Raw genomic sequence first — 144,179 nt, 5'->3', positions numbered from 1 at the left:
AATTTAAATGTCTCTATCCTCCAAACCCTTGGACATACATTTACGAGACTCTGACATGAAGTTGACATATGCGTTCCCACAAAGTGACATAAGGTTTGTCTCTCAGATGCCTACAGATCGGAAGATATTTGCCTTTTAAAAATTGACTTTCGAATAATCTCGTAAAATTAAAATATCTCTATCCTCCAAACCCTTGGACATACATTGACGTGACTCTGACAGGACATTTACATATACGGTCCCTCAAGGTGACATAAGTTTTGTCTCTCAGATTCCTACAGATCGGGAGATATTTGCCTTTTAATAAATGACTTTCGAATAATCTCGAAAAATTAAATGTCTCTATGCCCCAAACCCTTGGACATACATTGACGTGACTCTGACAGGAAGTTGACATATATGTTCCCTCAAAGTGACATAAGTTTTGTCTCTCAGATTCCTACAGATCGGGAGATATTTGCCTTTTAAAAATTGACTTTCGAATAATCTCTAGAAATTTAAATGTCTCTATCCTCCAAACCCTTAGACATACATTGACGTGACTCTGACAGGAAGTTGACATATATGTTACCTCAAAGTGACATTAGTTTTGTCTCTCAGATTCCTACAGATCGGGAGATATTTGCGTTTAAATAATTCACTTTCGAATAATCTCGAAACATTAAAATGTCTCTATACTCCAAACCCTTGGACATACATTGACGTGACTCTGACAGGAAGTTAACATATATGTTCCCTCAAAGTGACATAAGTTTTGTCTCTCAAATTCCTACAGATCGGGAGATATTTGCCTTTGAAAATTGACTTTCGAATAATCTCTAAAAATTTAAATGTCTCTATCCTCCAAACCCTTGGACATACATTGACGTGACTCTGACAGGAAGTTGACATATATGTTACCTCAAAGTGACATTAGTTTTGTCTCTCAGATTCCTACAGATCGGGAGATATTTGCCTTTTAATAATTCACTTTCGAATAATCTCGAAAAATTAAAATGTCTCTATACTCCAAACCCTTGGACATACATTGACGAGACTCTGACATGAAGTTGACATATGCGTTCCCTCAAAGCGACATAAGGTTTGTCTCTCAGATGCCTACAGATCGGGAGATATTTGCCTTTTAAAAATTGACTTTCAAATAATCTCGAAAAATTTAAATGTCTCTATCGCCCAAAACCTTGGACATGCATTGACGAGACTCTGACATGAAGTTGACATATGCGTTCCCTCAAAGTGACATAATGTTTGTCTCTCAGATGCCTACAGATCGGGACATATTTGCCTTTTAATAATTGACTTTCGAATAATCTCGAAAAATTAAAATGTCTCTATAGTCCAAACCCTTGGACATACCTAGACGAGATTCTGACAGGAAGTTGCCATATACGTTCCCTCAAAGTGACATAAGGTTTGTCTCTCAGATTCCTACAAATCGGGAGATATTTGCCTTTTAAAAATTGACTTTCGAATAATCTCTAAAAATTTAAATGTCTCTATCCTCCAGACCCTTCGACATACATTGACGTGATTATGACATGAAGTTGACGTATACGTTCCCTCAAAGTGACATAAGTTTTGTCTCTCATATTAATACAGATCGGGAGATATTTGCCTTTTCAATAATTGACTTTCGAATATTCTCGAAAAATTTAAATGTCTCTATCCTCCAAACTCTTGGACATACATTGACGAGACTCTGACATGAAGTTGACATATACGTTCCCTCAAAGTGACATAAGTTTTGTCTCTCAGATTCCTACAGATCGGGAGATATTAAACTTTTAATAATTGACTTTCTAATAATCTCGAAAAATTAAAATGTCTCTATCCTCCAAACCCTTGGAAATACATTGACGAGATTCTGACATGAAGTTGACATACACTTTCCCTCAAAGTGGCATAAGGTTTGTCTCTCAGATTCCTACATATCGGGAGATATTTGCTTTTTAAAAATTGACTTTCGAATAATCTCTAAAAATTTAAATTTATGTATCCTCCAAACCCTTGGACATACATTGACGTGACTCTGACAGGACATTTACATATACGTTGCCTCAGAGAGACATAAGTTTTGTCTCTCAGATTCCTACAGATCGGGAGATATTTGCCTTTTAAAAATTGACTTTCGAATAATCTCGAAAAATTAAATGTCTCTATCCTCCAAACCCTTGGACATACATTGCCGTGACTCTGACATGAAGTTGACATATATGTTCCCTCAAAGTGACATTAGTTTTGTCTCTCAGATTCCTACAGATCGGGAGATATTTGCCTTTTAAAAATTGACTTTCGAATAATCTCTAAAAATTTAAATGTCTCTATCCTCCAAACCCTTGGACATACATTGACGTGACTCTGACATGAAGTTGACATATGCGTTCCCTCAAAGTGACATAAGGTTTATCTCTCAGATGCCTACAGATCGGGAGATATTTGCCTTTTAAAAATTGACTTTCAAATAATCTCGAAAAATTAAAATGTCTCTATCGCCCAAACCCTTAGACATACATTGACGAGACTCTGACATGAAGTTGAAATATGCGTTCCCTCAAAGTGACATAAGGTTTGTCTCGCAGATGCCTACAGATCGGGATATATTTGCCTTTTAAAAATTGACTTTCAAATAATCTCGAAAAATTAAAATGGCTCTATCGCCCAAACCCTTGGACATACATTGACGAGACTCTGACATGAAGTTGACATATACGTTCCCTCAAAGTGACATAAGTTTTGTCTCTCAGGTTCGTACAGATCGGGAGATATTAGCCTTTTAAAAATTGACTTTCGAATAATCTCGTAAAATGAAAATGTCTCTATCCTCCAAACCCTTGGACATACATTGACGTGACTCTGACAGGACATTTACATATACGTTCCCTCAAAGTGACATAAGGTTTGTCTCTCAGATTCCTACAGATCGGGAGATATTTGCCTTTTAATAATTGACTTTCGAATAATCTCTAAAAATTAAATGTCTCTATCCTCCAAACCCTTGGACATACATTGACAAAACTCTTACAGGAAGTTGAAATATATGTTCCCTCAAAGTGACATAAGTTTTGTCTCTCAAATTCCTACAGATCGGGAGATATTTGCCTTTTAAGAATTGACTTTCGAATAATCTCTAAAAATTTAAATTTCTCTATCGTCCAAACCCTTGGACATACATTGACGAGATTCTGACATGAAGTTGACATATACGATCCCACAAAGTGACATGAGTTTTGTCTCTCAGATTCCTACAGATCGGGAGATATTTGCCTTTTCAAAAATTGACTTTCGAATAATCTCGAAAAATTCAAATGTCTCTATCCTTCAAACCCTTTTTCGTACATTGTCGTGACTCTGACATGAAGTTGATATGTAAATGTCCTCATAGTGACATGAGTTGTGTCTCTCAGATTCCTACATATCGAGAGATATATGCCTCTGAATAATTGACTTTCAAATAACCCTGAAAAATTAAAATGTATGTATCCTGCAAACCCTTGGACATACATTGCCGTGACACTGACAGGTAGTTGACATATATGTTAACTCAAAGTGACATAAGTTTTGTCTCTCAGATTTCTACAGATCGGGAGATATTTGCCTTTTCAAAACTTGACTTTCGAATAATCTCGAAAAATTTAAATGTCTTTATCCTCCAAACCCATGGACATACATTGACGTGACTTTGACTGGAAGTTTTCATATACGTTCCCTCAATGTGACATAAGTTTTGTCTCTCAGATTCCTACAGATCGGGAGATATTTGCCTTTTTGAGAATTGACTTTCGAATAATCTCTAAAATTTAAATGTCTCTATCCTCCAAACCCTTGGACATATATTGACGGGACTCTGACATGAAGTTGATATTTTCGTTCCCTCAAAGTGACATACGTTTTGTCTCTCAGATTAATACAGATCGTGAGATATTTGCCTTTTAATAATTCACTTTCGAATAATCAAGAAAAATTAAAATGTCTCTATCCTCCAAACCCTTGGACATACATTGACGAGACTCTGACGTGAAGTTAACATATGCGTTCCCTCAAAGTGACATAAGGTTTGTCTCTCAGATGCCTACAGATCGGGAGATATTTGCCTTTTAAAAATTGACTTTCGAATAATCTCGAAAAGTTTTAATGTCTCTATCGTCCAAACCCTTGGACATACATTGACGAGATTCTGACATGAAGTTGACATATACGTTCCCTCTAAGTGACATACGTTTTGTCTCTCAGATTCCTACAGATCGGGAGATATTTGCCTTTTAAAAATTGACTTTCGAATAATCTCTAAAAATTTAAATGTCTCTAACCTCCAAACCCTTGGACATACATTGACGTGACTCTGACAGGAAGTTGACATATACGTTCCCTCAAAGTGACATAAGTGTTGTCTCTCACATTCGTACAGATCGGGAGATATTTGCCTTTTAAAAGTTGACTTTCGAATAATCTCTAAAAATTTAAATGTCTCTATCCTCCAGACCCTTCGACATACATTGACGTGACTATGACATGAAATTGACATATACGTTCCCTCAAAGTGACATAAGTTTTGTCTCTCATATTAATACAGATCGGGAGATATTTGCCTTTTCAAAAATTGACTTTCGAATAATCTCGAAAAATTAAAATGTCTCTATCCTCCAAACCCTTGGACATACATCGACGTGACTCTGAATGCAAGTTTACACATACGTTCCCTCAATGTGACATAAGTTTTGTCTCTCACATTACTACAGATCGGGAGATATTTGCCTTTTAATAATTGACTTTCGAATAATCTCTAAAAATTTAAATGTGTCTATCCTCCAAACCCTTGGACATACATTGACGTGACTGTGACATGACTTTGACATATACGTTCCCTCAAAGTGACATAAGTTTTGTCTCTCAGATTCCTACAGATCGGGAGATATTTGCCATTTCAAAAATTGACTTTCGAATAATCACGAAAAATTAAAATGTCTCTATCCTCCAAACCCTTTTTCATATATTGACGAGACTCTGACATGAAGTTGATATTTTCGTTCCCTCAAAGTGACATACGTTTTGTCTCTCAGATGCCTACAGATCGGGAGATATTTGCCTTTAAATATTGACATTCGAATAATCTCGAAAAATTCAAATGTTTCTATCCTCCAAACGTTTCTACATACTTTGACGAGACTCTGACATGTAGTTGACATATGCGTTCCCACAAAGTGACATAAGGTTTGTCTCTCAGATGCCTACAGATCGGAAGATATTTGCCTTTTAAAAATTGACTTTCGAATAATCTCGAAAAATTCAAATGTCTCTATCCTTCAAACCCTTTTTCGTACATTGTCGTGACTCTGACATGAAGTTGATATGTAAATGTCCTCATAGTGACATGAGTTGTGTCTCTCAGATTCCTACATATCGAGAGATATATGCCTCTGAATAATTGACTTTCAAATAACCCAGAAAAATTAAAATGTATGTATCCTGCAAACCCTTGGACATACATTGCCGTGACACTGACAGGTAGTTGACATATATGTTAACTCAAAGTGACATAAGTTTTGTCTCTCAGATTCCTACAGATCGGGAGATATTTGCCTTTTCAAAACTTGACTTTCGAATAATCTCGAAAAATTTAAATGTCTTTATCCTCCAAACCCTTGGACATACATTGACGTGACTTTGACTGGAAGTTTTCATATACGTTCCCTCAATGTGACATAAGTTTTGTCTCTCAGATTCCTACAGATCGGGAGATATTTGCCTTTTTGAGAATTGACTTTCGAATAATCAATAAAATTTAAATGTCTCTATCCTCCAAACCCTTGGACATATATTGACGAGACTCTGACATGAAGTTGATATTTTCGTTCCCTCAAAGTGACATACGTTTTGTCTCTCAGATTAATACAGATCGTGAGATATTTGCCTTTTAATAATTCACTTTCGAATAATCAAGAAAAATTAAAATGTCTCTATCCTCCAAACCCTTGGACATACATTGACGAGACTCTGACATGAAGTTAACATATGCGTTCCCTCAAAGTGACATAAGGTTTGTCTCTCAGATGCCTACAGATCGGGAGATATTTGCCTTTTAAAAATTGACTTTCGAATAATCTCGAAAAGTTTTAATGTCTCTATCGTCCAAACCCTTGGACATACATTGACGAGATTCTGACATGAAGTTGACATATACGTTCCCTCTAAGTGACATAAGTTTTGTCTCTCAGATTCCTACAGATCGGGAGATATTTGCCTTTTAATAATTGACTTTCGAATAATCTCTAAAAATTTAAATGTCTCTATCCTCCAAACCCTTGGACATACATTGACGTGACTCTGACAGGAAGTTGACATATACGTTCCCTCAAAGTGACATAAGTGTTGTCTCTCACATTCGTACAGATCGGGATATATTTGCCTTTTAAAAGTTGACTTTCGAATAATCTCTAAAAATTTAAATGTCTCTATCCTCCAGACCCTTCGACATACATTGACGTGACTATGACATGAAATTGACATATACGTTCCCTCAAAGTGACATAAGTTTTGTCTCTCATATTTATACAGATCGGGAGATATTTGCCTTTTCAAAAATTGACTTTCGAATAATCTCGAAAAATTAAAATGTCTCTATCCTCCAAACCCTTGGACATACATCGACGAGACTCTGACTGCAAGTTTACACTTACGTTCCCTCAATGTGACATAAGTTTTGTCTCTCACATTCATACAGATCGGGAGATATTTGCCTTTTAATAATTGACTTTCGAATAATCTCTAAAAATTTAAATGTGTCTATCCTCCAAACCCTTGGACATACATTGACGTGACTGTGACATGACTTTGACATATACGTTCCCTCAAAGTGACATAAGTTTTGTCTCTCAGATTCCTACAGATCGGGAGATATTTGCCATTTCAAAAATTGACTTTCGAATAATCACGAAAAATTAAAATGTCTCTATCCTCCAAACCCTTTTTCATATATTGACGAGACTCTGACATGAAGTTGATATTTTTGTTCCCTCAAAGTGACATACGTTTTGTCTCTCAGATGCCTACAGATCGGGAGATATTTGCCTTTAAATATTGACTTTCGAATAATCTCGAAAAATTCAAATGTCTCTATCCTCCAAACGTTTCTACATACTTTGACGAGACTCTGACATGTAGTTGACATATACGTTCCCTCAAAGTGGCATTAGTTTTGTCTCTCAGAATCCTACAGATCGGGAGATATTTGCCTTTAAAAATTGACTTTCGAATAATCTCGAAAAATTTAAATGTCTCTATCCTCCAAACCCTTGGACATACATTTACGAGACTCTGACATGAAGTTGACATATGCGTTCCCACAAAGTGACATAAGGTTTGTCTCTCAGATGCCTACAGATCGGAAGATATTTGCCTTTTAAAAATTGACTTTCGATTAATCTCGTAAAATTAAAATATCTCTATCCTCCAAACCCTTGGACATACAATGACGTGACTCTGACAGGACATTTACATATACGGTCCCTCAAGGTGACATAAGTTTTGTCTCTCAGATTCCTACAGATCGGGAGATATTTGCCTTTTAATAAATGACTTTCGAATAATCTCGAAAAATTAAATGTCTCTATGCCCCAAACCCTTGGACATACATTGACGAGACTCTGACAGGAAGTTGACATATATGTTCCCTCAAAGTGACATAAGTTTTGTCTCTCAGATTCCTACAGATCGGGAGATATTTGCCTTTTAAAAATTGACTTTCGAATAATCTCTAGAAATTTAAATGTCTCTATCCTCCAAACCCTTGGACATACATTGACGTGACTCTGACAGGAAGTTGACATATATGTTACCTCAAAGTGACATTAGTTTTGTCTCTCAGATTCCTACAGATCGGGAGATATTTGCGTTTAAATAATTCACTTTCGAATAATCTCGAAAAATTAAAATGTCTCTATACTCCAAACCCTTGGACATACATTGACGTGACTCTGACAGGAAGTTAACATATATGTTCCCTCAAAGTGACATAAGTTTTGTCTCTCAAATTCCTACAGATCGGGAGATATTTGCCTTTGAAAATTGACTTTCGAATAATCTCTAAAAATTTAAATGTCTCTATCCTCCAAACCCTTGGACATACATTGACGTGACTCTGACAGGAAGTTGACATATATGTTACCTCAAAGTGACATTAGTTTTGTCTCTCAGATTCCTACAGATCGGGAGATATTTGCCTTTTAATAATTCACTTTCGAATAATCTCGAAAAATTAAAATGTCTCTATACTCCAAACCCTTGGACATACATTGACGAGACCCTGACATGAAGTTGACATATGCGTTCCCTCAAAGCGACATAAGGTTTGTCTCTCAGATGCCTACAGATCGGGAGATATTTGCCTTTTAAAAATTGACTTTCAAATAATCTCGAAAAATTAAAATGTCTCTATCGCCCAAAACCTTGGACATGCATTGACGAGACTCTGACATGAAGTTGCCATATACGTTCCCTCAAAGAGACATAAGGTTTGTCTCTCAGATTCCTACAAATCGGGAGATATTTGCCTTACAAAAATTGACTTTCGAATAATCTCTAAAAATTTAAATGTCTCTATCCTCCAAACCTTTGGACATACATTGACGTGACTCTGAAAGGAATTTGACATATACGTTCCCTCAAAGTGACATAAGTTTTGTCTCTCAGATTCCTACAGATCGGGAGATATTTGCCTTTTAAAAATTGACTTTCGAATAATCTCTAAAAATTTAAATGTCTCTATCCTCCAGACCCTTCGACATACATTGACGTGATTATGACATGAAGTTGACATATATGTTCCCTCAAAGTGACATAAGTTTTGTCTCTCATATTAATACAGATCGGGAGATATTTGCCTTTTCAAAAATTGACTTTCGAATAATCTCGAAAAATTAAAATGTCTCTATCCTCCAAACTCTTGGACATACATTGACGAGACTCTGACATGAAGTTGACATATGCGTTCCCTCAAAGTGACATAATGTTTGTCTCTCAGATGCCTACAGATCGGGAGATATTTGCCTTTTAAAAATTGACTTTCGAATAATCTCGAAAAATTAAAATGTCTCTATCCTCCAAACCCTTGGACATACTTTGACGAGACACTGACATGAAGTTGACAAATGCGTTCCCTCAAAGTGACATAAGGTTTGTCTCTTAGATGCCTACAGATCGGGAGATATTTGCCTTTTAAAAATTGACTTTCGAATAATCTCGTAAAATTAAAATGTCTCTATCCTCGAAACCCTTGGACATACATTGACGTGACTCTGACAGGACATTTACATATACGTTCCCTCAAGGTGACATAAGTTTTGTCTCTCAGATTCCTACAGATCGGGAGATATTTGCCTTTTAAAAATTGACTTTCGAATAATCTCTAAGAATTTAAATGTCTCTATCCTCCAAACCCTTGGACATACATTGACGTGAATCTGACAGTAAGTTGACATATATGTTCCCTCAAAGTGACATTAGTTTTGTCTCTCAGATTCTTACAGATCGGGAGATATATGCCTTTTAATAATTCACTTTCGAATAATCTCGAAAAATTAAAATGTCTCTATCCTCCAAACCCTTGGACATACATTGACCAGATTCTGACATGAAGTTGACATATGCGTTCCCTCAAAGTGACATAAGGTTTGTCTCTCAGATGCCTACAGATCGGGAGATATTTGCCTTTTAAAAATTGACTTTCAAATAATCTCGAAAAATTAAAATGTCTCTATCGCCCAAACCCTTGGACATACATTGACGAGACTCTGACATGAAGTTGACATATGCGTTCCCTCAAAGTGACATAAGGTTTGTCTCGCAGATGACTACAGATCGGGACATATTTGCCTTTTAAAAATTGACTTTCAAATAATCTCAAAAAATTTAAATGTCTCTATCGCCCAAACCCTTGGACATACATTGACGAGACTCTGACATGAAGTTGACATATACGTTCCCTCAAAGTGACATAAGTTTTGTCTCTCAGGTTCCTACAGATCGGGAGATATTTGCCTTCTAAAAATTGACTTTCGAATAATCTCGTAAAATGAAAATGTCTCTATCCTCCAAACCCTTGGACATACATTGACGTGACTCTGACAGGACATTTACATATATCTTCCCTCAAAGTGATATAAGTTTTGTCTCTCAGATTCCTACAGTTCGGGAGATATTTGCCTTTTAAAAATTGATTTTCGAATAATCTCTAAAAATTAAATGTCTCTATCCTCCAAACCCTTGGACATACATTGACGAGACTCTGACAGGAAGTTGACATATATGTTCCCTCAAAGTGACATAAGTTTTGTCTCTCAAATTCCTACAGATCGGGAGATATTTGCCTTTTAAGAATTGACTTTCGAATAATCTCTAAAAATTTAAATGTCTCTATCCTCCAAACCCTTGGACATACATTGACGTGACTCTGACAGGAAGTTCACATATACGAGGGTCGCTCATTAAGTAATGCCCCACATTTTTTTTCTCAGCCAATAATGAAGATAGAAAAGTGCACTTTTACATGCTTGAGATTTGATGTTTCCCGCGTTCGTGTACGGAGTTTCAAATGATTCCAACCGATAGCGGAGCTGTAGTGAACTGTTAATATGGCGTCTGTGAACGACTCTCGTTGCAAAGAACGAGCTGTAATTGAATTCTTTGTTGCTGAAAAAGAAACAGTGGTGAACATTCATAAACGTTTGTGTGCTGTGTATGGAAGCTGTGCAGTCGATAGGAGCACCGTTGGTCGCTGGGCTAAGAGAGTTAAAGCTTCAGGAAGTGAAGAAACCGAGCTCCATGATCTGCCGCGCTCTGGGCGTCCTGCCACAGCCACCACTCCAGACATATTGAACCGCGCGGATGCCATTATTCGTGAGGATCGGCGCATCACAACTCGACAATTGGCCCAACAACTTTCAGTCAGCAATGGAAGTGTAATTGCAATTATCCGGGCTCTTGCATATTCGAAGGTGTGCGCAAGATGGGTTCCACGAAGTCTCACAGCAGACCACAGGATTCAAAGGAAAATGATTTCTTCTGAATTTTTGGAGCGTTTTGATGCTGAGGGAGAGATCTTTCTGTCCCGGATCATTACAGGTGACGAAACCTGGATACACCACTTTGAGCCGGAGACAAAAAGGCAGTCAATGGAGTGGCATCATCCTCTATCACCGAGAAAGAAGAAATTCAAGTCAACTCCCTCCGCCGGAAAAGTCATGATGACTGTCTTTTGGGACAGTGATGGGGTCATTCTTGTGGATGTGATGCCAAGAGGTGCGACCATCAATTCAGACGCGTATATCAGGACCCTGAAAACTCTCGAGAAACTTTTCCGACGAGTTCGGCCTCACAAGCATCCAGCAGAAATTTTGCTCCTGCAAGACAATGCACGCCCTCACACAAGTCCGAGAACCCGGGAAGAAATCACCAAATTGGGTTGGACGGTGCTGCCCCATCCACCCTCCGACTTCCATCTCTTTGGGCCACTCAAAGATGCTATCCGCGGAACAAGGTTTGAAGATGACGAGAGCGTAATTCAAGCAGTGAGGACATGGCTACGTGCACAGGACAAGAGCTGGTACCGGCAAGGCATGCATGCACTTGTTCCACGCTGGCGTAAAACCGTACAAGTTCATGGGGACTATGTGGAAAAATAGTATGTGTAAAGGAAACATTGATTTATATTGTCACTAAATTTGAGCCATCTTGAATAAATAAGTTCTGAGGAAAAAAATGTGGGGCATTACTTAATGAGCGACCCTCGTATGTTACCTCAAAGTGACATTAGTTTTGTCTCTCAGATTCCTACAGATCGGGAGATATTTGCCTTTTAATAATTCACTTTCGAATAATCACGAAAAATTAAAATGTCTCTATACTCCAAACCCTTGGACATACATTGACGAGACTCTGACATGAAGTTGACATATGCGTTCCCTCAAAGTGACATAAGGTTTGTCTCTCAGATGCCTACAGATCGGGACATATTTGCCTTTTAAAAATTGACTTTCGAATAATCTCGAAAAATTAAAATGTCTCTATAGTCCAAACCCTTGGACATACCTTGACGAGATTCTGACAGGAAGTTGCCATACACGTTCCCTCAAAGTGACATAAGTTTTTTCTCTCAGATTCCTACAAATCGGGAGATATTTGCCTTTTAAAAATTGACTTTCGAATAATCTCTAAAAATTTAAATGTCTTTATCCTCCAAACCCTTGGACATACATTGACGTGACTCTGAAAGGAATTTGACATATACGTTCCCTCAAAGTGACATAAGTTTTGTCTCTCAGATTCCTACAGATCGGGAGATATTTGCCTTTTAAAAATTGACTTTCGAATAATCTCTAAAAATTTAAATGTCTCTATCCTCCAGACCCTTCGACATACATTGACGTGATTATGACATGAAGTTGACATATACGTTCCCTCAAAGTGACATAAGTTTTGTCTCTCATATTAATACAGATCGGGAGATATTTGCCTTTTCAATAATTGACTTTCGAATATTCTCGAAAAATTTAAATGTCTCTATCCTCCAACCTCTTGGACATACATTGACGAGACTCTGACATGAAGTTGACATATACGTTCCCTCAAAGTGACATAAGTTTTGTCTCTCAGATTCCTACAGATCGGGAGATATTAAACTTTTAATAATTGACTTTCTAATAATCTCGAAAAATTAAAATGTCTCTATCCTCCAAACCCTTGGACATACATTGACGAGATTCTGACATGAAGTTGACATACACTTTCCCTCAAAGTGGCATAAGGTTTGTCTCTCAGATTCCTACATATCGGGAGATATTTGCTTTTTAAAAATTGACTTTCGAATAATCTCTAAAAATTTAAATTTATGTATCCTCCAAACCCTTGGACATACATTGACGTGACTCTGACAGGACATTTACATATACGTTGCCTCAGAGAGACATAAGTTTTGTCTCTCAGATTCCTACAGATCGGGAGATATTTGCCTTTTAAAAATTGACTTTCGAATAATCTCTAAAAATTAAATGTCTCTATCCTCCAAACCCTTGGACATACATTGCCGTGACTCTGACATGAAGTTGACATATATGTTCCCTCAAAGTGACATTAGTTTTGTCTCTCAGATTCCTACAGATCGGGAGATATTTGCCTTTTAAAAATTGACTTTCGAATAATCTCTAAAAATTTAAATGTCTCTATCCTCCAAACGCTTGGACATACATTGACGTGACTCTGACATGAAGTTGACATATGCGTTCCCTCAAAGTTACATAAGGTTTATCTCTCAGATGCCTACAGATCGGGAGATATTTGCCTTTTAAAAATTGACTTTCAAATAATCTCGAAAAATTAAAATGTCTCTATCGCCCAAACCCTTAGACATACATTGACGAGACTCTGACATGAAGTTGAAATATGCGTTCCCTCAAAGTGACATAAGGTTTGTCTCGCAGATGCCTACAGATCGGGATATATTTGCCTTTTAAAAATTGACTTTCAAATAATCTCGAAAAATTAAAATGGCTCTATCGCCCAAACCCTTGGACATACATTGACGAGACTCTGACATGAAGTTGACATATACGTTCCCTCAAAGTGACATAAATTTTGTCTCTTAGGTTCGTACAGATCGGGAGATATTAGCCTTTTAAAAATTGACTTTCGAATAATCTCGTAAAATGAAAATGTCTCTATCCTCCAAACCCTTGGACATACATTGACGTGACTCTGACAGGACATTTACATATACGTTCCCTCAAAGTGACATAAGGTTTGTCTCTCAGATTCCTACAGATCGGGAGATATTTGCCTTTTAAAAATTGACTTTCGAATAATCTCTAAAAATTAAATGTCTCTATCCTCCAAACCCTTGGACATACATTGACAAAACTCTTACAGGAAGTTGAAATATATGTTCCCTCAAAGTGACATAAGTTTTGTCTCTCAAATTCCTACAGATCGGGAGTTATTTGCCTTTTAAAAATTGACTTTCGAATAATCTCTAAAAATTTAAATGTCTCTATCGTCCAAACCCTTTGACATACATTGACGAGATTCTGACATGAAGTTGACATATACGATCCCACAAAGTGACATGAGTTTTGTCTCTCAGATTCCTACAGATCGGGAGATATTTGCCTTTTCAAAAATTGACTTTCGAATAATCTCGAAAAATTCAAATGTCTCTATCCTTCAAACCCTTTTTCGTACATTGTCGTGACTCTGACATAAAGTTGATATGTAAATGTCCTCATAGTGACATGAGTTGTGTCTCTCAGATTCCTACATATCGAGAGATATATGCCTCTGAATAATTGACTTTCAAATAACCCTGAAAAATTAAAATGTATGTATCCTGCAAACCCTTGGACATACATTGCCGTGACACTGACAGGAAGTTGACATATATGTTAACTCAAAGTGACATAAGTTTTGTCTCTCAGATTCCTACAGATCGGGAGATATTTGCCTTTTCAAAACTTGACTTTCGAATAATCTCGAAAAATTTAAATGTCTTTATCCTCCAAACCCTTGGACATACATTGACGTGACTTTGACTGGAAGTTTTCATATACGTTCCCTCAATGTGACATAAGTTTTGTCTCTCAGATTCCTACAGATCGGGAGATATTTGCCTTTTTGAGAATTGACTTTCGAATAATCTCTAAAATTTAAATGTCTCTATCCTCCAAACCCTTGGACATATATTGACGAGACTCTGACATGAAGTTGATATTTTCGTTCCCTCAAAGTGACATACGTTTTGTCTCTCAGATTAATACAGATCGTGAGATATTTGCCTTTTAATAATTCACTTTCGAATAATAAAGAAAAATTAAAATGTCTCTATCCTCCAAACCCTTGGACATACATTGACGAGACTCTGACATGAAGTTAACATATGCGTTCCCTCAAAGTGACATAAGGTTTGTCTCTCAGATGCCTACAGATCGGGAGATATTTGCCTTTTAAAAATTGACTTTCGAATAATCTCGAAAAGTTTTAATGTCTCTATCGTCCAAACCCTTGGACATACATTGACGAGATTCTGACATGAAGTTGACATATACGTTCCCTCTAAGTGACATAAGTTTTGTCTCTCAGATTCCTACAGATCGGGAGATATTTGCCTTTTAAAAATTGACTTTCGAATAATCTCTAAAAATTTAAATGTCTCTATCCTCCAAACCCTTGGACATACATTGACGTGACTCTGACAGGAAGTTGACATATACGTTCCCTCAAAGTGACATAAGTGTTGTCTCTCACATTCGTACAGATCGGGAGATATTTGCCTTTTAAAAGTTGACTTTCGAATAATCTCTAAAAATTTAAATGTCTCTATCCTCCAGACCCTTCGACATACATTGACGTGACTATGACATGAAATTGACATATACGTTCCCTCAAAGTGACATAAGTTTTGTCTCTCATATTAATACAGATCGGGAGATATTTGCCTTTTCAAAAATTGACTTTCGAATAATCTCGAAAAATTAAAATGTCTCTATCCTCCAAACCCTTGGACATACATCGACGTGACTCTGACTGCAAGTTTACACATACGTTCCCTCAATGTGACATACGTTTTGTCTCTCACATTCCTACAGATCGGGAGATATTTGCCTTTTAATAATTGACTTTCGAATAATCTCTAAAAATTTAAATGTGTCTATCCTCCAAACCCTTTTACGTACATTGACGTGACTGTGACATGACTTTGACATATACGTTCCCTCAAAGTGACATAAGTTTTGTCTCTCAGATTCCTACAGATCGGGAGATATTTGCCATTTCAAAAATTGACTTTCGAATAATCACGAAAAATTAAAATGTCTCTATCCTCCAAACCCTTTTTCATTTATTGACGAGACTCTGACATGAAGTTGATATTTTCGTTCCCTCAAAGTGACATACGTTTTGTCTCTCAGATGCCTACAGATCGGGAGATATTTGCCTTTAAATATTGACTTTCGAATAATCTCGAAAAATTTAAATGTCTCTATCCTCCAAACCCTTGGACATACATTTACGAGACTCTGACATGAAGTTGACATATGCGTTCCCACAAAGTGACATAAGGTTTGTCTCTCAGATGCCTACAGATCGGAAGATATTTGCCTTTTAAAAATTGACTTTCGAATAATCTCGTAAAATTAAAATATCTCTATCCTCCAAACCCTTGGACATACAATGACGTGACTCTGACAGGACATTTACATATACGGTCCCTCAAGGTGACATAAGTTTTGTCTCTCAGATTCCTACAGATCGGGAGATATTTGCCTTTTAATAAATGACTTTCGAATAATCTCGAAAAATTAAATGTCTCTATGCCCCAAACCCTTGGACATACATTGACGTGACTCTGACAGGAAGTTGACATATATGTTCCCTAAAAGTGACATAAGTTTTGTCTCTCAGATTCCTACAGATCGGGAGATATTTGCCTTTTAAAAATTGACTTTCGAATAATCTCTAGAAATTTAAATGTCTCTATCCTCCAAACCCTTGGACATACATTGACGTGACTCTGACAGGAAGTTGACATATATGTTACCTCAAAGTGACATTAGTTTTGTCTCTCAGATTCCTACAGATCGGGAGATATTTGCGTTTAAATAATTCACTTTCGAATAATCTCGAAAAATTAAAATGTCTCTATACTCCAAACCCTTGGACATACATTGACGTGACTCTGACAGGAAGTTAACATATATGTTCCCTCAAAGTGACATAAGTTTTGTCTCTCAAATTCCTACAGATCGGGAGATATTTGCCTTTGAAAATTGACTTTCGAATAATCTCTAAAAATTTAAATGTCTCTATCCTCCAAACCCTTGGACATACATTGACGTGACTCTGACAGGAAGTTGACATATATGTTACCTCAAAGTGACATTAGTTTTGTCTCTCAGATTCCTACAGATCGGGAGATATTTGCCTTTTAATAATTCACTTTCGAATAATCTCGAAAAATTAAAATGTCTCTATACTCCAAACCCTTGGACATACATTGACGAGACTCTGACATGAAGTTGACATATGCGTTCCCTCAAAGCGACATAATGTTTGTCTCTCAGATGCCTACAGATCGGGACATATTTGCCTTTTAATAATTGACTTTCGAATAATCTCGAAAAATTAAAATGTCTCTATAGTCCAAACCCTTGGACATACCTAGACGAGATTCTGACAGGAAGTTACCATATACGTTCCCTCAAAGTGACATAAGGTTTGTCTCTCAGATTCCTACAAATCGGGAGATATTTGCCTTTTAAAAATTGACTTTCGAATAATCTCTAAAAATTTGAATGTCTCTATCCTCCAAACCTTTGGACATACATTGACGTGACTCTGAAAGGAATTTGACATATACGTTCCCTCAAAGTGACATAAGTTTTGTCTCTCAGATTCCTACAGATCGGGAGATATTTGCCTTTTAAAAATTGACTTTCGAATAATCTCTAAAAATTTAAATGTCTCTATCCTCCAGACCCTTCGACATACATTGACGTGATTATGACATGAAGTTGACATATATGTTCCCTCAAAGTGACATAAGTTTTGTCTCTCATATTAATACAGATCGGGAGATATTTGCCTTTTCAAAAATTGACTTTCGAATAATCTCGAAAAATTAAAATGTCTCTATCCTCCAAACTCTTGGACATATATTGACGAGACTCTGACATGAAGTTGACATATGCGTTCCCTCAAAGTGACATAATGTTTGTCTCTCAGATGCCTACAGATCGGGAGATATTTGCCTTTTAAAAATTGACTTTCGAATAATCTCGAAAAATTAAAATGTCTCTATCCTCCAAACCCTTGGACATACTTTGACGAGACACTGACATGAAGTTGACAAATGCGTTCCCTCAAAGTGACATAAGGTTTGTCTCTTAGATGCCTACAGATCGGGAGATATTTGCCTTTTAAAAATTGACTTTCGAATAATCTCGTAAAATTAAAATGTCTCTGTCCTCGAAACCCTTGGACATACATTGACGTGACTCTGACAGGACATTTACATATACGTTCCCTCAAGGTGACATAAGTTTTGTCTCTCAGATGCCTACAGATCGGGAGATATTTGCCTTTTAAAAATTGACTTTCGAATAATCTCTAAGAATTTAAATGTCTCTATCCTCCAAACCCTTGGACATACATTGACGTGAATCTGACAGTAAGTTGACATATATGCTCCCTCAAAGTGACATTAGTTTTGTCTCTCAGATGCCTACAGATCGGGAGATATTTGCCTTTTAAAAATTGACTTTCGAATAATCTCTAAGAATTTAAATGTCTCTATCCTCCAAACCCTTGGACATACATTGACGTGAATCTGACAGTAAGTTGACATATATGCTCCCTCAAAGTGACATTAGTTTTGTCTCTCAGATTCCTACAGATCGGGAGATATATGCCTTTTAATAATTCACTTTCGAATAATTTCGAAAAATTTAAATGTCTCTATCCTCCAAACCCTTGGACATACATTGACCAGATTCTGACATGAAGTTGACATATGCGTTCCCTCAAAGTGACATAAGGTTTGTCTCTCAGATGCCTACAGATCGGGAGATATTTGCCTTTTAAAAATTGACTTTCAAATAATCTCGAAAAATTAAAATGTCTCTATCGCCCAAACCCTTGGACATACATTGACGAGACTCTGACATGAAGTTGACATATGCGTTCCCTCAAAGTGACATAAGGTTTGTCTCGCAGATGCCTACAGATCGGGACATATTTGCCTTTTAAAAATTGACTTTCAAATAATCTCGAAAAATTTAAATGTCTCTATCGCCCAAACCCTTGGACATACATTGACGAGACTCTGACATGAAGTTGACATATACGTTCCCTCAAAGTGACATAAGTTTTGTCTCTCAGGTTCCTACAGATCGGGAGATATTTGCCTTCTAAAAATTGACTTTCGAATAATCTCGTAAAATGAAAATGTCTCTATCCTCCAAACCCTTGGACATACATTGACGTGACTCTGACAGGACATTTACATATATCTTCCCTCAAAGTGATATAAGTTTTGTCTCTCAGATTCCTACAGTTCGGGAGATATTTGCCTTTTAAGAATTGACTTTCGAATAATCTCTAAAAATTAAATGTCTCTATCCTCCAAACCTTTGGACATACATTGACGAGACTCTGACAGGAAGTTGACATATATGTTCCCTCAAAGTGACATAAGTTTTGTCTCTCAAATTCCTACAGATCGGGAGATATTTGCCTTTTAAGAATTGACTTTCGAATAATCTCTAAAAATTTAAATGTCTCTATCCTCCAAACCCTTGGACATACATTGACGTGACTCTGACAGGAAGTTCACATATACGAGGGTCGCTCATTAAGTAATGCCCCACATTTTTTTCTCAGCCAATAATGAAGATAGAAAAGTGCACTTTTACATGCTTGAGATTTGATGTTTCCCGCGTTCGTGTACGGAGTTTCAAATGATTCCAACCGATAGCGGAGCTGTAGTGAACTGTTAATATGGCTTCTGTGAACGACTCTCGTTGCAAAGAACGAGCTGTAATTGAATTCTTTGTTGCTGAAAAAGAAACAGTGGTGAACATTCATAAACGTTTGTGTGCTGTGTATGGAAGCTGTGCAGTCGATAGGAGCACCGTTGGTCGCTGGGCTAAGAGAGTTAAAGCTTCAGGAAGTGAAGAAACCGAGCTCCATGATCTGCCGCGCTCTGGGCGTCCTGCCACAGCCACCACTCCAGACATGTTGAACCGCGCGGATGCCATTATTCGTGAGGATCGGCGCATCACAACTCGACAATTGGCCCAACAGCTTTCAGTCAGCAATGGAAGTGTAATTGCAATTATCCGGGCTCTTGCATATTCGAAGGTGTGCGCAAGATGGGTTCCACGAAGTCTCACAGCAGACCACAGGATTCAAAGGAAAATGATTTCTTCTGAATTTTTGGAGCGTTTTGATGCTGAGGGAGAGATCTTTCTGTCCCGGATCATTACAGGTGACGAAACCTGGATACACCACTTTGAGCCGGAGACAAAAAGGCAGTCAATGGAGTGGCATCATCCTCTATCACCGAGAAAGAAGAAATTCAAGTCAACTCCCTCCGCCGGAAAAGTCATGATGACTGTCTTTTGGGACAGTGATGGGGTCATTCTTGTGGATGTGATGCCAAGAGGTGCGACCATCAATTCAGACGCGTATATCAGGACCCTGAAAACTCTCGAGAAGCTTTTCCGACGAGTTCGGCCTCACAAGCATCCAGCAGAAATTTTGCTCCTGCACGACAATGCACGCCCTCACACAAGTCCGAGAACCCGGGAAGAAATCACCAAATTGGGTTGGACGGTGCTGCCCCATCCACCCTCCGACTTCCATCTCTTTGGGCCACTCAAAGATGCTATCCGCGGAACAAGGTTTGAAGATGACGAGAGCGTAATTCAAGCAGTGAGGACATGGCTACGTGCACAGGACAAGAGCTGGTACCGGCAAGGCATGCATGCACTTGTTCCACGCTGGCGTAAAACCGTACAAGTTCATGGGGACTATGTGGAAAAATAGTATGTGTAAAGGAAACATTGATTTATATTGTCACTAAATTTGAGCCATCTTGAATAAATATGTTCTGAGGAAAAAAATGTGGGGCATTACTTAATGAGCGACCCTCGTATGTTACCTCAAAGTGACATTAGTTTTGTCTCTCAGATTCCTACAGATCGGGAGATATTTGCCTTTTAATAATTCACTTTCGAATAATCTCGAAAAATTAAAATGTCTCTATACTCCAAACCCTTGGACATACATTGACGAGACTCTGACATGAAGTTGACATATGCGTTCCCTCAAAGTGACATAAGGTTTGTCTCTCAGATGCCTACAGATCGGGACATATTTGCCTTTTAAAAATTGACTTTCGAATAATCTCGAAAAATTAAAATGTCTCTATAGTCCAAACCCTTGGACATACCTTGACGAGATTCTGACAGGAAGTTGCCATACACGTTCCCTCAAAGTGACATAAGTTTTGTCTCTCAGATTCCTACAAATCGGGAGATATTTGCCTTTTAAAAATTGACTTTCGAATAATCTCGAAAAATTAAAATGTCTCTATACTCCAAACCCTTGGACATATATTGACGAGACTCTGACATGAAGTTGATATTTTCGTTCCCTCAAAGTGACATACGTTTTGTCTCTCAGATTAATACAGATCGTGAGATATTTGCCTTTTAATAATTCACTTTCGTATAATTAAGAAAAATTTAAATGTCTCTATCCTCCAAACCCTTGGACATACATTGACGAGACTCTGACATGAAGTTAACATATGCGTTCCCTCAAAGTGACATAAGGTTTGTCTCTCAGATGCCTACAGATCGGGAGATATTTGCCTTTTAAAAATTGACTTTCGAATAATCTCGAAAAGTTTTAATGTCTCTATCGTCCAAACCCTTGGACATACATTGACGAGATTCTGACATGAAGTTGACATATACGTTCCCTCTAAGTGACATAAGTTTTGTCTCTCAGATTCCTACAGATCGGGAGATATTTGCCTTTTAAAAATTGACTTTCGAATAATCTCTAAAAATTTAAATGTCTCTATCCTCCAAACCCTTGGACATACATTGACGTGACTCTGACAGGAAGTTGACATATACGTTCCCTCAAAGTGACATAAGTGTTGTCTCTCACATTCCTACAGATCGGGAGATATTTGCCTTTTAAAAGTTGACTTTCGAATAATCTCTAAAAATTTAAATGTCTCTATCCTCCAGACCCTTCGACATACATTGACGTGACTATGACATGAAATTGACATATACGTTCCCTCAAAGTGACATAAGTTTTGTCTCTCATATTAATACAGATCGGGAGATATTTGCCTTTTCAAAAATTGACTTTCGAATAATCTCGAAAAATTAAAATGTCTCTATCCTCCAAACCCTTGGACATACATCGACGTGACTCTGACTGCAAGTTTACACATACGTTCCCTCAATGTGACATAAGTTTTGTATCTCACATTCCTACAGATCGGGAGATATTTGCCTTTTAATAATTGACTTTCGAATAATCTCTAAAAATTTAAATGTGTCTATCCTCCAAACCCTTGGACATACATTGACGTGACTGTGACATGACTTTGACATATACGTTCCCTCAAAGTGACATAAGTTTTGTCTCTCAGATTCCTACAGATCGGGAGATATTTGCCATTTCAAAAATTGACTTTCGAATAATCACGAAAAATTAAAATGTCTCTATCCTCCAAACCCTTTTTTATATATTGACGAGACTCTGACATGAAGTTGATATTTTCGTTCCCTCAAAGTGACATACGTTTTGTCTCTCAGATGCCTACAGATCGGGAGATATTTGCCTTTAAATATTGACTTTCGAATAATCTCGAAAAATTCAAATGTCTCTATCCTCCAAACGTTTCTACATACTTTGACGAGACTCTGACATGTAGTTGACATATACGTTCCCTCAAAGTGGCATTAGTTTTGTCTCTCAGAATCCTACAGATCGGGAGATATTTGCCTTTTAGAAATTGACTTTCGAATAATCTCGAAAAATTTAAATGTCTCTATCCTCCAAACCCTTGGACATACATTTACGAGACTCTGACATGAAGTTGACATATGCGTTCCCACAAAGTGACATAAGGTTTGTCTCTCAGATGCCTACAGATCGGAAGATATTTGCCTTTTAAAAATTGACTTTCGAATAATCTCGTAAAATTAAAATGTCTCTATCCTCCAAACCCTTGGACATACAATGACGTGACTCTGACAGGTCATTTACATATACGGTCCCTCAAGGTGACATAAGTTTTGTCTCTCAGAATCCTACAGATCGGGAGATATTTGCCTTTTAATAAATGACTTTCGAATAATCTCGAAAAATTAAATGTCTCTATGCCCCAAACCCTTGGACATACATTGACGAGACTCTGACATGAAGTTGACATATGCGTTCCCTCAAAGTGACATTAGTTTTGTCTCTCAGATTCCTACAGATCGGGAGATATTTGCCTTTAAATAATTCACTTTCGAATAATCTCGAAAAATTAAAATGTCTCTATACTCCAAACCCTTGGACATACATTGACGAGACTCTGACATGAAGTTGACATATGCGTTCCCTCAAAGTGACATAAGGTTTGTCTCTCAGATGCCTACAGAACGGGAGATATTTGCCTTTTAAAAATTGACTTTCAAATAATCTCGAAAAATTAAAATGTCTCTATCGCCCAAACCCTTGGACATACATTGACGAGACTCTGGCATGAAGTTGACATGTGCGTTCCCTCAAAGTGACATAAGGTTTGTCTCTCAGATGCCTACAGAACGGGAGATATTTGCCTTTTAAAAATTGACTTTCGAATAATATCGAAAAACTAAAATGTCTCTATCCTTCAAACACTGTTTCGTACATTGTCGTGACTCTGACATGAAGTTGATATGTAAATGTCCTCATAGTGACATGAGATGTGTCTCTCAGATTCCTACATATCGAGAGATATATGCCTCTGAATAATTGACTTTCGAATAACCCTGAAAAATTAAAATGTCTGTATCCTTCACACCCTTGGACATATATTGACGTGACTCTGACATGACGATGACGTAAGCGTTCCCTCAAAGTGACATAAGCTTTGTCTCTCAGATTCCTACAGATCGGGAGATATTTGCCTTTTCAAAACTTGACTTTCGAATAATCTCGAAAAATTAAAATGTCTTTATCCTCCAAACCCTTGGACATACATTGACGTGACTGTGACATGAAGTTGACATATACGTTCCCTCAAAGTGACATAAGTTATGTCTCTCAGATTCCTACAGATCGGGAGATATTTGGCTTTTCAAAAATTGACTTTCGAATAATCACGAAAAATTAAAATGTTGCTATCCTCCAAACCCTTGCACATATATTGACTAGACTCTGACATGAAGTTGATATTTTCGTTCCCTCAAAGTGACATACGTTTTGTCTCTCAGATGCCCACAGATCGGGAGATATTTGCCTTTAAAAATTGACTTTCGACTAATCTCGAAAAATTCAAATGTCTCTATCCTCCAAACCCTTGGACATACATTGACGTGCCTCTGACAGGAAGTTGACATATACGTTCCCTCAAAGTGACATAAGTTCTGTCTCTCAGATTCCTACAGTTCGGGAGATATTTGCCTTTTAATAATTGAGTTTCGAATAATCTCTAAAAATTTAAATGTCTCTATCCTCCAGACCCTTCGACATACATTGACGTGACTATGACATGCAGTTGACATATACGTTCCCTCAAAGTGACATAAGTTTTGTCTCTCATATTAATACAGATCGGGAGATATTTGCCTTTTCAAAAATTGACTTTCGAATAATCTCTAAAAATTTAAATGTCTCTATCCTCCAGACCCTTCGACATATATTGACGTGACTATGACATGCAGTTGACATATACGTTCCCTCAAAGTGACATAAGTTTTGTCTCTCAGATTTCTACAGATCGGGAGATATTTGCCTTTTAAAAATTGACTTTCGAATAATCTCTAAAAATTTAAATGTCTCTATCCTCCAAACCCTTGGACATACATTGACGTGACTCTGACAGGAAGTTGACATATACGTTCCCTCAAAGTGACATAAGTGTTGTCTCTCACATTCCTACAGATCGGGAGATATTTGCCTTTTAAAAGTTGACTTTCGAATAATCTCTAAAAATTTAAATGTCTCTATCCTCCAGACCCTTCGACATACATTGACGTGACTATGACATGAAATTGACATATACGTTCCCTCAAAGTGACATAAGTTTTGTCTCTCATATTAATACAGATCGGGAGATATTTGCCTTTTCAAAAATTGACTTTCGAATAATCTCGAAAAATTAGAATGTCTCTATCCTCCAAACCCTTGGACATACATCGACGTGACTCTGACTGCAAGTTTACACATACGTTCCCTCAATGTGACATAAGTTTTGTCTCTCACATTCCTACAGATCGGGAGATATTTGCCTTTTAATAATTGACTTTCGAATAATCTCTAAAAATTTAAATGTCTCTATCCTCCAGACCCTTCGACATACATTGACGTGACTATGACATGCAGTTGACATATACGTTCCCTCAAAGTGACATAAGTTTTGTCTCTCATATTAATACAGATCGGGAGATATTTGCCTTTTCAAAAATTGACTTTCGAATAATCTCGAAAAATTTAAATGTCTCTATCCTCCAAACCCTTGGACATACATTTACGAGACTCTGACATGAAGTTGACATATGCGTTCCCACAAAGTGACATAAGGTTTGTCTCTCAGATGCCTACAGATCGGAAGATATTTGCCTTTTAAAAATTGACTTTCGAATAATCTCGTAAAATTAAAATGTCTCTATCCTCCAAACCCTTGGAAATACAATGACGTGACTCTGACAGGACATTTACATATACGGTCCCTCAAGGTGACATAAGTTTTGTCTCTCAGATTCCTACAGATCGGGAGATATTTGCCTTTTAATAAATGACTTTCGAATAATCTCGAAAAATTAAATGTCTCTATGCCCCAAACCCTTGGACATACATTGACGTGACTCTGACAGGAAGTTGCCATATATGTTCCCTCAAAGTGACATAAGTTTTGTCTCTCAGATTCCTACAGATCGGGAGATATTTGCCTTTAAAAAATTGACTTTCGAATAATCTCTAGAAATTTAAATGTCTCTATCCTCCAAACCCTTGGACATACATTGACGTGACTCTGACAGGAAGTTGACATATATGTTACCTCAAAGTGACATTAGTTTTGTCTCTCAGATTCCTACAGATCGGGAGATATTTGCCTTTAAATAATTCACTTTCGAATAATCTCGAAAAATTAAAATGTCTCTATACTCCAAACCCTTGGACATACATTGACGAGACTCTGACATGAAGTTGACATATGCGTTCCCTCAAAGTGACATAAGGTTTGTCTCTCAGATGCCTACAGAACGGGAGATATTTGCCTTTTAAAAATTGACTTTCAAATAATCTCGAAAAATTAAAATGTCTCTATCGCCCAAACCCTTGGACATACATTGACGAGACTCTTGCATGAAGTTGACATATGCGTTCCCTCAAAGTGACATAAGGTTTGTCTCTCAGATGCCTACAGAAAGGGAGATATTTGCCTTTTAAAAATTGACTTTCGAATAATCTCGAAAAACTAAAATGTCTCTATCCTTCAAACACTGTTTCGTACATTGTCGTGACTCTGACATGAAGTTGATATGTAAATGTCCTCATAGTGACATGAGATGTGTCTCTCAGATTCCTACATATCGAGAGATATATGCCTCTGAATAATTGACTTTCGAATAACCCTGAAAAATTAAAATGTCTGTATCCTTCACACCCTTGGACATATATAGACGTGACTCTGACATGACGATGACGTATGCGTTCCCTCAAAGTGACATAAGTTTTGTCTCTCAGATTCCTATAGATCGGGAGATATTTGCCTTTTCAAAACTTGACTTTCGAATAATCTCGAAAAACTAAAATGTCTTTATCCTCCAAACCCTTGGACATACATTAACGTGACCCTGACTGGAAGTTTACATATACGTTCCCTCAATGTGACATAAGTTTTGTCTCTCAGATTCCTACAGATCGGGAGATATTTGCCTTTTAAGAATTGACTTTCGAATAATCTCTAAAAATTTAAATGTCTCTATCCTCCAAACCCTTGTACATACATTGACGTGACTGTGACATGAAGTTGACATATACGTTCCCTCAAAGTGACATAAGTTATGTCTCTCAGATTCCTACAGATCGGGAGATATTTGGCTTTTCAAAAATTGACTTTCGAATAATCACGAAAAATTAAAATGTCGCTATCCTCCAAACCCTTGCACATATATTGACTAGACTCTGACATGAAGTTGATATTTTCGTTCCCTCAAAGTGAATTACGTTTTGTCTCTCAGATGCCTTCAGATCGGGAGATATTTGCCTTTAAAAATTGACTTTCGACTAATCTCGAAAAATTCAAATGTCTCTATCCTCCAAACCCTTGGACATACATTGACGTGCCTCTGACAGGAAGTTGACATATACGTTCCCTCAAAGTGACATAAGTTCTGACTCTCAGATTCCTACAGTTCGGGAGATATTTGCCTTTTAATAATTGAGTTTCGAATAATCTCTAAAAATTTAAATGTCTCTATCCTCCAGACCCTTCGACATACATTGACGTGACTATGACATGCAGTTGACATATACGTTCCGTCAAAGTGACATAAGTTTTGTCTCTCATATTAATACAGATCGGGAGATATTTGCCTTTTCAAAAATTGACTTTCGAATAATCTCGAAAAATTTAAATGTCTCTATCCTCCAAACCCTTGGACATACATTGACGAGACTCTGACATGAAGTTGACATATGCATTCCCTCAAAGTGACATAAGGTTTGTCTCTCAGATGCCTACAGATCGGGAGATATTTGCCTTTTAAAAATTGAGTTTCAAATAATCTCGAAAAATTAAAATGTCTCTATCGCCCAAACCCTTGGACATAAATTGACGAGACTCTGGCATGAAGTTGACATATGCGTTCCCTCAACGTGACATAAGGTTTGTCTCTCAGATGCCTACAGATCGGGACATATTTGCCTTTTAAAAATTGAATTTCGAATAATCTCGAAAAATTAAAATGTCTCTATAGTCCAAACCCTTGGACATACATTGACGAGATTCTGACAGGAAGTTGCCATATACGTTCCCTCAAAGTGACATAAGTTTTGTCTCTCAGATTAATACAGATCGGGAGATATTTGCCTTTTCATAAATTGACTTTCGAATAATCTCTAAAAATTTAAATGTCTCTATCGTCCAAACCCTTGGACATACATTGACGAGATTCTGACATGAAGTTGACATATACGTTCCCACAAAGTGACATGAGTTTTGTCTCTCAGATTCCTACAGATCGGGAGATATTTGCCTTTTGAAAAATTGACTTTCGAATAATCTCGAAAAATTAAGATGTCTCTATCCTCCAAACTCTTGCACATACATTGACGTGACTCTGACATGAAGTTGACATATACGTTCCCTCAATGTGACATAAGGTTTGTCTCTCAGATTCCTACAGATCGGGAGTTATTTGCTTTTTCAAAAATTGACTTTCGAATAATCTCGAAAAATTCAAATGTCTCTATCCTTCCAACCCTTTTTCGTACATTGTCGTGACTCTGACATGAAGTTGATATGTAAATGTCCTCAAAGTGACATGAGTTGTGTCTCTCAGATTCCTACATATCGAGAGATATATGCCTCTGAATAATTGACTTTCGAATAACCCTGAAAAATTAAAATGTCTGTATCCTGCAAACCCTTGGACATACATTGACGTGAGTCTGACATGACGATGACGTATGCGTTCCCTCAAAGTGACATAAGTTTTGTCTCTCAGATTCCTACAGATCGGGAGATATTTGCCTTTTCAAAACTTGACTTTCGAATAATCTCGAAAAATTAAAATGTCTTTATCCTCCAAACCCTTGGACATACATTGACGTGACTCTGACATGAAGTTTACATATACGTTCCCTCAATGTGACATAAGTTTTGTCTCTCAGATTCCTACAGATCGGGAGATATTTGCCTTTTCAAAAATTGACTTTCGAATAATCACGAAAAATTAAAATGTCTCTATCCTCCAAACCCTTCCACATATATTGACGAGACTGTGACATGAAGTTAATATTTTCGTTCCCTCAAAGTGACATACGTTTTGTCTCTCATATTAATACAGATCGGGAGATATTTGCCTTTTAATAATTCACTTTCGAATAATCTCGAAAAATTAAAATGTCTCTATCCTCTAAACCCTTAGACATACATTGACGAGACTCTGAAATGAAGTTGACATATGCGTTCCCTCAAAGTGACATAAGTTTTGTCTCACAGATGCCTACAGATCGGGAGATATTTGCCTTTTAAAAATTGACTTTCGAATAATCTCTAAAAATTTAAATGTCTCTATCCTCCAAACTCTTGGACATACATTGACGTGACTATGACATGAATTTGACATATACGTTCCCTCAAAGTGACATAAGTTTTGTCTCTCATATTAATACAGATCGGGAGATATTTGCCTTTTCAAAAATTGACTTTCGAATAATCTCGAATAATTAAAATGTCTTCATCCTCCAAACCCTTGGACATACATTGACGTGACTCTGACTGGAAGTTTACATATACGTTCCCTCAAAGTGACATAAGGTTTGTCTCTCAGATGCCTACAGATCGGGAGATATTTGCCTTTTAAAAATTGACTTTCGAATAATCTCGAAAAATTTAAATGTCTCTATCGTCCAAACCCTTGGAAATACATTGACGAGTTTCTGACATGAAGTTGACATATACGTTCCCTCAAAGTGACATATGTTTTGTCTCTTAGATTCCTATTGATCGGGAGATATTTGCCTTTTCAAAAATTGACTTTCGAATAATCTCTAAAAATTTAAATGTCTCTATCCTCCAAACCCTTGGACATACATTGACGTGACTTTGACAGGAAGTTGACATATACGTTCCCTCAAAGTGACTTAAGTTTTGTCTCTCAGATTCCTACAGATCGGGAGATATTTGCCTTTAAAAATTGACTTTCGAATAATCTCGAAGAATTAAAATGTCTCTATCGTCCAAACCCTTGGACATACATTGACGAGATTCTGACATGAAGTTGACATACACGTTCCCTCTAAGTGACATAAGTCTTGTCTCTCAGATTCCTACAGATCGGGAGATATTTGCCTTTGGAAAAATTGACTTTCGAATAATTTCGAAAAATTAAAATGTCTCTATCCTCCAAACCCTTGGACATACATTGACGTGACTCTGACATGAAGTTGACATATACGTTCCCTCAATGTGACATAAGGTTTGTCTCTCAGATTATTACAGATCGGGAGATATTTGCCTTTTCAAAAATTGACTTTCGAATAATCTCGAAAAATTCAAATGTCTCTATCCTTCAAACACTTTTTCGTACATTGTCGTGACACTGACATGAAGTTGATATGTAAATGTATTCATAGTGACATAAGTGGTGTCTCTCAGATTCCTACATATCGAGAGATATATGCCTCTGAATAATTGAATTTCGAATAACCCTGAAAAATTAAAATGTCTGTATCCTGCAAACCCTTGGACATATATTGACGTGACTCTGACATGACGATGACGTATGCGTTCCCTCAAAGTGACATAAGTTTTGTCTCTCAGATTCCTACAGATCGGGAGATATTTGCCTTTTCAAAACTTGACTTTCGAATAATCTCGAAAAATTAAAATGTCTTTATCCTCCAAACCCTTGGACATACATTGACGAGACTCTGACATGAAGTTGATATTTTCGTTCCCTCAAAGTGACATACGTTTTGTCTCTCAGATGCCTACAGATCGGGAGATATTTGCCTTTAAAAATTGACTTTCGAATAATCTCGAAAAATTCAAATGTCTCTATCGTCCAAACCCTTGGACATACACTGACGAGACTCTGACATGAAGTTGACATTTGCGTTCCCTCAAAGTGACATAAGGTTATGTCTTTCAGATGCCTACAGAACGGGAGATATTTTCCTTTTGAGAATTGACTTTCAAATAATCTCGAAAAATTTAAATGTCTCTATCGTCCAAACCCTTGGACATACATTGACGTGACTCTGACAGGACATTTACACATACGTTCCCTCAAAGTGACATAAGTTTTGTCTCTTAGATTCCTATTGATCGGGAGATATTTGCCTTTTAAAAATTCACTTTCGAATAATCTCAAAAAATGTAAATGTCTCTATCCTCCAAACAATTGGACATACATTGACGTGACTCTGACAGGGAGTTGACATATATGTTCCCTCAAAGTGACATAAGTTTTGTCTCTCAGATGCCTACAGATCGGTAGATATTTGCCTTTTAAAAATTGACTTTCGAAAAATCTCTAAAAATTTAAATGTCTCTATCCTCCAAACCCTTGGACATACATTGACGAGATTTTGACATCTACTTCACATATTCGTTCCCTCAAGGTGACATAAGTTTTGTCTCTCTGATTCCAACAGATCGGGAGATATTTGCCTTTTCAAAAATTGACTTTCGAATAATCTCTAAAAATTTAAATGTCTCTATCCTCCAAACCCTTGGACATACATTGACGTGACTCTGACTGCAAGTTGACATATACGTTCCCTCAAAGTGACATAAGTTTTGTCTCTCAGATTCCTACAGATCCAGAGATATTTGCCTTTTAAAAATTGACTTTCGAATAATCTCGAAAAATTAAAATGTCTCTATCCTCCAAACCCTTGAACATACATTGACGAGACTCTGACATGAAGTTGACATATGCGTTCCCTCAAAGTGACATAAGTTTTGTCTCTCAGATGCCTACAGATCGGTAGATATTTGCCTTTTAAAAATTGACTTTCGAAAAATCTCTAAAAATTTAAATGTCTCTATCCTCCAAACCCTTGGACATACATTGACGAGATTTTGACATCTACTTCACATATACGTTCCCTCAAGGTGACATAAGTTTTGTCTCTCTGATTCCAACAGATCGGGAGATATTTGCCTTTTCAAAAATTGACTTTCGAATAATCTCTAAAAATTTAAATGTCTCTATCCTCCAAACCCTTGGACATACATTGACGTGACTCTGACTGCAAGTTGACATATACGTTCCCTCAAAGTGACATAAGTTTTGTCTCTCAGATTCCTACAGATCCAGAGATATTTGCCTTTTAAAAATTGACTTTCGAATAATCTCGAAAAATTAAAATGTCTCTATCCTCCAAACCCTTGAACATACATTGACGAGACTCTGACATGAAGTTGACATATGCGTTCCCTCAAAGTGACATAAGTTTTGTCTCTCAGATTCCTACAGATCGGGAGATATTTGCCTTTTAAAAATTGACTTTCGAATAATCTCGAAAAATTGAAATATCTCTATCGTCCAAACCCTATGACATACATTGACGAGATTCTGACATGTAGTTGACATATACGTTCCCTCAAAGTGACATAAGGTTTGTCTCTCAGATGCCTACAGATCGGGAGATATTTGCCTTTTAATAATTGACTTTCAAATAATCTCTAAAAATTTAAATGTCTCTATCCTCCAAACCCTTGGACATACATTGACGTGCCTCTGACAGCAAGTTGACATGTACGTTCCCTCAAAGTGACATAAGTTTTGTCTCTCAGATTCCTACAGATCGGTAGATATTTGCCTTTTAAAAATTGACTTTCGAAAAATCTCGAAAAATTAAAATGTCTCTATCCTCCAAACCCTTGAACATACATTGACGAGACTCTGACATGAAGTTGACATATGCGTTCCCTCAAAGTGACATAAGGTTTGTCTCTCAGATGCCTACAGATCGGGAGATATTTGCCTTTTAATAATTGACTTTCAAATAATCTCTAAAAATTTAAATGTCTCTATCCTCCAAACCCTTGGACATACATTGACGTGCCTCTGACAGCAAGTTGACATGTACGTTCCCTCAAAGTGACATAAGTTTTGTCTCTCAGATTCCTACAGATCGGTAGATATTTGTCTTTTAAAAATTGACTATCGAATAATCTCGAAAAATTAAAATATCTCTATCGTCCAAACCCTTGGACATACATTGACGTGCCTCTGACAGGAAGTTGACATATACGTCCCCTCAAAGTTACATAAGTTTTGTCTCTCAGATTCCTACAGATCGGGAGATATTTGCCTTTTAATAATTGACTTTCGAATAATCTCGAAAAATTAAAATGTCTCTTTCCTCCAAACCCTTGGACATACATTGACGTGACCCTGACATGAAGTTTACATATACGTTCCCTCAATGTGACATAAGTTTTGTCTCTCAGATTCCTACAGATCTTGAGATATTTGCCTTTTAAGAATTGACATTCGTATAATCTCTAAAAATTTAAATGTCTCTATCCTCCAAACCCTTAGACATACATTGACGAGACTCTGAAATGAAGTTGACATATGCGTTCCCTCAAAGTGACATAAGTTTTGTCTCTCAGATGCCTACAGATCGGGAGATATTTGCCTTTTAAAAATTGACTTTCAAATAATCTCGAAAAATTTAAATGTCTCTATCGTCCAAATCCTTGGACATACATTTTCAAGACTCTGACATGAAGTTGACATATGCGTTCCCTCAAAGTGACATAAGGTTTGTCTCTCAGATGGCTACAGATCGGGAGATATTTGCCTTTTAAAAATTGACTTTCGAATAATCTCGATAAATTATAATGTCTCTATCGTCCAAACCCTTGGACATACATTGACGATATTCTGACATGAAGTTGACATATACGTTCCCTCTAAGTGACATAAGTTTTGTCTCTCAGATTCCTACAGATCGGGAGATATTTGCCTTTTAATAATTGACTTTCGAATAATCTCTAAAAATTTAAATGTCTCTATCCTCCAAACCCTTGGACATACATTGACGAGATTTTGACATCTACTTCACATATACGTTCCCTCAAGGTGACATAAGTTTTGTCTCTCTGATTCCTACAGATCGGGAGATATTTGCCTTTTCAAAAATTGACTTTCGAATAGTCTCTAAAAATTTAAATGTCTCTATCCTCCAAGCAATTGGACATACATTGACGTGACTCTGACAGGGAGTTGACATATATGTTCCCTCAAAGTGACATAAGTTTTGTCTCTCAGATGCCTACAGATCGGTAGATATTTGCCTTTTAAAAATTGACTTTCGAAAAATCTCTAAAAATTTAAATGTCTCTATCCTCCAAACCCTTGGACATACATTGACGAGATTTTGACATCTACTTCACATATACGTTCCCTCAAGGTGACATAAGTTTTGTCTCTCTGATTCCTACAGATCGGGAGATATTTGCCTTTTCAAAAATTGACTTTCGAATAATCTCTAAAAATTTAAATGTCTCTATCCTCCAAACCCTTGGACATACATTGACGTGACTCTGACTGCAAGTTGACATATACGTTCCCTCAAAGTGACATAAGTTTTGTCTCTCAGATTCCTACAGATCCAGAGATATTTGCCTTTTAAAAATTGACTTTCGAATAATCTCGAAAAATTAAAATGTCTCTATCCTCCAAACCCTTGAACATACATTGACGAGACTCTGACATGAAGTTGACATATGCGTTCCCTCAAAGTGACATAAGTTTTGTCTCTCAGATTCCTACAGATCGGGAGATATTTGCCTTTTAAAAATTGACTTTCGAATAATCTCTAAAAATTTAAATGTCTCTATCCTCCAAACCCTTGGACATACATTGACGAGACTCTGACATGAAGTTGACATATGCGTTCCCTCAAAGTGACATAAGGTTTGTCTCTCAGATGCCTACAGATCGGGAGATATTTGCCTTTTAAAAATTGGCTTTCAAATAATCTCTAAAAATTTAAATGTCTCTATCCTCCAAACCCTTGGACATACATTGACGTGCCTCTGGCAGGAAGTTGACATATACGTTCCCTCAAAGTGACATAAGTTTTGCCTCTCAGATTCCTACAGATGGGGAGATATTTGCCTTTAAAAATTGACTTTCGAATAATCTCGAAAAATTAAAATGTGTCTATCCTCCAAACCCTTGAACATACATTGACGAGACTCTGACATGAAGTTGACATATGCGTTCCCTCAAAGTGACATAAGGTTTGTCTCTCAGATGCCTACAGATCGGGAGATATTTGCCTTTTAAAAATTGACTTTCGAATAATCTCGAAAAATTGAAATATCTCTATCGTCCAAACCCTATGACATACATTGACGAGATTCTGACATGTAGTTGACATATACGTTCCCTCAAAGTGACATAAGTTTTGCCTCTCAGATTCCTACAGATGGGGAGATATTTGCCTTTAAAAATTGACTTTCGAATAATCTCGAAAAATTAAAATGTGTCTATCCTCCAAACCCTTGAACATACATTGACGAGACTCTGACATGAAGTTGACATATGCGTTCCCTCAAAGTGACATAAGGTTTGTCTCTCAGATGCCTACAGATCGGGAGATATTTGCCTTTTAAAAATTGACTTTCGAATAATCTCGAAAAATTGAAATATCTCTATCGTCCAAACCCTATGACATACATTGACGAGATTCTGACATGTAGTTGACATATACGTTCCCTCAAAGTGACATAAGGTTTGTCTCTCAGATGCCTACAGATCGGGAGATATTTGCCTTTTAAAAATTGACTTTCAAATAATCTCTAAAAATTTAAATGTCTCTATCCTCCAAACCCTTGGACATACATTGACGTGCCTCTGACAGCAAGTTGACATATACGTTCCCTCAAAGTGACATAAGTTTTGTCTCTCAGATTCCTACAGATCGGTAGATATTTGCCTTTTAAAAATTGACTTTCGAAAAATCTCGAAAAATTAAAATGTCTCTATCCTCCAAACCCTTGAACATACATTGACGAGACTCTGACATGAAGTTGACATATGCGATCCCTCAAAGTGACATAAGGTTTTTCTCTCAGATGCCTACAGATCGGGAGATATTTGTCTTCTAATAATTGACTATCGAATAATCTCGAAAAATTAAAATATCTCTATCGTCCAAACCCTTGGACATACATTGACGTGCCTCTGACAGGAAGTTGACATATACGTCCCCTCAAAGTTACATAAGTTTTGTCTCTCAGATTCCTACAGATCGGGAGATATTTGCCTTTTAATAATTGACTTTCGAATAATCTCGAAAAATTAAAATGTCTCTTTCCTCCAAACCCTTGGACATACATTGACGTGACCCTGATATGAAGTTTACATATACGTTCCCTCAATGTGACATAAGTTTTGTCTCTCAGATTCCTACAGATCGGGAGATATTTGCCTTTTAAGAATTGACATTCGTATAATCTCTAAAAATTTAAATGTCTCTATCCTCCAAACCCTTGGACATACATTGACGTGACTGTGACATGAAGTTGACATATACGTGCCCTCAAAGTGACATAAGTTTTGTCTCTCAGATTCCTACAGATCGGGAGATATTTGCCTTTTTAAAAATTGACTTTCGAATAATCACGAAGAATTAAAATGTCTCTATCCTCTAAACCCTTGCACATATATTGACGAGGCTGTGACATGAAGTTAATATTTTCGTTCCCTCAAAGTGACATACGTTTTGTCTCTCAGATGCCTACAGATCGGGAGATATTTGCCTTTTAAAAATTGACTTTCAAATAATATCGAAAAATTTAAATGTCTCTATCGTCCAAATCCTTGGACATACATTTTCGAGACTCTGACATGAAGTTGACATATGCGTTCCCTCAAAGTGACATAAGGTTTGTCTCTCAGATGGCTACAGATCGGGAGATATTTGCCTTTTAAAAATTGACTTTCGAATAATCTCGATAAATTATAATGTCTCTATCGTCCAAACCCTTGGACATACATTGACGAGATTCTGACATGAAGTTGACATATACGTTCCCTCTAAGTGACAAAAGTTTTGTCTCTCAGATTCCTACAGATCGGGAGATATTTGCCTTTTAATAATTGACTTTCGAATAATCTCTAAAAATTTAAATGTCTCTATCCTCCAAACCCTTGGACATACATTGACGAGATTTTGACATGTACTTCACATATACGTTCCCTCAAAGTGACATAAGGTTTGTCTCTCTGATTCCTACAGATCGGGAGATATTTGCCTTTTCAAAAATTGACTTTCGAATAATCTCTAAACATTTAAATGTCTCTATCCTCCAAACAATTGGACATACATTGACGTGACTCTGACAGGGAGTTGACATATATGTTCCCTCAAAGTGACATAAGTTTTGTCTCTCAGATGCCTACAGATCGGTAGATATTTGCCTTTAAAAATTGACTTTCGAAAAATCTCTAAAAATTTAAATGTCTCTATCCTCCAAACCCTTGGACATACATTGACGAGATTTTGACATCTACTTCACATATACGTTCCCTCAAGGTGACATAAGTTTTGTCTCTCTGATTCCTACAGATCGGGAGATATTTGCCTTTTCAAAAATTGACTTTTGAATAATCTCTAAAAATTTAAATGTCTCTATCCTCCAAACCCTTGGACATACATTGACGTGACTCTGACTGCAAGTTGACATATACGTTCCCTCAAAGTGACATAAGTTTTGTCTCTCAGATTCCTACAGATCCAGAGATATTTGCCTTTTAAAAATTGACTTTCGAATAATCTCGAAAAATTAAAATGTCTCTATCCTCCAAACCCTTGAACATACATTGACGAGACTCTGACATGAAGTTGACATATGCGTTCCCTCAAAGTGACATAAGTTTTGTCTCTCAGATTCCTACAGATCGGGAGATATTTGCCTTTTAATAATTGACTTTCGAATAATCTCTAAAAATTTAAATGTCTCTATCCTCCAAACCCTTGGACATACATTGACGAGACTCTGACATGAAGTTGACATATGCGTTCCCTCAAAGTGACATAAGGTTTGTCTCTCAGATGCCTACAGATCGGGAGATATTTGCCTTTTAAAAATTGGCTTTCAAATAATCTCTAAAAATTTAAATGTCTCTATCCTCCAAACCCTTGGACATACATTGACGTGCCTCTGGCAGGAAGTTGACATATACGTTCCCTCAAAGTGACATAAGTTTTGCCTCTCAGATTCCTACAGATGGGGAGATATTTGCCTTTAAAAATTGACTTTCGAATAATCTCGAAAAATTAAAATGTGTCTATCCTCCAAACCCTTGAACATACATTGACGAGACTCTGACATGAAGTTGACATATGCGTTCCCTCAAAGTGACATAAGGTTTGTCTCTCAGATGCCTACAGATCGGGAGATATTTGCCTTTTAAAAATTGACTTTCGAATAATCTCGAAAAATTGAAATATCTCTATCGTCCAAACCCTATGACATACATTAACGAGATTCTGACATGTAGTTGACATATACGTTCCCTCAAAGTGACATAAGGTTTGTCTCTCAGATGCCTACAGATCGGGAGATATTTGCCTTTTAAAAATTGACTTTCAAATAATCTCTAAAAATTTAAATGTCTCTATCCTCCAAACCCTTGGACATACATTGACGTGCCTCTGACAGCAAGTTGACATATACGTTCCCTCAAAGTGACATAAGTTTTGTCTCTCAGATTCCTACAGATCGGTAGATATTTGCCTTTTAAAAATTGACTTTCGAAAAATCTCGAAAAATTAAAATGTCTCTATCCTCCAAACCCTTGAACATACATTGACGAGACTCTGACATGAAGTTGACATATGCGATCCCTCAAAGTGACATAAGGTTTTTCTCTCAGATGCCTACAGATCGGGAGATATTTGTCTTCTAATAATTGACTATCGAATAATCTCGAAAAATTAAAATATCTCTATCGTCCAAACCCTTGGACATACATTGACGTGCCTCTGACAGGAAGTTGACATATACGTCCCCTCAAAGTTACATAAGTTTTGTCTCTCAGATTCCTACAGATCGGGAGATATTTGCCTTTTAATAATTGACTTTCGAATAATCTCGAAAAATTAAAATGTCTCTTTCCTCCAAACCCTTGGACATACATTGACGTGACCCTGATATGAAGTTTACATATACGTTCCCTCAATGTGACATAAGTTTTGTCTCTCAGATTCCTACAGATCGGGAGATATTTGCCTTTTAAGAATTGACATTCGTATAATCTCTAAAAATTTAAATGTCTCTATCCTCCAAACCCTTGGACATACATTGACGTGACTGTGACATGAAGTTGACATATACGTGCCCTCAAAGTGACATAAGTTTTGTCTCTCAGATTCCTACAGATCGGGAGATATTTGCCTTTTTAAAAATTGACTTTCGAATAATCACGAAGAATTAAAATGTCTCTATCCTCTAAACCCTTGCACATATATTGACGAGGCTGTGACATGAAGTTAATATTTTCGTTCCCTCAAAGTGACATACGTTTTGTCTCTCAGATTAACACAGATCGGGAGATATTTGCCTTTTAATAATTCACTTTCGAATAATCTAGAAAAATTAAAATGTCTCTATCCTCCAAACCCTTAGACATACATTGACGAGACTCTGAAATGAAGTTGACATATGCGTTCCCTCAAAGTGACATAAGTTTTGTCTCTCAGATGCCTACAGATCGGGAGATATTTGCCTTTTAAAAATTGACTTTCAAATAATATCGAAAAATTTAAATGTCTCTATCGTCCAAATCCTTGGACATACATTTTCGAGACTCTGACATGAAGTTGACATATGCGTTCCCTCAAAGTGACATAAGGTTTGTCTCTCAGATGGCTACAGATCGGGAGATATTTGCCTTTTAAAAATTGACTTTCGAATAATCTCGATAAATTATAATGTCTCTATCGTCCAAACCCTTGGACATACATTGACGAGATTCTGACATGAAGTTGACATATACGTTCCCTCTAAGTGACAAAAGTTTTGTCTCTCAGATTCCTACAGATCGGGAGATATTTGCCTTTTAATAATTGACTTTCGAATAATCTCTAAAAATTTAAATGTCTCTATCCTCCAAACCCTTGGACATACATTGACGAGATTTTGACATGTACTTCACATATACGTTCCCTCAAAGTGACATAAGGTTTGTCTCTCTGATTCCTACAGATCGGGAGATATTTGCCTTTTCAAAAATTGACTTTCGAATAATCTCTAAACATTTAAATGTCTCTATCCTCCAAACAATTGGACATACATTGACGTGACTCTGACAGGGAGTTGACATATATGTTCCCTCAAAGTGACATAAGTTTTGTCTCTCAGATGCCTACAGATCGGTAGATATTTGCCTTTTAAAAATTGACTTTCGAAAAATCTCTAAAAATTTAAATGTCTCTATCCTCCAAACCCTTGGACATACATTGACGAGATTTTGACATCTACTTCACATATACGTTCCCTCAAGGTGACATAAGTTTTGTCTCTCTGATTCCTACAGATCGGGAGATATTTGCCTTTTCAAAAATTGACTTTCGAATAATCTCTAAAAATTTAAATGTCTCTATCCTCCAAACCCTTGGACATACATTGACGTGACTCTGACTGCAAGTTGACATATACGTTCCCTCAAAGTGACATAAGTTTTGTCTCTCAGATTCCTACAGATCCAGAGATATTAGCCTTTTAAAAATTGACTTTCGAATAATCTCGAAAAATTAAAATGTCTCTATCCTCCAAACCCTTTAACATACATTGACGAGACTCTGACATGAAGTTGACATATGCGTTCCCTCAAAGTGACATAAGTTTTGTCTCTCAGATTCCTACAGATCGGGAGATATTTGCCTTTTAAAAATTGACTTTCGAATAATCTCTAAAAATTTAAATGTCTCTATCCTCCAAACCCTTGGACATACATTGACGAGACTCTGACATGAAGTTGACATATGCGTTCCCTCAAAGTGACATAAAGTTTGTCTCTCAGATGCCTACAGATCGGGAGATATTTGCCTTTTAAAAATTGGCTTTCAAATAATCTCTAAAAATTTAAATGTCTCTATCCTCCAAACCCTTGGACATACATTGACGTGCCTCTGGCAGGAAGTTGACATATACGTTCCCTCAAAGTGACATAAGTTTTGCCTCTCAGATTCCTACAGATGGGGAGATATTTGCCTTTAAAAATTGACTTTCGAATAATCTCGAAAAATTAAAATGTGTCTATCCTCCAAACCCTTGAACATACATTGACGAGACTCTGACATGAAGTTGACATATGCGTTCCCTCAAAGTGACATAAGGTTTGTCTCTCAGATGCCTACAGATCGGGAGATATTTGCCTTTTAAAAATTGACTTTCGAATAATCTCGAAAAATTAAAATATCTCTATCGTCCAAACCTTATGACATACATTGACGAGATTCTGACATGTAGTTGACATATACGTTCCCTCAAAGTGACATAAGGTTTGTCTCTCAGATGCCTACAGATCGGGAGATATTTGCCTTTTAAAAATTGACTTTCAAATAATCTCTAAAAATTTAAATGTCTCTATCCTCCAAACCCTTGGACATACATTGACGTGCCTCTGATAGCAAGTTGACATATACGTTCCCTCAAAGTGACATAAGTTTTGTCTCTCAGATTCCTACAGATCGGTAGATATTTGCCTTTTAAAAATTGACTTTCGAAAAATCTCGAAAAATTAAAATGTCTCTATCCTCCAAACCCTTGAACATACATTGACGAGACTCTGACATGAAGTTGACATATGCGTTCCCTCAAAGTGACATAAGGTTTTTCTCTCAGATGCCTACAGATCGGGAGATATTTGTCTTTTAAAAATTGACTATCGAATAATCTCGAAAAATTAAAATATCTCTATCGTCCAACCCCTTGGACATACATTGACGTGCCTCTGACAGGAAGTTGACATATACGTCCCCTCAAAGTGACATAAGTTTTGTCTCTCAGATTCCTACAGATCGGGAGATATTTGCCTTTTAATAATTGACTTTCGAATAATCTCGAAAAATTAAAATGTCTCTTTCCTCCAAACCCTTGGACATACATTGACGTGACCCTGACATGAAGTTTACATATACGTTCCCTCAATGTGACATAAGTTTTGTCTCTCAGATTCCTACAGATCGGGAGATATTTGCCTTTTAAGAATTGACATTCGAATAATCTCTAAAAATTTAAATGTCTCTATCCTCCAAACCCTTGGACATACATTGACGTGACTGTGACATGAAGTTGACATATACGTGCCCTCAAAGTGACATAAGTTTTGTCTCTCAGATTCCTACAGATCGGGAGATATTTGCCTTTTCAAAAATTGACTTTCGAATAATCACGAAAAATTAAAATGTCTCTATCCTCTAAACCCTTGCACATATATTGACGAGGCTGTGACATGAAGTTAATATTTTCGTTCCCTCAAAGTGACATACGTTTTGTCTCTCAGATTAACACAGATCGGGAGATATTTGCCTTTTAATAATTCACTTTCGAATAATCTAGAAAAATTAAAATGTCTCTATCCTCCAAACCCTTAGACATACATTGACGAGACTCTGAAATGAAGTTGACATATGCGTTCCCTCAAAGTGACATAAGTTTTGTCTCTCAGATGCCTACAGATCGGGAGATATTTGCCTTTTAAAAATTGACTTTCAAATAATCTCGAAAAATTTAAATGTCTCTATCGTCCAAATCCTTGGACATACATTTTCGAGACTCTGACATGAAGTTGACATATGCGTTCCCTCAAAGTGACATAAGGTTTGTCTCTCAGATGGCTACAGATCGGGAGATATTTGCCTTTTAAAAATTGAATTTCGAATAATCTCGATAAATTATAATGTCTCTATCGTCCAAACCCTTGGACATACATTGACGAGATTCTGACATGAAGTTGACATATACGTTCCCTCTAAGTGACATAAGTTTTGTCTCTCAGATTCCTACAGATCGGGAGATATTTGCCTTTTAATAATTGACTTTCGAATAATCTCTAAAAATTTAAATGTCTCTATCCTCCAAACCCTTGGACATACATTGACGTGACTATGACATGAAGTTGACATATACGTTCCCTCAATGTGACATAAGGTTTGTCTCTCAGATACCTACAGATCGGGAGATATTTGCCTTTTCAAAAATTGACTTTCGAATAATCTCGAAAAATTCAAATGTCTCTATCCTTCAAACCCTTTTTCGTACATTGTCGTGACTCTGACATGAAGTTGATATGTAAATGTATTCATAGTGACGTGAGTTATGTCTCTCAGATTCCTACATATCGAGAGATATATGCCTCTGAATAATTGACTTTCGAATAACCCTGAAAAATTAAAATGTCTGTATCCTTCACACCCTTGGACATATATTGACGTGACTCTGACATGACGATGACGTATGCGTTCCCTCAAAGTGACATAAGTTTTGTCTCTCAGATTCCTACAGATCGGGAGATATTTGCTTTTTCAAAACTTGACTTTCGAATAATCTCGAAAAATTAAAATGTCTTTATCCTCCAAACCCTTGGACATACATTGACGTGACTCTGACTGGAAGTTTACATATACGTTCCCTCAATGTGACATAAGTTTTGTCTCTCAGATTCCTACAGGTCGGGAGATATTTGCCTTTTAAGAATTGACTTTCGAATAATCTCTAAAAATTTAAATGTCTGTATCCTCCAAACCCTTGGACATACATTGACGTGACTATGACATGAAGTTGACATATACGTTCCCTCAAAGTGACATAAGGTTTTTCTCTCAGATTCCTACAGATCGGGAGATATTTGGCTTTTCAAAAATTGACTTTCGAATAATCACGAAAAATTAAAATGTCGCTATCCTCCAAACCCTTGCACATATATTGACGAGACTCTGACATGAAGTTGATATTTTCGTTCCCTCAAAGTGACATACGTTTTGTCTCTCAGATGCCTACAGATCGGGAGATATTTGCCTTTAAAAATTGACTTTCGAATAATCTCGAAAAATTCAAATGTCTCTATCCTCCAAACCCTTGGACATACATTGACGTGCCTCTGACTGGAAGTTGACATTTACGTTCCCTCAAAGTGACATAAGTTCTGTCTCTCAGATTCCTACAGATCGGGAGATATTTGCCTTTAAAAATTGACTTTCGAATAATCTCCAAGAATTTAAATGTCCCTATCCTACAAACCCTTCGACATACATTGACGTGACTTTGACAGGAAGTTGACATATACGTTCCCTCAAAGTGACTTAAGCTTTGTCTCTCAGATTCCTACAGATCGGGAGATATTTGCCTTTAAAAATTGACTTTCGAATAATCTCGAAGAATTAAAATGTCTCTATCGTCCAAACCCTTTTACATACATTGACGCGATTCTGACATGAAGTTGACATACACGTTCCCTCTAAGTGACATAAGTCTTGACTCTCAGATTCCTACAGATCGGGAGATATTTGCCTTTGGAAAAATTGACTTTCGAATAATTTCGAAAAATTAAGATGTCTCTATCCTCCAAACCCTTGGACATACATTGACGTGACTCTGACATGAAGTTGACATATACGTTCCCTCAATGTGACATAAGGTTTGTCTCTCAGATTATTACAGATCGGGAGATATTTGCCTTTTCAAAAATTGACTTTCGAATAATCTCGAAAAATTCAAATGTCTCTATCCTTCAAACACTTTTTCGTACATTGTCGTGACACTGACATGAAGTTGATATGTAAATGTCCTCATAGTGACATAAGTGGTGTCTCTCAGATTCCTACATATCGAGAGATATATGCCTCTGAATAATTGACTTTCGAATAATCTCGAAAAATTTAAATGTCTCTATCGTCCAAACCCTTGGACATACTTTGACGAGATTCTGACATGAAGTTGACGTATACGTTCCCTCAAAGTGACATAAGTTTTGTCACTCAGATTCCTATAGATCGAAAGATATTTGCCTTTAAAAATTGACTTTCGAATAATCTCTAAAAATTTAAATGTCTCTATCCTCCAAACCCTTCGACATACATTGACGTGACTATGAGAGGAAGTTGACATATACGTTCCCTCAAAGTCATATAAGTTTTGTCTCTCAGATTCCTACAGATCGGGAGATATTTGCCTTTTAAAAATTGACTTTCGAATAATCTCGAAAAATTAAAATGTCTCTATCGTCCAAACCCTTGGACATACATTGACGAGATTCTGACATGATGTTGACATATACGTTCCCTCTAAGTGTCATAAGTTTTATCTCTCAGATCCCTACAGATCGGGAGATATTTGCCTTTAAAAATTGACTTTCGAATAATCTCTAAGAATATAAATGTCTCTATCCTCCAAACCCTTCGACATACATTGACGTGACTTTGACAGGAAGTTGACATATACGTTCCCTCAAAGTGACTTAAGTTTTGTCTCTCAGATTCCTACAGATCGGGAGATATTTGCCTTTTCAAAAATTGACTTTCGAATAATCTCGAAAAATTCAAATGTCTCTATCCTTCAAACCCTTTTTCGTACATTGTCGTGACTTTGACATGAAGTTGATATGTAAATGTCCTCATAGTGACATGAGTTGTGTCTCTCAGATTCCTACATTTCGAGAGATATATGCCTCTGAATAATTGACTTTCGAATTACCCTGAAAAATTAAAATGTCTGTATCCTGCAAACCCTTGGGCATACATTGACGTGACTCTGATATGACGATGACGTATGCGTTCCCTCAAAGTGACATAAGTTTTGTCTCTCAGATTCCTACAGATCGGGAGATATTTGACTTTTCAAAAATTGACTTTCGAATAATCTAGAAAAATTAAAATGTCTCTATCCTCCAAACCGTTGGGCATACATTGACGTGACTCTGACTGGAAGTTTACATATACGATCGCTCAATGTGACATAAGTTTTGTCTCTCGCATTCCTACAGATCGGGAGATATTTGCCTTTTAATAATTGACTTTCGAATAATCTCTAAAAATTTAAATGTCTCTATCCTCCAAACCCTTGGACATACATTGACGTGACTGTGACATGAAGTTGACATATACGTTCCCTCAAAGTGACATACGTTTTGTCTCTCAGATTCCTACAGATCAGGAGATATTTGCCTTTTAATAAATTGACTTTCGAATAATCTTTATAAATATAAATATCTCTATCCTCCAAACCCTTGGACATACATTGACGTGACTCTGACAGGGCGTTTACATATACGTTCCCTCAAAATGACATAAGTTTTGTCTCTCAGATTCCTACGGATCGGGAGATATTTGCCTTTTAAAAATTGACTTTCGAATAATCTCTAAAAATTTAAATGTTTCTATCGTCCAAACCCTTGAACATACATTGACGAGATTCTGACATGAAGTTGACACATGCGTTCCCACAAAGTGACATAAGTTTCTGTCTCTCAGATTCCTACAGATCGGGAGATATTTGCCTTTTGAAAAATTGACTTTCGTATAATCGCGAAAAATTAAGATGTCTCTATCCTACAAACCCTTGCACATAAATTGACGTGACTATGACATGAAGTTGACATATACGTTCCCTCAATGTGACATAAGGTTTGTCTCTCAGATTCCTACAGATCGGGAGATATTTGCCTTTTCAAAAATTGACTTTCGAATAATCTCGAAAAATTCAAATGTCTCTATCCTTCAAACCCTTTTTCGTACATTGTCGTGACTTTGACATGAAGTTGATATGTAAATGTCCTCATAGTGACATGAGTTGTGTCTCTCAGATTCCTACATATCGAGAGATATATGCCTCTGAATAATTGACTTTCGAATAACCCTGAAAAATTAAAATGTTTGTATCCTACAAACCCTTGGGCATACATTGAAGTGACTCTGACATGACGATGACGTATGCGTTCCCTCAAAGTGATATAAGTTTTCTCTCTCAGATTCCTACAGATCGGGAGATATTTGACTTTTCAAAACTTGACTTTCGAATAATCTCGAAAAATTTAAATGTCTCTATCCTCCAAACCGTTGCGCATACATTGACGTGACTCTGACTGGAAGTTTACATATACGTTCGCTCAATGTGACATAAGTTTTGTCTCTCGCATTCCTACAGATCGGGAGATATTTGCCTTTTAAGAATTGACTTTCGAATAATCTCTAAAAATTTAAATGTCTCTATCCTCCAAACCCTTGGACATACATTGACGTGACTGTGACATGAAGTTGACATATACGTTCCCTCAAAGTGACATAAGTTTTGTCTCTCAGATTCCTACAGATCGGGAGATATTTGCCTTTTTAAAATTGACTTTCGAATAATCTCTAAAAATTAAAATGTCTCTATCGTCCAAACCCTTGAACATACATTGACGAGATTCTGACATGACGTTGACACATGCGTTCCCACAAAGTGACATAAGTTTTGTCTCTCAGATTCCTACAGATCGGGAGATATTTGCCTTTGGAAAAATTGACTTTCGAATAATCTCGAAAAATTAAGATGTCTCTATCCTACAAACCCTTGCACATACATTGACGTGACTATGACATGAAGTTGACATATACGTTCCCTCAATGTGACATAAGGTTTGTCTCTCAGATTCCTACAGATCGGGAGATATTTGCCTTTTCAAAAATTGACTTTCGAATAATCTCGAAAAATTCAAATGTCTCTATCCTTCAAACGCTTTTTCGTACATTGTCGTGACTTTGACATGAAGTTGATATGTAAATGTCCTCATTGTGACATGAGTTGTGTCTCTCAGATTCCTACATATCGAGAGATATATGCCTCTGAATAATTGACTTTCGAATAACCCTGAAAAATTAAAATGTCTGTATCCTGCAAACCCTTGGGCATACATTGACGTGACTCTGACATGACGATGACGTATGCATTCCCTCAAAGTGACATAAGTTTTGTCTCTCAGATTCCTACAGATCGGGAGATATTTGACTTTCCAAAACTTGACTTTCGAATAATCTCGAAAAATTAAAATGTCTCTATCCTCCAAACCGTTGGGCATACATTGACGTGACTCTGACTGGAAGTTTACATATACGTTCTCTCAATGTGACATAAGTTTTGTCTCTCGCATTCCTACAGATCGGGAGATATTTGCCTTTTAAAAATTGACTTTCGAATAATCTCGAAAAATTAAAATGTCTCTATCGTCCAAACCCTTTTACATACATTGACGAGATTCTGACATGAAGTTGACATATACGTTCCCTCTAAGTGTCATAAGTTTTGTCTCTCAGATCCCTATAGATCGAAAGATATTTGCCTTTAAATATTGACTTTCGAATAATCTCTAAAAATTTAAATGTCTCTATCCTCCAAACCCTTCGACATACATTGACGTGACTATGAGAGGAAGTTGACATATACGTTCCCTCAAAGTCACATAAGTTTTGTCTCTCAGATTCCTACAGATCGGGAGATATTTGCCTTTTAAAAATTGACTTTCGAATAATCTCGAAAAATTAAAATGTCTCTATCGTCCAAACCCTTTTACATACATTGACGAGATTCTGACATGAAGTTGACATATACGTTCCCTCTAAGTGTCATAAGTTTTGTCTCTCAGATCCCTACAGATCGGGAGATATTTGCCTTTAAAAATTGACTTTCGAATGATCTCTAAGAATATAAATGTCTCTATCCTCCAAACCCTTGGATATACATAGACGTGATTCTGACAGGACGTTTACATATACGTTCCCTCAAAGTGACATAAGTTTTGTCTCTCAGATTCCTACAGATCGGGAGATATTTGCCTTTTAAAAATTGACTTTCGAATAATCTCTAAAAATTTAAATGTCTCTATTGTCCAAACCCTTGGAACATACATTGATGAGATTCTGACATGAAGTTGACATATACGTTCCCACAAAGTGACACAAGATTTGTCTCTCAGATTCCTACAGATCGGGAGATATTTGCCTTTTGATAAATTGACTTTCGAATAATCTCGAAAAATTAAGATGTCTCTATCCTACAAACCCTTGCACATACATTGACGTGACTCTGACATGAAGTTGACATATACGTTCCCTCAATGTGACATAAGGTTTGTCTCTCAGATTCCTACAGATCGGGAGATATTTGCCTTTTCAAAAATTGACTTTCGAATAATCTCGAAAAATTAAAATGTCTCTATCCTTCAAACCCTTTTTCGTACATTGTCGTGACTTTGACATGAAGTTGATATGTAAATGTCCTCATAGTGACATGAGTTGTGTCTCTCAGATTCCTACATATCGAGAGATATATGCCTCTGAATAATTGACTTTCGAATAACCCTGAAAAATTAAAATGTCTGTATCCTGCAAACCCTTGGGCATACATTGACGTGACTCTGACATGACGATGACTTATGCGTTCCCTCAAAGTGACATAAGGTTTGTCTCTCAGATGCCTACAGATCGGGAGATATTTGCCTTTAAAAAATAGACTTTCAAATAATCTCGAAAAATTAAAATGTGTCTATCGGCCAAACCCTTGGACATACATTGACGAGATTCTGACATGAAGTTGACATATACGTTCCCTCAAAGTGACATAAGTTTTGTCTCTCAGATTTCTACAGATCAGGAGATATTTGTCTTTTAAAAATTGACTGTCGAATAATCTTTATAAATATAAATATCTCTATCCTCCAAACCCTTTGACATACATTGACGTGACTCTGACAGGGCGTTTACATATACGTTCCCTCAAAGTGACATAAGTTTTGTCTCTCAGATTCCTACAGATCGGGAGATATTTGCCTTTTAGAATTGACTTTCGAATAATCTCTGAAAAATTAAATGTCTCTATCCTCCAAACCCTTGGACATACATTGACGTGACTGTGACATGAAGTTGACATATACGTTCCCTCATAGTGACATAAGTTTTGTCTCTCAGATTCCTACAGATCGGGAGATATTTGCCTTTTTAAAATTGACTTTCGAATAATCTCTAAAAATTAAAATGTCTCTATCGTCCAAACCCTTGAACATACATTGACGAGATTCTGACATGAAGTTGACACATGCGTTCCCACAAAGTGACATAAGTTTTGTCTCTCAGATTCCTACAGATCGGGAGATATTTGCCTTTTGAAAAATTGACTTTCGAATAATCTCGAAAAATTAAGATGTCTCTATCCTACAAACCCTTGCACATACATTGACGTGACTATGACATGAAGTTGACATATACGTTCCCTCAATGTGACATAAGGTTTGTCTCTCAGATTGCTACAGATCGAGAGATATTTGCCTTTCACAAATTGACTTTCGAATAATCTCGAAAAATTTAAATGTCTCTATCCTCCAAACCCTTGGACATACATTGACATGACTCTGACATGAAGTTGACATATACGTTCCCTCAAAGTGACATAAGTTTTGTCTCTCAGATTCCTACAGATCGGGAGATATTTGCTTTTTAAAGAATATGCTTTCGAATAATCTCTAAAAATTTAAATGTCTCTATCCTCTAAACCCTTGGACATACATTGAAGTGACTCTGACAGGAAGTTGACATATGTTTTCCCTCAAAGTGACATAAGGTTTGTCTCTCAGATGCTTACAGATCGGGAGATATTTGCCTTTTAAAAATTGACTTTCGAATAATCTCGAAAAATTAAAATGTCTCTATCCTCCAAACCCTTTGACATACATTGACGTTACTCTGACATGAAGTTGACATATACGTTCCCTCAAAGTGACATAAGTTTTGTCTCTCAGATTCCCACAGAACGGGAGTTATTTGCTTTTTCAAAAATTGACTTTCGAATAATCTCGAAAAATTAAAATGTCTCTATCCTCCAAACCCTTGGACATATATTGACGTGACTCTGAGATGAATTTGGCATATACGTTCCCTCAAAGTGACATAAGTTTTGTCTCTCAGATTCCTACAGATCGGGAGATATTTGCCTTTTCAAAAATTGAATTTCGAATAATCTCGAAAAATTTAAATGTCTCTATCCTCCAAACCATTTTTACATACATTGACGTGACTCTGACATGAAGTTGACATATACGTTCCCTCAAAGTGTCATAAGTTTTGTCTCTCAGATTCCTACAGATCGGGAGATATTTGCCTTTTCAATAATTGTCATTTGAATAATCTCGAAAAATTCAAAAATTTCTATCCTCCAAACCCTTGGACATAAATTGACAAGACTCTGACATGAAGTTGACATATACGTTCCCTCAACGTGACATAAGTTTTGTCTCTCAGATTCCTACACATCGGGAGATATTAGCCTTTTCAAAAATTGACTTTCGAATAATCTCGGAAAATTAAAATGTCTCTATCCTCCAAACCCTTGGACATACATTGACGTGACTCTGACATGAAGTTGACAAAGACGTTCCCTCAAAGTGACATCAGTTTTGTCTCTCAGATTCCAACAGATCGCGGAGATATTTGCCTTTTTAATAATTAACATTTGAATAATCTCGAAAAATACAAAAATCTCTATCCTAAAAAAACCCTTGGACATACATTAACAAGACTCTGACATGAGGTTGACATATACGTTCCCTCAAAGTAACATAAGTTTTGTCTCTCAGATTCCTACAGATCGGGAGATATTTGCCTTTTCAAAAATTGACTTACGAATAATATCGAAAAATTAAAAAGTCTCTATCCTCCAAACTCTTGGACATACATTGACGTGACTCTGACATGAAGTTGACATATACGTTCCCTCAAAGTGACATAAGTGTTGTCTCTCAGATTCCTACAGATCGGGATATATTTGCCTTTTCAAAAATTGACTTTGGAATAATATCGAAAAATTAAAATGTGTTTATCCTCTAAACCCTTGGACATACATTGACGTGACTCTGACATGAAGTTGACATATACGTTCCCTCAAAGTGACATAAGTTTTGTCTCTCAGATTCCTACAGATCGGGAGATATTTTTGCCTTTTCAGAAATTGACTTTCGAATAATCTCGAAAAATTAAAATGATTCTATCCTCCAAACCCTTGGACATACTTTGACGTGAATCTGACATGAAGTTTACATATACGTTCCCTCAAAGTGACATAAGTTTTGTCTCTCAGATACCTACAGATCGGGAGATATTTGCCTTTTCAAAAATTGACTTTCGAATAATCTCGAAAAATTAAAATATCTCTATCCTCCAAACCCTTGGACATACATTGACGTGACTCTGACATGAAGTTGACATATACGTTCCTTCAAAGTGACATAAGTTTTGTCTCTAAGATTCCAACAGATCGGGAGATATTTGCCTTTTCATAAATTGACTTTCGAATAATCTCGAAAAATTAAAATGTCTCTATCCTCCAAACCCTTGGACATACAATGACGTGACTCTGATATGAAGTTGACATATACGTTCCCTCAAAGTGACATAAGTGTTGTCTCTCAGATTCCTACAGATCGGGAGATATTTGCTTTTACAAAAATTGACTATCAAATAATCTCGAAAAATTAAAATATCTCTTTCCTCCAACCCCTTGGACATACATTGACGTGACTCTGACATGAAGTTGACATATACGTTCCCTCAGAGTGACATCAGGTTTGTTCTCAGATTCCTACAGATCGGGAGATATTTGTCTTTTCAAAAATTGACTTTCGAATAAACTCGAAAAATTAAAATATATCTATCCTCCAAACCCTTGGACATACATTGACGTGCCTCTGACATGAAGTTGACATATACGTTCCCTCAAAGTGACATAAGTTTTGTCTCTCAGATTCCTACAGATCGGGAGATATTTGCCTTTTGAAAAATTGACTTTCGAATAATCTCGAAAAATTAAAATGTCTCTATTCTCCAAACCCTTTGACATACATTGACGTGACTCTGACATGAAGTTGACATATACGTTCCCTCAAAGTGACATAAGTTTTGTCTCTCAGATTATACAGATCGGGAGATATTTGCCTTTTCAAGTATTGACTTTCGAAAAATCTCGAAAAATTTAAATGTCTCTATCCTCCAAACTCTTTTACATACATTGACGTGACTCTGATATGAAGGTCACATATACGTTCCCTCAAAGTGACATAAGTTTTGTCTCTCAGATTCCTACAGATCGGGAGATATTTGAATTTTCAAAAATTGACTTTCTATAATCTCGAAAAATTAAAATTTGTTTATCCTCCATACCCTTCGACATACATTGACGTGACTCTGACATGAAGTTGACATATACGTTCCCTCAAAGTGACATAAGGTTTGTCTCTCAGATACCTACAGATCGGGAGATATTTGACTTTTCAGAAATTGACTTTCGAATAATCTCGAAAAATTAAAATGTCTCTATACTCCAAACCCTTGGACATACATTGACAAAATCTGACATGAAGTTGACATATACGTTCCCTCAAAGTGACATAAGTTTTGTCTCTCAGATTCCTACAGATCGGGAGTTATTTGCCTTTTCAGAAATTGACTTTCAAATAATCTCGAAAAAATAAAATATCTCTATTCTCCAAACCCTTGGACATACATTGACGTGCCTCTGACTTGAAGTTGACATATACGTTACCTCAAAGTGACATAAGTTTTGTCTCTCAGATTCCAACAGATCGGGAGATACTTGCCTTTTCAAAAATTGACTTTTTAATAATCTCGAAAAATTTAAATGTCTCTATCCTCCAAACTCTTGGACATACATTGATGTGACTCTGACATGAAGTTGACATATACGTTCCCTCAAAGTGACATAAGTTTTGTCTTTCAGATTCCTACAAGTCGGGAGATATTTGCCTTTTAAAAAATTGACTTTCGAATAATCTCGAAAAATTAAAATATCTCTATCCTCCAAACCCTTGGACATACATTGACGTGCCTCTGACGAGAAGTTGACATATACGTTACCTCAAAGTGACATAAGTTTTGTCTCTCAGATTCCTACAGATCGGGAGATATTTGCCTTTTCAAAAATTGACTTTCGAATAATCTCGAAAAATTAAAATATCTCTATCCTCCAAACCCTTGGACATACTTTGACGTGACTCTGACATGAAGTTGACATATACGTTCCCTCAAAGTGACATTAGTGTTGTCTCTCAGATTCCTACAGATCGGGATATATTTGCCTTTTCAAAAATTGACTTTCGAATAATCTCAAAAAATTAAAATGCCTCTATCCTCCAAACCCTTGGACATACTTTGACGTGAATCTGACAAGAAGTTGACATATACGTTCCCTCAAAGTGACATAAGTTTTGTCTCTCAGATACCTACAGATCGGGAGATATTTCCTTTTCAAAAATTGACTTTCGAATAATCTCGAAAAATTAAAATATCTCTATCCTCCAAACCCTAGGACATACATTGCTGTGACTCTGACATGAAGTTGACATATACGTTCCTTCAAAGTGACATAAGTTTTGTCTCTCAGATTCCAACAGATCGGGAGATATTTGCCTTTTCAAAAATTGACTTTCGAATAATCTCGAAAAATTAAAATGTCTCACTCCTCCAAACGCTTGGACATACATTGACATGACTCTGACATGAAGTTGACATATACGTTCCCTCAAAGTGACATATTGTTTGTCTCTCAGTATCCTACAGATCGGGAGATATTTGCCTTTTCAAAAATTGACTATCAAATAATATCGAAAAATTAAAATGTGTTTATCCTCTAAACCCTTGGACATACATTGACGTGAATCTGACATGAAGTTGACATATACGTTCCCTCAGAGTGACATAAGTTTTGTCTCTCAGATTCCTACAGATCGAGAGATATTTGCCTTTTGAAAAATTGACTTTCGAATAATCTCGAAAAATTAAAAAGTCTCTATCCTCCAAACCCTTGGACATACATTTACGTGACTCTGACATGAAGTTGACATATACGTTCCCTCAAAGTGACATAAGTTTTGTCTCTCAGATTATACAGATCGGGAGATATTTGCCTTTTCAAAAATTGACTTTCGAATAATCTCGAAACATTTAAATGTCTCTATCCTCCAAACTCTTGGACATACATTGACGTGACTCTGACATGAAGGTGACATATACGTTCCCTCAAAGTTACATAAGTTTTGTCTCTCAGATTCCTACAGATCGGGAGATATTTGAATTTTCAAAAATTGACTTTCTATAATCTCGAAAAATTTAAATGTGTGTATCCTCCAAACCCTTGGACATACATTGACGTGACTCTGACATGAAGTTGACATATACGTTCCCTCAAAGTGACATAAGTTTTGTCTCTCAGATTCCTACAGATCGGGAGATATTTGCCTTTTCAGAAATTGACTTTCGAATAATCTTGAAAAATTAAAATGTCTCTATACTCCAAACCCTTGGACATACATTGACGTGCCCTGACTTGAAGATGACATATACGTTACCTCAAAGTGACATAAGTTTTGTCTCTCAGATTCCAACAGATCGGGAGATATTTGCCTTTTCATAAATTGACTTTCGAATAATCTCGAAAAATTAAAATGTCTCACTCCTCCAAACCCTTGGACATACATTGACGTGACTCTGACATGAAGTTGACATATACGTTCCCTCAAAGTGACATAAGTTTTGTCTCTCAGATTCCTACAGATCGGGAGATATTTTCCTTTTCATAAATTGACTTTCGAATAATCTCGAAAAATTAAAATGTCTCTATCCTCCAAACCCTTGGACATACATTGACGTGACTCTGATATGAAGTTGACATATACGTTCCCTCAAAGTGACATAAGTGTTGTCTCTCAGATTCCTACAGATCGGGAGATATTTGCCTTTTTAAAAATTGACTATCAAATAATCTCGAAAAATTAAAATATCTCTTTCCTCCAACCCCTTGGACATAAATTGACGTGACTCTGACATGAAGTTGACATATACGTTCCCTCAGAGTGACATCAGGTTTGTTCTCAGATTCCTACAGATCGGGAGATATTTGCCTTTTCAAAAATTGACTTTCGAATAAACTCGAAAAATTAAAATATATCTATCCTCCAAACCCTTGGACATACATTGACGTGCCACTGACATGAAGTTGACATATACGTTCCCTCAAAGTGACATAAGTTTTGTCTCTCAGATTCCTACAGATCGGCAGATATTTGCCTTTTGAAAAATTGACTTTCGAATAATCTCGAAAAATTAAAATGTCTCTATTCTCCAAACCCTTGGACATACATTGACGTGACTCTGACATGAAGTTGACATATACGTTCCCTCAAAGTGATATAAGTTTTGTCTCTCAGATTATACAGATCGGGAGATAATTGACTTTTCAAAAATTGACTTTCGAATAATCTCGAAAATTTAAAATATCTCTATCCTCCAAACCCTTGGACATACATTGACGTGACTCTGACATGAAGTTGACATATACGTTCCCTCAAAGTGACATTAGTGTTGTCTCTCAGATTCCTACAGATCGGGATATATTTGCCTTTTCAAAAATTGTCTCTCGAATAATCTCAAAAAATTAAAATGCCTCTATCCTCCAAACCCTTGGACATACTTTGACGTGAATCTGACATGAAGTTGACATATAAGTTCCCTCAAAGTGACATAAGTTTTGTCTCTCAGATCCCTACAGATCGGGAGATATTTGCCTTTTCAAAAATTGACTTTCGAATAATCTCGAAGAATTAAGATATCTCTATCCTCCAAACCCTTGGACATACATTGACGTGACTCTGACATGAAGTTGACATATACGTTCCTTCAAAGTTACATAAGTTTTGTCTCTCAGATTCCAACAGATCGGGAGATATTTGCCTTTTCAAAAATTGACTTTCGAAAAATCTCGAAAAATTAAAATGTCTCACTCCTCCAAAAGCTTGGACATACATTGACATGACTCTGACATGAAGTTGACATATACGTTCCCTCAAAGTGACATAAGTGTTGTCTCTCAGATTCCTACAGATCGGGAGATATTTGCCTTTTGAAAAATTGACTTTCGAATAATCTCGAAAAATTAAAATGTCTCTATCCTCCAAACCCTTGGACATACATTGACGTGACTCTGACATGAAGGTGACATATACGTTCCCTCAAAGTGACATAAGTTTTGTCTCTCAGGTTATACAGATCGGGAGATATTTGCCTTTTCAAAAATTGACTTTCGAATAATCTCGAAACATTTAAATGTCTCTATCCTCCAAACTCTTGGACATACATTGACGTGACTCTGACATGAAGTTTACATATACGTTCCCTCAGAGTGACATCAGGTTTACTCTCAGATTCCTACAGATCGGGAGATATTTGCCTTTTCAAAAAAAGGCTTTCGAATAAACTCGAAAAATTAAAATATATCTATCCTCCAAACCCTTGGACATACATTGACGTGCCTCTGACATGAAGTTGACATATACGTTCCCTCAAAGTGACATAAGTTTTGTCTCTCAGATTCCTACAGATCGGGAGATATTTGCCTTTTGAAAAATTGACTTTCGAATAATCTCGAAAAATTAAAATATCTCTATTCTCCAAACCCTTGGACATACATTGACGTGACTCTGACATGAAGTTGACATATACGTTCCCTCAAAGTGACATAAGTTTTGTCTCTCAGATTATACAGATCGGGAGATATTTGCCTTTTCAAAAATTGACTTTCGAAAAATCTCGAAAAATTTAAATGTCTCTATCCTCCAAACTCTTGGACATACACTGACGTGACTCTGATATGAAGGTGGCATATACGTTCCCTCAAAGTGACATAAGTTTTGTCTCTCAGATTCCTACAGATCGGGAGATATTTGAATTTTCAAAAATTGACTTTCTATAATCTCGAAAAATTAAAATGTGTTTATCCTCCAAACCCTTTGACATACATTGACGTGACTCTGACATGAAGTTGACATATACGTTCCCTGAAAGTGACATAAGTTTTGTCTCTCAGATTCCTACAGATCGGGAGTTATTTGCCTTTTCAGAAATTGACTTTCGAATAATCTTGAAAAATTAAAATGTCTCTATACTCCAAACCCTTTGACATACATTGACGTGCCTCTGACTTGAAGTTGACATATACGTTACCTCAAAGTGACATAAGTTTTGTCTCTCAGATTCCTACAGATCGGGAGATATTTGCCTTTTCAAAAATTGACTTTCGAATAATCTCGAAAAATTAAAATGTCTCTATCCCCCAAACTCTTGGACATACATTGACGTGACTCTGACATGAAGTTGACATATACGTTCCCTCAAAGTGACATAAGTTTTGTCTCTCAGATTCCTACAGATCGGGAGATATTTGCCTTTTCAAAAATTGACTTTCGAATAATATCGAAAAATTAAAAAGTCTCTATCCTCCAAACTCTTGGACATACATTGACGTGACTCTGACATGAAGTTGACATATACGTTCCCTCAAAGTGACATAAGTTTTGTGTCTCAGATTCCTACAGATCGGGAGATATTTGCCTTTTCAAAAATTGACTTTCGAATAATATCGAAAAATTAAAAAGTCTCTATCCTCCAAACTCTTGGACATACATTGACGTGACTCTGACATGAAGTTGACATATACGTTCCCTCAAAGTGACATAAGTGTTGTCTCTCAGATTCCTACAGATCGGGATATATTTGCCTTTTCAAAAATTGACTTTGGAATAATATCGAAAAATTAAAATGTCTCATTCCTCCAAACCCTTGGACATACATTGACGTGACTCTGACATGAAGTTGACATATACGTTCCCTCAAAGTGACATAAGTTTTGTCTCTCAGATTCCTACAGATCGGGAGATATTTGCCTTTTCATAAATTGACTTTCGAATAATCTCGAAAAATTAAAATGTCTCTATCCTCCAAACCCTTGGACATACAATGACGTGACTCTGATATGAAGTTGACATATACGTTCCCTCAAAGTGACATAAGTGTTGTCTCTCAGATTCCTACAGATCGGGAGATATTTGCCTTTTCAAAAATTGACTATCAAATAATCTCGAAAAATTAAAATATCTCTTTCCTCCTACCCCTTGGACATACATTGACGTGACTCTGACATGAAGTTGACATATACGTTCCCTCAGAGTGACATCAGGTTTGTTCTCAGATTCCTACAGATCGGGAGATATTTGTTTTTTCAAAAATTGACTTTCGAATAAACTCGAAAAATTAAAATATATCTATCCTCCAAACCCTTGGACATACATTGACGTGCCTCTGACATGAAGTTGACATATACGTTCCCTCAAAGTGACATAAGTTTTGTCTCTCAGATTCCTACAGATCGGGAGATATTTGCCTTTTGAAAAATTGACTTTCGAATAATCTCGAAAAATTAAAATGTCTCTATTCTCCAAACCCTTTGACATACATTGACGTGACTCTGACATGAAGTTGACATATACGTTCCCTCAAAGTGACATAAGTTTTGTCTCTCAGATTATACAGATCGGGAGATATTTGCCTTTTCAAATATTGACTTTCGAAAAATCTCGAAAAATTTAAATGTCTCTATCCTCCAAACTCTTTTACATACATTGACGTGACTCTGATATGAAGGTCACATATACGTTCCCTCAAAGTGACATAAGTTTTGTCTCTCAGATTCCTACAGATCGGGAGATATTTGAATTTTCAAAAATTGACTTTCTATAATCTCGAAAAATTAAAATTTGTTTATCCTCCATACCCTTCGACATACATTGACGTGACTCTGACATGAAGTTGACATATACGTTCCCTCAAAGTGACATAAGGTTTGTCTCTCAGATACCTACAGATCGGGAGATATTTGACTTTTCAGAAATTGACTTTCGAATAATCTCGAAAAATTAAAATGTCTCTATACTCCAAACCCTTGGACATACATTGACAAAATCTGACATGAAGTTGACATATACGTTCCCTCAAAGTGACATAAGTTTTGTCTCTCAGATTCCTACAGATCGGGAGTTATTTGCCTTTTCAGAAATTGACTTTCAAATAATCTCGAAAAAATAAAATATCTCTATTCTCCAAACCCTTGGACATACATTGACGTGCCTCTGACTTGAAGTTGACATATACGTTACCTCAAAGTGACATAAGTTTTGTCTCTCAGATTCCAACAGATCGGGAGATACTTGCCTTTTCAAAAATTGACTTTTTAATAATCTCGAAAAATTTAAATGTCTCTATCCTCCAAACTCTTGGACATACATTGACGTGACTCTGACATGAAGTTGACATATACGTTCCCTCAAAGTGACATAAGTTTTGTCTTTCAGATTCCTACAAGTCGGGAGATATTTGCCTTTTAAAAAATTGACTTTCGAATAATCTCGAAAAATTAAAATATCTCTATCCTCCAAACCCTTGGACATACATTGACGTGCCTCTGACGAGAAGTTGACATATACGTTACCTCAAAGTGACATAAGTTTTGTCTCTCAGATTCCTACAGATCGGGAGATATTTGCCTTTTCAAAAATTGACTTTCGAATAATCTCGAAAAATTTAAATGTCTCTATCCTCCAAACTCTTGGACATACATTGACGTGACTCTGACATGAAGTTGACATATACGTGCCCTCAAAGTGACATAAGTTTTGTCTCTCAGGTTATACAGATCGGGAGATATTTGCCTTTCAAATATTGACTTTCGAATAATCTCGAAAAATTTAAATATCTCTATCCTCCAAACTCTTGGACATACATTGACATGACTCTGACATGAAGGTGACATATACGTTCCCTCAAATTGACGTAAGTTTTGTCTCTCAGATTCCTACAGATCGGGAGATATTTGCCTTTTCAGAAATTGACTTTCGAATAATCTCGAAAAATTAAAATGTCTCTATACTCCAAACCCTAGGACATACATTGACGTGAATCTGACATGAAGTTGACATATACGTTCCCTCAAAGTGACATAAGTTTTGTCTCTCAGATTATACAGATCGGGAGATATTTGCCTTTTCAAAAATTGACTTTCGAATAATCTCGAAACATTTAAATGTCTCTATCCTCCAAACTCTTGGACATACATTGACGTGACTCTGACATGAAGGTGACATATACGTTCCCTCAAAGTTACATAAGATTTGTCTCTCAGATTCCTACAGATCGGGAGATATTTGAATTTTCAAAAATTGACTTTCTATAATCTCGAAAAATTTAAATGTGTGTATCCTCCAAACCCTTGGACATACATTGACGTGACTCTGACATGAAGTTGACATATACGTTCCCTGAAAGTGACATAAGTTTTGTCTCTCAGATTCCTACAGATCGGGAGATATTTGCCTTTTCAGAAATTGACTTTCGAATAATCTTGAAAAATTAAAATGTCTCTATACTCCAAACCCTTGGACATACATTGACGTGCCCTGACTTGAAGATGACATATACGTTACCTCAAAGTGACATAAGTTTTGTCTCTCAGATTCCAACAGATCGGGAGATATTTGCCTTTTCATAAATTGACTTTCGAATAATCTCGAAAAATTAAAATGTCTCACTCCTCCAAACCCTTGGACATACATTGACGTGACTCTGACATGAAGTTGACATATACGTTCCCTCAAAGTGACATAAGTTTTGTCTCTCAGATTCCTACAGATCGGGAGATATTTTCCTTTTCATAAATTGACTTTCGAATAATCTCGAAAAATTAAAATGTCTCTATCCTCCAAACCCTTGGACATACATTGACGTGACTCTGATATGAAGTTGACATATACGTTCCCTCAAAGTGACATAAGTGTTGTCTCTCAGATTCCTACAGATCGGGAGATATTTGCCTTTTTATAAATTGACTATCAAATAATCTCGAAAAATTAAAATATCTCTTTCCTCCAACCCCTTGGACATAAATTGACGTGACTCTGACATGAAGTTGACATATACGTTCCCTCAGAGTGACATCAGGTTTGTTCTCAGATTCCTACAGATCGGGAGATATTTGCCTTTTCAAAAATTGACTTTCGAATAAACTCGAAAAATTAAAATATATCTATCCTCCAAACCCTTGGACATACATTGACGTGCCACTGACATGAAGTTGACATATACGTTCCCTCAAAGTGACATAAGTTTTGTCTCTCAGATTCCTACAGATCGGCAGATATTTGCCTTTTGAAAAATTGACTTTCGAATAATCTCGAAAAATTAAAATGTCTCTATTCTCCAAACCCTTGGACATACATTGACGTGACTCTGACATGAAGTTGACATATACGTTCCCTCAAAGTGATATAAGTTTTGTCTCTCAGATTATACAGATCGGGAGATAATTGACTTTTCAAAAATTGACTTTCGAATAATCTCGAAAATTTAAAATATCTCTATCCTCCAAACCCTTGGACATACATTGACGTGACTCTGACATGAAGTTGACATATACGTTCCCTCAAAGTGACATTAGTGTTGTCTCTCAGATTCCTACAGATCGGGATATATTTGCCTTTTCAAAAATTGTCTCTCGAATAATCTCAAAAAATTAAAATGCCTCTATCCTCCAAACCCTTGGACATACTTTGACGTGAATCTGACATGAAGTTGACATATAAGTTCCCTCAAAGTGACATAAGTTTTGTCTCTCAGATCCCTACAGATCGGGAGATATTTGCCTTTTCAAAAATTGACTTTCGAATAATCTCGAAGAATTAAGATATCTCTATCCTCCAAACCCTTGGACATACATTGACGTGACTCTGACATGAAGTTGACATATACGTTCCTTCAAAGTTACATAAGTTTTGTCTCTCAGATTCCAACAGATCGGGAGATATTTGCCTTTTCAAAAATTGACTTTCGAAAAATCTCGAAAAATTAAAATGTCTCACTCCTCCAAAAGCTTGGACATACATTGACATGACTCTGACATGAAGTTGACATATACGTTCCCTCAAAGTGACATAAGTGTTGTCTCTCAGATTCCTACAGATCGGGAGATATTTGCCTTTTGAAAAATTGACTTTCGAATAATCTCGAAAAATTAAAATGTCTCTATCCTCCAAACCCTTGGACATACATTGACGTGACTCTGACATGAAGTTGACATATACGTTCCCTCAAAGTGACATAAGTTTTGTCTCTCAGGTTATACAGATCGGGAGATATTTGCCTTTTCAAAAATTGACTTTCGAATAATCTCGAAACATTTAAATGTCTCTATCCTCCAAACTCTTGGACATACATTGACGTGACTCTGACATGAAGTTGACATATACGTTCCCTCAGAGTGACATCAGGTTTACTCTCAGATTCCTACAGATCGGGAGATATTTGCCTTTTCAAAAAAAGGGTTTCGAATAAACTCGAAAAATTAAAATATATCTATCCTCCAAACCCTTGGACATACATTGACGTGCCTCTGACATGAAGTTGACATATACGTTCCCTCAAAGTGACATAAGTTTTGTCTCTCAGATTCCTACAGATCGGGAGATATTTGCCTTTTGAAAAATTGACTTTCGAATAATCTCGAAAAATTAAAATATCTCTATTCTCCAAACCCTTGGACATACATTGACGTGACTCTGACATGAAGTTGACATATACGTTCCCTCAAAGTGACATAAGTTTTGTCTCTCAGATTATACAGATCGGGAGATATTTGCCTTTTCAAAAATTGACTTTCGAAAAATCTCGAAAAATTTAAATGTCTCTAACCTCCAAACTCTTGGACATACACTGACGTGACTCTGATATGAAGGTGGCATATACGTTCCCTCAAAGTGACATAAGTTTTGTCTCTCAGATTCCTACAGATCGGGAGATATTTGAATTTTCAAAAATTGACTTTCTATAATCTCGAAAAATTTAAATGTGTTTATCCTCCAAACCCTTTGACATACATTGACGTGACTCTGACATCAAGTTGACATATACGTTCCCTGAAAGTGACATAAGTTTTGTCACTCAGATTCCTACAGATCGGGAGTTATTTGCCTTTTCAGAAATTGACTTTCGAATAATCTTGAAAAATTAAAATGTCTCTATACTCCAAACCCTTTGACATACATTGACGTGCCTCTGACTTGAAGTTGACATATACGTTACCTCAAAGTGACATAAGTTTTGTCTCTCAGATTTCTACAGATCGGGAGATATTTGCCTTTTCAAAAATTGACTTTCGAATAATCTCGAAAAATTAAAATTTCTCTATCCTCCAAACTCTTGGACATACATTGACGTGACTCTGACATGAAGTTGACATATACGTTCCCTCAAAGTGACATAAGTTTTGTCTCTCAGATTCCTACAGATCGGGAGATATTTGCCTTTTCAAAAATTGACTTTCGAATAATATCGAAAAATTAAAAAGTCTCTATCCTCCAAACTCTTGGACATACATTGACGTGACTCTGACATGAAGTTGACATATACGTTCCCTCAAAGTGACATAAGTGTTGTCTCTCAGATTCCTACAGATCGGGATATATTTGCCTTTTCAAAAATTGACTTTGGAATAATATCGAAAAATTAAAATGTGTTTATCCTCTAAACCCTTGGACATACATTGACGTGACTCTGACATGAAGTTGACATATACGTTCCCTCAAAGTGACATAAGTTTTGTCTCTCAGATTCCTACAGATCGGGAGATATTTATGCCTTTTCAGAAATTGACTTTCGGATAATCTCGAAAAATTAAAATGCCTCTTTCCTCCAAACCCTTGGACATACTTTGACGTGAATCTGACATGAAGTTTACATATACGTTCCCTCAAAGTGACATAAGTGTTGTCTCTCAGATTCCTACAGATCGGGAGATATTTGCCTTTTTAAAAATTGACTATCAAATAATCTCGAAAAATTAAAATATCTCTTTCCTCCAACCCCTTGGACATAAATTGACGTGACTCTGACATGAAGTTGACATATACGTTCCCTCAGAGTGACATCAGGTTTGTTCTCAGATTCCTACAGATCGGGAGATATTTGCCTTTTCAAAAATTGACTTTCGAATAAACTCGAAAAATTAAAATATAACTATCCTCCAAACCCTTGGACATACATTGACGTGCCACTGACATGAAGTTGACATATACGTTCCCTCAAAGTGACATAAGTTTTGTCTCTCAGATTCCTACAGATCGGCAGATATTTGCCTTTTGAAAAATTGACTTTCGAATAATCTCGAAAAATTAAAATGTCTCTATTCTCCAAACCCTTGGACATACATTGACGTGACTCTGACATGAAGTTGACATATACGTTCCCTCAAAGTGATATAAGTTTTGTCTCTCAGATTATACAGATCGGGAGATAATTGACTTTTCAAAAATTGACTTTCGAATAATCTCGAAAATTTAAAATATCTCTATCCTCCAAACCCTTGGACATACATTGACGTGACTCTGACATGAAGTTGACATATACGTTCCCTCAAAGTGACATTAGTGTTGTCTCTCAGATTCCTACAGATCGGGATATATTTGCCTTTTCAAAAATTGTCTCTCGAATAATCTCAAAAAATTAAAATGCCTCTATCCTCCAAACCCTTGGACATACTTTGACGTGAATCTGACATGAAGTTGACATATAAGTTCCCTCAAAGTGACATAAGTTTTGTCTCTCAGATCCCTACAGATCGGGAGATATTTGCCTTTTCATAAATTGACTTTCGAATAATCTCGAAGAATTAAGATATCTCTATCCTCCAAACCCTTGGACATACATTGACGTGACTCTGACATGAAGTTGACATAAACGTTCCTTCAAAGTTACATAAGTTTTGTCTCTCAGATTCCAACAGATCGGGAGATATTTGCCTTTTCAAAAATTGACTTTCGAAAAATCTCGAAAAATTAAAATGTCTCACTCCTCCAAAAGCTTGGACATACATTGACATGACTCTGACATGAAGTTGACATATACGTTCCCTCAAAGTGACATAAGTGTTGTCTCTCAGATTCCTACAGATCGGGAGATATTTGCCTTTTGAAAAATTGACTTTCGAATAATCTCGAAAAATTAAAATGTCTCTATCCTCCAAACCCTTGGACATACATTGACGTGACTCTGACATGAAGTTGACATATACGTTCCCTCAAAGTGACATAAGTTTTGTCTCTCAGGTTATACAGATCGGGAGATATTTGCCTTTTCAAAAATTGACTTTCGAATAATCTCGAAACATTTAAATGTCTCTATCCTCCAAACTCTTGGACATACATTGACGTGACTCTGACATGAAGTTGACATATACGTTCCCTCAGAGTGACATCAGGTTTACTCTCAGATTCCTACAGATCGGGAGATATTTGCCTTTTCAAAAAAAGGCTTTCGAATAAACTCGAAAAATTAAAATATATCTATCCTCCAAACCCTTGGATATACATTGACGTGCCTCTGACATGAAGTTGACATATACGTTCCCTCAAAGTGACATAAGTTTTGTCTCTCAGATTCCTACAGATCGGGAGATATTTGCCTTTTGAAAAACTGACTTTCTATAATCTCGAAAAATTAAAATGTGTTTATCCTCCAAACCCTTTGACATACATTGACGTGACTCTGACATGAAGTTGACATATACGTTCCCTGAAAGTGACATAAGTTTTGTCTCTCAGATTCCTACAGATCGGGAGTTATTTGCCTTTTCAGAAATTGACTTTCGAATAATCTTGAAAAATTAAAATGTCTCTATACTCCAAACCCTTTGACATACATTGACGTGCCTCTGACTTGAAGTTGACATATACGTTACCTCAAAGTGACATAAGTTTTGTCTCTCAGATTCCTACAGATCGGGAGATATTTGCCTTTTCAAAAATTGGCTTTAGAATAATCTCGAAAAATTAAAATGTCTCTATCCTCCAAACTCTTGGACATACATTGACGTGACTCTGACATGAAGTTGACATATACGTTCCCTCAAAGTGACATAAGTGTTGTCTCTCAGATTCCTACAGATCGGGATATATTTGCCTTTTCAAAAATTGACTTTGGAATAATATCGAAAAATTAAAATGTGTTTATCCTCTAAACCCTTGGACATACATTGACGTGACTCTGACATGAAGTTGACATATACGTTCCCTCAAAGTGACATAAGTTTTGTCTCTCAGATTCCTACAGATCGGGAGATATTTATGCCTTTTCAGAAATTGACTTTCGGATAATCTCGAAAAATTAAAATGCCTCTTTCCTCCAAACCCTTGGACATACTTTGACGTGAATCTGACATGAAGTTTACATATACGTTCCCTCAAAGTGACATAAGTTTTGTCTCTCAGATACCTACAGATCGGGAGATATTTGAATTTTCAAAAATTGACTTTCGAATAATCTCGAAAAATTAAAATATCTCTATCCTCCAAACCCTTGGACATACATTGACGTGACTCTGACATGAAGTTGACATATACGTTCCTTCAAAGTGACATAAGTTTTGTCTCTAAGATTCCAACAGATCGGGAGATATTTGCCTTTTCATAAATTGACTTTCGAATAATCTCGAAAAATTAAAATGTCTCATTCCTCCAAACCCTTGGACATACATTGACGTGACTCTGACATGAAGTTGACATATACGTTCCCTCAAAGTGACATAAGTTTTGTCTCTCAGATTCCTACAGATCGGGAGATATTTGCCTTTTCAAAAATTGACTTTCGAAAAATCTCGAAAAATTAAAATGTCTCACTCCTCCAAAAGCTTGGACATACATTGACATGACTCTGACATGAAGTTGACATATACGTTCCCTCAAAGTGACATAAGTGTTGTCTCTCAGATTCCTACAGATCGGGAGATATTTGCCTTTTGAAAAATTGACTTTCGAATAATCTCGAAAAATTAAAATGTCTCTATCCTCCAAACCCTTGGACATACATTGACGTGACTCTGACATGAAGTTGACATATACGTTCCCTCAAAGTGACATAAGTTTTGTCTCTCAGGTTATACAGATCGGGAGATATTTGCCTTTTCAAAAATTGACTTTCGAATAATCTCGAAACATTTAAATGTCTCTATCCTCCAAACTCTTGGACATACATTGACGTGACTCTGACATGAAGTTGACATATACGTTCCCTCAGAGTGACATTAGGTTTACTCTCAGATTCCTACAGATCGGGAGATATTTGCCTTTTCAAAAAAAGGCTTTCGAATAAACTCGAAAAATTAAAATATATCTATCCTCCAAACCCTTGGATATACATTGACGTGCCTCTGACATGAAGTTGACATATACGTTCCCTCAAAGTGACATAAGTTTTGTCTCTCAGATTCCTACAGATCGGGAGATATTTGCCTTTTGAAAAACTGACTTTCTATAATCTCGAAAAATTAAAATGTGTTTATCCTCCAAACCCTTTGACATACATTGACGTGACTCTGACATGAAGTTGACATATACGTTCCCTGAAAGTGACATAAGTTTTGTCTCTCAGATTCCTACAGATCGGGAGTTATTTGCCTTTTCAGAAATTGACTTTCGAATAATCTTGAAAAATTAAAATGTCTCTATACTCCAAACCCTTTGACATACATTGACGTGCCTCTGACTTGAAGTTGACATATACGTTACCTCAAAGTGACATAAGTTTTGTCTCTCAGATTCCTACAGATCGGGAGATATTTGCCTTTTCAAAAATTGGCTTTAGAATAATCTCGAAAAATTAAAATGTCTCTATCCTCCAAACTCTTGGACATACATTGACGTGACTCTGACATGAAGTTGACATATACGTTCCCTCAAAGTGACATAAGTGTTGTCTCTCAGATTCCTACAGATCGGGATATATTTGCCTTTTCAAAAATTGACTTTGGAATAATATCGAAAAATTAAAATGTGTTTATCCTCTAAACCCTTGGACATACATTGACGTGACTCTGACATGAAGTTGACATATACGTTCCCTCAAAGTGACATAAGTTTTGTCTCTCAGATTCCTACAGATCGGGAGATATTTATGCCTTTTCAGAAATTGACTTTCGGATAATCTCGAAAAATTAAAATGCCTCTTTCCTCCAAACCCTTGGACATACTTTGACGTGAATCTGACATGAAGTTTACATATACGTTCCCTCAAAGTGACATAAGTTTTGTCTCTCAGATACCTACAGATCGGGAGATATTTGAATTTTCAAAAATTGACTTTCGAATAATCTCGAAAAATTAAAATATCTCTATCCTCCAAACCCTTGGACATACATTGACGTGACTCTGACATGAAGTTGACATATACGTTCCTTCAAAGTGACATAAGTTTTGTCTCTAAGATTCCAACAGATCGGGAGATATTTGCCTTTTCATAAATTGACTTTCGAATAATCTCGAAAAATTAAAATGTCTCATTCCTCCAAACCCTTGGACATACATTGACGTGACTCTGACATGAAGTTGACATATACGTTCCCTCAAAGTGACATAAGTTTTGTCTCTCAGATTCCTACAGATCGGGAGATATTTGCCTTTTCATAAATTGACTTTCGAATAATCTCGAAAAATTAAAATGTCTCTATCCTCCAAACCCTTGGACATACATTGACGTGACTCTGATATGAAGTTGACATATACGTTCCCTCAAAGTGACATAAGTGTTGTCTCTCAGATTCCTACAGATCGGGAGATATTTGCCTTTTCAAAAATTGACTTTCGAATAATCTCGCAAAATTAAAATGCCTCTGTCCTCCAAACACTTGGACATACATTGACGAGAATCTGACATGAAGTTGACATATACATTCCCTCAAAGTGCCATTTTGTTTGTCTCTCAGTTTCCTACAAATCGGGAGATATTTGCCTTTTCAAAAATTGACTATCAAATAATCTCGAAAAATTAAAATATCTCTTTCCTCCAACCCCTTGGACATACATTGACGTGACTCTGACATGAAGTTGACATATACGTTCCCTCAGAGTGACATCAGGTTTGTTCTCAGATTCCTACAGATCGGGAGATATTTGTCTATTCAAAAATTGACTTTCGAATAAACTCGAAAAATTAAAATATATCTATCCTCCAAACCCTTGGACATACATTGACCTGCCTCTGACATGAAGTTGACATATACGTTCCCTCAAAGTGACATAAGTTTTGTCTCTCAGATTCCTACAGATCGGGAGATATTTGCCTTTTGAAAAATTGACTTTCGAATAATCTCGAAAAATTAAAATGTCTCTATTCTCCAAACCCTTTGACATACATTGACGTGACTCTGACATGAAGTTGACATATACGTTCCCTCAAAGTGACATAAGTTTTGTCTCTCAGATTATACAGATCGGGAGATATTTGCCTTTTCAAATATTGACTTTCGAAAAATCTCGAAAAATTTAAATGTCTCTATCCTCCAAACTCTTTTACATACATTGACGTGACTCTGATATGAAGGTCACATATACGTTCCCTCAAAGTGACATAAGTTTTGTCTCTCAGATTCCTACAGATCGGGAGATATTTGAATTTTCAAAAATTGACTTTCTATAATCTCGAAAAATTAAAATTTGTTTATCCTCCATACCCTTCGACATACATTGACGTGACTCTGACATGAAGTTGACATATACGTTCCCTCAAAGTGACATAAGGTTTGTCTCTCAGATACCTACAGATCGGGAGATATTTGACTTTTCAGAAATTGACTTTCGAATAATCTCGAAAAATTAAAATGTCTCTATACTCCAAACCCTTGGACATACATTGACGTGAATCTGACATGAAGTTGACATATACGTTCCCTCAAAGTGACATAAGTTTTGTCTCTCAGATTCCTACAGATCGGGAGTTATTTGCCTTTTCAGAAATTGACTTTCAAATAATCTCGAAAAAATAAAATATCTCTATTCTCCAAACCCTTGGACATACATTGACGTGCCTCTGACTTGAAGTTGACATATACGTTACCTCAAAGTGACATAAGTTTTGTCTCTCAGATTCCAACAGATCGGGAGATACTTGCCTTTTCAAAAATTGACTTTTTAATAATCTCGAAAAATTTAAATGTCTCTATCCTCCAAACTCTTGGACATACATTGACGTGACTCTGACATGAAGTTGACATATACGTTCCCTCAAAGTGACATAAGTTTTGTCTTTCAGATTCCTACAAGTCGGGAGATATTTGCCTTTTAAAAAATTGACTTTCGAATAATCTCGAAAAATTAAAATATCTCTATCCTCCAAACCCTTGGACATACATTGACGTGCCTCTGACGAGAAGTTGACATATACGTTACCTCAAAGTGACATAAGTTTTGTCTCTCAGATTCCTACAGATCGGGAGATATTTGCCTTTTCAAAAATTGACTTTCGAAAAATCTCGAAAAATTTAAATGTCTCTATCCTCCAAACTCTTTTACATACTTTGACGTGAATCTGACATGAAGTTGACATATACGTTCCCTCAAAGTGACATAAGTTTTGTCTCTCAGATACCTACAGATCGGGAGATATTTCCTTTTCAAAAATTGACTTTCGAATAATCTCGAAAAATTAAAATATCTCTATCCTCCAAACCCTAGGACATACATTGACGTGACTATGACATGAAGTTGACATATACGTTCCTTCAAAGTGACATAAGTTTTGTCTCTCAGATTCCTACAGATCGGGAGATATTTGCCTTTTCAAAAATTGACTTTCGAATAATCTCGAAAAATTAAAATGTCTCACTCCTCCAAACGCTTGGACATTCATTGACATGACTCTGACATGAAGTTGACATATACGTTCCCTCAAAGTGACATATTGTTTGTCTCTCAGTTTCCTACAGATCGGGAGATATTTGCCTTTTCAAAAATTGACTATCAAATAATATCGAAAAATTAAAAAGTGTTTATCCTCTAAACCCTTGGACATACATTGACGTGACTCTGACATGAAGTTGACATATACGTTCCCTCAGAGTGACATAAGTTTTGTCTCTCAGATTCCTACAGATCGGGAGATATTTGCCTTTTCATAAATTGACTTTCGAATAATCTCGAAAAATTAAAATGTCTCTATCCTCCAAACCCTTGGACATACATTGACGTGACTCTGATATGAAGTTGACATATACGTTCCCTCAAAGTGACATAAGTGTTGTCTCTCAGATTCCTACAGATCGGGAGATATTTGCCTTTTCAAAAATTGACTTTCGAATAATCTCGCAAAATTAAAATGCCTCTGTCCTCCAAACACTTGGACATACATTGACGAGAATCTGACATGAAGTTGACATATACATTCCCTCAAAGTGCCATTTTGTTTGTCTCTCAGTTTCCTACAAATCGGGAGATATTTGCCTTTTCAAAAATTGACTATCAAATAATCTCGAAAAATTAAAATATCTCTTTCCTCCAACCCCTTGGACATACATTGACGTGACTCTGACATGAAGTTGACATATACGTTCCCTCAGAGTGACATCAGGTTTGTTCTCAGATTCCTACAGATCGGGAGATATTTGTCTATTCAAAAATTGACTTTCGAATAAACTCGAAAAATTAAAATATATCTATCCTCCAAACCCTTGGACATACATTGACGTGCCTCTGACATGAAGTTGACATATACGTTCCCTCAAAGTGACATAAGTTTTGTCTCTCAGATTCCTACAGATCGGGAGATATTTGCCTTTTGAAAAATTGACTTTCGAATAATCTCGAAAAATTAAAATGTCTCTATTCTCCAAACCCTTTGACATACATTGACGTGACTCTGACATGAAGTTGACATATACGTTCCCTCAAAGTGACATAAGTTTTGTCTCTCAGATTATACAGATCGGGAGATATTTGCCTTTTCAAATATTGACTTTCGAAAAATCTCGAAAAATTTAAATGTCTCTATCCTCCAAACTCTTTTACATACATTGACGTGAGTCTGATATGAAGGTCACATATACGTTCCCTCAAAGTGACATAAGTTTTGTCTCTCAGATTCCTACAGATCGGGAGATATTTGAATTTTCAAAAATTGACTTTCTATAATCTCGAAAAATTAAAATTTGTTTATCCTCCATACCCTTCGACATACATTGACGTGACTCTGACATGAAGTTGACATATACGTTCCCTCAAAGTGACATAAGGTTTGTCTCTCAGATACCTACAGATCGGGAGATATTTGACTTTTCAGAAATTGACTTTCGAATAATCTCGAAAAATTAAAATGTCTCTATCCTCCAAACCCTTGGACATACATTGACGTGAATCTGACATGAAGTTGACATATACGTTCCCTCAAAGTGACATAAGTTTTGTCTCTCAGATTCCTACAGATCGGGAGTTATTTGCCTTTTCAGAAATTGACTTTCAAATAATCTCGAAAAAATAAAATATCTCTATTCTCCAAACCCTTGGACATACATTGACGTGCCTCTGACTTGAAGTTGACATATACGTTACCTCAAAGTGACATAAGTTTTGTCTCTCAGATTCCAACAGATCGGGAGATACTTGCCTTTTCAAAAATTGACTTTTTAATAATCTCGAAAAATTTAAATGTCTCTATCCTCCAAACTCTTGGACATACATTGACGTGACTCTGACATGAAGTTGACATATACGTTCCCTCAAAGTGACATAAGTTTTGTCTTTCAGATTCCTACAAGTCGGGAGATATTTGCCTTTTAAAAAATTGACTTTCGAATAATCTCGAAAAATTAAAATATCTCTATCCTCCAAACCCTTGGACATACATTGACGTGCCTCTGACGAGAAGTTGACATATACGTTACCTCAAAGTGACATAAGTTTTGTCTCTCAGATTCCTACAGATCGGGAGATATTTGCCTTTTCAAAAATTGACTTTCGAATAATCTCGAAAAATTAAAATATCTCTATCCTCCAAACCCTTGGACATACTTTGACGTGACTCTGACATGAAGTTGACATATACGTTCCCTCAAAGTGACATTAGTGTTGTCTCTCAGATTCCTACAGATCGGGATATATTTGCCTTTTCAAAAATTGACTTTCGAAAAATCTCGAAAAATTTAAATGTCTCTATCCTCCAAACTCTTTTACATACTTTGACGTGAATCTGACATGAAGTTGACATATACGTTCCCTCAAAGTGACATAAGTTTTGTCTCTCAGATACCTACAGATCGGGAGATATTTCCTTTTCAAAAATTGACTTTCGAATAATCTCGAAAAATTAAAATATCTCTATCCTCCAAACCCTAGGACATACATTGACGTGACTATGACATGAAATTGACATATACGTTCCTTCAAAGTGACATAAGTTTTGTCTCTCAGATTCCTACAGATCGGGAGATATTTGCCTTTTCAAAAATTGACTTTCGAATAATCTCGAAAAATTAAAATGTCTCACTCCTCCAAACGCTTGGACATTCATTGACATGACTCTGACATGAAGTTGACATATACGTTCCCTCAAAGTGACATATTGTTTGTCTCTCAGTTTCCTACAGATCGGGAGATATTTGCCTTTTCAAAAATTGACTATCAAATAATATCGAAAAATTAAAAAGTGTTTATCCTCTAAACCCTTGGACATACATTGACGTGACTCTGACATGAAGTTGACATATACGTTCCCTCAGAGTGACATAAGTTTTGTCTCTCAGATTCCTACAGATCGGGAGATATTTGCCTTTTGAAAAATTGACTTTCGAATAATCTCGAAAAATTAAAATGTCTCTATCCTCCAAACCCTTGGACATACATTTACGTGACTCTGACATGAAGTTGACATATACGTTCCCTCAAAGTGACATAAGTTTTGTCTCTCAGATTATACAGATCGGGAGATATTTGCCTTTTCAAAAATTGACTTTCGAATAATCTCGAAACATTTAAATGTCTCTATCCTCCAAACTCTTGGACATACATTGACGTGACTCTGACATGAAGGTGACATATACGTTCCCTCAAAGTTACATAAGTTTTGTCTCTCAGATTTCTACAGATCGGGAGATATTTGAATTTTCAAAAATTGACTTTCTATAATCTCGAAAAATTAAAATGTGTTTATCCTCCAAACCCTTGGACATACATTGACGTGACTCTGACATGAAGTTGACATATACGTTCCCTGAAAGTGACATAAGTTTTGTCTCTCAGATTCCTACAGATCGGGAGATATTTGCCTTTTCAAAAATTGACTTTCGAATAATCTTGAAAAATTAAAATGTCTCTATACTCCAAACCCTTGGACATACATTGACGTGCCTCTGACTTGAAGATGACATATACGTTACCTCAAAGTGACATAAGTTTTGTCTCTCAGATTCCAACAGATCGGGAGATATTTGCCTTTTCAAAAATTGACTTTCGAATAATCTCGAAAAATTAAAATATATCTATTCTCCAAACCCTTGGACATACATTGACGTGACTCTCATATGAAGTTGACATATACGTTCCTTCGAAGTGACATAAGTTTTGTCTCTCAGATTCCTACAGATCGGGAGATATTTTCCTTTTCATAAATTGACTTTCGAATAATCTCGAAAAATTAAAATGTCTCTATCCTCCAAACCCTTGGACATACATTGACGTGACTCTGATATGAAGTTGACATATACGTTCCCTCAAAGTGACATAAGTGTTGTCTCTCAGATTCCTACAGATCGGGAGATATTTGCCTTTTCAAAAATTGACTATCAAATAATCTCGAAAAATTAAAATATCTCTTTCCTCCAACCCCTTGGACATAAATTGACGTGACTCTGACATGAAGTTGACATATACGTTCCCTCAGAGTGACATCAGGTTTGTTTTCAGATTCCTACAGATCGGGAAATATTTGCCTTTTCAAAAATTGACTTTCGAATAAACTCGAAAAAATAAAATATATCTATCCTCCAAACCCTTGGACATACATTGACGTGCCACTGACATGAAGTTGACATATACGTTCCCTCAAAGTGACATAAGTTTTGTCTCTCAGATTCCTACAGATCGGGAGATATTTGCCTTTTGAAAAATTGACTTTCGAATAATCTCGAAAAATTAAAATGTCTCTATTCTCCAAACCCTTGGACATACATTGACGTGACTCTGACATGAAGTTGACATATACGTTCCCTCAAAGTGACATAAGTTTTGTCTCTCAGATTATACAGATCGGGAGATAATTGACTTTTCAAAAATTGACTTTCGAAAAATCTCGAAAAATTTAAATGTCTCTATCCTCCAAACTCTTGGACATACATTGACGTGACTCTGATATGAAGGTGACATATACGTTCCCTCAAAGTGACATAAGTTTTGTCTCTCAGATTCCTACAGATCGGGAGATATTTAAATTTTCAAAAATTGACTTTCAATAATCTCGAAAAATTAAAATGTCTCTATACTCCAAACCCTTGGACATACATTGGCGTGCCTCTGACTTGAAGTTGACATATACGTTACCTCAAAGTGACATAAGTTTTGTCTCTCAGATTCTTACAGATCGGGAGATATTTGCCTTTTCAAAAATTGACTTTCGAATAATCTGGAAAAATTAAAATATCTCTATCCTCCAAACCCTTGGACATACATTGACGTGACTCTGACATGAAGTTGACATATACGTTCCCTCAAAGTGACATAAGTGTTGCCTCTCAGATTCCTACAGATCGGGATATATTTGCCTTTTCAAAAATTGGCTTTGGAATAATATCGAAAAATTAAAATGTATTTATCCTCTAAACCCTTGGACATACATTGACGTGACTCTGACATGAAGTTGACATATACGTTCCCTCAAAGTGACATAAGTTTTGTCTCTCAGATTCCTACAGATCGGGAGATATTTGCCTTTTCAGAAATTGACTTTCGAATAATCTCGAAAAATTAAAATGCCTATATCCTCCAAACCCTTGGACATACTTTGACGTGAATCTGACATGAAGTTGACATATACGTTCCCTCAAAGTGACATAAGTTTTGTCTCTCAGATACCTACAGATCGGGAGATATTTGCCTTTTCAAAAATTGACTATCGAATAATCTCGAATAATTTAAATGTCTCATTCCTCCAAACGCTTGGACATACATTGACGTGACTCTGACATGAAGTTGACACATACGTTCCCTCAAAGTGACATAAGTTTTGTCTCTCAGATTTCTACAGATCGGGAGATATTTGCCTTTTCATAAATTGACTTTCGAATAATCTCGAAAAATTTAAATGTCTCTATCCTCCAAACCCTTGGGCATACATTGACGTGACTCTGACATGAAGTTGACATATACGTTCCCTCAACGTGACATATTGTTTGCCTCTCAGTTTGATACAGATCGGGAGATATTTGCCTATTCAATAATTGACTATCAAATAATCTCGAAAAATTAAAATATCTCTTTCCTCCAACCCCTTGGACATACATTGACGTGACTTTGACATGAAGTTGACATATACGTTCCCTCAAAGTGACATAAGTTTTGTCTCTCAGATTCCTACAGATCGGGAGATATTTGAATTTTCTAAAATTGACTTTCGAATAATCTCGAAAAATTAAAATATCTCTATCCTCCAAACCTTGGGACATACATTGACGTGACTCTGACATGAAGTTGACATATACGATCCCTCAAAGTGACATAAGTGTTGTCTCTCAGATTCCTTCAGATCGGGAGATAATTGAATTTTCAAAAATTGACTTTCCAATAATCTCGCAAAATTAAAATGTCTCTATCCTCCAAACCCTTCGACATACATTGACGTGACTCTGACATGAAGTTGAAATATACGTTACCTCAAAGTGACATAAGTTTTGCCTCTCAAATTCCTACAGATCGGGAGATTTTGCCTTTTACAAAAATTGACTTTCGAATAATCTCGAAAAATTTAAATCTCTATTCCCCAAACCCTTGGACATACATTGACGTGACTCTGACATGAAGTTGACATATACGTTCCCTCAAAGTGACATAAGGTTTGTCTTTCAGATTCCTACAGATCGGAGGATATTTGCCTTTTCATAAATTGACTTTCGAATAATCTCGAAAAATTTAAATGTCTCTATCCTCCAAACCCTTGGACATACATTGACGTGACTCTGACATGAAGTTGACATATACGTTCCCTCAAAGTGACATAAGGTTTGTCTCTCAGATTCCTACAGATCGGGAGATATTTGCCTTTTCAAAAATTGACTTTTTAATAATCTCGAAAAATTAAAATGTCTCTATCCTCGAAACCCTTGGACATACATTGACGTGACTCTGACATGAAGTTGACATATACGTTACCTCAAAGTGACATAAGGTTTGTCTCTCAGATTCTTACAGATCGGGAGATATTTTCCTTTTCAAAAATTGATTTTCGAAGAATCTCGAAAAATTAAAATGTCTCTATCCTTCAAACCCTTGGACATACATTGACGTGACTCTGACATGAAGTTGACATGTACGTACCCTCAAAGTGACATAAGTGTTGTCTCACAAATTCTTACAGATCGGGAGATATTTGCCTTTTCAAAAATTGACTTTCAAATAATCTCGAAAAATTAAAATATCTCTATCCTCCAAACACTTGGACATACCTTGACGTGCCTCTGACTTGAAGTTGACATATACGTTCCCTCAAAGTGACATAAGTTTTGTCTCTCAGATTCCTACAGATCGGGAGATATTTGCCTTTTCAAAAATTGACTTTCGAATAATCTCTAAGAATTAAAATATCTCTATCCTCCAAACCCTTGGACATACATTGACGTGACTCTGACATGAAGTTGACATATACGTTCCCTCAAAGTGACATAAGTGTTGTCTCTCAGATTCCTACAGATCGGGATATATTTACCTTTTCAAAAATTGACTTTGGAATAATATCGAAAAATTAAAATGTGTTTATCCTCTAAACCCTTGGACGTACATTGACGTGACTCTGACATGAAGTTTACATATACGTTCCCTCAAAGTGACATACGTTTTGTCTCTCAGATTCCTACAGATCGAGAGATATTTGCCTTTTCAAAAATTGACTTTCGAATAATCTCGAAACATTTAAATGCCTTTATCCTCCAAACCCTTGGACATACTTTGACGTGAATCTGACATGAAGTTGACATATACGTTCCCTGAAAGTGGCATAAGTTTTGTCTCTCAGATTCCTACAGATCGGGAGATATTTGCCTTTTCAGAAATTGACTTTCGAATAATCTTGAAAAATTAAAATGTCTCTATACTCCAAACCCTTATACATACATTGACGTGCCTCTGACTTGAAGATGACATATACGTTACCTCAAAGTGACATAAGTTTTGTCTCTCAGATTCCTACAGATCGGGAGATATTTGCCTTTTCAAAAATTGACTATCAAATAATCTCGAAAAATTAAAATATCTCTTTCCTCCAACCCCTTGGACATAAATTGACGTGACTCTGACATGAAGTTGACATATACGTTCCCTCAGAGTGACATCAGGTTTGTTCTCAGATTCCTACAGATCGGGAGATATTTGCCTTTTCAAAAATTGACTTTCGAATAAACTCGAAAAAATAAAATATATCTATCCTCCAAACCCTTGGACATACATTGACGTGCCACTGACATGAAGTTGACATATACGTTCCCTCAAAGTGACATAAGTTTTGTCTCTCAGATTCCTACAGATCGGGAGATATTTGCCTTTTGAAAAATTGACTTTCGAATAATCTCGAAAAATTAAAATGTCTCTATTCTCCAAACCCTTGGACATACATTGACGTGACTCTGACATGAAGTTGACATATACGTTCCCTCAAAGTGACATAAGTTTTGTCTCTCAGAATATACAGATCGGGAGATAATTGAATTTTCAAAAATTGACTTTCGAAAAATCTCGAAAAATTTAAATGTCTCTATCCTCCAAACTCTTGGACATACATTGACGTGACTCTGATATGAAGGTGACATATACGTTCCCTCAAAGTGACATAAGTTTTGTCTCTCAGATTCCTACAGATCGGGAGATATTTAAATTTTCAAAAATTGACTTTCTATAATCTCGAAAAATTTAAATGTGTTTATCCTCCAAACCCTTCGACATACATTGACGTGACTCTGACATGAAGTTGAAATATACGTTCCCTCAAAGTGACATAAGCTTTGTCTCTCAGATTCCTACAGATCGGGAGATATTTGCCTTTTCAGAAATTGACTTTCGAATAATCTTAAAAAATTTAAATGTCTCTATACTCCAAACCCTTGGACATACATTGGCGTGCCTCTGACTTGAAGTTGACATATACGTTCCCTCAAAGTGACATAAGTTTTGTCTCTCAGATTCCTACAGATCGGGAGATATTTGCCTTTTCAGAAATTGACTTTCGAATAATCTCGAAAAATTAAAATGCCTATATCCTCCAAACCCTTGGACATACTTTGACGTGAATCTGACATGAAGTTGACATATACGTTCCCTCAAAGTGACATAAGTTTTGTCTCTCAGATACCTACAGATCGGGAGATATTTGCCTTTTCAAAAATTGACTATCGAATAATCTCGAATAATTTAAATGTCTCATTCCTCCAAACCCTTGGACATACATTGACGTGACTTTGACATGAAGTTGACACATAAGTTCCCTCAAAGTGACATAAGTTTTGTCTCTCAGATTTCTACAGATCGGGAGATATTTGCCTTTTCATAAATTGACTTTCGAATAATCTCGAAAAATTTAAATGTCTCTATCCTCCAAACCCTTGGACATACATTGACGTGACTCTGACATGAAGTTGACATATACGTTCCCTCAACGTGACATATTGTTTGCCTCTCAGTTTGATACAGATCGGGAGATATTTGCCTTTTCAATAATTGACTATCAAATAATCTCGAAAAATTAAAATATCTCTTTCCTTCAACCCCTTGGACATACATTGACGTGACTTTGACATGAAGTTGACATATACGTTCCCTCAAAGTGACATAAGTTTTGTCTCTCAGATTCCTACAGATCGGGAGATATTTGAATTTTCTAAAATTGACTTTCGAATAATCTCGAAAAATTAAAATATCTCTATCCTCCAAACCTTGGGACATACATTGACGTGACTCTGACATGAAGTTGACATATACGTTCCCTCAAAGTGACATAAGTGTTGTCTCTCAGATTCCTTCAGATCGGGAGATAATTGAATTTTCAAAAATTGACCTTCCAATAATCTCGCAAAATTAAAATGCCTCATTCCTCCAAACCCTTGGACATACATTGACGTGACTCTGACATGAAGTTGACATATACATTCCCTCAAAGTGACATAAGTTTTGTCTCTCAGATTCCTACAGATCGGGAGATATTTGCCTTTTGAAAAATTGACTTCAGAATAATTTCGAAAAATTAAAATGTCTCTATCCTCCAAACCCTTCGACATACATTGACGTGACTCTGACATGAAGTTGACATATACGTTACCTCAAAGTGACATAAGTTTTGCCTCTCAAATTCCTACAGATCGGGAGATTTTGCCTTTTACAAAAATTGACTTTCGAATAATCTCGAAAAATTTAAATCTCTATTCCCCAAACCCTTGGACATACATTGACGAGACTCTGACATGAAGTTGACATATACGTTCCCTCAAAGTGACATAAGGTTTGTCTCTCAGATTCCTACAGATCGGGAGATATTTGCCTTTTCAAAAATTGACTTTTTAATAATCTCGAAAAATTAAAATGTCTCTATCCTCGAAACCCTTGGACATACATTGACGTGACTCTGACATGAAGTTGACATATACGTTACCTCAAAGTGACATAAGGTTTGTCTCTCAGATTCTTACAGATCGGGAGATATTTGCCTTTTCAAAAATTGATTTTCGAAGAATCTCGAAAAATTAAAATGTCTCTATCCTTCAAACCCTTGGACATACATTGACGTGAATCTGACATGAAGTTGACATGTACGTACCCTCAAAGTGACATAAGTGTTGTCTCACAAATTCTTACAGATCGGGAGATATTTGCCTTTTCAAAAATTGACTTTCAAATAATCTCGAAAAATTAAAATATCTCTATCCTCCAAACCCTTGGACATACCTTGACGTGCCTCAGACTTGAAGTTGACATATACGTTCCCTCAAAGTGACATAAGTTTTGTCTCTCAGATTCCTACAGATCGGGAGATATTTGCCTTTTCAAAAATTGACTTTCGAATAATCTCGAAGAATTAAAATATCTCTATCCTCCAAACCCTTGGACATACATTGACGTGACTCTGACATGAAGTTGACATATACGTTCCCTCAAAGTGACATAAGTGTTGTCTCTCAGATTCCTACAGATCGGGATATATTTACCTTTTCAAAAATTGACTTTGGAATAATATCGAAAAATTAAAATGTGTTTATCCTCTAAACCCTTGGACGTACATTGACGTGACTCTGACATGAAGTTTACATATACGTTCCCTCAAAGTGACATAAGTTTTGTCTCTCAGATTAATACAGATCGAGAGATATTTGCCTTTTCAAAAATTGACTTTCGAATAATCTCGAAACATTTAAATGCCTTTATCCTCCAAACCCTTGGACATACTTTGACGTGAATCTGACATGAAGTTGACATATACGTTCCCTGAAAGTGACATAAGTTTTGTCTCTCAGATTCCTACAGATCGGGAGATATTTGCCTTTTCAGAAATTGACTTTCGAATAATCTTGAAAAATTAAAATGTCTCTATACTCCAAACCCTTATACATACATTGACGTGCCTCTGACTTGAAGATGACATATACGTTACCTCAAAGTGACATAAGTTTTGTCTCTCAGATTCCAACAGATCGGCAGATATTTGCCTTTCCAAAAATTGACTATCGAATAATCTCGAAAAATTAAAATGTCTCTATCCTCCAAACTCTTGGACATACATTGACGTGACTCTGACATGAAGTTGACATATCGTTCCCTCAAAGTGACATAAGTTTTGTCTCTCAGATTCCTACAGATCGGGAGATATTTGCCGTTTCAAAAATTGACTTTCGAATAATCTCGAAAAATTAAAATATCTCTATCCTCCAAACCCTTGGACATACATTGACGTGACTCTGACATGAAGTTGACGTATACGTTCCCTCAAAGTGACATAAGTTTTGTCTCTCAGATTCCTACAGATCGGGATATATTTGCCTTTTCAAAAATTGACTTTGGAATAATATCGAAAAATTAAAATGTGTTTATCCTCTAAACCCTTGGACATACATTGACGTGACTCTGACATAAAGTTGACATATACGTTCCCTCAAAGTGACATAAGTTTTGTCTCTCAGATACCTACAGATCGGGAGATATTTCCCTTTTCAAAAATTGACTTTCGAATAATCTCGAAAAATTAAAATATCTCTATCCTCCAAACCCTTGGACATACATTGACGTGACTCTGACATGAAGTTGACATATACGTTCCTTCAAAGTGACATAAGTTTTGTCTCTAAGATTCCAACAGATCGGGAGATATTTGCCTTTTCAAAAATTGACTTTCGAATAATCTCGAAAAATTAAAATGTCTCACTCCTCCAAACCCTTGGACATACATTGACGTGGCTCTGACATGAAGTTGACATATACGTTCCCTCAAAGTGACATAAGTTTTGTCTCTCAGATTCCTACAGATCGGGAGATATTTTCCCTTTTCATAAATTGACTTTCGAATAATCTCGAAAAATTAAAATGTCTCTATCCTCCAAACCCTTGGACATACATTGACGTGACTCTGATATGAAGTTGACATATACGTTCCCTCAAAGTGACATAAGTGTTGTCTCTCAGATTCCTACAGATCGGGAGATATTTGCCTTTTCAAAAATTGACTTTCGAATAATCTCGCAAAATTAAAATGCCTCTGTCCTCCAAACACTTCTACATACATTGACGTGAATCTGACATGAAGTTGACATATACATTCCCTCAAAGTGACATATTGTTTGTCTCTCAGTTTCCTACAGATCGGGAGATATTTGCCTTTTCAAAAATTGACTATCAAATAATCTCGAAAAATTAAAATATCTCTTTCCTCCAACCCCTAGGACATACATTGACGTGACTCTGACATGAAGTTGACATATACGTTCCCTCAGAGTGACATCAGGTTTGTTCTCAATTTCCTACAGATCGGGAGATATTTGCCTTTTCAAAAATTGACTTTCGAATAAACTCGAAAAATTAAAATATATCTATCCTCCAAACCCTTGGACATACATTGACGTGCCACTGACATGAAGTTGACATATACGTTCCCTCAAAGTGACATAAGTTTTGTCTCTCAGATTCCTACAGATCGGGAGATATTTTCCTTTTCATAAATTGACTTTCGAATAATCTCGAAAAATTAAAATGTCTCTATCCTCCAAACCCTTGGACATACATTGACGTGACTCTGATATGAAGTTGACATATACGTTCCCTCAAAGTGACATAAGTGTTGTCTCTCAGATTCCTACAGATCGGGAGATATTTGCCTTTTCAAAAATTGACTATCAAATAATCTCGAAAAATTAAAATATCTCTTTCCTCCAACCCCTTGGACATAAATTGACGTGACTCTGACATGAAGTTGACATATACGTTCCCTCAGAGTGACATCAGGTTTGTTCTCAGATTCCTACAGATCGGGAGATATTTGCCTTTTCAAAAATTGACTTTCGAATAAACTCGAAAAATTAAAATATATTTATCCTCCAAACCCTTGGACATACATTGACGTGCCACTGACATGAAGTTGACATATACGTTCCCTCAAAGTGACATAAGTTTTGTCTCTCAGATTCATACAGATCGGGAGATATTTGCCTTTTGAAAAATTGACTTTCGAATAATCTCGAAAAATTAAAATGTCTCTATTCTCCAAACCCTTGGACATACATTGACGTGACTCTGACATGAAGTTGACATATACGTTCCCTCAAAGTGACATAAGTTTTGTCTCTCAGATTATACAGATCGGGAGATATTTGACTTTTCAAAAATTGACTTTCGAAAAATCTCGAAAAATTTAAATGTCTCTATCCTCCAAACTCTTGGACATACATTGACGTGACTCTGATATGAAGGTGACATATACGATCCCTCAAAGTGACATAAGTTTTGTCTCTCAGATTCCTACAGATCGGGAGATATTTAAATTTTCAAAAATTGACTTTCTATAATCTCGAAAAATTAAAATGTGTTTATCCTCCAAACCCTTCGACATACATTGACGTGACTCTGACATGAAGTTGACATATACGTTCCCTCAAAGTGACATAAGCTTTGTCTTTCAGATTCCTACAGATCGGGAGACATTTGCCTTTTCAGAAATTGACTTTCGAATAATCTTGAAAAATTTAAATGTCTCTATACTCCAAACCCTTGGACATACATTGGCGTGCCTCTGACTTGAAGTTGACATATACGTTACCTCAAAGTGACATAAGTTTTGTCTCTCAGATTCCTACAGATCGGGAGATATTTGCCTTTTCAAAAATTGACTTTCGAATAATCTCGAAAAATTAAAATATCTCTATCCTCCAAACCCTTGGACATACATTGACGTGACTCTGACATGAAGTTGACATATACGTTCCCTCAAAGTGACATAAGTGTTGTCTCTCAGATTCCTACAGATCGGGAGATATTTGAATTTTCTAAAATTGACTTTCGAATAATCTCGAAAAATTAAAATATCTCTATCCTCCAAACCTTGGGACATACATTGACGTGACTCTGACATGAAGTTGACATATACGTTCCCTCAAAGTGACATAAGTGTTGTCTCTCAGATTCCTTCAGATCGGGAGATAATTGAATTTTCAAAAATTGACTTTCCAATAATCTCGCAAAATTAAAATGCCTCATTCCTCCAAACCCTTGGACATACATTGACGTGACTCTGACATGAAGTTGACATATACATTCCCTCAAAGTGACATAAGTTTTGTCTCTCAGATTCCTACAGATCGGGAGATATTTGCCTTTTGAAAAATTGACTTTCGAATAATCTCGAAAAATTAAAATATCTCTATCCTCCAAACCCTTGGACATACATTGACGTGACTCTGACATGAAGTTGACATATACGTTCCCTCAAAGTGACATAAGTGTTGTCTCTCAGATTCCTACAGATCGGGATATATTTGCCTTTTCAAAAATTGGCTTTGCAATAATATCGAAAAATTAAAATGTATTTATCCTCTAAACCCTTGGACATACATTGACGTGACTCTGACATGAAGTTGACATATACGTTCCCTCAAAGTGACATAAGTTTTGTCTCTCAGATTCCTACAGATCGGGAGATATTTGCCTTTTCAGAAATTGACTTTCGAATAATCTCGAAAAATTAAAATGCCTATATCCTCCAAACCCTTGGACATACTTTCACGTGAATCTGACATGAAGTTGACATATACGTTCCCTCAAAGTGACATAAGTTTTGTCTCTCAGATACCTACAGATCGGGAGATATTTGCCTTTTCAAAAATTGACTATCGAATAATCTCGAATAATTTAAATGTCTCATTCCTCCAAACCCTTGGACATACATTGACGTGACTTTGACATGAAGTTGACACATAAGTTCCCTCAAAGTGACATAAGGTTTGTCTCTCAGATTTCTACAGATCGGGAGATATTTGCCTTTTCATAAATTGACTTTCGAATAATCTCGAAAAATTTAAATGTCTCTATCCTCCAAACCCTTGGACATACATTGACGTGACTCTGACATGAAGTTGACATATACGTTCCCTCAACGTGACATATTGTTTGCCTCTCAGTTTGATACAGATCGGGAGATATTTGCCTTTTCAATAATTGACTATCAAATAATCTCGAAAAATTAAAATATCTCTTTCCTTCAACCCCTTGGACATACATTGACGTGACTTTGACATGAAGTTGACATATACGTTCCCTCAAAGTGACATAAGTTTTGTCTCTCAGATTCCTACAGATCGGGAGATATTTGAATTTTCTAAAATTGACTTTCGAATAATCTCGAAAAATTAAAATATCTCTATCCTCCAAACCTTGGGACATACATTGACGTGACTCTGACATGAAGTTGACATATACGTTCCCTCAAAGTGACATAAGTGTTGTCTCTCAGATTCCTTCAGATCGGGAGATAATTGAATTTTCAAAAATTGACCTTCCAATAATCTCGCAAAATTAAAATGCCTCATTCCTCCAAACCCTTGGACATACATTGACGTGACTCTGACATGAAGTTGACATATACGTTACCTCAAAGTGACATAAGTTTTGCCTCTCAAATTCCTACAGATCGGGAGATTTTGCCTTTTACAAAAATTGACTTTCGAATAATCTCGAAAAATTTAAATCTCTATTCCCCAAACCCTTGGACATACATTGACGTGACTCTGACATGAAGTTGACATATACGTTCCCTCAAAGTGACATAAGGTTTGTCTTTCAGATTCCTACAGATCGGAGGATATTTGCCTTTTCATAAATTGACTTTCGAATAATCTCGAAAAATTTAAATGTCTCTATCGTCCAAACCCTTGGACATACATTGACGTGACTCTGACATGAAGTTGACATATACGTTCCCTCAAAGTGACATAAGGTTTGTCTCTCAGATTCCTACAGATCGGGAGATATTTGCCTTTTCAAAAATTGACTTTTTAATAATCTCGAAAAATTAAAATGTCTCTATCCTCGAAACCCTTGGACATACATTGACGTGACTCTGACATGAAGTTGACATATACGTTACCTCAAAGTGACATAAGGTTTGTCTCTCAGATTCTTACAGATCGGGAGATATTTGCCTTTTCAAAAATTGATTTTCGAAGAATCTCGAAAAATTAAAATGTCTCTATCCTTCAAACCCTTGGACATACATTGACGTGAATCTGACATGAAGTTGACATGTACGTACCCTCAAAGTGACATAAGTGTTGTCTCACAAATTCTTACAGATCGGGAGATATTTGCCTTTTCAAAAATTGACTTTCAAATAATCTCGAAAAATTAAAATATCTCTATCCTCCAAACCCTTGGACATACATTGACGTGACTCTGACATGAAGTTGACATATACGTTACCTCAAAGTGACATAAGTTTTGCCTCTCAAATTCCTACAGATCGGGAGATTTTGCCTTTTACAAAAATTGACTTTCGAATAATCTCGAAAAATTAAAATGTCTCACTCCTCCAAACCCTTGGACATACATTGACGTGGCTCTGACATGAAGTTGACATATACGTTCCCTCAAAGTGACATAAGTTTTGTCTCTCAGATTCCTACAGATCGGGAGATATTTGCCTTTTGAAAAATTGACTTCAGAATAATTTCGAAAAATTAAAATGTCTCTATCCTCCAAACCCTTCGACATACATTGACGTGACTCTGACATGAAGTTGACATATACGTTACCTCAAAGTGACATAAGTTTTGCCTCTCAAATTCCTACAGATCGGGAGATTTTGCCTTTTACAAAAATTGACTTTCGAATAATCTCGAAAAATTTAAATCTCTATTCCCCAAACCCTTGGACATACATTGACGAGACTCTGACATGAAGTTGACATATACGTTCCCTCAAAGTGACATAAGGTTTGTCTCTCAGATTCCTACAGATCGGGAGATATTTGCCTTTTCAAAAATTGACTTTTTAATAATCTCGAAAAATTAAAATGTCTCTATCCTCGAAACCCTTGGACATACATTGACGTGACTCTGACATGAAGTTGACATATACGTTACCTCAAAGTGACATAAGGTTTGTCTCTCAGATTCTTACAGATCGGGAGATATTTGCCTTTTCAAAAATTGATTTTCGAAGAATCTCGAAAAATTAAAATGTCTCTATCCTTCAAACCCTTGGACATACATTGACGTGAATCTGACATGAAGTTGACATGTACGTACCCTCAAAGTGACATAAGTGTTGTCTCACAAATTCTTACAGATCGGGAGATATTTGCCTTTTCAAAAATTGACTTTCAAATAATCTCGAAAAATTAAAATATCTCTATCCTCCAAACCCTTGGACATACCTTGACGTGCCTCAGACTTGAAGTTGACATATACGTTCCCTCAAAGTGACATAAGTTTTGTCTCTCAGATTCCTACAGATCGGGAGATATTTGCCTTTTCAAAAATTGACTTTCGAATAATCTCGAAGAATTAAAATATCTCTATCCTCCAAACCCTTGGACATACATTGACGTGACTCTGACATGAAGTTGACATATACGTTCCCTCAAAGTGACATAAGTGTTGTCTCTCAGATTCCTACAGATCGGGATATATTTACCTTTTCAAAAATTGACTTTGGAATAATATCGAAAAATTAAAATGTGTTTATCCTCTAAACCCTTGGACGTACATTGACGTGACTCTGACATGAAGTTTACATATACGTTCCCTCAAAGTGACATAAGTTTTGTCTCTCAGATTAATACAGATCGAGAGATATTTGCCTTTTCAAAAATTGACTTTCGAATAATCTCGAAACATTTAAATGCCTTTATCCTCCAAACCCTTGGACATACTTTGACGTGAATCTGACATGAAGTTGACATATACGTTCCCTGAAAGTGACATAAGTTTTGTCTCTCAGATTCCTACAGATCGGGAGATATTTGCCTTTTCAGAAATTGACTTTCGAATAATCTTGAAAAATTAAAATGTCTCTATACTCCAAACCCTTATACATACATTGACGTGCCTCTGACTTGAAGATGACATATACGTTACCTCAAAGTGACATAAGTTTTGTCTCTCAGATTCCAACAGATCGGCAGATATTTGCCTTTCCAAAAATTGACTATCGAATAATCTCGAAAAATTAAAATGTCTCTATCCTCCAAACTCTTGGACATACATTGACGTGACTCTGACATGAAGTTGACATATCGTTCCCTCAAAGTGACATAAGTTTTGTCTCTCAGATTCCTACAGATCGGGAGATATTTGCCGTTTCAAAAATTGACTTTCGAATAATCTCGAAAAATTAAAATATCTCTATCCTCCAAACCCTTGGACATACATTGACGTGACTCTGACATGAAGTTGACGTATACGTTCCCTCAAAGTGACATAAGTTTTGTCTCTCAGATTCCTACAGATCGGGATATATTTGCCTTTTCAAAAATTGACTTTGGAATAATATCGAAAAATTAAAATGTGTTTATCCTCTAAACCCTTGGACATACATTGACGTGACTCTGACATAAAGTTGACATATACGTTCCCTCAAAGTGACATAAGTTTTGTCTCTCAGATACCTACAGATCGGGAGATATTTCCCTTTTCAAAAATTGACTTTCGAATAATCTCGAAAAATTAAAATATCTCTATCCTCCAAACCCTTGGACATACATTGACGTGACTCTGACATGAAGTTGACATATACGTTCCTTCAAAGTGACATAAGTTTTGTCTCTAAGATTCCAACAGATCGGGAGATATTTGCCTTTTCAAAAATTGACTTTCGAATAATCTCGAAAAATTAAAATGTCTCTATCCTCCAAACCCTTGGACATACATTGACGTGGCTCTGACATGAAGTTGACATATACGTTCCCTCAAAGTGACATAAGTTTTGTCTCTCAGATTCCTACAGATCGGGAGATATTTTCCCTTTTCATAAATTGACTTTCGAATAATCTCGAAAAATTAAAATGTCTCTATCCTCCAAACCCTTGGACATACATTGACGTGACTCTGATATGAAGTTGACATATACGTTCCCTCAAAGTGACATAAGTGTTGTCTCTCAGATTCCTACAGATCGGGAGATATTTGCCTTTTCAAAAATTGACTTTCGAATAATCTCGCAAAATTAAAATGCCTCTGTCCTCCAAACACTTCTACATACATTGACGTGAATCTGACATGAAGTTGACATATACATTCCCTCAAAGTGACATATTGTTTGTCTCTCAGTTTCCTACAGATCGGGAGATATTTGCCTTTTCAAAAATTGACTATCAAATAATCTCGAAAAATTAAAATATCTCTTTCCTCCAACCCCTAGGACATACATTGACGTGACTCTGACATGAAGTTGACATATACGTTCCCTCAGAGTGACATCAGGTTTGTTCTCAATTTCCTACAGATCGGGAGATATTTGCCTTTTCAAAAATTGACTTTCGAATAAACTCGAAAAATTAAAATATATCTATCCTCCAAACCCTTGGACATACATTGACGTGCCACTGACATGAAGTTGACATATACGTTCCCTCAAAGTGACATAAGTTTTGTCTCTCAGATTCCTACAGATCGGGAGATATTTTCCTTTTCATAAATTGACTTTCGAATAATCTCGAAAAATTAAAATGTCTCTATCCTCCAAACCCTTGGACATACATTGACGTGACTCTGATATGAAGTTGACATATACGTTCCCTCAAAGTGACATAAGTGTTGTCTCTCAGATTCCTACAGATCGGGAGATATTTGCCTTTTCAAAAATTGACTATCAAATAATCTCGAAAAATTAAAATATCTCTTTCCTCCAACCCCTTGGACATAAATTGACGTGACTCTGACATGAAGTTGACATATACGTTCCCTCAGAGTGACATCAGGTTTGTTCTCAGATTCCTACAGATCGGGAGATATTTGCCTTTTCAAAAATTGACTTTCGAATAAACTCGAAAAATTAAAATATATTTATCCTCCAAACCCTTGGACATACATTGACGTGCCACTGACATGAAGTTGACATATACGTTCCCTCAAAGTGACATAAGTTTTGTCTCTCAGATTCATACAGATCGGGAGATATTTGCCTTTTGAAAAATTGACTTTCGAATAATCTCGAAAAATTAAAATGTCTCTATTCTCCAAACCCTTGGACATACATTGACGTGACTCTGACATGAAGTTGACATATACGTTCCCTCAAAGTGACATAAGTTTTGTCTCTCAGATTATACAGATCGGGAGATATTTGACTTTTCAAAAATTGACTTTCGAAAAATCTCGAAAAATTTAAATGTCTCTATCCTCCAAACTCTTGGACATACATTGACGTGACTCTGATATGAAGGTGACATATACGATCCCTCAAAGTGACATAAGTTTTGTCTCTCAGATTCCTACAGATCGGGAGATATTTAAATTTTCAAAAATTGACTTTCTATAATCTCGAAAAATTAAAATGTGTTTATCCTCCAAACCCTTCGACATACATTGACGTGACTCTGACATGAAGTTGACATATACGTTCCCTCAAAGTGACATAAGCTTTGTCTTTCAGATTCCTACAGATCGGGAGACATTTGCCTTTTCAGAAATTGACTTTCGAATAATCTTGAAAAATTTAAATGTCTCTATACTCCAAACCCTTGGACATACATTGGCGTGCCTCTGACTTGAAGTTGACATATACGTTACCTCAAAGTGACATAAGTTTTGTCTCTCAGATTCCTACAGATCGGGAGATATTTGCCTTTTCAAAAATTGACTTTCGAATAATCTCGAAAAATTAAAATATCTCTATCCTCCAAACCCTTGGACATACATTGACGTGACTCTGACATGAAGTTGACATATACGTTCCCTCAAAGTGACATAAGTGTTGTCTCTCAGATTCCTACAGATCGGGAGATATTTGAATTTTCTAAAATTGACTTTCGAATAATCTCGAAAAATTAAAATATCTCTATCCTCCAAACCTTGGGACATACATTGACGTGACTCTGACATGAAGTTGACATATACGTTCCCTCAAAGTGACATAAGTGTTGTCTCTCAGATTCCTTCAGATCGGGAGATAATTGAATTTTCAAAAATTGACTTTCCAATAATCTCGCAAAATTAAAATGCCTCATTCCTCCAAACCCTTGGACATACATTGACGTGACTCTGACATGAAGTTGACATATACATTCCCTCAAAGTGACATAAGTTTTGTCTCTCAGATTCCTACAGATCGGGAGATATTTGCCTTTTGAAAAATTGACTTTCGAATAATCTCGAAAAATTAAAATATCTCTATCCTCCAAACCCTTGGACATACATTGACGTGACTCTGACATGAAGTTGACATATACGTTCCCTCAAAGTGACATAAGTGTTGTCTCTCAGATTCCTACAGATCGGGATATATTTGCCTTTTCAAAAATTGGCTTTGCAATAATATCGAAAAATTAAAATGTATTTATCCTCTAAACCCTTGGACATACATTGACGTGACTCTGACATGAAGTTGACATATACGTTCCCTCAAAGTGACATAAGTTTTGTCTCTCAGATTCCTACAGATCGGGAGATATTTGCCTTTTCAGAAATTGACTTTCGAATAATCTCGAAAAATTAAAATGCCTATATCCTCCAAACCCTTGGACATACTTTCACGTGAATCTGACATGAAGTTGACATATACGTTCCCTCAAAGTGACATAAGTTTTGTCTCTCAGATACCTACAGATCGGGAGATATTTGCCTTTTCAAAAATTGACTATCGAATAATCTCGAATAATTTAAATGTCTCATTCCTCCAAACCCTTGGACATACATTGACGTGACTTTGACATGAAGTTGACACATAAGTTCCCTCAAAGTGACATAAGGTTTGTCTCTCAGATTTCTACAGATCGGGAGATATTTGCCTTTTCATAAATTGACTTTCGAATAATCTCGAAAAATTTAAATGTCTCTATCCTCCAAACCCTTGGACATACATTGACGTGACTCTGACATGAAGTTGACATATACGTTCCCTCAACGTGACATATTGTTTGCCTCTCAGTTTGATACAGATCGGGAGATATTTGCCTTTTCAATAATTGACTATCAAATAATCTCGAAAAATTAAAATATCTCTTTCCTTCAACCCCTTGGACATACATTGACGTGACTTTGACATGAAGTTGACATATACGTTCCCTCAAAGTGACATAAGTTTTGTCTCTCAGATTCCTACAGATCGGGAGATATTTGAATTTTCTAAAATTGACTTTCGAATAATCTCGAAAAATTAAAATATCTCTATCCTCCAAACCTTGGGACATACATTGACGTGACTCTGACATGAAGTTGACATATACGTTCCCTCAAAGTGACATAAGTGTTGTCTCTCAGATTCCTTCAGATCGGGAGATAATTGAATTTTCAAAAATTGACCTTCCAATAATCTCGCAAAATTAAAATGCCTCATTCCTCCAAACCCTTGGACATACATTGACGTGACTCTGACATGAAGTTGACATATACGTTACCTCAAAGTGACATAAGTTTTGCCTCTCAAATTCCTACAGATCGGGAGATTTTGCCTTTTACAAAAATTGACTTTCGAATAATCTCGAAAAATTTAAATCTCTATTCCCCAAACCCTTGGACATACATTGACGTGACTCTGACATGAAGTTGACATATACGTTCCCTCAAAGTGACATAAGGTTTGTCTTTCAGATTCCTACAGATCGGAGGATATTTGCCTTTTCATAAATTGACTTTCGAATAATCTCGAAAAATTTAAATGTCTCTATCGTCCAAACCCTTGGACATACATTGACGTGACTCTGACATGAAGTTGACATATACGTTCCCTCAAAGTGACATAAGGTTTGTCTCTCAGATTCCTACAGATCGGGAGATATTTGCCTTTTCAAAAATTGACTTTTTAATAATCTCGAAAAATTAAAATGTCTCTATCCTCGAAACCCTTGGACATACATTGACGTGACTCTGACATGAAGTTGACATATACGTTACCTCAAAGTGACATAAGGTTTGTCTCTCAGATTCTTACAGATCGGGAGATATTTGCCTTTTCAAAAATTGATTTTCGAAGAATCTCGAAAAATTAAAATGTCTCTATCCTTCAAACCCTTGGACATACATTGACGTGAATCTGACATGAAGTTGACATGTACGTACCCTCAAAGTGACATAAGTGTTGTCTCACAAATTCTTACAGATCGGGAGATATTTGCCTTTTCAAAAATTGACTTTCAAATAATCTCGAAAAATTAAAATATCTCTATCCTCCAAACCCTTGGACATACCTTGACGTGCCTCTGACTTGAAGTTGACATATACGTTCCCTCAAAGTGACATAAGTTTTGTCTCTCAGATTCCTACAGATCGGGAGATATTTGCCTTTTCAAAAATTGACTTTCGAATAATCTCTAAGAATTAAAATATCTCTATCCTCCAAACCCTTGGACATACATTGACGTGACTCTGACATGAAGTTGACATATACGTTCCCTCAAAGTGACATAAGTGTTGTCTCTCAGATTCCTACAGATCGGGATATATTTACCTTTTCAAAAATTGACTTTGGAATAATATCGAAAAATTAAAATGTGTTTATCCTCTAAACCCTTGGACGTACATTGACGTGACTCTGACATGAAGTTTACATATACGTTCCCTCAAAGTGACATAAGTTTTGTCTCTCAGATTAATACAGATCGAGAGATATTTGCCTTTTCAAAAATTGACTTTCGAATAATCTCGAAACATTTAAATGAATTTATCCTCCAAACCCTTGGACATACTTTGACGTGAATCTGACATGAAGTTGACATATACGTTCCCTGAAAGTGACATAAGTTTTGTCTCTCAGATTCCTACAGATCGGGAGATATTTGCCTTTTCAGAAATTGACTTTCGAATAATCTTGAAAAATTAAAATGTCTCTATACTCCAAACCCTTATACATACATTGACGTTCCTCTGACTTGAAGATGACATATACGTTACCTCAAAGTGACATAAGTTTTGTCTCTCAGATTCCAACAGATCGGGAGATATTTGCCTTTCCAAAAATTGACTATCGAATAATCTCGAAAAATTAAAATGTCTCTATCCTCCAAACTCTTGGACATACATTGACGTGACTCTGACATGAAGTTGACATATCGTTCCCTCAAAGTGACATAAGTTTTGTCTCTCAGATTCCTACAGATCGGGAGATATTTGCCGTTTCAAAAATTGACTTTCGAATAATCTCGAAAAATTAAAATATCTCTATCCTCCAAACCCTTGGACATACATTGACGTGACTCTGACATGAAGTTGACGTATACGTTCCCTCAAAGTGACATAAGTTTTGTCTCTCAGATTCCTACAGATCGGGATATATTTGCCTTTTCAAAAATTGACTTTGGAATAATATCGAAAAATTAAAATGTGTTTATCCTCTAAACCCTTGGACATACATTGACGTGACTCTGACATAAAGTTGACATATACGTTCCCTCAAAGTGACATAAGTTTTGTCTCTCAGATACCTACAGATCGGGAGATATTTCCCTTTTCAAAAATTGACTTTCGAATAATCTCGAAAAATTAAAATATCTCTATCCTCCAAACCCTTGGACATACATTGACGTGACTCTGACATGAAGTTGACATATACGTTCCTTCAAAGTGACATAAGTTTTGTCTCTAAGATTCCAACAGATCGGGAGATATTTGCCTTTTCAAAAATTGACTTTCGAATAATTTCGAAAAATTAAAATGTCTCACTCCTCCAAACCCTTGGACATACATTGACGTGGCTCTGACATGAAGTTGACATATACGTTCCCTCAAAGTGACATAAGTTTTGTCTCTCAGATTCCTACAGATCGGGAGATATTTTCCCTTTTCATAAATTGACTTTCGAATAATCTCGAAAAATTAAAATGTCTCTATCCTCCAAACCCTTGGACATACATTGACGTGACTCTGATATGAAGTTGACATATACGTTCCCTCAAAGTGACATAAGTTTTGTCTCTCAGATTCCTACAGATCGGGAGATATTTGCCTTTTCAAAAATTGACTTTCGAATAATCTCGCAAAATTAAAATGCCTCTGTCCTCCAAACACTTCTACATACATTGACGTGAATCTGACATGAAGTTGACATATACATTCCCTCAAAGTGACATATTGTTTGTCTCTCAGTTTCCTACAGATCGGGAGATATTTGCCTTTTCAAAAATTGACTATCAAATAATCTCGAAAAATTAAAATATTTCTTTCCTCCAACCCCTAGGACATACATTGACGTGACTCTGACATGAAGTTGACATATACGTTCCCTCAGAGTGACATCAGGTTTGTTCTCAATTTCCTACAGATCGGGAGATATTTGCCTTTTCAAAAATTGATTTTCGAATAAACTCGAAAAATTAAAATATATCTATCCTCCAAACCCTTGGACATACATTGACGTGCCACTGACATGAAGTTGACATATACGTTCCCTCAAAGTGACATAAGTTTTGTCTCTCAGATTCCTACAGATCGGGAGATATTTTCCTTTTCATAAATTGACTTTCGAATAATCTCGAAAAATTAAAATGTCTCTATCCTCCAAACCCTTGGACATACGTTGACGTGACTCTGATATGAAGTTGACATATACGTTCCCTCAAAGTGACATAAGTGTTGTCTCTCAGATTCCTACAGATCGGGAGATATTTGCCTTTTCAAAAATTGACTATCAAATAATCTCGAAAAATTAAAATATCTCTTTCCTCCAACCCCTTGGACATAAATTGACGTGACTCTGACATGAAGTTGACATATACGTTCCCTCAGAGTGACATCAGGTTTGTTCTCAGATTCCTACAGATCGGGAGATATTTGCCTTTTCAAAAATTGACTTTCGAATAAACTCGAAAAATTAAAATATATTTATCCTCCAAACCCTTGGACATACATTGACGTGCCACTGACATGAAGTTGACATATACGTTCCCTCAAAGTGACATAAGTTTTGTCTCTCAGATTCATACAGATCGGGAGATATTTGCCTTTTGAAAAATTGACTTTCGAATAATCTCGAAAAATTAAAATGTCTCTATTCTCCAAACCCTTGGACATACATTGACGTGACTCTGACATGAAGTTGACATATACGTTCCCTCAAAGTGACATAAGTTTTGTCTCTCAGATTATACAGATCGGGAGATATTTGACTTTTCAAAAATTGACTTTCGAAAAATCTCGAAAAATTTAAATGTCTCTATCCTCCAAACTCTTGGACATACATTGACGTGACTCTGATATGAAGGTGACATATACGATCCCTCAAAGTGACATAAGTTTTGTCTCTCAGATTCCTACAGATCGGGAGATATTTAAATTTTCATAAATTGACTTTCTATAATCTCGAAAAATTAAAATGTGTTTATCCTCCAAACCCTTCGACATACATTGACGTGACTCTGACATGAAGTTGACATATACGTTCCCTCAAAGTGACATAAGCTTTGTCTTTCAGATTCCTACAGATCGGGAGATATTTGCCTTTTCAGAAATTGACTTTCGAATAATCTTGAAAAATTTAAATGTCTCTATACTCCAAACCCTTGGACATACATTGGCGTGCCCCTGACTTGAAGTTGACATATACGTTACCTCAAAGTGACATAAGTTTTGTCTCTCAGATTCCTACAGATCGGGAGATATTTGCCTTTTCAAAAATTGACTTTCGAATAATCTCGAAAAATTAAAATATCTCTATCCTCCAAACCCTTGGACATACATTGACGTGACTCTGACATGAAGTTGACATATACGTTCCCTCAAAGTGACATAAGTGTTGTCTCTCAGATTCCTACAGATCGGGAGATATTTGAATTTTCTAAAATTGACTTTCGAATAATCTCGAAAAATTAAAATATCTCTATCCTCCAAACCTTGGGACATACATTGACGTGACTCTGACATGAAGTTGACATATACGTTCCCTCAAAGTGACATAAGTGTTGTCTCTCAGATTCCTTCAGATCGGGAGATAATTGAATTTTCAAAAATTGACTTTCCAATAATCTCGCAAAATTAAAATGCCTCATTCCTCCAAACCCTTGGACATACATTGACGTGACTCTGACATGAAGTTGACATATACATTCCCTCAAAGTGACATAAGTTTTGTCTCTCAGATTCCTACAGATCGGGAGATATTTGCCTTTTGAAAAATTGACTTTAGAATAATTTCGAAAAATTAAAATGTCTCTATCCTCCAAACCCTTCGACATACATTGACGTGACTCTGACATGAAGTTGACATATACGTTACCTCAAAGTGACATAAGTTTTGCCTCTCAAATTCCTACAGATCGGGAGATATTTGCCTTTTACAAAAATTGACTTTCGAATAATCTCGAAAAATTTAAATCTCTATTCCCCAAACCCTTGGACATACATTGACATGCCTCTGACCTGAAGTTCACATATACGTTACCTCAAAGTGACATAAGTTTTGTCTCTCAGATTCCTACAGATCGGGAGATATTTGCCTTTTCAAAAATTGACTTTCGAATAATCTCGAAAAATTAAAATATCTCTATCCTCCAAACCCTTGGAAATACATTGACGTGACTCTGACATGAAGTTGACATATACGTTCCCTCAAAGTGACATTAGTGTTGTCTCTCAGATTCCTACAGATCGGGATATATTTGCCTTTTCAAAAATTGACTTTCGAATAATCTCAAAAAATTAAAATGCCTCTATCCTCCAAACCCTTGGACATACTTTGACGTGAATCTGACATGAAGTTGACATATACGTTCCCTCAAAGTGACATAAGTTTTGTCTCTCAGATTAATACAGATCGGAAGATATTTGCTTTTTAAAAAATTGACTTTCGAATATTCTCGAAAAATTAAAATATCTCTATCCTCCAAACCCTTGGACATACATTGACGTGACTCTGACATGAAGTTGACATATACGTTCCCTCAAAGTGACATAAGTGTTGTCTCTCAGATTCCTACAGATCGGGATATATTTGCCTTTTCAAGAATTGACTTTCGAATAATCTCGAAAAATTAAAATGTCTCTATCCTCCAAACTCTTGGACATACATTGACGTGACTCTGACATGAAGTTGACATATACGTTCCCTCAAAGTGACATAAGTTTTGTCTCTCAGATTCCTACAGATCGGGAGATATTTGCCTTTTCAAAAATTGACTTTAGATTAATTTCGAAAAATTGAAATGTCTCTATCCTCCAAACCCTTCGACATACATTGACGTGACTCTGACATGAAGTTGACATATACGTTACCTCAAAGTGACATAAGATTTGTCTCTCAGATTCTTACAGATCGGGAGATATTTGCCTTTTCAAAAATTGACTTTCGAATAATCTCGAAAAATTTAAATGTCTCTATCCTCCAAACCCTTGGACATACATTGACGTGACTCTGAAATGAAGTTGACATATACGTTCCCTCAAAGTGACATAAGGTTTGTCTCTCAGATTCCTACAGATCGGGAGATATTTGCCTTTTCAAAAATTGACTTTTTAATAATCTCGAAAAATTAAAATGTCTCTATCCTCGAAACCCTTGGACATACATTGACGTGACTCTGACATGAAGTTGACATATACGTTACCTCAAAGTGACATAAGGTTTGTCTCTCAGATTCTTACAGATCGTGAGATATTTGCCTTTTCAAAAATTGATTTTCGAAGAATCTCGAAAAATTCAAATGTCTCTATCCTTCAAACCCTTGGACATACATTGACGTGACTCTGACATGAAGTTGACATGTACGTACCCTCAAAGTGGCATAAGTGTTGTCTCACAAATTCTTACAGATCGGGAGATATTTGACTTTTCAAAAATTGACTTTCAAATAATCTCGAAAAATTAAAATATCTCTATCCTCCAAACCCTTGGACATACCTTGACGTGCCTCTGACTTGAAGTTGACATATACGTTCCCTCAAAGCGACATAAGTTTTGTATATCAGATTCCTACAGATCGGGAGATATTTGCCTTTTCAAAAATTGACTTTCGAATAATCTCTAAAAATTAAAATATCTCTATCCTCCAAACCCTTGGACATACATTGACGTGACTCTGACATGAAGTTGACATATACGTTCCCTCAAAGTGACATAAGTGTTGTCTCTCAGATTCCTACATATCGGGATATATTTACCTTTTCAATTATTGACTTTGGAATAATATCGAAAAATTAAAATGTGTTTATCCTCTAAACCCTTGGACATACATTGACGTGACTCTGACATGAAGTTTACATATACGTTCCCTCAAAGTTACATAAGTTTTGTCTCTCAGATTCCTACAGATCGGGAGATATTTGCCTTTTCAAAAATTGACTTTCGAATAAACTCGAAAAATTAAAATATATCTATCCTCCAAACCCTTGGACATACATTGACGTGCCACTGACATGAAGTTGACATATACGTTCCCTCAAAGTGACATAAGTTTTGTCTCTCAGATTCCTACAGATCGGGAGATATTTTCCTTTTCATAAATTGACTTTCGAATGATCTCGAAAAATTAAAATGTCTCTATCCTCCAAACCCTTGGACATACATTGACGTGACTCTGATATGAAGTTGACATATACGTTCCCTCAAAGTGACATAAGTGTTGTCTCTCAGATTCCTACAGATCGGGAGATATTTGCCTTTTCAAAAATTGACTATCAAATAATCTCGAAAAATTAAAATATCTCTTTCCTCCAACCCCTTGGACATAAATTGACGTGACTCTGACATGAAGTTGACATATACGTTCCCTCAGAGAGACATCAGGTTTGTTCTCAGATTCCTACAGATCGGGAGATATTTGCCTTTTCAAAAATTGACTTTCGAATAAACTCGAAAAATTAAAATATATCTATCCTCCAAACCCTTTGACATACATTGACGTGCCACTGACATGAAGTTGACATATACGTTCCCTCAAAGTGACATAAGTTTTGTCTCTCAGATTCATACAGATCGGGAGATATTTGCCTTTTGAAAAATTGACTTTCGAATAATCTCGAAAAATTAAAATGTCTCTATTCTCCAAACCCTTGGACATACATTGACGTGACTCTGACATGAAGTTGACATATACGTTCCCTCAAAGTGACATAAGTTTTGTCTCTCAGATTATACAGATCGGGAGATATTTGACTTTTCAAATATTGACTTTCGAAAAATCTCGAAAAATTTAAATGTCTCTATCCTCCAAACTCTTGGACATACATTGACGTGACTCTGATATGAAGGTGACATATACGATCCCTCAAAGTGACATAAGTTTTGTCTCTCAGATTCCTACAGATCGGGAGATATTTAAATTTTCAAAAATTGACTATCAAATAATCTCGAAAAATTAAAATATCTCTTTCCTCCAACCCCTTGGACATAAATTGACGTGACTCTGACATGAAGTTGACATATACGTTCCCTCAGAGAGACATCAGGTTTGTTCTCAGATTCCTACAGATCGGGAGATATTTGCCTTTTCAAAAATTGACTTTCGAATAAACTCGAAAAATTAAAATATATCTATCCTCCAAACCCTTTGACATACATTGACGTGCCACTGACATGAAGTTGACATATACGTTCCCTCAAAGTGACATAAGTTTTGTCTCTCAGATTCATACAGATCGGGAGATATTTGCCTTTTGAAAAATTGACTTTCGAATAATCTCGAAAAATTAAAATGTCTCTATTCTCCAAACCCTTGGACATACATTGACGTGACTCTGACATGAAGTTGACATATACGTTCCCTCAAAGTGACATAAGTTTTGTCTCTCAGATTATACAGATCGGGAGATATTTGACTTTTCAAATATTGACTTTCGAAAAATCTCGAAAAATTTAAATGTCTCTATCCTCCAAACTCTTGGACATACATTGACGTGACTCTGATATGAAGGTGACATATACGATCCCTCAAAGTGACATAAGTTTTGTCTCTCAGATTCCTACAGATCGGGAGATATTTAAATTTTCAAAAATTGACTATCAAATAATCTCGAAAAATTAAAATATCTCTTTCCTCCAACCCCTTGGACATAAATTGACGTGACTCTGACATGAAGTTGACATATACGTTCCCTCAGAGAGACATCAGGTTTGTTCTCAGATTCCTACAGATCGGGAGATATTTGCCTTTTCAAAAATTGACTTTCGAATAAACTCGAAAAATTAAAATATATCTATCCTCCAAACCCTTTGACATACATTGACGTGCCACTGACATGAAGTTGACATATACGTTCCCTCAAAGTGACATAAGTTTTGTCTCTCAGATTCATACAGATCGGGAGATATTTGCCTTTTGAAAAATTGACTTTCGAATAATCTCGAAAAATTAAAATGTCTCTATTCTCCAAACCCTTGGACATACATTGACGTGACTCTGACATGAAGTTGACATATACGTTCCCTCAAAGTGACATAAGTTTTGTCTCTCAGATTATACAGATCGGGAGATATTTGACTTTTCAAATATTGACTTTCGAAAAATCTCGAATAATTTAAATGTCTCTATCCTCCAAACTCTTGGACATACATTGACGTGACTCTGATATGAAGGTGACATATACGATCCCTCAAAGTGACATAAGTTTTGTCTCTCAGATTCCTACAGATCGGGAGATATTTAAATTTTCAAAAATTGACTTTCTATAATCTCGAAAAATTAAAATGTGTTTATCCTCCAAACCCTTTGACATACATTGACGTGCCACTGACATGAAGTTGACATATACGTTCCCTCAAAGCGACATAAGTTTTGTATATCAGATTCCTACAGATCGGGAGATATTTGCCTTTTCAAAAATTGACTTTCGAATAATCTCTAAAAATTAAAATATCTCTATCCTCCAAACCCTTGGACATACATTGACGTGACTCTGACATGAAGTTGACATATACGTTCCCTCAAAGTGACATAAGTGTTGTCTCTCAGATTCCTACAGATCGGGATATATTTGCCTTTTCAAGAATTGACTTTCGAATAATCTCGAAAAATTAAAATGTCTCTATCCTCCAAACTCTTGGACATACATTGACGTGACTCTGACATGAAGTTGACATATACGTTCCCTCAAAGTGACATAAGCTTTGTCTCTCAGATTCCTACAGATCGGGAGATATTTGCCTTTTCAGAAATTGACTTTCGAATAATCTTGAAAAATTTAAATGTCTCTATACTCCAAACCCTTGGACATACATTGGCGTGCCTCTGACTTGAAGTTGACATATACGTTACCTCAAAGTGACATAAGTTTTGTCTCTCAGATTCCTACAGATCGGGAGATATTTGCCTTTTCAAAAATTGACTTTCGAATAATCTCGAAAAATTAAAATATCTCTATCCTCCAAACCCTTGGACATACATTGACGTGACTCTGACATGAAGTTGACATATACGTTCCCTCAAAGTGACATAAGTGTTGTCTCTCAGATTCCTACGGATCGGGAGATATTTGCCTTTTCAAAAATTGACTTTCGAATAATCTCGAAAAATTTAAATATCTCTATCCTCCAAACCTTGGGACATACATTGACGTGACTCTGACATGAAGTTGACATATACGTTCCCTCAAAGTGACATAAGTGTTGTCTCTCAGATTCCTTCAGATCGGGAGATAATTGAATTTTCAAAAATTGACTTTCCAATAATCTCGCAAAATTAAAATGCCTCATTCCTCCAAACCCTTGGACATACATTGACGTGACTCTGACATGAAGTTGACATATACATTCCCTCAAAGTGACATAAGTTTTGTCTCTCAGATTCCTACAGATCGGGAGATATTTGCCTTTTGAAAAATTGACTTTAGAATAATTTCGAAAAATTAAAATGTCTCTATCCTCCAAACCCTTCTACATACATTGACGTGACTCTGACATGAAGTTGGCATATACGTTACCTCAAAGTGACATAAGTTTTGCCTCTCAAATTCCTACAGATCGGGAGATATTTGCCTTTTACAAAAATTGACTTTCGAATAATCTCGAAAAATTTAAATCTCTATTCCCCAAACCCTTCTACATACATTGACGTGACTCTGACATGAAGTTGACATATACGTTCCCTCAAAGTGACATAAGGTTTGTCTTTCAGATTCCTACAGATCGGAGGATATTTGCCTTTTCATAAATTGACTTTCGAATAATCTCGAAAAATTTAAATGTCTCTATCCTCAAACCCTTGGACATACATTGACGTGACTCTGACATGAAGTTGACATATACGTTCCCTCAAAGTGACATAATTGTTGCCTCTCAGATTCCTACAGATCGGGAGATATTTGCCTTTTCAAAAATTGACTTTCAAATAATCTCGAAAAATTAAAATATCTCTATCCTCCAAACCCTTGGACATACATTGACGTGCCTCTGACCTGAAGTTGACATATACGTTACCTCAATGTGACATAAGTTTTGTCTCTCAGATTACTACAGATCGGGAGATATTTGCCTTTTCAAAAATTGACTTTCGAATAATCTCGAAAAATTAAAATATCTCTATCCTCCAAACCCTTGGAAATACATTGACGTGACTCTGACATGAAGTTGACATATACGTTCCCTCAAAGTGGCATAAGTGTTGTCTCTCAGATTCCTACAGATCGGGATATATTTGCCTTTTCAAGAATTGACTTTCGAATAATCTCGAAAAATTTAAATGTCTCTATCCTCCAAACTCTTGGACATACATTGACGTGACTCTGACATGAAGTTGACATATACGTTCCCTCAAAGTGACATAAGTTTTGTCTCTCAGATTCCTACAGATCGTGAGATATTTGCCTTTTCAAAAATTGACTTTAGATTAATTTCGAAAAATTGAAATGTCTCTATCCTCCAAACCCTTCGACATACATTGACGTGACTCTGACATGAAGTTGACATATACGTTACCTCAAAGTGACATAAGATTTGTCTCTCAGATTGCTACAGATCGGGAGATATTTGCCTTTTCAAAGATTGACTTTCGAATAATCTCGAAAAATTTAAATGTCTCTATCCTCCAAACCCTTGGACATACATTGACGTGACTCTGAAATGAAGTTGACATATACGTTCCCTCAAAGTGACATAAGGTTTGTCTCTCAGATTCCTACAGATCGGGAGATATTTGCCTTTTCAAAAATTGACTTTTTAATAATCTCGAAAAATTAAAATGTCTCTATCCTCGAAACCCTTGGACATACATTGACGTGACTCTGACATGAAGTTGACATATACGTTACCTCAAAGTGACATAAGGTTTGTATCTCAGATTCTTACAGATCGGGAGATATTTGCCTTTTCAAAAATTGATTTTCGAAGAATCTCGAATAATTAAAATGTCTCTATCCTTCAAACCCTTGGACATACATTGACGTGACTCTGACATGAAGTTGACATGTACGTACCCTCAAAGTGACATAAGTGTTGTCTCACAAATTCTTACAGATCGGGAGATATTTGCCTTTTCAAAAATTGACTTTCAAATAATCTCGAAAAATTAAAATATCTCTATCCTCCAAACCCTTGGACATACCTTGACGTGCCTCTGACTTGAAGTTGACATATACGTTCCCTCAAAGCGACATAAGTTTTGTCTCTCAGATTCCTACAGATCGGGAGATATTTGCCTTTTCAAAAATTGACTTTCGAATAATCTCTAAAAATTAAAATATCTCTATCCTCCAAACCCTTGGACATACATTGACGTGACTCTGACATGAAGTTGACATACACGTTCCCTCAAAGTGACATAAGTGTTGTCTCTCAGATTCCTACAGATCGGGATATATTTACCTTTTCACAAATTGACTTTGGAATAATATCGAAAAATTAAAATGTGTTTATCCTCTAAACCCTTGGACGTACATTGACGTGACTCTGACATGAAGTTTACATATACGTTCCCTCAAAGTGACATAAGTTTTGTCTCTCAGATTCCTACAGATCGAGAGATATTTGCCTTTTCAAAAATTGACTTTCGAATAATCTCGAAACATTTAAATGCCTTTATCCTCCAAACCCTTGGACATACTTTGACGTGAATCTGACATGAAGTTGACATATACGTTCCCTGAAAGTGACATAAGTTTTGTCTCTCAGATTCCTACAGATCGGGAGATATTTGCCTTTTCAGAAATTGACTTTCGAATAATCTTGAAAAATTAAAATGTCTCTATATTCCAAACCCTTATACATACATTGACGTGCCTCTGACTTGAAGATGACATATACGTTACCTCAAAGTGACATAAGTTTTGTCTCTCAGATTCCAACAGATCGGGAGATATTTGCCTTTCCAAAAATTGACTTTCGAATAATCTCGAAAAATTAAAATGTCTCTATTCTCCAAACTCTTGGACATACATTGACGTGACTCTGACATGAAGTTGACATATACGTTCCCTCAAAGTGACATAAGTTTTGCCTCGCAGATTCCTACAGATCGGGAGATATTTGCCGTTTCAAAAATTGACTTTCGAATAATCTCGAAAAATTAAAATATCTCTATCCTCCAAACCCTTGGACATACATTGAAGTGAATCTGACATGAAGTTGACATATACGTTCCCTGAAAGTGACATAAGTTTTGTCTCTCAGATTCCTACAGATCGGGAGATATTTGCCTTTTCAGAAATTGACTTTCGAATAATCTTGAAAAATTAAAATGTCTCTATACTCCAAACCCTTATACATACATTGACGTGCCTCTGACTTGAAGATGACATATACGTTACCTCAAAGTGACATAAGTTTTGTCTCTCAGATTCCAACAGATCGGGAGATATTTGCCTTTCCAAAAATTGACTTTCGAATAATCTCGAAAAATTAAAATGTCTCTATTCTCCAAACTCTTGGACATACATTGACGTGACTCTGACATGAAGTTGACATATACGTTCCCTCAAAGTGACATAAGTTTTGCCTCTCAGATTCCTACAGATCGGGAGATATTTGCCGTTTCAAAAATTGACTTTCGAATAATCTCGAAAAATTAAAATATCTCTATCCTCCAAACCCTTGGACATACATTGAAGTGACTCTGACATGAAGTTGACATATACGTTCCCTCAAAGTGACATAAGTGTTGTCTCTCAGATTCCTACAGATCGGGATATATTTGCCTTTTCAAAAATTGACTTTGGAATAATATCGAAAAATTAAAATGTGTTTATCCTCTAAACCCTTGGACATACATTGACGTGACTCTGACATAAAGTTGACATTTACGTTCCCTCAAAGTGACATAAGTTTTGTCTCTCAGATACCTACAGATCGGGAGATATTTGCCTTTTCAAAAATTGACTTTCGAATAATCTCGAAAAATTAAAATATCTCTATTCTCCAAACCCTTGGACATACATTGACGTGACTCTGACATGAAGTTGACATATACGTTCCTTCAAAGTGACATAAGCTTTGTCTCTAAAATTCCAACAGATCGGGAGATATTTGCCTTTTCAAAAATTGACTTTCGAATAATCTCGAAAAATTAAAATGTCTCACTCCTCCAAACCCTTGGACATACATTGACGTGACTCTGACATGAAGTTGACATATACGTTCCCTCAAAGTGACATAAGTTTTGTCTCTCAGATTCCTACAGATCGGGAGATATTTTCCTTTTCATAAATTGACTTTCGAATAATCTCGAAAAATTAAAATGTCTCTATCCTCCAAACCCTTGGACATACACTGACGTGACTCTGATATGAAGTTGACATATACGTTCCCTCAAAGTGACATAAGTGTTGTCTCTCAGATTCCTACAGATCGGGAGATATTTGCCTTTTCAAAAATTGACTTTCGAATAATCTCGCAAAATTTAAATGCCTCTGTCCTCCAAACACTTCTACATACATTGACGTGAATCTGACATGAAGTTGACATATACATTCCCTCAAAGTGACATATTGTTTGTCTCTCAGTTTCCTACAGATCGGGAGATATTTGCCTTTTCAAAAATTGACTATCAAATAATCTCGAAAAATTAAAATATCTCTTTCCTCCAACCCCTAGGTCATACATTGACGTGCCACTGACATGAAGTTGACATATACGTTCCCTCAAAGTGACATAAGTTTTGTCTCTCAGATTCCTACAGATCGGGAGATACTTGCCTTTTGAAAAATTGACTTTCGAATAATCTCGAAAAATTAAAATGTCTCACTCCTCCAAACCCTTGGACATACATTGACGTGACTCTGACATGAAGTTGACATATACGTTCCCTCAAAGTGACATAAGTTTTGTCTCTCAGATTCCTACAGATCGGGAGATATTTTCCTTTTCATAAATTGACTTACGAATAATCTCGAAAAATTAAAATGTCTCTATCCTCCAAACCCTTGGACATACATTGACGTGACTCTGATATGAAGTTGACATATACGTTCCCTCAAAGTGACATAAGTGTTGTCTCTCAGATTCCTACAGATCGGGAGATATTTGCCTTTTCAAAAATTGACTTTCGAATAATCTCGCAAAATTAAAATGCCTCTGTCCTCCAAACACTTCTACATACATTGACGTGAATCTGACATGAAGTTGACATATACGTTCCCTCAGAGTGACATCAGGTTTGTTCTCAGATTCCTACAGATCGGGAGATATTTGCCTTTTCAAAAATTGACTTTCGAATAAACTCGAAAAATTAAAATATATCTATCCTCCAAACCCTTGGACATACATTGACGTGCCACTGACATGAAGTTGACATATACGTTCCCTCAAAGTGACATAAGTTTTGTCTCTCAGATTCCTACAGATCGGGAGATATTTGTCTTTTAAAAAATTGACTTTCGAATAATCTCGAAAAATTAAAATGTCTCTATTCTCCAAACCCTTGGACATACATTGACGTGACTCTGACATGAAGTTGACATATACGTTCCCTCAAAGTGACATAAGTTTTGTCTCTCAGATTATACAGATCGGGAGATATTTGCCTTTTCAAAAATTTACTTTCGAAAAATCTCGAAAAATTTAAATGTCTCTATCCTCCAAACTCTTGGACATACATTGACGTGACTCTGATATGAAAGGTGACATATACGTTCCCTCAAAGTGACATAAGTTTTGTGTCTCAGATTCCTACAGATCGGGAGATATTTAAATTTTCAAAAATTGACTTTCTATAATCTCGAAAAATTAAAATGTGTTTATCCTCCAAACCCTTGGACATACATTGACGTGACTCTGACATGAAGTTGACATATACGTTCCCTCAAAGTGACATAAGCTTTGTCTCTCAGATTCCTACAGATCGGGAGATATTTGCCTTTTCAAAAATTGACTTTCGAATAATCTTGAAAAATTAAAATGTCTCTATACTCCAAACCCTTGGACATACATTGACGTGCCTCTGACTTGAAGTTGACATATACGTTACCTCAAAGTGACATAAGTTTTGTCTCTCAGATTCCAACAGATCGGGAGATATTTGCCTTTTCAAAAATTGACTTTCGAATAATCTCGAAAAATTAAAATGTCTCTATCCTCCAAACTCTTGGACATACATTGACGTGACTCTGACATGAAGTTGACATATACGGTCCCTCAAAGTGACATAAGTTTTGTCTCTCAGATTCCTACAGATCGGGAGATATTTGCCTTTTCAAAAATTGACTTTCGAATAATCTCGAAAAATTAAAATATCTCTATCCTCCAAACCCTTGGGCATACATTGACGTGACTCTGACATGAAGTTGACATATACGTTCCCTCAAAGTGACATACGTGTTGTCTCTCAGATTCCTACAGATCGGGATATATTTGCCTTTTCAAAAATTGACTTTGGAATAATCTCGAAAAATTTAAATGTCTCTATCCTCCAAACCCTTGGACATACATTGACGTGACTCTGACATGAAGTTGACATATACGTTCCCTCAAAGTGACATATTGTTTGCCTCTCAGTTTCCTACAGATCGGGAGATATTTGCCTTTTCAATAATTGACTATCAAATAATCTCGAAAAATTAAAATATCTCTTTCCTCCAACCCCTTGGACATACATTGACGTGACTTTGACATGAAGTTGACATATACGTTCCCTCAAAGTGACATAAGTTTTGTCTCTCAGATTCCTACAGATCGGGAGATATTTGAATTTTCAAAAATTGACTTTCGAATAATCTCGAAAAATTAAAATATCTCTATCCTCCAAACCTTGGGACATACATTGACGTGACTCTGACATGAAGTTGACATATACGTTCCCTCAAAGTGACATAAGTGTTGTCTCTCAGATTCCTTCAGATCGGGAGATAATTGAATTTTCAAAAATTGACTTTCCAATAATCTCGCAAAATTAAAATGCCTCAGTCCTCCAAACCCTTGGACATACATTGACGTGACTCTGACATGAAATTGACATATACATTCCCTCAAAGTGACATAAGTTTTGTCTCTCAGATTCCTACAGATCGGGAGATATTTGCCTTTTGAAAAATTGACTTTCCAATAATCTCGGAAAATTTAAATTGTTCTATCCTCCAAACAGTTAGACATACATTGACGTGACTCTGACATGAAGTTGACATATACGTTACCTCAAAGTGACATAAGTTTTGCCTCTCAAATTCCTACAGATCGGGAGATATTTGCCTTTTACAAAAATTGACTTTCGAATAATCTCGAAAAATTTAAATCTCTATTCTCCAAACCCTTGGACATACATTGACGTGACTCTGACATGAAGTTGACATATACGTTCCCTCAAAGTGACATAAGGTTTGTCTTTCAGATTCCTACAGATCGGAGGATATTTGCCTTTTCAAAAATTTACTTTCGAAAAATCTCGAAAAATTTAAATGTCTCTATCCTCCAAACTCTTGGACATACATTGACGTGACTCTGATATGAAGGTGACATATACGTTCCCTCAAAGTGACATAAGTTTTGTCTCTCAGATTCCTACAGATCAGGAGATATTTAAATTTTCAAAAATTGACTTTCTATAATCTCGAAAAATTAAAATGTGTTTATCCTCCAAACCCTTCGACATACATTGACGTGACTCTGACATGAAGTTGACATATACGTTCCCTCAAAGTGACATAAGCTTTGTCTCTCAGATTCCTACAGATCGGGAGATATTTGCCTTTTCAAAAATTGACTTTCGAATAATCTTGAAAAATTAAAATGTCTCTATACTCCAAACCCTTGGACATACATTGACGTGCCTCTGACTTGAAGTTGACATATACGTTACCTCAAAGTGACATAAGTTTTGTCTCTCAGATTCCAACAGATCGGGAGATATTTGCCTTTTCAAAAATTGACTTTCGAATAATCTCGAAAAATTAAAATGTCTCTATCCTCCAAACTCTTGGACATACATTGACGTGACTCTGACATGAAGTTGACATATACGGTCCCTCAAAGTGACATAAGTTTTGTCTCTCAGATTCCTACAGATCGGGAGATATTTGCCTTTTCAAAAATTGACTTTCGAATAATCTCGAAAAATTAAAATATCTCTATCCTCCAAACCCTTGGACATACATTGACGTGACTCTGACATGAAGTTGACATATACGTTCCCTCAAAGTGACATACGTGTTGTCTCTCAGATTCCTACAGATCGGGATATATTTGTCTTTTCAAAAATTGACTTTGGAATAATCTCGAAAAATTTAAATGTCTCTATCCTCCAAACCCTTGGACATACATTGACGTGACTCTGACATGAAGTTGACATATACGTTCCCTCAAAGTGACATATTGTTTGCCTCTCAGTTTCCTACAGATCGGGAGATATTTGCCTTTTCAATAATTGACTATCAAATAATCTCGAAAAATTAAAATATCTCTTTCCTCCAACCCCTTGGACATACATTGACGTGACTTTGACATGAAGTTGACATATACGTTCCCTCAAAGTGACATAAGTTTTGTCTCTCAGATTCCTACAGATCGGGAGATATTTGAATTTTCAAAAATTGACTTTCGAATAATCTCGAAAAATTAAAATATCTCTATCCTCCAAACCTTGGGACATACATTGACGTGACTCTGACATGAAGTTGAGATATACGTTCCCTCAAAGTGACATAAGTGTTGTCTCTCAGATTATTTCAGATCGGGAGATAATTGAATTTTAAAAAATTGACTTTCCAATAATCTCGCAAAATTAAAATGCCTCAGTCCTCCAAACCCTTGGACATACATTGACGTGACTCTGACATGAAATTGACATATACATTCCCTCAAAGTGACATAAGTTTTGTCTCTCAGATTCCTACAGATCGGGAGATATTTGCCTTTTGAAAAATTGACTTTCCAATAATCTCGGAAAATTTAAATTGTTCTATCCTCCAAACAGTTAGACATACATTGACGTGACTCTGACATGAAGTTGACATATACGTTACCTCAAAGTGACATAAGTTTTGCCTCTCAAATTCCTACAGATCGGGAGATATTTGCCTTTTACAAAAATTGACTTTCGAATAATCTCGAAAAATTTAAATCTCTATTCTCCAAACCCTTGGACATACATTGACGTGACTCTGACATGAAGTTGACATATACGTTCCCTCAAAGTGACATAAGGTTTGTCTTTCAGATTCCTACAGATCGGAGGATATTTGCCTTTTCATAAATTGACTTTCGAATAATCTCGAAAAATTTAAATGTCTCTATCCTCCAAACCCTTGGACATACATTGACGTGACTCTGACATGAAGTTGACATACACGTTCCCTCAAAGTGACATAAGTGTTGTCTCTCAGATTCCTACAGATCGGGAGATATTTGCCTTTTCAAAAATTGACTTTCAAATAATCTCGAAAAATTAAAATATCTCTATCCTCCAAACCCTTGGACATACATTGACGTGCCTCTGACCTGAAGTTGACATATACGTTACCTCAAAGTGACATAAGTTTTGTCTCTCAGATTCCAACAGATCGGGAGATATTTGCCTTTTCAAAAATTGACTTTCGAATAATCTCGAAAAATTAAAATTTCTCTATCCTCCAAACTCTTGGACATACATTGACGTGACTATGACATGAAGTTCACATATACGTTCCCTCAAAGTGACATAAGTTTTGTCTCTCAGATTCCTACAGATCGGAAGATATTTGCTTTTAAAAAAATTGACTTTCGAATAATCTCGAAAAATTAAAATATCTCTATCCTCCAAACCCTTGGACATACATTGACGTGACTCTGACATGAAGTTGACATATACGTTCCCTCAAAGTGACATAAGTGTTGTCTCTCAGATTCCTACAGATCGGGATATATTTGCCTTTTCAAAAATTTACTTACGAATAATCTCAAAAAATTAAAATGTCTCTATACTCCAAACCCTTGGACATACATTGACGTGCCTCTGAATTGAAGTTGACATATACGTTACCTCAAAGTGACATAAGTTTCGTCTCTCAGATTCCAACAGATCGGGAGATATTTGCCTTTTCAAAAATTGACTTTCGAATAATCTCGAAAAATTAAAATGTCTCTATCCTCCAAACTCTTGGACATACATTGACGTGACTCTGACATGAAGTTGACATATACGTTCCATCAAAGTGACATAAGTTTTGTCTCTCAGATTCCTACAGATCGGGAGATATTTGCCTTTTCAAAAATTGACTTTAGTTTAATTTCGAAAAATTGAAATGTCTCTATCCTCCAAACCCTTCTACATACATTGACGTGACTCTGACATGAAGTTGACATATACGTTACCTCAAAGTGACATAAGTTTTGTCTCTCAGATTCCTACAGATCGGGAGATATTTGCCTTTTCAAAAATTGATTTTCGAATAATCTCGAAAAATTTAAATGTCTCTATCCTCCAAACCCTTGGACATACATTGACGTGACTCTGAAATGAAGTTGACATATACGTTCCCTCAAAGTGACATAAGGTTTGTCTCTCAGATTCCTACAGATCGGGAGATATTTGCCTTTTCAAAAATTGACTATTTAATAATCTCGAAAAATTTAAATGTCTCTATCCTCGAAACCCTTGGACATACATTGATGTGACTCTGACATGAAGTTGACATATACGTTACCTCAAAGTGACATAAGGTTTACCTCTCAGATTCTTACAGATCGGGAGATATTTGCCTTCTCAAAAATTGATTTTCGAAGAATCTCGAAAAATTAAAATGTCTCTATCCTTCAAACCCTTGGACATACATTGACGTGACTCTGACATGAAGTTGACATGTACGTACCCTCAAAGTGACATAAGTGTTGTCTCTCAAATTCCTACAGATCGGGAGATATTTGCCTTTTAAAAAATTGACTTTCAAATAATCTCGAAAAATTGAAATATCTCTATCCTCCAAACCCTTAGACATACATTGACGTGCCTCTGACTTGAAGTTGACATATACGTTACCTCAAAGTGACATAAGTTTTGTCTCTCAGATTCCAACAGATTGGGAGGTATTTGCCTTTTCAAAAATTGACTTTCGAATAATCACGAAAAATTAAAATGTCTCTATCCTCCAAATCCTTAGACATACATTGACGTGACTCTGACATGAAGTTGACATATACGTTCCTTCAAAGTGACATAAGTTTTGTCTCTCAGATTCCTACAGATCGAAAGATATTTGCCTTTTAAAAAATTGACTTTCAAATAATCTCGAAAAATTGAAATATCTCTATCCTCCAAACCCTTAGACATACATTGACGTGCCTCTGACTTGAAGTTGACATATACGTTACCTCAAAGTGACATAAGTTTTGTCTCTCAGATTCCAACAGATTGGGAGGTATTTGCCTTTTCAAAAATTGACTTTCGAATAATCACGAAAAATTAAAATGTCTCTATCCTCCAAATCCTTAGACATACATTGACGTGACTCTGACATGAAGTTGACATATAAGTTCCTTCAAAGTGACATAAGTTTTGTCTCTCAGATTCCTACAGATCGAAAGATATTTTCCTTTTCAAAAATTGTCTTTCGAATAATCTCGAAAAATTTAAATGTCTCTATCCTCCAAACCCTTGGACATACATTGACGTGACTCTGACATGAAGTTGACATATACGTTCCCTCAAAGTGACATAAGTGTTGTCTCTCAGATTCCTACAGATCGGGAGATATTTGCCTTTTCAAAAATTGAATTTCGAATAATCTCCCAAAATTAAAATGCCTCTGTCCTCCAAACACTTGGACATACATTGACGTGAATCTGACATGAAGTTGACATATACATTCCCTCAAAGTGACATAAGTGTTGTCTCTCAGATTCCTTCAGATCGGGAGATAATTGAATTTTCAAAAATTGACTTTCCAATAATCTCGCAAAATTAAAATGCCTCAGACCTCCAAACCCTTGGACATACATTGACGTGACTCTGACATAAAATTGACATATACATTCCCTCAAAGTGACATAAGTTTTGTCTCTCAGATTCCTACAGATCGGGAGATATTTGCCTTTTGAAAAATTGACTTTAGAATAATTTCGAAAAATTAAAATGTCTCTATCCTCCAAACCCTTCGACATACATTGACGTGACTCTGACATGAAGTTGACATATACGTTACCTCAAAGTGACATAAGTTTTGCCTCTCAAATTCCTACAGATCGGGAGATATTTGCCTTTTACAAAAATTGACTTTCGAATAATCTCGAAAAATTTAAATCTCTATTCTCCAAACCCTTGGACATACATTGACGTGACTCTGACATGAAGTTGACATATACGTTCCCTCAAAGTGACATAAGGTTTGTCTTTCAGATTCCTACAGATCGGAGGATATTTGCCTTTTCATAAATTGACTTTCGAATAATCTCGAAAAATTTAAATGTCTATATCCTCCAAACCCTTGGACATACATTGACGTGACTCTGACATGAAGTTGACATATACGTTCCCACAAAGTGACATAAGTGTTGTCTCTCAGATTCCTACAGATCGGGAGATATTTGCCTTTTCAAAAATTGACTTTCAAATAATCTCGAAAAATTAAAATATCTCTATCCTCCAAACCCTTGGACATACATTGACGAGCCTCTGACATGAAGTTGACATATACGTTCCCTCAAAGTGACATTAGTGTTGTCTCTCAGATTCCTACAGATCGGGATATATTTGCCTTTTCAAAAATTGACTTTCGAATAATCTCAATAAATTAAAATGCCTCTATCCTCCAAACCCTTGGACATACTTTGACGTGACTCTGACATGAAGTTGACATATACGTTCCCTCAAAGTGACATTAGTGTTGTCTCTCAGATACTTACAGATCGGAAGATATTTGCCTTTTCAAAAATTGACTTTCGAATAATCTCGAAAAATTCAAATATCTCTATCCTCCAAACCCTTGGACATACATTGACGTGACTCTGACATGAAGTTGACATATACGTTCCTTCAAAGTGACATAAGTTTTGTCTTTTAGATTTCAACAGATCGGGAGATATTTGCCTTTTCAAAAATTGACTTTCGAATAATCTCGAAAAATTAAAATTTCTCTATCCTCCAAACTCTTTCACATACATTGACGTGACTATGACATGAAGTTCACATATACGTTCCCTCAAAGTGACATAAGTTTTGTCTCTCAGATTCCTAGAGATCGGAAGATATTTGCTTTTTAAAAAATTGACTTTCGAATAATCTCGAAAAATTAAAATATCTCTATCCTCCAAACCCTTCGACATACATTGACGTGACTCTGACATGAAGTTGACATATACGTTCCCTCAAAGTGACATAAGTGTTGTCTCTCAGATTCCTACAGATCGGGATATATTTGCCTTTTCAAAAATTTACTTACGAATAATCTCAAAAAATTAAAATGTCTCTATACTCCAAACCCTTGGACATACATTGACGTGCCTCTGAATTGAAGTTGACATATACGTTACCTCAAAGTGACATAAGTTTCGTCTCTCAGATTCCAACAGATCGGGAGATATTTGAATTTTCAAAAATTGACTTTCGAATAATCTCGAAAAATTAAAATGTCTCTATCCTCCAAACTCTTGGACATACATTGACGTGACTCTGACATGAAGTTGACATATACGTTCCCTCAAAGTGACATAAGTTTTGCCTCTCAGATTCCTACAGATCGGGAGATATTTGCCTTTTCAAAAATTGACTTTAGATTAATTTCGAAAAATTGAAATGTCTCTATCCTCCAAACCCTTCTACATACATTGACGTGACTCTGACATGAAGTTGACATATACGTTACCTCAAAGTGACATAAGTTTTCTCTCTCAGATTCCTACAGATCGGGAGATATTTGCCTTTTCAAAAATTGATTTTCGAATAATCTCGAAAAATTTAAATGTCTCTATCCTCCAAAACATTGGACATACTTTGACGTGACTCTGAAATGAAGTTGACATATACGTTCCCTCAAAGTGACATAAAGTTTGTCTCTCAGATTCCTACAGATCGGGAGATATTTGCCTTTTCAAAAATTGACTTTTTAATAATCTCGAAAAATTAAAATGTCTCTATCCTCGAAACCCTTGGACATACATTGACGTGACTCTGACATGAAGTTGACATATACGTTACCTCAAAGTGACATAAGGTTTACCTCTCAGATTCTTACAGATCGGGAGATATTTGAATTTTCAAAAATTGATTTTCGAAGAATCTCGAAAAATTAAAATGTCTCTATCCTTCAAACCCTTGGACATACATTGACGTGACTCTGACATGAAGTTGACATGTACGTACCCTCAAAGTGACATAAGTGTTGTCTCTCAAATTCCTACAGATCGGGAGATATTTGCCTTTTAAAAAATTGACTTTCAAATAATCTCGAAAAATTTAAATATCTCTATCCTCCAAACCCTTGGACATACATTGACGTGCCTCTGACTTGAAGTTGACATATACGTTACCTCAAAGTGACATAAGTTTTGTCTCTCAGATTCCAACAGATTGGGAGATATTTGCCTTTTCAAAAATTGACTTTCGAATAATCACGAAAAATTTAAATGTCTCTATCCTCCAAATTCTTGGACATACATTGACGTGACTCTGACATGAAGTTGACATATACGTTCCCTCAAAGTGACATAAGGTTTGTCTCTCAGATTCCTACAGATCGGGAGATATTTGCCTTTTCAAAAATTGACTTTCGAATAATCTCTAAAAATTAAAATATCTCTATCCTCCAAACCCTTGGACATACATTGACGTGACTCTGACATGAAGTTGACATATGCGTTCCCTCAAAGTGACATAAGTGTTGTCTCTCAGATTCCTACAGATCGGGATATATTTGCCTTTTCAAAAATTGACTTTGGAATAATATCGAAAAATTAAAATGTGTTTATCCTCTAAACCCTTGGACGTTACATTGACGTGACTCTGACATGAAGTTTACATATACGTTCCCTCAAAGTGACATAAGTTTTGTCTCTCAGATTCCTACAGATCGAGAGATATTTGCCTTTTCAGAAATTGACTTTCGAATAATCTCGAAACATTTAAATGCCTTTATCCTCCAAATCCTTAGACATACATTGACGTGACTCTGACATGAAGTTGACATATACGTTCCTTCAAAGTGACATAAGTTTTGTCTCTCAGATTCCTACAGATCGAAAGATATTTTCCTTTTCAAAAATTGTCTTTTGAATAATCTCGAAAAATTAAAATGTTTCACTCCTCCAAATCCTTGGACATACATTGATGTGACTCTGACATGAAGTTGACATATACGTTCCCTCAATGTGACATAAGTGTTGTCTCTCAGATTCCTACAGATTGGGAGATATTTGCCTTTTCATAAATTGACTTTCGAATAATCTCCCAAAATTAAAATGCCTCTGTCCTCCAAACACTTGGACATACATTGACGTGAATCTGACATGAAGTTGACATATACGTTCCCTCAAAGTGACATATTGTTTGTCTCTCAGTTTCCTACAGATCGGGAGATATTTGCCTTTTCAAAAATTGACTATCAAATAATCACAAAAAATTAAAATATTTCTTTCCTCCAACCCCTTGGACATACATTGACGTGACTCTGACATGAAGTTGACATATACGTTCCCTCAGAGTGACATAAGTTTTGCCTCTCAGATTAATACAGATCGGGAGATATTTGACTTTTGAAAAATTGACTTTCGAATAATCTCGAAAAATTTAAATGTCTCTATCCTCCATAACCTTGGACATACATTGAAGTGACTCTGACATGAAGTTGACATATACGTTCCCTCAAAGTGACATAAGTTTTGTTTCTTAGATTATACAGATCGGGAGATATTTGCATTTTCAAAAATTGACTTTCGAATAATCTCGAAAAATTTAAATGTCTCTATCCTCCAAACTCTTGCACATACATTGACGTGACTCTGACATGAAGGTGACATATACGTTCCCTCAAAGCGATATTAGTTTTGTCTCTCAGATTCCTACAGATCAGAAGATATTTGCCTTTTAAAAATTGACTTTCGAATAATCTCGAAGAATTTCAATGTCTCTATCCTCCAAACCCTTGGATATACATTGACGCGACTCTGACAGGAAGTTGACATATACGTTCCCTCAAAGTGATATAAGTTTTGTCTCTCAGATTCCTACAGATCGGAAGATATTTGCTTTTTAAAAAATTGACTTTCGAATAATCTCGAAAAATTAAAATATCTCTATCCTCCAAACCCTTGGACATACATTGACGTGACTCTGACATGAAGTTTACATATACGTTCCCTCAAAGTGACATAAGTGTTGTCTCTCAGATTCCTACAGATCGGGATATATTTGCCTTTTCAAAAATTTTCTTACGAATAATCTCAAAAAATTAAAATGTCTCTATACTCCAAACCCTTGGACATACATTGACGTGCCTCTGACTTGAAGTTGACATATACGTTACCTCAAAGTGACATAAGTTTCGTCTCTCAGATTCCAACAGATCGGGAGATATTTGTCTTTTCAAAAATTGACTTTCGAATAATCTCGAAAAATTAAAATGTCTCTATCCTCCAAACTCTTGGACATACATTGACGTGACTCTGACATGAAGTTGACATATACGTTCCCTCAAAGTGACATAAGTTTTGTCTCTCAGATTCCTACAGATCGGGAGATATTTGCCTTTTCAAAAATTGACTTTAGATTAATTTCGAAAAATTGAAATGTCTCTATCCTCCAAACCCTTCGACATACATTGACGTGACTCTGACATGAAGTTGACATATACGTTACCTCAAAGTGACATAAGTTTTGTCTCTCAGATTCCTACAGATCGGGAGATATTTGCCTTTTCAAAAATTGATTTTCGAATAATCTCGAAAAATTTAAATGTCTCTATCCTCCAAACCCTTGGACATACATTGACGTGACTCTGAAATGAAGTTGACATATACGTTCCCTCAAAGTTACATAAGGTTTGTGTCTCAGATTCCTACAGATCGGGAGATATTTGCCTTTTCAAAAATTGACTTTTTAATAATCTCGAAAAATTAAAATGTCTCTATCCTCGAAACCCTTGGACATACATTGACGTGACTCTGACATGAAGTTGACATATATGTTACCTCAAAGTGACATAAGTTTTGTCTCTCAGATTCCTACAGATCGGGAGATATTTGCCTTTTCAAAAATTGATTTTCGAATAATCTCGAAAAATTTAAATGTCTCTATCCTCCAAACCCTTGGACATACATTGACGTGACTCTAAAATGAAGTTGACATATACGTTCCCTCAAAGTGACATAAGTTTTGTCTCTCAGATTCCTACAGATCGGGAGATATTTGCCTTTTCAAAAATTGACTTTTTAATAATCTCGAAAAATTAAAATGTCTCTATCCTCGAAACCCTTGGACATACATTGACGTGACTCTGACATGAAGTTGACATATACGTTACCTCAAAGTGACATAAGGTTTACCTCTCAGATTCTTACAGATCGGGAGATATTTGAATTTTCAAAAATTGATTTTCGAAGAATCTCGAAAAATTAAAATGTCTCTATCCTTCAAACCCTTGGACATACATTGACGTGACTCTGACATGAAGTTGACATGTACGTACCCTCAAAGTGACATAAGTGTTGTCTCTCAAATTCCTACAGATCGGGAGATATTTGCCTTTTAAAAAATTGACTTTCAAATAATCTCGAAAAATTTAAATATCTCTATCCTCCAAACCCTTGGACATACATTGACGTGCCTCTGACTTGAAGTTGACATATACGTTACCTCAAAGTGACATAAGTTTTGTCTCTCAGATTCCAACAGATTGGGAGATATTTGCCTTTTCAAAAATTGACTTTCGAATAATCACGAAAAATTTAAATGTCTCTATCCTCCAAATTCTTGGACATACATTGACGTGACTCTGACATGAAGTTGACATATACGTTCCCTCAAAGTGACATAAGGTTTGTCTCTCAGATTCCTACAGATCGGGAGATATTTGCCTTTTCAAAAATTGACTTTCGAATAATCTCTAAAAATTAAAATATCTCTATCCTCCAAACCCTTGGACATACATTGACGTGACTCTGACATGAAGTTGACATATGCGTTCCCTCAAAGTGACATAAGTGTTGTCTCTCAGATTCCTACAGATCGGGATATATTTGCCTTTTCAAAAATTGACTTTGGAATAATATCGAAAAATTAAAATGTGTTTATCCTCTAAACCCTTGGACGTTACATTGACGTGACTCTGACATGAAGTTTACATATACGTTCCCTCAAAGTGACATAAGTTTTGTCTCTCAGATTCCTACAGATCGAGAGATATTTGCCTTTTCAGAAATTGACTTTCGAATAATCTCGAAACATTTAAATGCCTTTATCCTCCAAATCCTTAGACATACATTGACGTGACTCTGACATGAAGTTGACATATACGTTCCTTCAAAGTGACATAAGTTTTGTCTCTCAGATTCCTACAGATCGAAAGATATTTTCCTTTTCAAAAATTGTCTTTTGAATAATCTCGAAAAATTAAAATGTTTCACTCCTCCAAATCCTTGGACATACATTGATGTGACTCTGACATGAAGTTGACATATACGTTCCCTCAATGTGACATAAGTGTTGTCTCTCAGATTCCTACAGATTGGGAGATATTTGCCTTTTCATAAATTGACTTTCGAATAATCTCCCAAAATTAAAATGCCTCTGTCCTCCAAACACTTGGACATACATTGACGTGAATCTGACATGAAGTTGACATATACGTTCCCTCAAAGTGACATATTGTTTGTCTCTCAGTTTCCTACAGATCGGGAGATATTTGCCTTTTCAAAAATTGACTATCAAATAATCACAAAAAATTAAAATATTTCTTTCCTCCAACCCCTTGGACATACATTGACGTGACTCTGACATGAAGTTGACATATACGTTCCCTCAGAGTGACATAAGTTTTGCCTCTCAGATTAATACAGATCGGGAGATATTTGACTTTTGAAAAATTGACTTTCGAATAATCTCGAAAAATTTAAATGTCTCTATCCTCCATAACCTTGGACATACATTGAAGTGACTCTGACATGAAGTTGACATATACGTTCCCTCAAAGTGACATAAGTTTTGTTTCTTAGATTATACAGATCGGGAGATATTTGCATTTTCAAAAATTGACTTTCGAATAATCTCGAAAAATTTAAATGTCTCTATCCTCCAAACTCTTGCACATACATTGACGTGACTCTGACATGAAGGTGACATATACGTTCCCTCAAAGCGATATTAGTTTTGTCTCTCAGATTCCTACAGATCAGAAGATATTTGCCTTTTAAAAATTGACTTTCGAATAATCTCGAAGAATTTCAATGTCTCTATCCTCCAAACCCTTGGATATACATTGACGCGACTCTGACAGGAAGTTGACATATACGTTCCCTCAAAGTGATATAAGTTTTGTCTCTCAGATTCCTACAGATCGGAAGATATTTGCTTTTTAAAAAATTGACTTTCGAATAATCTCGAAAAATTAAAATATCTCTATCCTCCAAACCCTTGGACATACATTGACGTGACTCTGACATGAAGTTTACATATACGTTCCCTCAAAGTGACATAAGTGTTGTCTCTCAGATTCCTACAGATCGGGATATATTTGCCTTTTCAAAAATTTTCTTACGAATAATCTCAAAAAATTAAAATGTCTCTATACTCCAAACCCTTGGACATACATTGACGTGCCTCTGACTTGAAGTTGACATATACGTTACCTCAAAGTGACATAAGTTTCGTCTCTCAGATTCCAACAGATCGGGAGATATTTGTCTTTTCAAAAATTGACTTTCGAATAATCTCGAAAAATTAAAATGTCTCTATCCTCCAAACTCTTGGACATACATTGACGTGACTCTGACATGAAGTTGACATATACGTTCCCTCAAAGTGACATAAGTTTTGTCTCTCAGATTCCTACAGATCGGGAGATATTTGCCTTTTCAAAAATTGACTTTAGATTAATTTCGAAAAATTGAAATGTCTCTATCCTCCAAACCCTTCGACATACATTGACGTGACTCTGACATGAAGTTGACATATACGTTACCTCAAAGTGACATAAGTTTTGTCTCTCAGATTCCTACAGATCGGGAGATATTTGCCTTTTCAAAAATTGATTTTCGAATAATCTCGAAAAATTTAAATGTCTCTATCCTCCAAACCCTTGGACATACATTGACGTGACTCTGAAATGAAGTTGACATATACGTTCCCTCAAAGTTACATAAGGTTTGTGTCTCAGATTCCTACAGATCGGGAGATATTTGCCTTTTCAAAAATTGACTTTTTAATAATCTCGAAAAATTAAAATGTCTCTATCCTCGAAACCCTTGGACATACATTGACGTGACTCTGACATGAAGTTGACATATATGTTACCTCAAAGTGACATAAGTTTTGTCTCTCAGATTCCTACAGATCGGGAGATATTTGCCTTTTCAAAAATTGATTTTCGAATAATCTCGAAAAAATTAAATGTCTCTATCCTCCAAACCCTTGGACATACATTGACGTGACTCTAAAATGAAGTTGACATATACGTTCCCTCAAAGTGACATAAGGTTTGTCTCTCAGATTCCTACAGATCGGGAGATATTTGCCTTTTCAAAAATTGACTTTTTAATAATCTCGAAAAATTAAAATGTCTCTATCCTCGAAACCCTTGGACATACATTGACGTGACTCTGACATGAAGTTGACATATACGTTACCTCAAAGTGACATAAGGTTTACCTCTCAGATTCTTACAGATCGGGAGATATTTGCCTTTTCAAAAATTGATTTTCGAAGAATCTCGAAAAATTAAAATGTCTCTATCCTTCAAACCCTTGGACATACATTGACGTGAATCTGACATGAAGTTGACATATACGTTCCCTCAAAGTGACATATTGTTTGTCTCTCAGTTTCCTACAGATCGGGAGATATTTGCCTTTTCAAAAATTGACTATCAAATAATCACAAAAAATTAAAATATTTCTTTCCTCCAACCCCTTGGACATACATTGACGTGACTCTGACATGAAGTTGACATATACGTTCCCTCAGAGTGACATAAGTTTTGCCTCTCAGATTAATACAGATCGGGAGATATTTGACTTTTGAAAAATTGACTTTCGAATAATCTCGAAAAATTTAAATGTCTCTATCCTCCATAACCTTGGACATACATTGAAGTGACTCTGACATGAAGTTGACATATACGTTCCCTCAAAGTGACATAAGTTTTGTTTCTTAGATTATACAGATCGGGAGATATTTGCATTTTCAAAAATTGACTTTCGAATAATCTCGAAAAATTTAAATGTCTCTATCCTCCAAACTCTTGCACATACATTGACGTGACTCTGACATGAAGGTGACATATACGTTCCCTCAAAGCGATATTAGTTTTGTCTCTCAGATTCCTACAGATCAGAAGATATTTGCCTTTTAAAAATTGACTTTCGAATAATCTCGAAGAATTTCAATGTCTCTATCCTCCAAACCCTTGGATATACATTGACGCGACTCTGACAGGAAGTTGACATATACGTTCCCTCAAAGTGATATAAGTTTTGTCTCTCAGATTCCTACAGATCGGAAGATATTTGCTTTTTAAAAAATTGACTTTCGAATAATCTCGAAAAATTAAAATATCTCTATCCTCCAAACCCTTGGACATACATTGACGTGACTCTGACATGAAGTTTACATATACGTTCCCTCAAAGTGACATAAGTGTTGTCTCTCAGATTCCTACAGATCGGGATATATTTGCCTTTTCAAAAATTTTCTTACGAATAATCTCAAAAAATTAAAATGTCTCTATACTCCAAACCCTTGGACATACATTGACGTGCCTCTGACTTGAAGTTGACATATACGTTACCTCAAAGTGACATAAGTTTCGTCTCTCAGATTCCAACAGATCGGGAGATATTTGTCTTTTCAAAAATTGACTTTCGAATAATCTCGAAAAATTAAAATGTCTCTATCCTCCAAACTCTTGGACATACATTGACGTGACTCTGACATGAAGTTGACATATACGTTCCCTCAAAGTGACATAAGTTTTGTCTCTCAGATTCCTACAGATCGGGAGATATTTGCCTTTTCAAAAATTGACTTTAGATTAATTTCGAAAAATTGAAATGTCTCTATCCTCCAAACCCTTCGACATACATTGACGTGACTCTGACATGAAGTTGACATATACGTTACCTCAAAGTGACATAAGTTTTGTCTCTCAGATTCCTACAGATCGGGAGATATTTGCCTTTTCAAAAATTGATTTTCGAATAATCTCGAAAAATTTAAATGTCTCTATCCTCCAAACCCTTGGACATACATTGACGTGACTCTGAAATGAAGTTGACATATACGTTCCCTCAAAGTTACATAAGGTTTGTGTCTCAGATTCCTACAGATCGGGAGATATTTGCCTTTTCAAAAATTGACTTTTTAATAATCTCGAAAAATTAAAATGTCTCTATCCTCGAAACCCTTGGACATACATTGACGTGACTCTGACATGAAGTTGACATATATGTTACCTCAAAGTGACATAAGTTTTGTCTCTCAGATTCCTACAGATCGGGAGATATTTGCCTTTTCAAAAATTGATTTTCGAATAATCTCGAAAAATTTAAATGTCTCTATCCTCCAAACCCTTGGACATACATTGACGTGACTCTAAAATGAAGTTGACATATACGTTCCCTCAAAGTGACATAAGGTTTGTCTCTCAGATTCCTACAGATCGGGAGATATTTGCCTTTTCAAAAATTGACTTTTTAATAATCTCGAAAAATTAAAATGTCTCTATCCTCGAAACCCTTGGACATACATTGACGTGACTCTGACATGAAGTTGACATATACGTTACCTCAAAGTGACATAAGGTTTACCTCTCAGATTCTTACAGATCGGGAGATATTTGCCTTTTCAAAAATTGATTTTCGAAGAATCTCGAAAAATTAAAATGTCTCTATCCTTCAAACCCTTGGACATACATTGACGTGACTCTGACATGAAGTTGACATGTACGTACCCTCAAAGTGACATAAGTGTTGTCTCTCAAATTCCTACAGATCGGGAGATATTTGCCTTTTAAAAAATTGACTTTCAAATAATCTCGAAAAATTGAAATATCTCTATCCTCCAAACCCTTGGACATACATTGACGTGCCTCTGACTTGAAGTTGACATATACGTTACCTCAAAGTGACATAAGTTTTGTCTCTCAGATTCCAACAGATTGGGAGATATTTGCCTTTTCAAAAATTGACTTTCGAATAATCACGAAAAATTTAAATGTCTCTATCCTCCAAATTCTTGGACATACATTGACGTGACTCTGACATGAAGTTGACATATACGTTCCCTCAAAGTGACATAAGGTTTGTCTCTCAGATTCCTACAGATCGGGAGATATTTGCCTTTTCAAAAATTGACTTTCGAATAATCTCTAAAAATTAAAATATCTCTATCCTCCAAACCCTTGGACATACATTGACGTGACTCTGACATGAAGTTGACATATGCGTTCCCTCAAAGTGACATATGTGTTGTCTCTCAGATTCCTACAGATCGGGATATATTTGCCTTTTCAAAAATTGACTTTGGAATAATATCGAAAAATTAAAATGTGTTTATCCTCTAAACCCTTGGACGTTACATTGACGTGACTCTGACATGAAGTTTACATATACGTTCCCTCAAAGTGACATAAGTTTTGTCTCTCAGATTCCTACAGATCGAGAGATATTTGCCTTTTCAGAAATTGACTTTCGAATAATCTCGAAACATTTAAATGACTTTATCCTCCAAACCCTTGGACATACTTTGACGTGAATCTGACATGAAGTTGGCATATACGTTCCCTCAAAGTGACATTAGTTTTGTCTCTCAGATACCTACAGATCGGGAGATATTTGCCTTTTCAAAAATTGACTTTCGAATAATCTCGAAAAATTAAAATATCTCTATCCTCCAAATCCTTAGACATACATTGACGTGACTCTGACATGAAGTTGACATATACGTTCCTTCAAAGTGACATAAGTTTTGTCTCTCAGATTCCTACAGATCGAAAGATATTTTCCTTTTCAAAAATTGTCTTTTGAATAATCTCGAAAAATTAAAATGTTTCACTCCTCCAAACCCTTGGACATACATTGATGTGACTCTGACATGAAGTTGACATATACGTTCCCTCAATGTGACATAAGTGTTGTCTCTCAGATTCCTACAGATTGGGAGATATTTGCCTTTTCATAAATTGACTTTCGAATAATCTCGAAAAATTAAAATGTCTCTATCCTCCAAACCCTTGGACATACATTGACGTGACTCTGACATGAAGTTGACATATACGTTCCCTCAAAGTGACATAAGTGTTGTCTCTCAGATTCCTACAGATCGGGAGATATTTGCCTTTTCAAAAATTGACTTTCGAATAATCTCCCAAAATTTAAATGCCTCTGTCCTCCAAACACTTGGACATACATTGACGTGAATCTGACATGAAGTTGACATATACGTTCCCTCAAAGTGACATATTGTTTGTCTCTCAGTTTCCTACAGATCGGGAGATATTTGCCTTTTCAAAAATTGACTATCAAATAATCACAAAAAATTAAAATATTTCTTTCCTCCAACCCCTTGGACATACATTGACGTGACTCTGACATGAAGTTGACATATACGTTCCCTCAGAGTGACATAAGTTTTGCCTCTCAGATTAATACAGATCGGGAGATATTTGACTTTTGAAAAATTGACTTTCGAATAATCTCGAAAAATTTAAATGTCTCTATCCTCCAAAACCTTGGACATACATTGAAGTGACTCTGACATGAAGTTGACATATACGTTCCCTCAAAGTGACATAAGTTTTGTTTCTTAGATTATACAGATCGGGAGATATTTGCATTTTCAAAAATTGACTTTCGAATAATCTCGAAAAATTTAAATGTCTCTATCCTCCAAACTCTTGCACATACATTGACGTGACTCTGACATGAAGGTGACATATACGTTCCCTCAAAGCGATATTAGTTTTGTCTCTCAGATTCCTACAGATCGGAAGATATTTGCCTTTTAAAAATTGACTTTCGAATAATCTCGAAGAATTTCAATGTCTCTATCCTCCAAACCCTTGGATATACATTGACGCGACTCTGACAGGAAGTTGACATATACGTTCCCTCAAAGTGATATAAGTTTTGTCTCTCAGATTCCTACAGATCGGAAGATATTTGCTTTTTAAAAAATTGACTTTCGAATAATCTCGAAAAATTAAAATATCTCTATCCTCCAAACCCTTGGACATACATTGACGTGACTCTGACATGAAGTTGACATATACGTTCCCTCAAAGTGACATAAGTGTTGTCTCTCAGATTCCTACAGATCGGGATATATTTGCCTTTTCAAAAATTTTCTTACGAATAATCTCAAAAAATTAAAATGTCTCTATACTCCAAACCCTTGGACATACATTGACGTGCCTCTGACTTGAAGTTGACATATACGTTACCTCAAAGTGACATAAGTTTCGTCTCTCAGATTCCAACAGATCGGGAGATATTTGCCTTTTCAAAAATTGACTTTCGTATAATCTCGAAAAATTAAAATGTCTCTATCCTCCAAACTCTTGGACATACATTGACGTGACTCTGACATGAAGTTGACATATACGTTCCCTCAAAGTGACATAAGTTTTGTCTCTCAGATTCCTACAGATCGGGAGATATTTGCCTTTTCAAAAATTGACTTTAGATTAATTTCGAAAAATTGAAATGTCTCTATCCTCCAAACCCTTCGACATACATTGACGTGACTCTGACATGAAGTTGACATATACGTTACCTCAAAGTGACATAAGTTTTGTCTCTCAGATTCCTACAGATCGGGAGATATTTGCCTTTTCAAAAATTGATTTTCGAATAATCTCGAAAAATTTAAATGTCTCTATCCTCCAAACCCTTGGACATACATTGACGTGACTCTGAAATGAAGTTGACATATACGTTCCCTCAAAGTGACATAAGGTTTGTGTCTCAGATTCCTACAGATCGGGAGATATTTGCCTTTTCAAAAATTGACTTTTTAATAATCTCGAAAAATTAAAATGTCTCTATCCTCGAAACCCTTGGACATACATTGACGTGACTCTGACATGAAGTTGACATATATGTTACCTCAAAGTGACATAAGTTTTGTCTCTCAGATTCCTACAGATCGGGAGATATTTGCCTTTTCAAAAATTGATTTTCGAATAATCTCGAAAAATTTAAATGTCTCTATCCTCCAAACCCTTGGACATACATTGACGTGACTCTGAAATGAAGTTGACATATACGTTCCCTCAAAGTGACATAAGGTTTGTCTCTCAGATTCCTACAGATCGGGAGATATTTGCCTTTTCAAAAATTGACTTTTTAATAATCTCGAAAAATTAAAATGTCTCTATCCTCGAAACCCTTGGACATACATTGACGTGACTCTGACATGAAGTTGACATATACGTTACCTCAAAGTGACATAAGGTTTACCTCTCAGATTCTTACAGATCGGGAGATATTTGCCTTTTCAAAAATTGATTTTCGAAGAATCTCGAAAAATTAAAATGTCTCTATCCTTCAAACCCTTGGACATACATTGACGTGACTCTGACATGAAGTTGACATGTACGTACCCTCAAAGTGACATAAGTGTTGTATCTCAAATTCCTACAGATCGGGAGATATTTGCCTTTTAAAAAATTGACTTTCAAATAATCTCGAAAAATTGAAATATCTCTATCCTCCAAACCCTTAGACATACATTGACGTGCCTCTGACTTGAAGTTGACATATACGTTACCTCAAAGTGACATAAGTTTTGTCTCTCAGATTCCAACAGATTGGGAGGTATTTGCCTTTTCAATTATTGACTTTCGAATAATCACGAAAAATTAAAATGTCTCTATCCTCCAAATCCTTAGACATACATTGACGTGACTCTGTCATGAAGTTGACATATACGTTCCTTCAAAGTGACATAAGTTTTGTCTCTCAGATTCCTACAGATCGAAAGATATTTTTCTTTTCAAAAATTGTCTTTCGAATAATCTCGAAAAATTAAAATGTTTCACTCCTCCAAACCCTTGGACATACATTGATGTGACTCTGACATGAAGTTGACATATACGTTCCCTCAAAGTGACATAAGTTTTGTCTCTCAGATTCCTACAGATCGGGAGATATTTGCCTTTTCATAAATTGACTTACGAATAATCTCGAAAAATTTAAATGTCTCTATCCTCCAAACCCTTGGACATACATTGACGTGACTCTGACATGAAGTTGACATATACGTTCCCTCAAAGTGACATAAGTGTTGTCTCTCAGATTCCTACAGATCGGGAGATATTTGCCTTTTCAAAAATTGACTTTCGAATAATCTCCCAAAATTAAAATGCCTCTGTCCTCCAAACACTTGGACATACATTGACGTGAATCTGACATGAAGTTGACATATACATTCCCTCAAAGTGACATAAGTGTTGTCTCTCAGATTCCTTCAGATCGGGAGATAATTGAATTTTCAAAAATTGACTTTCCAATAATCTCGCAAAATTAAAATGCCTCAGACCTCCAAACCCTTGGACATACATTGACGTGACTCTGACATGAAATTGACATATACATTCCCTCAAAGTGACATAAGTTTTGTCTCTCAGATTCCTACAGATCGGGAGATATTTGCCTTTTGAAAAATTGACTTTAGAATAATTTCGAAAAATTAAAATGTCTCTATCCTCCAAACTCTTCGACATACATTGACGTGACTCTGACATGAAGTTGACATATACGTTACCTCAAAGTGACATAAGTTTTGCCTCTCAAATTCCTACAGATCGGGAGATATTTGCCTTTTACAAAAATTGACTTTCGAATAATCTCGAAAAATTTAAATCTCTATTCTCCAAACCCTTGGACATACATTGACGTGACTCTGACATGAAGTTGACATATACGTTCCCTCAAAGTGACATAAGGTTTGTCTTTCAGATTCCTACAGATCGGAGGATATTTGCCTTTTCATAAATTGACTTTCGAATAATCTCGAAAAATTTAAATGTCTCTATCCTCCAAACCCTTGGACATACATTGACGTGACTCTGACATGAAGTTGACATATACGTTCCCTCAAAGTGACATAAGTGTTGTCTCTCAGATTCCTACAGATCGGGAGATATTTGCCTTTTCAGAAATTGACTTTCAAATAATCTCGAAAAATTAAAATATCTCTATCCTCCAAACCCTTGGACATACATTGACGAGCCTCTGACCTGAAGTTGACATATACGTTACCTCAAAGTGACATAAGTTTTGTCTCTCAGATTCCTACAGATCGGGAGATATTTGCCTTTTCAAAAATTGACTTTCGAATAATCTCGAAAAATTAAAATATCTCTATCCTCCAAACACTTGGACATACATTGACGTGACTCTGACATGAAGTTGACATATACGTTCCCTCAAAGTGACATTAGTGTTGTCTCTCAGATTCCTACAGATCGGGATATATTTGCCTTTTCAAAAATTGACTTTCGAATAATCTCAAAAAATTAAAATGCCTCTATCCTCCAAACCCTTGGACATACTTTGACGTGAATCTGACATGAAGTTGACATATACGTTCCCTCAAAGTGACATAAGTTTTGTCTCTCAGATACTTACAGATCGGAAGATATTTGCCTTTTCAAAAATTGACTTTCGAATAATCTCGAAAAATTAAAATATCTCTATCCTCCAAACCCTTGGACATACATTGACGTGACTCTGACATGAAGTTGACATATACGTTCCTTCAAAGTGACATAAGTTTTGTCTTTCAGATTCCAACAGATCGGGAGATATTTGCCTTTTCAAAAATTGACTTTCGAATAATCTCGAAAAATTTAAATTTCTCTATCCTCCAAACTCTTGGACATACATTGACGTGACTATGACATGAAGTTCACATATGCGTTCCCTCAAAGTGACATAAGTTTTGTCTCTCAGATTCCTACAGATCGGAAGATATTTGCTTTTTAAGAAATTGACTTTCGAATAATCTCGAAAAATTAAAATATCTCTATCCTCCAAACCCTTGGACATACATTGACGTGACTCTGACATGAAGTTGACATATACGTTCCCTCAAAGTGACATAAGTGTTGTCTCTCAGATTCCTACAGATCGGGATATATTTGCCTTTTCAAAAATTTACTTACGAATAATCTCAAAAAATTAAAATGTCTCTATACTCCAAACCCTTGGACATACATTGACGTGCCTCTGAATTGAAGTTGACATATACGTTACCTCAAAGTGACATAAGTTTCGTCTCTCAGATTCCAACAGATCGGGAGATATTTGCCTTTTCAAAAATTGACTTTCGAATAATCTCGAAAAATTAAAATGTCTCTATCCTCCAAACTCTTGGACATACATTGACGTGACTCTGACATGAAGTTGACATATACGTTCCCTCAAAGTGACATAAGTTTTGTCTCTCAGATTCCTACAGATCGGGAGATATTTGCCTTTTCAAAAATTGACTTTAGATTAATTTCGAAAAATTGAAATGTCTCTATCCTCCAAACCCTTCTACATACATTGACGTGACTCTGACATGAAGTTGACATATACGTTACCTCAAAGTGACATAAGTTTTGTCTCTCAGATTCCTACAGATCGGGAGATATTTGCCTTTTCAAAAATTGATTTTCGAATAATCTCGAAAAATTTAAATGTCTCTATCCTCCAAACCCTTGGACATACATTGACGTGACTCTGAAATGAAGTTGACATATACGTTCCCTCAAAGTGACATAAGGTTTGTCTCTCAGATTCCTACAGATCGGGAGATATTTGCCTTTTCAAAAATTGACTTTTTAATAATCTCGAAAAATTAAAATGTCTCTATCCTCGAAACCCTTGGACATACATTGACGTGACTCTGACATGAAGTTGACATATACGTTACCTCAAAGTGACATAAGGTTTACCTCTCAGATTCTTACAGATCGGGAGATATTTGCCTTTTCAAAAATTGATTTTCGAAGAATCTCGAAAAATTAAAATGTCTCTATCCTTCAAACCCTTGGACATACATTGACGTGACTCTGACATGAAGTTGACATGTACGTACCCTCAAAGTGACATAAGTGTTGTCTCTCAAATTCCTACAGATCGGGAGATATTTGCCTTTTAAAAAATTGACTTTCAAATAATCTCGAAAAATTGAAATATCTCTATCCTCCAAACCCTTGGACATACATTGACGTGCCTCTGACTTGAAGTTGACATATACGTTACCTCAAAGTGACATAAGTTTTGTCTCTCAGATTCCAACAGATTGGGAGATATTTGCCTTTTCAAAAATTGACTTTCGAATAATCACGAAAAATTAAAATGTCTCTATCCTCCAAACTCTTGGACATACATTGACGTGACTCTGACATGAAGTTGACATATACGTTCCCTCAAAGTGACATAAGGTTTGTCTCTCAGATTCCTACAGATCGAGAGATATTTGCCTTTTCAGAAATTGACTTTCGAATAATCTCGAAACATTTAAATGCCTTTATCCTCCAAACCCTTGGACATACTTTGACGTGAATCTGACATGAAGTTGGCATATACGTTCCCTCAAAGTGACATAAGTTTTGTCTCTCAGATACCTACAGATCGGGAGATATTTGCCTTTTCAGAAATTGACTTTCGAATAATCTCGAAAAATTAAAATATCTCTATCCTCCAAATCCTTAGACATACATTGACGTGACTCTAACATGAAGTTGACATATACGTTCCTTCAAAGTGACATAAGTTTTGTCTCTCAGATTCCTACAGATCGAAAGATATTTTCCTTTTCAAAAATTGTCTTTCGAATAATCTCGAAAAATTAAAATGTTTCACTCCTCCAAACCCTTGGACATACATTGATGTGACTCTGACATGAAGTTGACATATACGTTCCCTCAAAGTGACATAAGTTTTGTCTCTCAGATTCCTACAGATCGGGAGATATTTGCCTTTTCATAAATTGACTTACGAATAATCTCGAAAAATTTAAATGTCTCTATCCTCCAAACCCTTGGACATACATTGACGTGACTCTGACATGAAGTTGACATATACGTTCCCTCAAAGTGACATAAGTGTTGTCTCTCAGATTCCTACAGATCGGGAGATATTTGCCTTTTCAAAAATTGACTTTCGAATAATCTCCCAAAATTAAAATGCCTCTGTCCTCCAAACACTTGGACATACATTGACGTGAATCTGACATGAAGTTGACATATACGTTCCCTCAAAGTGACATATTGTTTGTCTCTCAGTTTCCTACAGATCGGGAGATATTTGCCTTTTCAAAAATTGACTATCAAATAATCACAAAAAATTAAAATATTTCTTTCCTCCAACCCCTTGGACATACATTGACGTGACTCTGACATGAAGTTGACATATACGTTCCCTCAGAGTGACATAAGTTTTGCTTCTCAGATTAATACAGATCGGGAGATATTTGCCTTTTGAAAAATTGACTTTCGAATAATCTCGAAAAATTTAAATGTCTCTATCCTCCAAAACCTTGGACATACATTGAAGTGACTCTGACATGAAGTTGACATATACGTTCCCTCAAAGTGACATAAGTTTTGTTTCTTAGATTATACAGATCGGGAGATATTTGCATTTTCAAAAATTGACTTTCGAATAATCTCGAAAAATTTAAATGTCTCTATCCTCCAAACTCTTGCACATACATTGACGTGACTCTGACATGAAGGTGACATATACGTTCCCTCAAAGTGACATAAGTTTTGTCTCTCAGATTAGTAAGATCGGGAGATATTTGCCTTTTAAAAATTGACTTTCTAATAATCTATAAAAAATTAAATGTCTCTATCATCCAAACCCTTGGACATACATTGACGAGACTCTGACAGGAAAATTGACATATACGTTCCCTCAAAGCGATATTAGTTTTGTCTCTCAGATTCCTACAGATCGGAAGATATTTGCCTTTTAAAAATTGACTTTCGAATAATCTCGAAGAATTTCAATGTCTCTATCCTCCAAACCCTTGGATATACATTGACGCGACAATGACAGGAAGTTGACATATACGTTCCCTCAAAGTGATATAAGTTTTGTCTCTCAGATTCCTACAGATCGGAAGATATTTGCTTTTTAAAAAATTGACTTTCGAATAATCTCGAAAAATTAAAATATCTCTATCCTCCAAACCCTTGGACATACATTGACGTGACTCTGACATGAAGTTGACATATACGTTCCCTCAAAGTGACATAAGTGTTGTCTCTCAGATTCCTACAGATCGGGATATATTTGCCTTTTCAAAAATTTTCTTACGAATAATCTCGAAAAATTAAAATGTCTCTATCCTCCAAACTCTTGGACATACATTGACGTGACTCTGACATGAAGTTGACATATACGTTCCCTCAAAGTGACATAAGTTTTGTCTCTCAGATTCCTACAGATCGGGAGATATTTGCCTTTTCAAAAATTGACTTTAGATTAATTTCGAAAAATTGAAATGTCTCTATCCTCCAAACCCTTCGACATACATTGACGTGACTCTGACATGAAGTTGACATATACGTTACCTCAAAGTGACATAAGTTTTGTCTCTCAGATTCCTACAGATCGGGAGATATTTGCCTTTTCAAAAATTGATTTTCGAATAATCTCGAAAAATTTAAATGTCTCTATCCTCCAAACCCTTGGACATACATTGACGTGACTCTGAAATGAAGTTGACATATACGTTCCCTCAAAGTGACATAAGGTTTGTGTCTCAGATTCCTACAGATCGGGAGATATTTGCCTTTTCAAAAATTGACTTTTTAATAATCTCGAAAAATTAAAATGTCTCTATCCTCGAAACCCTTGGACATACATTGACGTGACTCTGACATGAAGTTGACATATACGTTACCTCAAAGTGACATAAGGTTTGTCTCTCAGATTCTTACAGATCGGGAGATATTTGCCTTTTCAAAAATTGATTTTCGAAGAATCTCGAAAAATTAAAATGTCTCTATCCTTCAAACCCTTGGACATACATTGACGTGACTCTGACATGAAGTTGACATGTACGTACCCTCAAAGTGACATAAGTGTTGTCTCTCAAATTCCTACAGATCGGGAGATATTTGCCTTTTAAAAAATTGACTTTCAAATAATCTCGAAAAATTGAAATATCTCTATCCTCCAAACCCTTGGACATACATTGACGTGCCTCTGACTTGAAGTTGACATATACGTTACCTCAAAGTGACATAAGTTTTGTCTCTCAGATTCCAACAAATTGGGAGATATTTGCCTTTTAAAAAATTGACTTTCGAATAATCTCGAAAAATTAAAATGTCTCTATCCTCCAAACTCTTGGACATACATTGACGTGACTCTGACATGAAGTTGACATATACGTTCCCTCAAAGTGTCATAAGTTTTGTCTCTCAGATTCCTACAGATCGGAAGATATTTGCCTTTTCAAAAATTGACTTTCGAATAATCTCTAAAAATTAAAATATCTCTATCCTCCAAACCCTTGGACATACATTGACGTGACTCTGACATGAAGTTGACATATACGTTCCCTCAAAGTGACATAAGTGTTGTCTCTCAGATTCCTACAGATCGGGATATATTTGCCTTTTCAAAAATTGACTTTGGAATAATATCGAAAAATTAAAATGTGTTTATCCTCTAAACTCTTGGACATACATTGACGTGACTCTGACATGAAGTTGACATATACGTTCCCTCAAAGTGACATAAGTTTTGTCTCTCAGATTCCTACAGATCGGGAGATATTTGCCTTTTCAGAAATTGACTTTCGAATAATCTCGAAAAATTAAAATGTCTCTATACTCCAAACCCTCGGACATACAATAACATGAATCTGACATGAAGTTGACATATACGTTCCCTCAAAGTGACATAAGTTTTGTCTCTCAGATTCCTACAGATCGGGAGATATTTGCCTTTTCAGAAATTGACTTTCGAATAATCTCGAAAAATTAAAATGCCTCTATCCTCCAAACCCTTGGACATACTTTGACGTGAATATGACATGAAGTTGACATATACGTTCCCTCAAAGTGACATAAGTGTTGTCTCTCAGATTCCTTCAGATCGGGAGATATTTGAATTTTCAAAAATTTACTTTCCAATAATCTCGCAAAATTTAAATGCCTCAGTCCTCCAAACCCTTGGACATACATTGACGTGACTCTGACATGAAGGTGACATAAACGTTCCCTCAAAGTGACATAAGTTTTGTCTCTAAGATTCCAACAGATCGGGAGATATTTGCCTTTTCAAAAATTGACTTTCGAATAATCTCGAAAAATTAAAATGTCTCACTCCTCCAAACCCTTGGACATATATTGACGTGACTCTGACATGAAGTTGACATATACGTTCCCTCAAAGTGACATAAGTTTTGTCTCTCAGATTCCTACAGATCGGGAGATATTTTCCTTTTCATAAATTGACTTTCGAATAATCTCGAAAAATTAAAATGTCTCTATCCTCCAAACCCTTGGACATACATTGACGTGACTCTGATATGAAGTTGACATATACGTTCCCTCAAAGTGACATAAGTGTTGTCTCTCAGATTCCTACAGATCGGGAGATATTTGCCTTTTCAAAAATTGACTTTCGAATAATCTCGCAAAATTAAAATGCCTCAGTCCTCCAAACCCTTGGACATACATTGACGTGACTCTGACATGAAATTGACATATACATTCCCTCAAAGTGACATAAGTTTTGTCTCTCAGATTCCTACAGATCGGGAGATATTTGCCTTTTCAGAAATTGACTTTCGAATAATCTTGAAAAATTAAAATGTCTCTATACTCCAAACCCTTGGACATACATTGACGTGCCTCTGACTTGAAGTTGACATATACGTTACCTCATAGTGACATAAGTTTTGTCTCTCAGATTCCAACAGATCGGGAGATATTTGCCTTTTCAAAAATTGACTTTCGAATAATCTCGAAAAATTCAAATGTCTCTATCCTCCAAACTCTTGGACATACATTGACGTGACTCTGACATGAAGTTGACATATACATTCCCTCAAAGTGACATAAGTTTTGTCTCTCAGATTCCTACAGATCGGGAGATATTTGCCTTTTCAAAAATTGACTTTCGAATAATCTCGAAAAATTAAAATATTTCTATCCTCCAAACCCTTGGACATACATTGACGTGACTCTGACATGAAGTTGACATATACGTTCCCTCAAAGTGACATACGTGTTGTCTCTCAGATTCCTACAGATCGGGATATATTTGCCTTTTCAAAAATTGACTTTGGAATAATCTCGAAAAATTTAAATGTCTCTATCCTCCAAACCCTTGGACATACATTGACGTAACTCTGACATGAAGTTGACATATACGTTCCCTCAAAGTGACATTAGTGTTGTCTCTCAGATTCCTACAGATCGGGATATATTTGCCTTTTCAAAAATTGACTTTCAAATAATCTCAAAAATTTAAAATGCCTCTATCCTCCAAACCCTTGAACATACTTTGACGTGAATCTGACATGAAGTTGACATATACGTTCCCTCAAAGTGACATAAGTTTTGTCTCTCAGATACTTACAGATCGGGAGATATTTGCCTTTTCAAAAATTGACTTTCGAATAATCTCGAAAAATTTAAATATCTCTATCCTCCAAACCCTTGGACATACATTGACGTGACTCTGACATGAAGTTGACATATACGTTCCTTCAAAGTGACATAAGTTTTGTCTTTCAGATTCCAACAGATCGGGAGATATTAGCCTTTTCAAAAATTGACTTTCGAATAATCTCGAAAAATTAAAATTTCTCTATCCTCCAAACTCTTGGACATACATTGACGTGACTCTGACATGAAGTTGACATATACGTTCCCTCAAAGTGACATAAGTTTTGTATCTCAGATTCCTACAGATCGGAAGATATTTGCTTTTTAAAAAATTGACTTTCGAATAATCTCGAAAAATTAAAGTATCTCTATCCTCCAAACCCTTGGACATACATTGACGTGACTCTGACATGAAGTTGACATATACGTTCCCTCAAAGTGACATAAGTGTTGTATCTCAGATTCCTACAGATCGGGATATATTTGCCTTTTCAAAAATTTACTTACGAATAATCTCAAAAAATTAAAATGTCTCTATACTCCAAACCCTTGGACATACATTGACGTGCCTCTGACTTGAAGTTGACATATACGTTACCTCAAAGTGACATAAGTTTCGTCTCTCAGATTCCAACAGATCGGGAGATATTTGCCTTTTCAAAAATTGACTTTCGAATAATCTCGAAAAATTAAAATGTCTCTATCCTCCAAACTCTTGGACATACATTGACGTGACTCTGACATGAAGTTGACATATACGTTCCCTCAAAGTGACATAATTTTTGTCTCTCAGATTCCTACAGATCGGGAGATATTTGCCTTTTCAAAAATTGACTTTAGATTAATTTCGAAAAATTGAAATGTCTCTATCCTCCAAACCCTTCGACATACATTGACGTGACTCTGACATGAAGTTGACATATACGTTACCTCAAAGTGACATAAGTTTTGTCTCTCAGATTCCTACAGATCGGGAGATATTTGCCTTTTCAAACATTGACTTTTTAATAATCTCGAAAAATTAAAATGTCTTTATCCTCGAAACCCTTGGACATACATTGACGTGACTCTGACATGAAGTTGACATATACGTTACCTCAAAGTGACATAAGGTTTGTCTCTCAGATTCTTACAGATCGGGAGATATTTGCCTTTTCAAAAATTGATTTTCGAAGAATCTCGAAAAATTAAAATGTCTCTATCCTTCAAACCCTTGGACATACATTGACGTGACTCTGACATGAAGTTGACATGTACGTACCCTCAAAGTGACATAAGTGTTGTCTCTCAAATTCCTACAGATCGGGAGATATTTGCCTTTTCAAAAATTGACTTTCAAATAATCTCGAAAAATTAAAATATCTCTATCCTCCAAACCCTTGGACACACATTGACGTGCCTCTGACTTGAAGTTGACATATACGAGGGTCGCTCATTAAGTAATGCCCCACATTTTTTTCCTCAGAATATATTTATTCAAGATGGCTGAAATTTAGTGACAATATAAATCAATGGTTCCTTTACACATACTATTTTTCCACATAGTCCCCATCAACTTGTACGGTTTTACGCCAGCGTGGAACAAGTGCATGCATGCCTTGCCGGTACCAGCTCTTGTCCTGTGCACGTAGCCATGTCCTCACTGCTTGAATCACGCTCTCGTCATCTTCAAATCTTGTTCCGCGGATAGCATCTTTGAGTGGCTTAAAGTGATGAAAGTCGGAGGGTGGATGGGGCAGCACCGTCCAACCCAATTTGGTGATTTCTTCCCGGGTTCTCGGACTTGTGTGAGGGCGTGCATTGTCGTGCAGGAGCAAAATTTCTGCTGTATGCTTGTGAGGCCGAACTCGTCGGAAACGCTTCTTGAGAGTTCCAGGGTCCCGATGTACGCGTCTCGCACCTCTTGGCATTACATCCACAAGAATGAACCCATCACTGTCCCAAAAGACAGTCATCATGACTATTCCGGCGGAGGGAGTTGTCTTGAATTTCTTCTTTCTCGGTGATTGAGGGTGAATCCACTCCATTGACTGCCTTTTTGTCTCCGGCTTAAAGTGGTGTATCCAGGTTTCGTCACCTGTAATGATCCCTCAGCATCAAAACGCTTCCAACAATTCAGAAGAAATTGTTTTCCTTTGAATCCTGTGGTCTGCTGTGAGACTTCGTGGAACCCTTCTTGCGCACACCTTCGAATATGCAAGAGCCCGGATAATTGCAATTACACTTCCATTGCTGACTGAAAGCTGTTGGGCCAATTGTCGAGTTGTGACGCGCCGATCCTCACGAATAATGGCATCCGCGCGGTTCAACATGTCTGGAGTGGTGGCTGTGGCAGGACGCCCAGAGCGCGGCAGATCATGGAGCTCGGTTTCTTCACTTCCTGAAGCTTTAACTCTCTTAGCCCAGCGACCAACGGTGCTCCTATCGACTGCACAGCTTCCATACACAGCACACAAACGTTTATGAATGTTCACCACAGTTTCTTTTTCAGCAAAAAAGAATTCAATTACAGCTCGTTGCTTGTAACGAGAGTCGTTCACAGACGCCATTTTAACAGTTCACTACAGCTCCGCCATCGGTTGGAATCATTTGAAACTCCGTACACGAACACGGGAAACATAAAATCTCAAGCATGTAAAAGTACACTTTTCTATATTCATTATTGGCTGAGAAAAAAAATGTGGGGCATTATTTAATGAGCGACCCTCGTACGTTACCTCAAAGTGACATAAGTTTTGTCTCTCAGATTCCAACAGATTGGGAGTTATTTGCCTTTTCAAAAATTGACTTTCGAATAATCTCGAAAAATTAAAATGTCTCTATCCTCCAAACTCTTGGACATACATTGAAGTGACTCTGACATGAAGTTGACATATACGTTCCCTCAAAGTGACATAAGTTTTGTCTCTCAGATTCCTACAGATCGGGAGATATTTGCCTTTTCAAAAATTGACTTTCGAATAATCTCTAAAAATTAAAATATCTCTATCCTCCAAACCCTTGGACATACATTGACGTGACTCTGACATGAAGTTGACATATACGTTCCCTCAAAGTGACATAAGTGTTGTCTCTCAGATTCCTACAGATCGGGATATATTTGCCTTTTCAAAAATTGACTTTGGAATAATATCGAAAAATTAAAATGTGTTTATCCTCTAAACCCTTGGACGTTACATTGACGTGACTCTGACATGAAGTTTACATATACGTTCCCTCAAAGTGACATAAGTTTTGTCTCTCAGATTCCTACAGATCGAGAGATATTTGCCTTTTCAGAAATTGACTTTCGAATAATCTCGAAACATTTAAATGCCTTTATCCTCCAAACCCTTGGACATACTTTGACGTGAATCTGACATGAAGTTGGCATATACTTTCCCTCAAAGTGACATAAGTTTTGTCTCTCAGATACCTACAGATCGGGAGATATTTGCCTTTTCAAAAATTGACTTTCGAATAATCTCGAAAAATTAAAATATCTCTATCCTCCAAATCCTTAGACATACATTGACGTGACTCTGACATGAAGTTGACATATACGTTCCTTCAAAGTGACATAAGTTTTGTCTCTCAGATTCCTACAGATCGAAAGATATTTTCCTTTTCAAAAATTGTCTTTCGAATAATCTCGAAAAATTAAAATGTTTCACTCCTCAAAACCCTTGGACAAACATTGATGTGACTCTGACATGAAGTTGACATATACGTTCCCTCAAAGTGACATAAGTTTTGTCTCTCAGATTCCTACAGATCGGGAGATATTTGCCTTTTCATAAATTGACTTACGAATAATCTCGAAAAATTTAAATGTCTCTATCCTCCAAACCCTTGGACATTCATTGACGTGACTCTGACATGAAGTTGACATATACATTCCCTCAAAGTGACATAAGTGTTGTCTCTCAGATTCCTACAGATCGGGAGATATTTGCCTTTTCAAAAATTGACTTTCGAATAATCTCCCAAAATTAAAATGCCTCTGTCCTCCAAACACTTGGACATACATTGACGTGAATCTGACATGAAGTTGACATATACGTTCCCTCAAAGTGACATATTGTTTGTCTCTCAGTTTCCTACAGATCGGGAGATATTTGCCTTTTCAAAAATTGACTATCAAATAATCTCAAAAAATTAAAATATCTCTTTCCTCCAACCCCTTGGACATACATTGGCGTGACTCTGACATGAAGTTGACATATACGTTCCCTCAGAGTGACATAAGTTTTGCCTCTCAGATTCCTACAGATCGGGAGATATTTGCCTTTTGAAAAATTGACTTTCGAATAATCTCGAAAAATTTAAATGTCTCTATCCTCCAAAACCTTGGACATACATTGAAGTGACTCTGACATGAAGTTGACATGTACGTTCCCTCAAAGTGACATAAGTTTTGTTTCTTAGATTATACAGATCGGGAGATATTTGCATTTTCAAAAATTGACTTTCGAATAATCTCGAAAAATTTAAATGTCTCTATCCTCCAAACTCTTGCACATACATTGACGTGACTCTGACATGAAGGTGACATATACGTTCCCTCAAAGTGACATAAGTTTTGTCTCTCAGATTCCTAAGATCGGGAGATATTTGCCTTTTAAAAATTGACTTTCTAATAATCTATAAAAAATTAAATGTCTCTATCATCCAAACCCTTGGACATACATTGACGTGACTCTGACAGGAATTTGACATATACGTTCCCTCAAAGCGATATTAGTTTTGTCTCTCAGATTCCTACAGATCGGAAGATATTTGCCTTTTAAAAATTGACTTTCGAATAATCTCGAAGAATTTCAATGTCTCTATCCTCCAAACCCTTGGATATACATTGACGCGACTCTTACAGGAAGTTGACATATACGTTCCCTCAAAGTGATATAAGTTTTGTCTTTCAGATTCCTACAGATCGGGAGATATTTGCCTTTTCAGAAATTGACTTTCGAATAATCTCGAA

Source organism: Zootermopsis nevadensis, unplaced genomic scaffold, assembly GCF_977971745.1.
Source record: "Zootermopsis nevadensis isolate Lab colony 2312 unplaced genomic scaffold, Znev_1.0 Znev_ptg000037l, whole genome shotgun sequence".
In the NCBI taxonomy this organism is placed as follows: domain Eukaryota; kingdom Metazoa; phylum Arthropoda; class Insecta; order Blattodea; family Termopsidae; genus Zootermopsis; species Zootermopsis nevadensis.
This window is presented reverse-complemented; position numbering follows the sequence as displayed.